Source organism: Vipera ursinii, assembly GCF_947247035.1.
Source record: "Vipera ursinii genome assembly, chromosome: 1".
NCBI lineage: Eukaryota > Metazoa > Chordata > Lepidosauria > Squamata > Viperidae > Vipera > Vipera ursinii.
Window position 1 is genome coordinate 33,653,682 of NC_139512.1, and position 144,179 is coordinate 33,797,860.

At 41.1% G+C, this 144,179-nt stretch overlaps 1 protein-coding gene across 2 annotated transcripts; it reads right to left on the reverse strand.

Moving 5' to 3' along the window:
• Positions 1-55,804: 55,804 nt before the first annotated feature.
• LBHD2 (LBH domain containing 2) lies at positions 55,805-113,986 on the reverse strand. 2 transcript variants are annotated; one of them, XM_083360396.1, is made up of 5 exons: positions 113,779-113,986; positions 70,804-70,906; positions 66,582-66,669; positions 58,825-59,020; positions 55,805-58,224 (listed from the first exon to the last, which is right to left on the reverse strand). In XM_083360396.1, exons 3-5 carry the CDS (start codon positions 66,666-66,668, stop codon positions 58,157-58,159), a joined length of 351 nt encoding a protein of 116 aa, XP_083216522.1. In that variant the 5' UTR covers position 66,669; positions 70,804-70,906; positions 113,779-113,986; the 3' UTR covers positions 55,805-58,156. The 2 variants fall into 2 exon arrangements, with proteins under 2 accessions (XP_083216522.1, XP_083216523.1); XM_083360397.1 differs by having other exon boundaries at positions 66,582-66,692.
• Positions 113,987-144,179: the final 30,193 nt, after the last annotated feature.

A 144,179-nucleotide genomic window follows, 5' to 3' on the forward strand; every position in this document is an offset into this window, starting at 1 on the left:
GGGGACTGGAGGCCAAAACATATAGGGAACGGTTGCTGGGATTGGGTATGTGTAGTTTAATGAAGAGAAGGGTGAGGGGTGACATGATAGCAGTGTTCCAATATCTCAGGGGCTACCACAAAGAAGAGGGAGTCAAGCTATTCTCCAAAGCAACTGAAGGCAGGACAAGAAGCAATGGATGGAAACTAATCAAAGAGAGAAGCAACCTAGAACTAAGGAGAAATTTCCTGACAGTCAGAATAATTAACCAGTGGAACAACCTGCCTCCAGAAGTGGTGAATGCTCCAACACTGGAAGTTTTTACAAAGAGACTGGACAGCCATTTGTCTGAAATGGTCCCTTCCAACTATTCTATTCTATTCTATTCTATTCTATTCTATTCTATTCTATTCTATTCTATTCTATTCTATTCTATTCTATTCTATTCTATTCTATTCTATTCTATTCTATTCCATTCCATTCCATTCCATTCCATTCCATTCCATTCCATTCCATTCCATTCCATTCTATTCTATTCTATTCTATTCTATTCTATTCTATTCTATTCTATTCTATAAATATGTTATATTACAGGATTGTAAATTGTACTAATTTCTAAATAGTTTCCCAAAGGAACTGTCAATGGTGAAGTGCTTGTTCAGATATAGAAAAAAATGATTTCTTAGATTTCTTGTATAATTGAAAGAATGCCCTTATATCATTTTTTTAAATCTGGGTGATCATGATTTATTATTTTTTTTACTTGAAACTGGTACTTCTGGTTTGTGGCAAAATTGCCCATTGTGAACAGTGGATTTACTTAATGACTGTGGAATTCACTTAACAACCATGATGTTTGCTTAATGGCCACTCCATTTACTTAATAACCATCACCAAAAAAAGCCATAAAATTGGGTGTGGTTACATAATGACCTGCTTGGTGATTGGCACAATTTATGACCATCAGTCTGGGCTCTGGCCTAAACAATGTACATTGAAAGGAAGGGTTTGCACAACATAAAATGGGGTAAGAAGTTTCTGATTTAGAATATTTAGTAAAACATTTTCTTAACTATTTCCGTGGATGACTCAAGGACAATCCAGCCATTGTTGTATGTGAACCACTTCATGTTAAGATTTAATAGGATTTATTTATTTGAGCAAAGGATATCACATAACAATATTCTTTTGCTAATCTGACTTTTTTAGCATGTTGTGTTAATTAAGACTTCCCACCCCAAAAACAATCAGGAAATGACTGTGAGAATGAAGTACAAGAACAGGGGAAATTAATGGACTGAAGACATTTAGTTGGAGATAAGCACTAGCACTTTCCACAGTGAATGATACAGGAGATACTGTCCAGTGATTTTCCCAATGATTTAAATAATACACTGAATGTATCAAATTATTTACTTGCAATGATAGTGTTTGAAGGGTACTTTTCTAGCCTGCTGCTATTCACTCCACATGAGGGCAGCATAACAATTCTTCAAAGGGAGCTCTGGATGAAATACATTATAAAAAGTGATATTTCTCTCTCCCCTGCCCCAAAAAACACTTCAGGAAAAATAATTTTGGAAAAACAAAATCAGTTTTGAGGATGGAAGGATTCTGCAGTTTTTTCCTTGAAAACAAAAACATTGCAGTCTTAGAATATGGCTGCCATTCCCAACATGGTGCCCTCCAGTTGTACATCATGTCTAGAGAAATTTGGGATGGCTATTATACTATCTTCTATTTTCACAGAAGTGCATATTTATATAACCAAGTGTAAAAAAGAAGTTTTACTGACATATACATTTCCTTTAATAATGTCTTTAGGTTACAGGATGACAGAAAATTAGAAAAATCTTCCCACTGGAAAAGAGCAGTTGGGGAATGGAATGAGCTATCCAGGAAAGTGATGAGTTTTGTCCTCTTCATTGGATATATTCAAGAATATATTCATTTGTGGGGAGTGATGTTGAATGGGATTCCTGGATTTATCAGATTTGGGCTCAATGGGCTACATGACTGGCCCTTTCTTAGACTATAATTTGGTTACTAGTTATATATAATCAATGGGGAAGGATTTGAATAATCTTTCTTTCTCTGGGCAATCCTCACTTTCAAACTTTCAAATAAACAAAAATAGATTATGAGAACAATGTAGACCAATATACCTTGACTTCAGCAAAGCATTTGGTAAAGGATCCCATAGCACTTTTGACAGAGTTAACTGGATTGAAATGGCGGGTTACAGAAATTGAATAAATAGATAAATAAAATAAATTATGGTTAGCATACCCAATAAGCCATAAGTATGGGTTGGATAGCATGGACATTTATGTGGAGACAGTAAGAGCCAGAGGCAGTGTGGTTTAAAACAGGGCTTTTCAACCGGTGATATGCGTACCACTAGTGGTAGTTTGGCATGTGGCAGGTGGTATATGTGACTGTCCTAGAGAAGTGTAGCGGGGAAGGGGAATGAGTCAAAGCAACCCAAGTCTGAGGGAGAGTCAGCTGGAGCTGCAGGATTGTCAGGGCTTTGCAGAAGCCCCAGGAGCACAGGCAGGATTCCAGCTGATTGCCTCCAGGTTCTGGAAGCAGTGCAGAGCTGGAGGTGAACTGAAGAAAAGGGGAGGAGGAGAAAAGAGGATATAAAAGGAGATGGCGGGAAAGGGGGAAAGAAGACAACAAGGAAAGATAAGGGGAGGATAAGGAGAGCTCATCAGGCAGGGAGGAAAAAGAGACAGGGAAGAAGAAGCAGCGGTTGCTGGAAAAAAAGGTCCCCTGGTTTATTTTCTCCAGCCAGGAGAAAGCAATCAGCACTGATGAAGTGAAAAGCTGGGAGACGAGCACCTCAGAAAGGAGGTGGGTTTATGTCAGAAGCCAGTGGGTTCCTGGTCAGCTGGCAGCTTGAATGGATTACCATAAGGATTTTTTATACAGTTTTTACAGCATTTTGTAATTCAGAGGCTCGGTTTGTGTGCTTTGGTTATTGGAATATTTTAGTTTGTTTCACAAAGGCTAGCAATGCATCCAAAGTGTTGGCTTCCATAGGTTTAATCCCTTTAAACAAATGTAATTAGTTTTATCCCCTTACCTTGAGTCTGTCTATGGCTTTTAGCAGTTTTCTTTGTAGGTAAACAGGCTTAATTTAAGGTTATCGCTTTTTGCAATTGCCTGAGCCTGTTTGCTACATTGTTTAAACTGAGACAGCCTGAGGTAGCTTAAAGGAAAAAAAAAGTCAGTGTTTCTCTATTCTGAGAAGCTTTTGTGAGCTTTTCTTGCTTTGTACTTGATTCCTGTGTCTATAAGGGTACAGGGAAGGGACTGGGGTGTGTGTGCATTTTTACTACACTGTGGGAGGAGAGCTCAGAAGGCAGGGAGGAAGAAGAGGAGAGGGAGAGAGGAAGAAGGGCTAACCAGCTAGCTCAGGGGTCTACAAACTTAGCAACTTTAAGATCGGTGGACTTCAACTCCCAGAATTTCTCAACCAGCCATGATGGCTGAGGAATTCTGGGAGTTGAAGTCCACAAGTCTTAAAAGTGCCAAGTTTGAAGACCCCTGAGCTAGCTGGTAGTGGTGCATATTAATAAACATGGATAAATTTATCATACATTTGTCAGTGCAAAGGAGAAGTGATTCAGCAAAGGAAAAGCCACCGAAGAAATTAAAACTGGTACTTTTTTTTACTTTTTTCTACAGTTTGTAACATTTTATTAATTATAGAATAAAATGCAAAAATACAAAAGCAAATAGTAGGATACAGTGGGGAGAAAAAAGGGGGAAAAAGTGAGAGGGAGAAGGGAAAAAGAACAGACTTCCTCTGTTGCAGTAGAAGGAAGCATTAACATTGAACTTCAACTTTTTATTTTTCCATAATATTATAAACTAGCCATTTCTATAATAACAAATGAATCTAATCAGTAAAACCCAAAATCCTCCCCCTTTTCTTAGTCATCAACTTTTTGACACCTTGCTAAGCACTGGTGGTTCTCAAATATTATCATGTCCTAAAAGTGGTACAATCTGTGAAAAGGTTGAAAAGCCCTGGTCTAGAAGAGGTTAAGGCTAGAAATGAGAAAAATCTGAATTCCAGTCCCATCTTAGACAAGCCAGAAGGAGGGAGAGCAAGGTAAGAAGTTGGCAAAAAGGCTTTTCTCTCTCCAGAGAATAAACTTCCTACCTCGGTCTCCCTCTTTCTGGCTTGTCTCTCCGGAAAAAAGAAAATAAAATCTTCCCCCAGTCAATCTCCTCTTCCCTATTAAAAATTCCTCCCCAAGAGCCCTGCCCCACCGCCAGCCACCGCGGAGGCAGCAGAAGCTCCCCACCTCTGCTGAATCCCCAGAGCTCTGGCAAAGCCTCCCAGCCAGCGCCGATCCCCCCCAATTCCCCTCTCCGCTACACTTTCTTCCTTCCTTCTCTCCTTCTTATCTCTTTCCTTCCTCAATGCTCAGGAAGGGGTGATGGGAGCGGGAGAGATTGCCAGCACTGCCTTGTTGCTGCCAGTTTTGCTATCCTGTGTGGGGAGGGGGGTCTGTGCCAATGAAAGCGATGCCTTGTGGCTGTCAGGCTGGAGGTGCTGGTGTGGGGGATTTGGCGCTGATCTAAGGAGAACTAGAACTAAGGAGAAACTTCCTGACAGCCATTTGCCTGAAATGGTATAGGGTTTCCTGCCTGAGCAGGGGGTTGGACTAGATGACCTCCAAGGTCCCTTCCAACTTCTTCTTCTTCTTCTTCTTCTTCTTCTTCTTCTTCTTCTTCTTCTTCTTCTTCTTCTTCTTCTTCTTCTTCTTCTTCTTCTTATTATTATTATTATTATTATTATTATTATTATTATTATTATTATTATTATTATCTACAACCTGGTTGCATCCATCAAAGCCAGAATACACTCAGCCTTAAATCCACAGGGCAGCCGCACCACGGTCCCTGGGTGTGTGCACAAGTAGAGTCCAGCATCCCTGCTGGCTGTCTTGCCCTGCAAGCTGACTTCAGCCAGGATGCCAGCACTGGTTGTCTCCTGTGCGCACACCTGGGGGGCAGGACAGAGGCGGCGGGGCAGCTCCTTGCTGGTTCCAGTGGATCTTAGGCTGAGCGTGTTCTGGCTTTGATGGATGCAACCAGCTTGTAGATCAGTGCCGCCACCCCACCAGCACCTCCAGCCTCACAGCCGCAAGGCATCCCTTTCAACGGGACCACCCATGCCCACCCATATGGTATAGGAATGGCTGGCAGAAGCATATTAGTGCAGGCATTCTCTTCCCTTCCCATCACCCCTTCCTGAGTGCGGGGGAAGGAGAGATGAGAAGGCGAAGGAAGGAATAGAGGGAGGGAGGGAGGGTAAAGAGGGAGGGAGGAAGGAACAGAGGAAGGAACAGGGAAAAAGGAACGGAAGGTGAGAGGAAGGAAGGAAGGAACGGAGGAAGGAAGGGAGAGTGGGAGGAGAGAGAGAAAAAGGGAGGGAAGAAAGAAGGAACAGGGAGGAAGGAATGGAGAGTGGGAGGGAGGAAGGAAAGAACAGAGGAAGAAAGGGAGGGAGGGTGGGAGGGACCATGTCCCAGGGCACACCCTGGTCCCATCCTCCTCTGCCGGACACCCTCAGATCTGCCCCAGTCCTGCCCAGGCACCCCTGAAGTGAGTGATGTTGAGCTGGCCACACCCACCCAGTAGGCCACACCCACCCAGTAGGCCACACCCATCCCAGCCACACCCACCTGGCCCCCTGAGGGCAACCACAATATTGATGTGGCCCTCAATGAAATTGAGTTTGACACCCCTGCTCTAGCAGGATGAAATGATGTTCAAAGCAGTAGTGATAGCTTAGAGTAATAGGCTGAAAGTAACCAAATGAAATGTAACAGAGAGAAGTGCACTTAGCAAGCAAACATCAAATTCACAGATTGGACTTGAGGGTAGTCCTTGGAAACTGTTGTCATGGTTCCGACAGATAAAACTCTTCAAAAGAACTTTAAGGCATTGTTTACCTTAAAGAATCTTTTATTCGAGAAACAGAGTATTGGCACTACATAGTAGAAACCAAAAATGAAATTCTCCTCCTCTGGATATCAAGTATCAAAGCACAATTCCCTCCTCCAATAAACAGTCATAAATCACATTCCCCAATTAGCTTGAAGCACGGGCTTTCTCCCTAGCTCTCCAGCCCACCAAAACTCTTATCAACTCTGGGCCCAGTGACCTTAGGTTCCCATGGCTGAGTTATTATTGCTATGACTAGTTGGACTCTTATCCACATTCCACCTCCCAGCATCAACTAACTGTAAAAGCAAAAGAGAAAAATGTCTGCATTTCCATCTGTTGTCAAAGCAAGAACATCTGTTGACCACTGTTTTCTGAAAGCAGTGTGATGTGATTGCAAAGAATATGGATTCAGTTTTAGGCTGCATCAAAAGAAGTATGGTTTCCAAATCTCAGAAAAAAGAATGATATAATTCTATTTTATTTTAGTTGTGAGCCCATCTTGAATGCCATTGTCCATTTCCGAGCACCAAACTGAGAGATTACCAGGAGACTAGAAACTGAGCCTTATGAAGAGGAGCTTAACTGGTGTTTCAGCCTTGAAAAAGATGACTGAGCGTGGGATGTAATAGTGCTCTTCTAATAATTGAAATGATTTCATACAGAAGAAGGTTGAGACCTGTTCTCTTGCATTCCAGAATGCAGGAAATGGAATAATGGAGCTAAGCTATAGGAAGAATGATTCTGATTGAATGTTAGGGAGGGAAAAAAATACCCTACGTCTAAGAGTAGGAGCAGCTCAACAGTGGCATGAAGATGTCCTTCACTTACTTTTATCTCCACCCATTGCAGAGGCAGGGTACATGTTAATTTAGTTGCACAATTTAGAACAGGGATGTCCATCCTTGGCAACTTTAAGACCTGTGGACTTCAACTCCCAGAATTTCCCATCCAGGATGGCTAAAGAGCCAATTTCCTGCTTCCTGTCCCTCATTCTCTTGTCACCAGGAAAAAGCTGCCCATCTACTGCATGGATTATGTACTGCAGGTCCTGTTTTCTGGAGGATGGGTGGGCAATTTTACTAGGTGGCAACAAGAAATATCAGCTAAGAAGTTGGTGCCAACTTGGATGGCAAGTAAAGCAGAAGGAAATGATTTTTTTCTCCTTACCTTGATGTACAGTAAGTTTTTGGGCTTCCACTTCTCTGAACCCACCACGAAGTTATATGTGAAACCACCTATGCTGGTGCTGGTCATTATACATGGCTAAACAATTGTCCACTGTTTATCTCAAAGAAGGAATTAAAACATTGAAAAGGCATTGCTAAAAGACAAAATTACTGTTAAACTACCCACAAAGTATTTCTAGCTTGGGGGTTTGGGAATTGCATGATCAGAAGAAATAGCACAAAGAGCGTGAAGGCAGTCATGCATTCTTCATTGTTCAATAATGAAAGAAAGTGAAAGAGAATAAATTATTCATTCTCAAGAAAAACACAGTTATCATGGAAGAGTCAGCAACACCAATCTGTGAATATCATGCCAATTGTTAGAACTCTCAAATCGTATCTAGAAGATTGCCCAAATTTTGGAACTCATCATTAAATGGCAGAAATATTGTGAAACCACCAAATTAAAATATCGAAAACTCCTGAAATTTTGAAAAAGAATGCCAAAATCTTGCAAGAGTTGGGTTCAATAATAATAGTACTCTTTATTAAGGTAAAGGTAAAGGTTCCCCTGCACATGTGTGCTAGTTGTTTCCGACTCTAGGGTCCGGTGCTCATCTCCATTTCAAAGCCGAAGAGCCAGCGCTTGTCCGAGGATGTCTCCATGGTCATGTGGCCGGCATGACTAGACGCCAAAGGCGCACGGAACGCTGTTACCTTCCCACCATAGTGGTCCCTATTTTTCTACTTGCATTTTTACGTGCTTTCGAACTGCTAGGTTGGCAGAAGCTGGGACGAGTAACAGGCACTCACTCTGTTACGTGGCACTTGGGATTTGACCTGCCAAACTGCCGACCTTCTGATCGACAAGCTCAGCATCCTAACCCACTGAGCCAACCCGTCCCTCTTTATTACTATTATGCAAAACCATACAATGGCACCCAGTGCTTAAAAATCTTGATACACCACAAACATACTTAATGAAATGAAGATTTTTTCTGTATTGATGCACTTTGATGTAGCTCGGTGAAATTTTAATATATTAGAAAACAATTTGTATAACATTGCCATTAATGTGAACAGGATTGCCAAAGCATACCTAATACCTTTCCTGCAAACGTGTTCGAAATGAGCAGAAATAAAATGAATACTCTAATAGGAATGTTCTTGAATATCCATAAAATTATAAAGTCCCTTTCAAAACCTAATCTGACCCTGAGAAATCCACCATCCTTTATGGGAGTCTGCTTCTAAAAGGAAGATAACAATTTGCCTGCTTTCTATTTGTAATGAATGGTTCTTTAATCTGGACTGCCTCTTTCTTACGTCCCATGTGACGGATGGCAGCAAAATACTGTACCTCCTTATTCTAGGGGCAAAACAATAATTCCATTTTTCATCATTCAGGACTGACTTTCTGAATAATGAAACTGATGGGGAGATATTTTGTCTAAATCTTTTCCATCCTTACTATGGATTCCTAGGTGCCCTCAAAATTTAAAGTGATTGGACCCGTCACTGTATCACATTAATCTCACAAGTGCTAGATCATAAAGAAGTAAAGCTTTCCCCCCCTCCCCTGAGAAGTACTATAGTGTAGAGGTCAGTTCTGAAATTCCTAAGCGTATCTTCTGGCCTGATATGTTAAATCATCCTTGCCCAGCCAGAGACTCTCTATTTGCATTTCCATTATTCTGAGCCAGCAAAGCCTTATAAACTTGGAAGGAAAATCACAATAAATATCCCACCCCTTTAAAAAAAATATATAAAAATATATTTTATTTTTCTTATAAAAAAATTAAAACCTGCAACAGTGTAAAATGAACAGGCAATTCAGTTTGTTCTATCCATAGTGCAAGTCAAAGTCTAGAACAAATGAATAATTTTTAATCAGCTGTCAATTCTATTGGGAGGGTCTGCAGGTTCAATAGCCGCAAGAATTAAATTTGTAATCAATTCATTTATTATTACAGCCAAAGGCCAACACATAAATTAAACATTCGAATAAAACAAAACTAAACAGAAATTTGTAATCAGGGGTGCATCAGAAGGTTCAGAAGTCCAATAAGCAACCTCTGGTGGCTGGGTTCACACATTGCTTGGAACTGAAATGTGGTTAGTTTCATTTGGTTTAGCACATTGTGCCTCATAGTCCAGGCTGACTATCTCTTTCTAAACTGTAGGTTGTCCTTGCTGTACAAATGGTATGTGTTATATACTGGGTTCTGTGCTTGATTGAAGAGACGAGACGAGTGAGTTCAGCAAGAATCATTCTTTATTGCTTGCAGGAACCGAACTGAGAAACAGGGCTGCAAATGCAGCTATTTATACCCTAGCCTCTAGGTGGTGGCCAATAGGTTTAAAGCAACCAATTGCTGATCTAGAAGCAGCCAATGGCGGCACTAGAGACGGATTGTCTGAGGAGTTGGGAGCCTAGCCAGCTTCCCTGCTTAAGCAACCTTCCAGCAATTAATCCCATGTGATACTCTTAAGTAAGACAAAGCCCAATACATTACAGTATGAATGAGACCAAGACAAAACTCACATTTGCTTTCATCTCCTTTTGTTTAACAGTTCCACTACAGTAATTAAATGTAGCTGATGTGACTGCTCTCTGCTCGTGAATTTAATAACTTTCTTCATCTGTCACTTGAAAATGAAAATTTTAGAGAGTTGGAAGACTTGATTTAAGGGTTCAGGAAGGCCAATTCTTGTTTGTGGCATAATAAGATATATAAGTCCAACAAATTATAGCCAGCTCAATAATCATGGTCAAACAAGCCATGATTTAACACAATATGTGACCCTGGTTGTTGAGTCTGGTTGAATCCCAGACTCAGACCGAATCACACATGCTTCTCTGTAGTCAAAATTCACCTACTAGGAGGAAATCCTTTCTAAGACATTTCTGATTCACATGTGGGTAATCTAGTAATTTTAGAGTTGGCAGGCGGTGCTATTCAAAGCAGAGCCAAAATAAAGACTTTAGTATTATATTTATCATCTGGTTTCTTTGTCTTTAAATTGCTTGTATGTGTTGATGCTTTTCTCACTGTGTGAGTTTTCACCATTAAAAATATCTTCAAACAAATGTAGCTCTGCGTGCCTAATTTATATATACAAACACACACGTTTTATGTACACAGAGCAGTGTGCAGCCCCATCCTCTGGTTTGTATAATCCTGATAATTTCACAGGGAAATTTTGCCTACATTCTCTTAAGCCTTTCCCATCCATAAGGACTAGAAGCTTGCTTTTTGAAAGCCAAAGGACATTCTGAGATTCTTTTGTTGCCCCCCCTTTCCCCCCCTGAAATATCAAATCTCAAGCCTTTTGTTTCTGCTTTTCTTTCCAAACCGTGGAACAGGCGGCCAGTGGTTGTGCTGAGAAGGCCCAACTGCTAGTGCAAGGTAAATTGTTCCGTTCAACTCCCAACTCCCTCCTGTGAATTAATAAAAAGTCTCTTTTTCACTTCTGAATGGCAGAACAGAACTTGCTGTTCCATTTAAGTATTCATTTATAAATAAACAGCAATATTGACAGCATTTTCTGTCTAACTTGCAAGCAGATGCCAGCTTTGCAACATTCAGACTCCAGGGACTGCCAAGAACTTCAGGGTCGTGCCCACACCAGAGCCTATGCCAGGATTTCTCTGAAGAGGCCTCTTCTGCAGAATGTTACCAGGAATTTACATGGGGAAGGGGAGTTCAACCCATGGACCAAGATTTCCCCCCATCATCCCCAGACCATAACTTATTTATTGTGGCTAGTTGTCATGAAAAAAAAACTTATTAAAAATGCTGTAGAATGGCCTGAGCTCTTAGAATAAATGAACATTTTTTTTCTATCAGTGACTCTTATTTTTTGAGGGAATTTATCTAAGCCATGCCACCAGAGAGCTCGAAGAGGTGGACTCGCCCTGTGCCCAGTTGAATGCATTCACAATACATGACAACAAACTGCTATTGTATTCCCATTGATCCTCCCTTCTTAAGGATTAACTTATTTTACTATGCCTTTACAAAGCTTCCTTTTATGATGTTTCCTGTTGCAATTTTTTGCCTGTGTTTCAGTCTGTCTGAATACTTCTTGAAGTAAAGTACCCAGAACTGGATATAATAATTGAGTTTGTGCCTAATCAATGCAGAATAAAGTGGGACCATTACTTACGGTGATTGGAAAACTCTACATCCATTGATGCGATATAAGATTGTATTGACACTGTTACTTTCATTGTTTTTGTTCTGTACCAGCCTACTACCGGCCCTGCAGAAAAGGCAGGGACAACCCCTTTTACAAGAAGGCAAGAGGCTGGAACTAAGCCTGCCAAATTTATTAACATAAAAACATAAACAGAGCAAACAGAGCAAAGAGAGCAAACACAAACCATGAAACAGGAGCTATTCAAACGGTTGCCTTCAGCAAACCAGCCCTCCCACACATTCCCCTTTTAAACAGTTCAGGGCGTGGCTTCTCTCTGCCTCCTTCCGAGGTGCCCCATTGCCTTCCTCTGTTTACTCCTGATTGACTGCCTCCTGCGTCGGGCGTCCTTGAACAGGGCCAGCTGTGGGTCATCTTCATCCATGCTGTCAGGCTCACACAGCTGGGTCTGCGTCGTGACCACATGGGAGGGGCCTGGCTGAGGGCTCTGCGGAGCCCCAAGGCCATCATCAGCAAGGTCTCCAACACCCCCCTCCTCCTCCTCTGAATCGTCCGACCCAACTGCCGAACCCACAGGCTGACCCTGAATCACAACAGCTTTTATGTTGAAAGCCACTCAGAATAATTGGATATGAGATGGGCAGCAAATAAATTTCACAAATAAATAAATAAATTGTCATTTTCTACAGCTACATGACACTGCTGCCCCATATTCAGTTTTAATCAATTACTGGTCCAATATTTCTTTTACAAGTTCTATTGCCAATCTACTTATTCCTTACACCGTACATATGGATGATTTCTTGTTTCTTCAGTGAAGAATGTTGATGTTTTCTCAGCCTCCTTTTATTCTCAATTTCTCAATATCAAATGTTCTCCTTGATACGTCAGTGATCAACAGTGATCAACTCTGAATGAACATTCTTTGACTATTTCTTTTGAGTGCATTCATTGAATTGCCATGCCATATTGGACTTGATTACAAATAAGAATTTTATGGGATATTTTACCAAATGCTTTCCTGAAATCAAGATGTCTATTTTACTGCTATCTACTGAGGAAGTTACCTTACAAAGAAGTGAAATATGATTAGTCTGGCAAGACGTCTTGACAAATACATGCTGATTTGCAGACCTAATTAATTATGACAGTCTCTAAGACCTTTCTGGATATAAGTATCAGATTGACAGATGGTCTGTATTTTCTCGTAACTTCCCTTTTCTCTTTTTGAGAAGGACTTTCGTTGTCCTTTAGTCATCATAATGTATCAGTAAGTTTGCTTAGTATTCTAAGGTGCAATTCATACAGCCCTGGAGTGTTCTATCCCAGCCTATGACTGTCCTTGTTGCGTTAAAAGAACAACCCCTTTTTATCAATAGGCTGGAAAAACCAACCCTTTTTATTTATATACAGTCCTGATACTTATCTCCTCAAAACAAAAAACGACGGAATACTTTTCCAACGAATAATTGGTTCAAACAGCAAAACAAAGCAGGAGTTAAACCAGAAGTTCACCAGTAAAACAAGCAGACCATGATTCCCTTGAAATTCTTTACAAACAGTTGCCTTCAGCAACCAGCACCGCCCACACCTTCCCTTTTTATTAAGCAGCCCCAAGGTGTGGCTTCTCAATGCCTTCTCCTTTCGTTGAGTTGCTGTATAATCTTCCTCTGACCTGCTGTAGTTAACTGGCTTCTATTACGAGCGTCTATAATGATGTCCATCTGTGAGTCCTCAGAGTCTGATTCATCCTCCCCACACAGCTGAGCCTCACCCAGAACACGATTGGAGGGGCCAGGCTCTTCCTCTGATTGTGAGTCTTGTAATGCATCAGAGCCTCCCTCTGACTCTGATGGCTCTCCAAACCCCTCCTCCTCCTCCTCAGATCCCTCATACTCAGCTGTCGGGAGCACAGGCTGGCACGGAATCACAACACTGAGTGTGAAACTCATTCAAAGTAAAAAGTATGTCTTGATCACATCAATCACTCTCACTTTCACTCTCACTTTTATTCTCACTCATTCTCACTTTTCATCTGAGCTCTTTACCCTATGGTTTACAATGGCCTTGTGGCATATATTTCCATGGGTTGGTGAGGACTGAACCAAAATAACAGCTGAGTATTTCTGTCTTTCCTGGTATTTGTGAGCAGCAGTTAATCAGATTTTTTTTCTTTTTTTATTTGAAATATATCTTATATTTTAATCAGTGGTTTTTAGCACTGATATCTAATCTCAATCATTTTGAGCCTTTCTTATTCCTGATATTATCTGTACTATTCTGAGCTACTTGTTTTATACTCTTTCTCAGTGAACTTGATCTTTTTTAGCAGGAACGTGGGAGTGGATGGGCAAATGATCTGTATGTCAAGAGGTCACACATACAATACAATGTGTACAGTTGTATCCGACATCATCACATCGATTGCACGATGATGTCATGATGCATTTGCCATCATCGTGGCTTGTTACCGACACCTTTGAAACTATGCATCTTCACTAAGCTCTTTGGGCAACCTCTCTGGCTTCTTCAGCTCTACACTTTTCTCCCTCACTGAGATGGTTTGCAATTGTGCTTTTGAATCTAGGCTAAGCACTACATTCAGCCTGAGAACCATCAATTGTTTTGTTACCTTACAGGATCTAGGGACGAAAAGAGGTTAAAAAAGGATAAGGATACTGAAGATAAGATGGGGTTGCACAGAATGAGCTATGAGCCTCCCAGTGTGGATTGGGTTGTGTGATTATTAAATAAATAAATAATTATCCAACAAGATAATGTGCACTCATGCTTCCCGTGCTTTTGGGAATGCAATTTGCTAGATAATTTGGCAGAGGAAGAGGGCATTCACTAGCAACCCTGCTGAAGTTCCCCAAGAGAAACATGGGGCATATGGCACATTCTCCAGTGGGGGAATAGAAAACTCTTTGCTAGACAGGAAATATACTAATCCAGAAAAAGGTAATTTCGTATGCAATATTATTCTCTAAAAACTGAAGAATGCTAGGTGTTATAAGCAAGGTGAAGGCAAGGGATCATGGCCTTGCGTCCTCCCTCAGCAAGGCCCTTTAAGAATGAAGGTAACTAACATGGCTGCTGCTGCTTCCTCTCCCCTTTTTCCTTGAGAGAAAGCTGCTTCTCCCACCTCCTATGCCTCTATATTCACACAGAGACACACTTAATTACTCCACAAAGGTAGTGAGTTGGCATGGTAACTTCATCTTGCTAAGTTATTAGTGTGTATAATGTGGGTTTTGATTAGTACTGTTCTAAATGGTTGACTTCTGTTTAATTCACCCCATTTATAAAGGTTGCGAAAGGCAATCATACATTAAAAAGAGCAAGCAGAAAGTGGTGTATGTGGGGTGTGTGTGTGTCTGTGTGCAAATTCCTTCCATAATTCATGCTTTACATTTTTTAACTTTATTTCTTCCCATTTTAAATTTAAAATAATCTCTGCAAACATTTATTCACCTGCAGTAATGTGAGAATTCTTTATTTTCCTGACCCTGCAATATTCAGGAGACCTCATAACATGGTCAACAAACAGTCCTTTATAATTTATACTTTATTTCAAAGCATTAATTCTACTTGATCACTATTTGCAAGATAATATTACAGACAATAGAAACCCCACTTTATTTTCCTCAGTAGTACTACTAATCATCATCATGATCATCATCATGATTATCTTGATTATGACCAATCATGATTATAACCAATATCTCAGGGGTTGCCACAAAGAGCCTTGGTGGAGCAGTGGGCTAATGCCTCCACCAGCTGCCTGCAATTAGTGCAGGTTCGTATCCCACCAGGCTCAAGGTTGACTCAGCCTTCCATCCTTCCGAGGTAGGTAAAATGAGGACCCAGATTGTTGGGGGCAATTAAGCTGACTTTGTAATAATGCCGCTTGGGGGGTGTATGAAAGCCCTAATAAGCAGGCATATACATAGAATGAAGGCTACTGCTAAGCTTGTAAGCCGCCCTGAGTCTTCGGAGAAGGGCGGGATATAAATGGAATTAAAATAAAATAAAATAAAGAAAGAAGGAGTCAAGCTATTCTCCAAAGCGCCTGAAAGCAAGACAAGAAGCAAAGGATGGAAACTAACCAAAGAGAGAAGCAACCTAGAACTAAGGAGAAATTTCCTGACAGAACAATTAATCAGTGGAACAGCCTGCCTCCAGAAGCATTGAATGCTCCAACACTGGAAGTTTTTAAGAAGACTGGACAGCCATTTGTCTGAAATGGTACAGGCTTTCCTGCCTGAGCAGGGGGTTGGACTAGATGATCTCCAAGGTCCCTTCCAACTTTACAGTGATGATGATGATGATGATGATGATCATTATGATCATGATCATGATCATCAACATTTCTTTAGTTAGGAAAGTTCTATGAAGATTCACAATGTTGTAGATCTCTATGGCCTTCATTATTTTTTGCAAAAAATAAATCACATGATCAAGCAATAGGCAGGTGACCATGCATGGTCAGATGATAACAGAATAGTGGAAGGAACCTTGGAGGTCTTCTAGTCCAACCTTCTGCTCAAGCATGAGACTCTATACCATTTCAAACAAATTGTTGTCCAATTTCTTCTTAAGATCCTCCAGTACTGGAGCACCGAAAACTTCTGCAGCCATTCCACTGATCATTCTTTGAAAGACAGTATAAAATAAAGGCATGCCCACTAAGGTTTACAAGTGAGTGAGAAGACAAGGGAGCCTTTTTAAAGCAAATAAATACTACTCCTCATAATAATTCAGCCACTTCTGTATGATAAGCCATCTTCTCTTTCCCTTCCTCCTTTCTGTTTTGATTACACTCTTTTATTCCTTGAAAACAAAAAGCAAAATGTATGTCTTACAAGGCAGTAAAGAATCTTGTTGCAATTATGGACCCAGATTTGGCTCTCCATGATTTGTCTTGATTAGCAATCACACTGTCAAAGTCCCAAAATATATTTTAAGACAGTTAATTTTAACTTCAAATAGTAATCTCAAACACATACAATCTTACTATAAATGTTTCTGTATTAGTGTAAGTAAACTGTCTGGTCTGTTGGATGAATGGTTTAAAGAGACCCAGGATATAGTAGATGTAATGGAATCCTGATGAAACAGAGGACTTTCAGGACTCAGCTCTCTTTGGATCCAAGCCTTGTCAAAAAACAAGGAAAGAGTAGATAGGTATCACTGCATTTCTGTACATGAAACAGTCACAGTTCATATCACCAGGCTATTCTCTTCTACTCTTTCACCTGTTAGTCTTCTTTTTTACTTGAAAAACACATCCAGGCTGGGCAAATACTCCAAGGAGGACAAGTGGGAGAAGTCATCTGATGCAGTCCTCACTTAGTGGCCATTCTGGAAACCGTTTCCTGAGCTGATCAATGTGTCGTCTGACAACTCGCCCTCCCTCCAACCCCACTTCATAAGACAGGGGTCCGGATGCTTTGGTAATTTGACCAGGAACCCACAGATTCCCATGACCATAGTTCCTGGCCCAAACCCAATCGCCCATGTGCAGCCCACTCAGGGGTTTTGGTCGAGAGGCTTCTGCTGCCACTCTATTTGGATGCAACCTGTCCAGTTTAGTGATCAAACGCCTCCCCCAATGTAGTTCTGCAGGACTTTTTCCTGTAGCAGTGCAGGGCATGGAATGCTGACAGAGTAGAAAATCTGCCAATCTGTGATGCCAGTAACCTGTGACAATGCGCTTGATTGATTCCTTCATTGTCCTCACCATGCGTTCAGCTTGACCATTAGAAGACGGATGAAAAGGTGCAGACATTGCATGTCTGATGAGATTAGCTCTAAGGAAGGCCTGAAATTCAACAGCAGTGAATTGGGCCCCATTGTCTGAAACTAAGACATCTGGCAACCCATGTGTGGCAAAGAGTTATCTCAGCACCTGGATGGTCCTAGCAGTAGTCATATTAGGAACTAAAATTACTTCCAGCCATTTGGAGTGGCTATCCACTACTATAAGGAAGAGCTATCCCTGAAAAGGCCCAGCGTAGTCTATGTGAATCCTAGAACATGGAGTGTGCGTTTCCTCCCACCTGTGAATTAGAGCCTGTGGCATTTCAGGCCTAGACTGCTGGCATGTATAACAACCATGGACTTGTGCCTCAATATCCTTATCAAGGCCAGGCCACCAAAGGTAGCTTCTAGTTAAAGCTTTCATTCTGACAATGCCTGGATGGCCTTCATGTAATGCCTGTAAGACCCTGTTCCTTAGGGAAAGTTGGAATTATGACTCTATTTCCCCATAAAATGCACCCCTTGTGAGCAGATAACTCATGCCTTCTGACAAAATAGTTTTGAAATTCAGAACCTGGGCTTTTATCCAACCAGCCCATGTATACCCATGACAATACTCTACTAAGTATTTTATCTGTGGCAGTTTCAGCAGCAATGTTCCCTGCATGGAGGGGAAATTCTGGTATGTCCTGTATGGACAGTATTCTAGCAGCTGGAGCCGGATCTGGTTCCATTAGTGGCAGTGGTAGTCTGCTGAGGCCATCAGCATGGCCCATTTCTTTGCCCGGTTTGTGAATCAATTTAAAAGTGTATGCAGATAGAAAAATAGACCATCTCAGCATTCTTGGAGATAGTATGTGGGGGGTTTGTTGGTCTGTTGTGAAAAATCCCAACAGTGGTTTGTGGTCTGTAAACACCGTGAAGTCTCTGCCATATAAGTAATCATGGATTTTTTTAATTCCAGCAACAATGGCTAGGGCCTCTTTGTCAATCTGAGCATAGTTGCGCTCAGCAGAAGACAATGTCCTAGAGTAAAATGCTATAGGAACCTGTGTTCCATTTTTTTCTATATGACTTAAAACTGCCCCCACCCCATAGGGAGATGCATCACATGCAAGACATACAGGTTTAGACTCTTTGTAGTGAGTTACAGTGGACTTTTCTGACAATAGTCCTGGAAACCTTTTTCATGTAAGTTAGTCCATTTCCATGAAGCTTTCTTATCTAGAAGCCTGTGGAGGGGCTCTGCTATTGCGGCCTTATGAGGTGGAAATGTGTGGTAGAAGTTTAGGAGGCCCAAAAATGCTTGTAGCTCTCCTTTGGATTTGGGCCTAAGTGCCATTTTAATAGCCTTCACTTTAAAATCAGCAGGGTCAATGCCGTTAGCAGCAATATGGAAACCCAGAAATTCTGTTGAAGGAACCCCAGTACTAAACTTGCTTTTTTTTAATTTGAGGCCTGCTTCATGAAGGCTTTGCAAAACAGCCCTGAGCCTACTGGCTAACACATCTGGGGATTCCCCTGCAATGAGAACATCATCAAAATAAGGGCAGACGCCCTGAATACCCTTAAGTGTACACTCCATGATTCTCTGGAAAATGCCTGGTGCAACACTGACTCCGAACTGTAAGCGTTTAACTTTGAAAGCCCTCCTGTGAGTCATGATCATCTGAGCTGCTGCTGTGGCCTCATCAACCAGCAATTGCTGATAGGCTTGTGCTAAATCAAGTTTAGCAAAAATAGTACTTCCTTGTAAGGAGGCTAAAATGTGGTTGACCACTGGGACCGGGTAAGCGTGTTGCTTGAGGGCTTTATTTAGAGTGCATTTATAGTCAGTGCAAATGAGAATTTACCCATTGGCTTTAAGTGGAGTGACGATAGGAGTTTCCCACTCCCCACCATCAACAGGCTGTAATACGCCCTGTTCTACATGCTTAACAATTTCTGAATCAATTTTATGTTTTAAGGCAAAGGGGACCCTACGAGGCTTAACCCTGATTGGAACTACATTGGGATCTAGCTTAAATGAGATAGGCGGGCCTGTGTATGTTCCTAGGGTTGAATCAAAAACATCTGCATAGTCCTGGCATACTGACGCGAGGTCTACAGTTTGTGTCCGGTTTATACCAGTAATCTGAATACCTAAGGCATCAAACCATTTGAGTCCAATGAGACTCATTCTCAGGCCCCCTACTACTATTACATCCAGGTGCCCTCAAACCCCTTAAATCTTACCGTCAAAGTGGCTTATCCCTTAACTTTAATGTGAGCATTTTGAAAATCAGTTAGGATTATATCTGAGGGTCTTAGTTTGGCCCAATTGTTACTGCACCTACACACGAAGTTAAAAGTGTCTTGAGAAATAATTGAGACTGCAGAGCCAGAGTCCAATTCCACCTTACATGGAACTCCTTGTAGCTCTACCATGAGCTTAAGTTTGGGTTTGAGGGGGCGTTGAGCCCCAGTGCGGCACACACTTCTATGGCTTCTGAAAAAACCCACACTAACTGGACCCTGGGTCCCAGTACCTCTCCTAGTCGGTTCTTCCGACTGGTGTTTGGATGGCCGGTCTCTCTGTCGGGCTCTGCAAACCGCTGCAATGTGGCCTGTCCTTCTGCAAGCTCTGCACGTGGCTGATTGGAATCTGCAATTGGCGCGAAAATTTTTGCTGCCGCACCCCTTACATCTCGGTAAGAGAACTGCCTTGTAATTGTCCTCTCGCTGCTGGCTGTTGTGGTGTTGCACGTTGGGTTGCTTTTGGAGTCTGTTGATTTCAGGTTCTTCTTCCTCGGAAGATTCTTCAGTGTGTTTGGTGTCCTCAAGGTGGACTGTTTCTTCAAACTTTGTCATTTTGGCGGGCTGTACTGTTTGAACTGCGCCCCCAGCAGCTTCGTCGGCCATCACTTCATCTTGTGCCTCAGAAAATGTTATGTTGGGTCTAGCAAAGAGTCTCTGCTGAAGCGTTCTGTCCCATAGGCCGCAGATGAGCCAGTCTCATAGTCGCTCTTCTAAATTTGAAAATTTGCAAAGGCGTGCGGCCTGCCTCAGGCCCGCTATAAACTCTGAAGTAGCTTGCTAGCCGAGCTTGGGGGGGGGAGAAAATGCCTTTTTCCTCTGACGTGCACTGCCTTCCTCTTGTAGACTTCAACTCTTTTTTAGTGAAACAGAATCCCACCTTCGTTGCCAGTGTTAAATAGCGGGTTCTTTGGGGCAGGAATGAAGACGAGGTAGCTGAGTACAGGGAAACTTATATTTTATTTTGTGCAGAATCTGTACTGAGAAAATGGCTGCAGCTAGCTGCAATATATAGTCTAGCCCCTAGGCGGAAGCCAATAGGTTTGAAACAACCATTGCTGCCTAGGGATAGCCAATTGTAGCGCTGGAGACTTGTAGTCTGGGTTGCTGGAGAGCTGTTAGCTGCTCCAGCAACCCATGTGGTATTACTATGAGCCCAGTACATAACATCATCATTACAAAATTCTCTCTAATAACAGTGAACTCTTTCTTCAGCTAGGAATTTATGTTGCCAGAATGGCAGACACCATGAACAAGAGACAGCATTAGCAACCTTGAAGAAGTTCAAAGAATTGTAAATTAACAAAACGAGGGGGGGGAGCTCTAAACCCAGGCAGAGGCAGACTTTTGCAATGGAAAGTTGGGGAAGGAAGAAGGGCATATGATACGTGAAAGAATAGGATGCTTACTGCAACCTTCAGTTTGATTTACATTTACAAAAGCTAGCAGTACTCATGCTCTTTTGCTTTTAATCTAGATGATTTATGGATAGAGATACCAATAATGAAAAAACCCTCATGCGACATTTCCTTCTTTTGTAATCCTCCTCCACTTTTACTACTTGAAGTAATATTAAAGGCTAATCCATATACAAACATGCACATACATACAATTTTATCTATCTGTGTGCTTTTATTGACAATGCAGTCAGCATTCTTGGCCAACCACTGCAATCAGAAACACCTAAGACCCCCCTCCCTGGCATCCTTGAAACTTAGTTGCTTTCACCTGATGGCCCAGTGGGAAGGTGGCCTTGCCCGTGTTCCTCTTGGTCTAGTCCCTTGCACTTTGAAATGGAATAATCATTAAGCAGAGAAATAGGCAAGTGTGCCTTTGTTTGCCTCCTACATGATCTCTTTGAATCACCATCTGGTTGGCGCATCATGCCTTTTAGTCCTCTAATGACACACCAAGTCCTGAGAGCTAAATAGAATTAAATACGCACCATTCAGAAGTGGCAGGAGGAGGCACCATTAATCAGATGAATCATAGAAAAAATAAGCTTTTTCCCTGCACTGTAAGACCTGGCATGTACAAAAGCAAAGAAAGAAAGAAAGAAAGAAAGAAAGAAAGAAAGAAAGAAAGAAAGAAAGAAAGAAAGAAAGAAAGAAAGAAAGAAAGAAAGAAAGAAAGAAAGAAAGACCTTTTTATGTTAATAATTCCTTCCCCCTCCCCCTGAAGTATACTAATTTCCCTAGGAAAGAAAACCCACACAAACTGCAGGTTCTTTTTCCTTCTCTCTTTCCTATCTATGAGCAAGGCAGAAAAACAGTGTATTGTATTTGAAAGGGGGTGTCGGATCACACTGCTTTGGCCCTGCTTCGATTTGATGGCAGCCTGCCATAAATGTTGGGAGGGGTAAAAGGAGAGTAGGGGGAAGGGAGATAATAGGAATCAGAAGTGCCAACCAGAGACTACGGTTGAACGATCCAAGGACATCAGCATGGGAATGGAAGGTGAATGCCCACTAAAGAGGCACCAAACCTAGGACTTTTACCAAAACAACTGGAAAACTGTCGGGTTTAAATTGGGAATATTCAAATCTGGCTTTGCTTATGCTGTAACCAATTGGCTTTAGTAAAAGTATACCTTTCACTACAAATGGAGCAGAGAGTCTTTCTTTCCTAAATACCCAAACTAGGACAGGGCTAACAGGGGGCTTGGGACCACTTCTTCACCACATTGGTTTACATTCACAATGATGCCGTTGATCTACAATTGAGGGTCATTTTCTCTATGGATTCTTTTGTATGCTAGAAAGTCAAAGCAATGGCTTCCCCCACAGCCTGAAGCAGATCTGGGTTGGTTGAGCCTGATGATGCAACAGGTTGAAATATCTCTTTTTAAAAATAAATCATAATTCTATATCATTCTAAGCCAATTGAGTTAACAAGAAAAGTTGGATTATGCAAGCTGCATAAATTCTGCAAATGAAATGTATTTGAATTTAGGCACTTATTAACCATGCTACTTTCCTATATCATCATTAACCCTGGAAGCTTCTGTAAGCCTTTTTAATTAAGCATTGACAATATGAAAGCAGTCCAATTCTGCCATTTGGTTATCCCAGTGCATTCATGCAGGGCTGCTCCTTGTGGGAAGGTAGAAAGACAATATGGTGGCTGCAGAGGCATGATTGAAGCTGTGCTTCTTTTTATTTGCTTTTGCTTTGCAGATATAGCAAAGTCCCTAGGTGGATATCCCCACATCTCAGCTGTGAGATAAAACAACAAATTGAGCAATTAATCAAAAGAGTTCCATAATAAAGAGTTAAATAATATCTCATGTCCAGGTAAGAGGAGAAGGAGGAAAAGGAACAGGATATGGGGTGACTGACCATGCACTAAAAATATTAAATTGAGTTTTTTCCATATCTCTATCTGCCATCCAGCTTGAATACAATTTTCCACATACCACTTTTTTTTTAAAAAAAACACCTCAGTTGTCAAGGGAATATTATAGTATGCTAAGTCATATTGCTACCTCAGAAATTCAATGCAGAGAAATATATCTTTTTTCCCCACATAAAATTTCTGGTTCCTACTTTTTCAGTTCTGTGTGACTTGGATACTATGAAGTTAGCAAAAGGGCAGAATATTGAAAACATGGTATTTGCACTCTGCTGCCCTAGTGCCTATCTGTCATATTTTAATAGCTTTCTATTTAAGAATGGGTATAGGAGAATTAAACAGCTTATCTGGATAAGCTCTGTAAATGGATTGTGCCTGTGCAAAAATATAGTGATAGTACAACTACATTCTGGTATAGAATCCTTGGACTTTCAGCAAAATTGTAAGTTTCTAGCCAGTGGATGTGTTTTATATGAAATACAAATATGTTTCTTGTCATTTTATAGCGCAATGGCACATACATCCTGCCACACTCTTTCTAGAGAAAAGTATATTGGAATAGTATTTACTGTATTAATATGTAATGCCTTTCACAATATAGATTGAGTACTCGTTGACTGCTAGCTAGGACTATCAATGAGAATGTATATTCCTAACCAAGTGAGATGTAGCACTAGAAAACTCTAAATGCTGTCACACCCAGTCTGTCAAGCTAAATACTTTGTTGTATTTGCTTATAATACAGGAATCTCCTCAGTCTGCTTGCCTTCTGACACCTGCTGCCGGCGTCAACTTCCCTCCGCCCTGTGCGTTCCCACAGAGAGGGACTCCTCAGGGTGCCACCGGTCAGAGAATGTAGATTGGTGGCCCCCAGGGGGAGATCTTTCTCTGTGGGCGCCCCGGAGCTATGGAACCAGTTACCGGTTGAGCTCCGGACGGCGCCCAATCTTCGCTCCTTTCGCCGCGATCTGAAAACATACCTGTTCGAACAAGCCGGCCTGGCCTGAGGGGGGATTGGTGGGGTTTTTATTATTATTTTATTGGGGTTTTTATTAATGTACTAACTGCTTTTATGGACATGTATTTAATTACCTTTTAATTTTTGTAACTCTGTGTTTTATTCTTGCCCTGTACACCGCCCTGAGTCCTTCGGGAGAAGGGCGGTATAGAAATATTAATAAATTAAATTAAATTAAATTCTCTTGGGAACAAACAGATAAGGTCCCATGGCTTTAGTGGAGGTCAGCCCTAGGTTTTTTGTGAGTGCATATTGACTCAAGGCTAATTCCCCGCTTGATCCCTTCTCCTTGCCTGATTGGCAGTTTTCCAATACAACCTGGGACAAATAAAATCCTGAATATGGAATATAGTGCAGGCATCATAGGAAAAATAGCAAACCAGGAACATGTGCAGTTTATGTGTGTGCATGCATGAAGCAGTCCTTATACTGAATTCAAATCCAGATTGAAAAAAAAATAGACTGGAATCTGTTGATTTTAAGCGTTATTGTGATCATGACTCAATTAGGAAACTGTTGCTAGACTGCTGGGAAGACTATAAGATTGGATAATTAAAGAACTTACTATCACTATGGAATTAGTTTACTAAAAATAATACTTGGGGAAAACCAGATGCAGATTTGATATAAAATTGCTTAGTCTATGCCCAGAGGCATCACCAGGTTCCTTCATTCTTGGCATATATCCATCTGCCTGAGTCACAATTTTGCACCCTGCACCAACTGTAGACTTTAGTGAGCTGGCCAGAAAAATCAAATCTAATAGCTTGAAAGTGTCTGTAATTTAAAAATAACCTTTTCTATTCAAAAAACCGCACACAGTTGGCTCAGTAACTTTTAAGGGTGAAGGTTCATTTTCCAAGCTTGTGGGTTGGTTTCCAAGTGCTTTGTTACCAGGCTAGGTAACATCTTCAGCAGAGTTTAGGGGATGTCAGTGTTCTTCTGCTTATAAGGGCTTTATGTGGTCAGTAGGTCTTCTAATGGATCAGGTGTGAGTGTGTCAAGTGACGGTCTTGTAATGGGCCTTGTGATGAGTCAGGTGTGGGTGTGTCAAGTGAGGGTCTTGTGATAGATCAGGCGTAAGTCATCAGTGGGAGTCTTGTGATGGGTCTTGTAATGGGGAGATTACATCAGGTGAGAGTCATTAGGAGGTGAACTGCTGGTTAGGGGGGGGGGGCTGAGTGGGTTGGTTGAGGGTTGGAGCCAGGGCTTTTTTTCTCATAGAACGCTCAGAACGGAGTTCCGGCACCTTTTTTGGATGGAACCTTGTAGGGTAGGCAAGGCAGGTTGTATGACATGTGTGAGTTCCGGCACCTTTTTGTTTTACAAAAAAAGCACTGGTTGGAGCTGTCTCTGGTTGGCTGTGTGGTTGATTTGGATTCTGAGGGACTCGTAGGCTGGTTGTAGGTCAATGTGTCTGTTGATGGAATTGCTTGTGGAGTGCCAGGCTTTGATGAACTCACAAGTGTGGTAGGTGGTAGTGTAGCTGATGATTTTTGTGTTGCTCCAATCGAACTGCTGTTGTTTGGTGCTGGTGTGGATAGAGATTAAGGATTTGGGATCGTGGTGTTCTACTGCCAGTCCGTGTTCATGCATCCTGTTTTTTAATTGATGTGATGTACCTGTATAATTGGTTGTATTGGTTACAGTTGTTTTTATAGATTACATTGTTTCTTTCATCCTTCTGTATCTTGTCTTTGGTTCTGGATAGTTCCTGGCAGAGTGTGGCTGTGGTTTGTGGGCTATTGCTATTCCTAGGGGTTGGGTTTCCGACTGTTATGTATGCAGGCACCTGCATAGCAACAGCCACCAGGGGGCGTTGGCCTGAACGGTTTTGGCGGGAAACCCAGTTTCAGCGGGAAACCTAGGGCCAACCCAATTGGCTGTCCACTTACCTGGCTAGGTATTTAAGGAGGCCAGGTAACCCTCATCCCTCAGTTCGCTACCCCCATCCAATAAAGAGCTGAACTCACACACCGGCTGGCATCTCTTCCTTGCGTCGGACCCACTACACAACACCAACACCCATTTTATGTATGGTAGGGTTCGTTTTTGCATGGTGGTTGGCTGTGTGGTGTGGTGTACTGTGGTGTGAGTGCTCTGTGTCAGAATATTTGAATAGCCATTATGGAGAAAGATGTCAAGCAGCCATTTCTCTTCTGCTTTTCCTAGTGTCTTTTCTCATTAACTTTTGCTCAACACTCTCATTGGATGTAGAATGTCTGTTAAAAATGCTTAAATTAAGTCTGGATGTGGTGCCTATAACCTTTATTACTATAAAAAGAATTAACTTCAACATTCCATTCTTTGAATGCTCAGAATATATACAATTCTAACAGTGTGGCCTCAAAAACATCTAACTAAAGATATCGAGTAAGAATACAGTCTGGACCTTCCCTAAGGATATTTGTATTATCAAATTGCAAATCCCACTTTAGAAAGATGAAAAGTATAAAATCCTTGAAAGGGCTATAGAATTGAAAAAGTGTGTGTAATGTCATTTCTTTTGAAACTGACATTTTAACTATAAAGGTTGGATAAGTGTGTAGTGCTTTAGAACGGAGGTAACCAAAGACAAGGGCACATTACATAACTAACACAGTGGTGTTCAGCTGAGAATAGAGGGATTTGGAAAGAGTGTTGGCAACTTAAAATAGCACTCCAGAACCCATTTTTGTTCTACTAATATAATGTTGCCAAAATAAACTTTGGAAAAGGAGATGTGCAAGCTCCAGATGTGAAAGCCTACATTTGTTTTAAAACATTATTCTAGCTCTGAGTGTAGAAAAGAAGTTTTTCATTTTTCTCTCTGTCCTTTTCTTCCTAACTTGTTTCACTTAACTTGTAAATGATCAAGGTCCTAGCATCCATGTTGAATATAGGTAGAATCCACTGTAGATTCTATCTAAAGTCAACTAAAACCTTAAGTAACTAATAGACTGGACTGGGAGAAGGAGTAAGTGGATGACATAGAAAGGCCTAACCCTTTCTACATTTGTCCACATGGAAATATATATATTTTTTAAAAAAAAGCAGGTCAGGAATTTTTTTTTGGCATGTTTGCAATTGCTAATTTGATATTTTTCACATAAACACACACAGCACTCAGCACACACACACAAACACACACACACACACACACACACACACACACACACACACAGTGGACACTCCTGAAGGACAGAGAGGCAGTTGCAGATTTAAAACTGCATTAAGATACTATGAGTTGTTTGTCTCAAATGCCACAAAACCCATAGACAACCATGTAGGGGACTGCAGTGAGGTCCATTTTACTCAGTGTCCTGGCACAATGTACTCATGCCAGTGGGCTTTCATTAAATTCAAAATTTCTGATAAGTCATTCTATTCTAGTCACATGAATACTGTGGCCAAAGTATATTATTTTCATTTTCTTTCCAACTGCTTATACATACCCAGTACAAACCAATTATGACAACATGCTCAGCTTTGCAGAAATTATTTCACTTGCATATCAGTTATGTCACAGTGCAAATAATGCACAGTAATTTTTTGTTGGGTTTAAAAATACTCTCTCCAAAATACCAGAGACTTCTCCCTGAGATGCAGCTCTAGAAAAATCCAATCTTTGCTCTTTTATCAGAAGTGACCATACGGTCTAGTGAAAAAGGTTACGATGGTGGCTATGATGCACATGAAAACAGGTGGCATTTCAATCACACCATTGCAACCATCAATTTGACTTTTTTGATTTCATCCTGAGGACATCTCTGTTTTAATTTAATGACCTCTAGGATCATTACAAGTAGAAAAAGACATAGCACAGGTACGGGGAAAATATGTAAGATGAATAAAGTACTATGTTTTGTTTCATCTTATGAGAAGACCATGGGCAATATGACAGATGTTTGAAGTAGTTAAAGGACTTTCTTCAAAGGAAGCAGTGAGCTCCCCCCTTTTTATGTTCAAATAGCCATCAGTCTGAGTTGCTATAATTTGAATTTCTGCACCGAGCAAGAGGTTGAACTGGAGCTTTTAGATGATTTGATGATTCTATTATCCTTAAAGAAACCCAACCCTTGCTACCATGATAGAGAAAGCTGTCAATATGAACCATTATCCTAACCCTCTTTGCTATCCTTTGTGATTGCCTGCATTTTTCAGTGCAGGAAAGGCTACACAAACCATAGCTTGGGATGAAGCACAATCACCATCCTGGAAAAATCAGATCAAATTGCCAAGAAGGAAAAAGAAATACTTCTGCAGAGAAAGTTAAAAATGTCTTCAAGTACTATATAAAATTGTCCCATCATTTGTTTTCTCCATGTTATTGAAATTGGGATCTAGTCCATCTCTGGGGGCATACAAACTTTGGCCCTTAAGAATCAGCAGATCATGTCGCTGAAGGCCGGTCTTTGTGATGCCTGAAGAAGACCACCAAATGGGCCTATCCACCAAAAGCTGGTGCCAAAATTTTTAAAGCGAAGCCAGCAACACGGTGCATGCAGGAATCAATCCAACTATTGTTTTCCCAAAACATGCCCAAGATTTCCCCTCTCAATGAAATGAAAATTCATCCTTTTAAAATAGAAAATGGTCATGTCATGCCATGGTTAAATCTCACAAATTGAATTATCAGCATTGATTAGAACATACAGAATAACAAAGTTGGAAGGGACCTTGGAGGTCATCTAGTCCAACCCCCTGCTCAGGCAGGAAACCCTATACCGTTTCAGGCAAATGGCTGTCCAGTCTCCTCTTAAAAACTTCCAGTGTTGGAGCATTCACAACTTCTGGAGGTAGGTTGTTCCACTGATTAATTGTTCCAACTGTCGGGAAATTTCTCCTTAGTTCTAGGTTGCTTCTCTCTTTGATCAGTTTCCATCTGTTGTTTCTTTTCCTGACCTCAGGTGCTTTGGAGAATAGCTTGAGTCTCTCCTCTTTGTGGCAGCCCCAGAGATATTGGAACACTGCTATCATGTCACCCCCTAGTCCTTCTTTTCATTAAATGCACATTATCATTTATATAGAAGGATGTGTAAATTGCAACTTCCCATCAGACACAACCACACTTTCTAGTGAGTGTTAAGGGTACCAGCTGTAATCACTGTAATGTTAAAAATAGTTGTAAGCTAAGCTATCTACCACAGAGCAAATGTTTGCTGAATGGCAGCTGTGAAAAGTGTTGTTTCTCTGAGCAGACGGAAGGAAAATGAAAATAATATACTTTGGTCACAGTATTCTTGTGAATAGAATAGAATGACTTATCAGCAAGACCTATTGAATTTAATGAAAGGCCACTGGCATGGGTACGTTGTGCCAGGATCAGGACCAGGGTAATTGGATGCATTAAAAAATAATGGCATGCTCTGCTGAGCTAGTTTAATAGGGCACTGATGAGGGTGACATTTAGGGAAGTGGTGAAAATGGATATTTAGCTTAAGATCATACAGAATATATCACCACAGGAGCCTACAGATAAAGTTGTTACCATTTTGGTGCCTAAAGGCAGTTATATGTGAAAGCTTTTGTGCCTTTTGTGTTGCTAAATCCATAAGATATCTTAAATTGCATAGGAAGCAGTATTTAACTTGCTTGATGAGAGACACTGTGGCTTAGTTCAGTTGAACTCTATGATACTGAGGGATTTCCCATAATCCAAGCTGAACTAGTCACTGGAAATATACTCTGCACAGATGGAAAGAAGGTGCCTCTTAGCCTTTGGTGCTAAAGATTAAGATCTGGGTTTAGGTGTTAGAATCATAGACTCATAGGGCTGGAAGGGATCTTGGAAGTCATTTATACAACCTTCTGCCCAAGGCAGGAGGCTGTATTGCCTGCTGGTCAAATGGCTGTCCAATCTTTCATTGAAGAGCACCCACAACTCTAGGAGGTAAGCTGTTCCACTGATTGATTGTTCTTATTGTCGGAAAATTTCTTCTTAATTCCAGATTGAATCTCATTTCCATTCATTGCTTCTTGTCCTACTCTCAGGTGCTTTGGAGAATATGTCAACTCCCTCTTCCTTGTAATAGCCCTTCAAATATTGGAAAGTGGCTATCATGTTATCCCTAGTCTTTCTCTTCTTTAGGTTAGACATATCTAGTTCCCTTACCATTTCCTCATACAGTTTAGCCACCAAACCCTTTATTATCTTTGTTGCTCTTCTTGCACATTTTCTAAAGCCTCAGCATCTTTCTTGTATTGTACTGACCAGAACCTGATGTAGCATTCCAAATCAACAATAAAAATCAACCTACATGAACTCAGCAGCCATTCAATTTCAAGACGGGCAGAACTAACAGTTGTTTTTTTTAAAAAAAATGTTTGGAAGAACATGAGGGTGAGAATCATGCAGAACTCTGGGGATGGATATTACGTGGTGGGGGGGGAGAGGAGATGATGGCTGGGGAATTTTGAGTTTAAGGTCCATACCTCTTAAACTTGCTGAGCTTGAGAAACACAGTCCTACAGTAGCAACCATTGTAAATGACAACAGTGGCTCTATTTTAATGATGTTGCTGTGATTTGTCAGCATGATATTGGTATAAATTGCAGCACATTCAGACTCAGCAATTAAAAGGTGGGAATCCCAAAATGGATCAGCTTTTATCTAGTATGCTCAGAAGGGAAAATTTTAAAACAGCTTGCTTCGGTAGCAATTCATAACAGACTTTGATGACAAGAATAAAGGACAAGGGGACCTGCTGAAAGACAGGGCTATTATTAGGTCTTGGGGGGTGGGTGGGGAAAGAAAGCTCTTCTACCCTTCCTTCCAAGCTTGTCCTTTCCCTGTTTTTAATTAAGAGGAAACTGGCATGTTTCCAAGGGATGCCTTTAGCATTTGGTGGCTGTTACTACACATAGACACACTCTCTGGGAATCCTTGCAGTCCAGTACCATGTGTCTCTCCCCCCAACCCCCTCACCACACTCTTGCCTCTCACATGGCTCGTTACAATATTAACCATGGAGGTTTTTTTTTAACCTTCATATTTGCCCTTTACAAATAATTAATAATAATCCAGTATGATCTTTTTCTGCTGCTAGACTGCTGGCTCTACCCAGGAATACTTTTTAAATTCAGCAATTGTGTGCTTCTGAATAGTAATGAAAATGAAATGAAAAGTGTACAGTCTAGACTCTAGGGGAAGTTTATCTTTCCCAAGGCAGAGTTTCAGAAAACCTCTCTGTTCTTGTGATGTGGCCGGATCGTTCTACCCAGTTGCTAAGATTTGCTTTTCTGGTTTGTGTTGAACTATTTATACCCTCATTTTCAAGCTCTTTACTCTGCAGCTTAAAAGAAGAGGTTGGACAGGGAGCTTAGTACATGAAAAGCTGTTTTCAGTTTACTTCAGATGGTGTCAAAGTTTTTTGTGAACTTGAATGAATCAGCTTTGTTCTGTTATTTTCCTGAACGCCTTGGGAATTGCGAATTGGGAACATGGAGCTCCAAAGCACTTGGAACAAATTGCAGTGATGAAAAATGACAAAATGTGTATCGTGATGGTCACATTATAATCCCAAATGTTGTTCTTTGTCCCACAGAAGTCATGTAGTTTGTACTACATTATATGTTTTCTCATTCCCTTCCCCAATATATACAGTATGTCCATACAGCCTGATTTTATTTTTTGTTAGTTTATTTTAATTAATGGAAAACAAAACTTCAGCTCCCAGCATGGATTTTATTTCATAGAATGCCTCTAAAATAACTCTGGATAGCTGCAGTTGAGAGATTCATTTGAAAATTTAGAAACTGTCCAGGAAAATAAAGGGCAAAGATAAATGGGAATCGGAGAGAGTGCAAGGTTTGAGGAGAAGGAATGGGAGAAAACTATTAGTATTTTTGCTACATTGGTATTTTGTCATCAATCAGATCAGTTAAAGGCCCAGAGGCTGCATTTATTTCATAGGCAAAGCTTAGTTGTAACCATCATTCATTTTTTAAGGATTAGTATATTTGTTCAACATAGGTCTCAATTATTGAATGAATCCAGAAAATGGGTTAATTTAGTAGCCAGATTATTGTGTGAACAGAACTAGGGGTGACATGATAACAGTGTTCCATTATCTCAGGGGTTGTCACAAAGAAGAGGGGGTCATCCTATTTTCCAAAGCACCAGAAGGCAAGTCAAGAACCAATGGATGGAAACTAATAAAGGAGAGAAGCAACCTAGAACTAAGGAGAATTTTCCTGACAATTAGAACAATTAATCAGTGGAATGATGTGTTGGGTGTGCCAACAGTGGAAGTTTTTAAGAAAAGATTGGACAACCATTTGTTTGAAATGGTGTAGGGTTTCCTGCCTGAGAAGGGGGTTGGACTAGAAGACCTCTAAGGTCCCTTCCAACCGTTATTCAGTCTTCAAGTGTTTACCTATAGCTGATATGATAATGCCAAATAATACTTTTTTGTTTGTTTCTGGACAGTTTTCTTGAATTATGTTTTGAATTCAGTTCCGAAAAGGTCCTTTGGAATATGCAGAGTGCAAATATTTTAACCTTCATCTTTGCTCATGATTATACACGAGTTGCAGAGAGGTGCTATGTTTACATTTGGGCAAGCTCCAAAGCACGTTTTTGGGATCAAAATATGATAGAATATATTTACCAGCCATAATAAGTATATTCTATTGAAAACTAGAGATTATTTATTACTTTTGATTAGTTCAGGATATGGTCAGATTGTTCAGCATATATAATAGTCTGTTTTGAGATTTAAAGGAAAACTTTGCAAAAAGTCTCTTTCCTCCTTTATAGGTGCATCTCAAAGATCTCGATTTATGCCTGTTCTAGCTGAGTCTGACAGGCCCACAGGTGCAGTTTCTCATTTATCTCCTAGTCATATTACAAAAATATCCAGCACTGGGGATATTATTTAGATGCTCTGCCTTAAGTTCAATACATCTTTCTTTTGTTAACGCTACAGAAAATCAATCCACATGGGCAGGAAACTTTAGATGTTCCATTGCTGACATAGAAGAACAGAAACAAATGGGGAGATTCAGAGAAGGGAATTTGCAGTACAAATTGCAAAAAATACCGCTGTGAGAGGTTTTAAAATTTTACATACATACATGCATACATACATACATTCATACATACATACATCAAATGGCTTTGCAAGAGAGACTAGGCACTTCATCAATGAAAACAGAAGTGAGGGAGGACAGGGGCACATTTTTTTTGACGGTGTTACCAAACCACTGGCTTGGATCTTAAATTTTATTTAGTTTCTAAAGTTAGAACATTTAGATTAAAGTGCTTGTAAATTTGTTGGACTAGAAACTATATAGTAAAGATCTCTTGTCTGTTTGTAACCTTCAATTAGCCCAAACAGTGTACCACAGCACAACATATTTTGAATCAAGGTACGTGGTGGCTCAGTGGGTTGGGACGCTGAGCTTGTCGATCAGAAGGTCGGCAGTTTGGCGGGTCAAATCCCAAGTCAAATCCCAAATCCCATAACAGAGTGAGCACCTGTTACCCGTCCCAGCTTCTGCCAACCTAGCAGTTTGAAAGCACGTAAAAATGCAAGTAGAAAAATAGGGACCACTACGGTAGGAAGGTAACAGCGTTCCGTGTGCCTTTGGCGTCTAGTCATGCCAGCCACATGACCACGGAGACGTCCTCGGACAAGCGCTGGCTCTTTGGCTTTGAAACAGAGATGAGCACCGGCCCCTAGAGTTGGAAACGACTAGCACGCATGTGCGTGGGAACCTTTACCTTTACCTTTACTCAAATCTGTTAACTTAAATAATGTATACAAAACCTGGGACCCATGAACCCTGTTTAACTGAAATTTCAAGAATTTGCACACCAGTTGTATTTGCAAAATTGTGGCTGCTACAACATTGCTGTACTCAAAGTGATTGTGATTTCCAACACTGCCTGCCAGCTTCCACAAGGAAGGTTAATGGGGAAGCCAACAGGAAATAGGAAATTGCTTCCATTCCCTCTGCCTTTTTGCCCAGTTATGGTCATTGTGTTTTTGTTTGTTTGTTTGTTTAGGTAAGAAAATATCTGTGAAAGGATGACTCATTGGGTCATGGATTGCCTAGTATCTGAGGTAGCATGTGCAAGTATAGCAAAAGTTAACTGTAACTTCTTTCAAAGATTACTAGATGATGGATTATATCAGATCCTTGGTTTGCTGCCTACTAACATTATTATTCATTAAATGAAGCTGAAGAAAAGTTTAAATTTTAAGGGTTTTATAAAGAGGGAAAATAAAAATATTATTTTCATATTTAAAGTGCCATTGTAAATGCCAGAGCATGAAAGACAGCAGCTGTGTCAACAGTCAAAGACAAACAATTGTTTACAGTCATTCAGTTAGTTAGCAAATCAAAATCACACAGAGTTTATAAAGTAGCTTAGTAAGTCCGCACCTGGAATACTGCATCCAGTTTTGGTCACCACATTTATGAAAAAGATGTTGAGACTTTGGAAAAAGTGCAAAGAAGAGCAACTAATATGATTAAAGGCCTGGAGACTAAAACATATGAAGACTGGTTGCAGAATTCGAGTTTGGCTGATCTAGAGAAAAGAAGGACTAGGAGGACATGATAGCAGTATTCCAGAATTTGAGAGGCTGTCACAAAGAGGAGGGGGTCAATTTATTTTCCAAAACACCCAGAAGGCAAGACAAGAAACAATGGATGGAAAATAATCAAGGAGAGAAACAACCTGTAATTAAGGAGAAACTTCCTAACTGTGAGGACAATTAACCAGTAGAACGGCTTGCTTTCAGACATTGTGGGTGCTTCATCACTGGAGGTTTTTAAGAAGAGTGTTGACAGCCACTGGTCTGAAATGTTATAGTATAGGACAGGGGTGTCAAACTCAATTTCATTGAGGGCCGCATCAGTATTGCGGTCACCCTCAAGGGGCCGGGTGGGTATGGCCAGGGTGGGTGTGGCCTACTGGGTGGGTATGGTTAGAGTGCATATGACCTACGCATCAAGGGTGCCTATGGGGGCCTGGGCAGGAGTGGGACAGATCTGAGGGTCTCTGGCAGAAGGAGGGTCTCTGGGCTAGGGCCAAGGCTGTGGGGGCCGTTCCCTCACTGTTTCCAGGATGGCTTCGCGGGCCACATGAAACCACTTCGCGGGCTGGATCCGGCCCCTGGGCCTTGTGTTTAACATGTCTGGTATAGGATCTCCTGCTTGAGCAGGGTCTGGACTAGAAGACCTCCAAGGTCCCTTCCAGCTCTATTCTGATTCTGAAATGTGTAAAGGGGTTTGTTTGAACTCTGATCTATATATTCTTCATATCTATTTTGCAAAAATGTTTTTTGCACTTAGAAAACAAATCTATCTAGGAATCCTAATACATACATACTAGTTTTATTGACCCCTCCCCTCATCCATTAAAAGCTGTTGCTGAAGTACCCATGGAGAAAAAAAATACTATCAGGCAATCCCATCAGTGTAATAGTTTCCAAACTGAATATGATGAATAAATAAATAAAAAATAAATCTTGAGTATGACTCAATATCCCATATGTACCTTCTATTTTGAGGATACATGGGATAAAACATGGATTTGATTGTACTTGTGGCATATTGATGAAAATGTGCCAAAATTGTCCAGCACTTTCTTTACCATTGGCAGGGAATGCTGCATTTGACATGTGTAAGTCTAAGGCAGTGGGGCTGGGGCTGGGGCTGGGGGTAACCTAGGTTTTTACTATTTTATTAAAATCATTGAGGTATATTCCTTTTTCTTATCTTGTGCTCTTAATTTATATGGCTTACTATTTCTAATTTCTTTACTGCATTCTGCATAATGTTGATTACCCCAAAAGAGAATAGTGTGATGGGTATATATGTGTACATATAATACAATTCCTTTTCTGTGTTCAAATTTCATTGTTTCTCCTCAGCCACATTAGCTTCTTTGGTTGTCTTCCTAGTTTTCCCCATGAAATTCTACTCATCATTGGTTAAAAATACATGTTCAACCACACTCATAGATTCTATAATTACATCAAAGATTTTCTCGTGAGCTATTTGAGAAATTATTAATGTAAATACTAATGTTATTTACAGTATAAGCTGGGCTTCCTTCTAAAGAAGTCATCTTGTCCAATTGAATGACAACACAAGCCATGTCTAGCCAATCCATCTGTGATTCCTGCTTCTTTCCCTTGGAATTTGCTAGATCTGCTCTTTGGTTCTCATTTGCTTGCTGTTCCATGTCAAAATTACACTCTCTGAAAGCCTTTGGACTTTGGAGTCCAATATGACTACCATTGAGAGATCAAAATCTTCAGTTTATGTTGACAAATAAGAAGTATGAGTCATTCATATTTGTTTCCCATCCTCACTCCATGCAACAAAGAAAGCTACTTGCAGCTGTTATGTCCTTGTCTATTTGAAAATGAATTATGGGAGGAGATCTTTTTTCCTTTAGTGATCAAATATGCTTATCCTGGTAGTTTTCTTAGAAATCTTTGTGGGTTCACAGACATTCAAACCCTTCCTCAGTTCTGAGAAGTACAGATATAATTGGGGGAAGTAAGATAGTGAAGAGATGTGTCTTGATTAGGTACACGTTTTCATATTGCACCCTCAACGTTTCATTGGGTTAATCATAAGAAGTGGTTGCCACAGTGACACAACCTTGTCAATTTTACTTTGCACTTTCAGCTTAACTATCAGCATATTTCAGTGGCAGTTTGCCTGTGTTCCCAAAAGGCTTAGTATTTGAACTTCCACGGTTTCTATCCAAAATTATCTAGCCTCACAGAAAAGATAAGACTGGCAAAAAAGAAAGACTAAAATGAGGATGGGATGCAGTCAATGGAGAAGCTGAATTGACCACCATCTTTTCCTAAACTTGATTTTCTAATAATTGCCATTGATGCTATAGTCCTCCATTATCCTTTGAAATTAGTCCAGAGAATATATGGCTCAAACATAATGAAATTGCTAATTATATGATGTCATTAAAAAAATGTATGCTTATGACAAATAACACTGTTCTCATTTGCTTTTTTCTCCCTCACTCACATATTCACTCACATTGTCAGATACACAGGAACTGATGTTGTCCAAACAATAAGTATGTAATTCACTGCACAGCACATGGAATTCTAAGCTAGCCACATTGCCTGAATTTTCTCTAAGGGCATTGATCCATATTTTAGCCTAGCATATTGTAAAAGCCTATGTTGTATCATGTTAGGTAAAGGTAAAGGTAAAGGTTCCCCCGCACATGCGTGCTAGTCGTTTCCAACTCTAGGGGCTGGTGCTCATCTCCGTTTCAAAGCCGAAGAGCTTGTCCGAGGACGTCTCCGTGGTCATGTGGTTGGCATGACTAGACGCCAAAGGCGCACGGAACACTGTTACCTTCCCACCTTAGTGGTCCCTATTTTTCTACTTGCATTTTTACCTGCTTTCAAACTGCTAGGTGGGCAGAAGCTGGGACGAGTAACAGGCGCTCACTCTGTTACGCGGCACTCGGGATTCGACCCACCAAACTGCCGACCTTCTGATCGACAAGCTCAGTGTCCTAACCCACTGAGCCACCACGTCCCTCTGTATCATGTTACTGTATATGAATTCAATTATTGCAAACTATGATTTGTGCCTGTGGCTATATGAAAAGCAAACTATTTGTAAAACAAGCCATGATTTATTGTATTGTATGAATGTATCCTAGTAATGACTGGCTTCATACATCATATAAACTCATTTTCCCCCCAGTTTTGACTTACACAATAAATGAATTTAATCAATTATCAAAAGCTTCCATGCTTAATTAAAGTGACAAACGATACCTGTAAAAACATCTGGTACGTATATTCTGCCTTAATAAAAATCCTTTTCAGAGCACCAACCAGCCAGCAATTCCATCTTTCAAAATACAATGAATTCTATTGATTGGGAGTTATGGGAATTGAAGTCCAACTATGTTGGAAGGTATCAGATTGGAGAAGACTATTATATGTTAATAAATTTTCAGTCCAGCCAACTTACTCTCTACTACTCTCCTTACTTTTGATCACTTTTGTTTAGCCTAGCAGAGTCCTTGAATCCTACTGTTCCTGGAATCCACTGGGTATGAAAGAAATAAAAAGTCTGTTTCTATAATAATGGAAAGGTTTCTCTCAGTTCTAACTGGCCAAACAAGAAGTATGAGGTCTTGCAATAACCCAGGAAACTTTGTCAAGATTTGGAAGAGATACTGTACTTTTTCTGAGTGCAAAAGATGAGAGCCAAAATATTATGGGTAGACATGCTACAGTATGTAGACATTACTGTACCAGAAATTGTAGCATGTGTCACTTATACAGAAGTGTATTTATGTTAATGATTGCCACTAAATCTGACTGAAAGGTCAGCACCACTTGAAGTCCAGCCAGCCTACAGCTATTACTGGCATTTATTTTCTCTTTTCTTCTCCCCCCCCACGCCTTCTCTATGTAAATTTCCCATTAGAAACAAGCAGCTATTTCTGTACCGTCAACACATCTCAGATGACTTTGCTCAATGCAGGGTATAATTATCCAAACTGTGAAAAAGGAGGAAAAACTGATACCCAAACTCCCGTGAAAATGCCCACAACAAAATGTGAAATGATATTTATAAGCACCACATGAAAAAGCAGGGTCTTTTTTTTAATGGTTTAGATATAGCCAGAAGAGGTATAGGAAGAAGTCAGATTCATGAGGCAGCTGTTTCCGGCAACTAGAACAATAATGTCCATCAGTTTCCTCAGTCCCATGTAATACTCAATAGTGTCCTTCATGAAACATGTTTGAGAATAACCTTCCCCAACTCGACACCTCCAAGCGTGCAGACTACAATCCTCATTGCTGTTGAAGCCTACAGTCTACACCAGAGGTTTCCAAACTTTCCAGGCTTGAGGACCAGAGGGAAGGAGAGCAGCTTCAAAATTGGTGCGCATGCACACGTGTGCGCGAGTGGGACCACACACACTGGCGTGGCACTAACAGCCCTGTTCACGCATGTGGCATGCTCTGGCACTGTGTGCATGCACAAATGGCCACACACTCCCATGCTGGCTAGCGGCCTGTTCACACTTGCGCTAATGGACCACGCAAACTGCCTGGGCTAGTGGTGATGCGCAAACGGGCTGTGAACTCCCACTCCACACTAGCTTTCCCATTCACACCCATGCACATGTGCAAACAGGGCTGTGGGCGCTAGTGCGAGTGGGGAAATTGCGTCCATGTGTGCGCACACTGGCCAGCCATTTTCGCGGACTGCTGGCTGAGCCCATGGCCTAGTCCTGGGCCATGGACCATAGGTTGAGGACCCATGGTCTACACGAAGGGGCAACCTCAAGAGCAGGAGATAACCTGCATCTTCCCTTAGAGCAGGGGTCTTCAAACTTGGCCCTTTTCCACAAGTCATAAAAGGGCCAAGTTTGAAGACCCCTGCCTTAGAGTTTCAGGTGCCTTTGGTTCCTTTTTGGTAGATTTTAGAGCCCTCAAGGTCACAAGCCAAAATTTGACAGCAAACCATTAAACAGTGGTGATGCAACTTCCCACTGATTTTTCATGAGAAGAAACTGATATGCTACATCTTAATAGGTTTTGAAAACTATAGGGAGAAGGGTATTATAAAAAAAGAGGAGAAAACAGGTCAGGGAGCTATAAAAAATGATACTGGTGGATCCAAAAAATAGTGTGATAAGCTCACTTTTGACAGATCTCAGAATTAATTCAACATCTCCACTATATTTGAGAGCTAAATAGGTCCCAGAGTTACAATTATAGAATAAACCTTAATTCCTGGTGTCCATATGTACATATTCACATGTATTTTTGGCAATAGCATAGGAATCATTTGCCATAACTTCTTCCTGGGTTGTTTCTGACTTTCTAATTTTGCTGCCTTTTGAGTACTAACCAGATCTGATGTTGATTACCTTTTCAAGATTAACTGGGCTCAGCTAGGTTTTCCTGACAGCAGCTTGATGTAAAAGGGAATTTATATCTTATCAGTTTTTATTTTATTGTGCCAACTACTAAATCAGTATTTTTCATACTTGGCAACTTTAAGATGAGTGAAAATCAACTCCCAGAATTCCATAGCCAGCATTTTAAAATTGCTAAGTTTAAAAAACACTATATTAAACTATTGTCTTTGCCCTTCATTCACCAGTTTCACATCCAGCACACCTTTTCTCTTCCCGATAACTGCCTTTCTGTAACGCTCATAGCTTTCCTTCTGTTGCTTGGGCTCACAGCTGGGCCTGAGATAGGGCATTCTGCCATTTCATAAAGCTGCAGTTGCCTTCAGATGATGACATGGTGATTAGAGCCTCAATTTCTCATAAACAGTAATTTACAATGGTGACTGTACGCTGATTGAAGTGTTATTTATGCATTTATTTGATTGCTATCCTAACAATTAATAATCAGGGGAAGGCAATATTTTTTTTTTCATAGAGGGAGGAGGCACACTTCTTGTTTGGCCTGTAAGGCCATTCATCACTTCCTAAGTGCTGATATAATATATAATAGCATCTTTTTTCCATTCCCAGCCCATTGCAAATGCATTTTACATTTATGTTTGTCAGCTTTGATTCAAAACTGCTTCTATGTGACCTGAGTATCTTAAGCTTTTCAGAGCAGATGGTCTCCATCACTGTGTTCTGCATTAGCAGCCTCAGCTCCAGTTGACAGAAGTCCCTACACATCTGTTCCTTTCAACAGCTGGTCACTGCCATGTGAAGCCATTTCATACTTGGCTGTCAGACTGTTCTGTTCTCTGCTGGGTGGCAGTTCTATAAAATGACAGTCTGCTAAGCCAGGCAGCCATCCTCAACCTAGAGGTTCATGCCCCATTCAACCTTTCTGTCTGCCAATGGCACCCTTTCTGTTTCATACCAGTTTGGATGAAGTCTGCTCCTATTCTTTCTTTCAACAATAATGTGTGATATAGACTTGTCCAGAGGGGATTTTACAGTCTGGAAGCAATGTGGGGAAAAGCCTATGTAACCACTTGGGGGTAAAGAACAAGGGAGATGTGAGATTTGTCCATTCCTTCTGAGCAAATGGACTAGACTGAGCTCAGTTGAAGAAAGGAATGAAAGGGATAAAGTTTGATGCTGGATGGAGACTTGAGTGAGGTCATCTTAACAAGAGCCCTGAAAAGTTGTAGCCAGCACTACTGTGGAAGGTCTTGCATGTAGTGGATTCCTCCCCAGATAACTGATTCAGCACATACGTTATGTCTTTTAAAGGGAATTTGTTTGTTTTAAATTCAGTTCCATCATTATGGTGGGAATTGTTTTATATTTAGCTGTTGGTGTTTCCTCCTGTTTTCATATGAAGTTATCGTTATTTGTGTTTATTATATTCTGTTTTAAAAATAGGCCTCAGTTAATGACAGTGTTTTGGACTGGAATTTTCATTGCTAAGCAGCACAGTTTACAAAGTGCAATTGCACATGACTGCTCCACTTAGTGACAGTAGTCCCACTAATCTCCAGTCATTGTGGCAAGAGTTGTTAAGCAAGGGCTTCATGTGAACTTTCAACTTCCTGCTGGCTTTCCCATTTACTTTGTTTGTGGGAAGCCAGCAGGGAAGGTTGCAAATTGTGTTCACATGACTGTGGGACACTGAGATGTTCAGGTGTCTGGGCCATGTGCTGATCACCAATGGAACAGGTTTGCCAGCCTGTACTTCACGAGTACAGACCCGTTGCAAGTTTGAATGGTCACTGAACAAGTGTTGATTAAATGAGGACCACCTGTATTTTACGCAGAAAATGCAAAAAACCCCAAACTTGTTTATATTGAACAGTAGTATATACAATGACATTTTTTTAAAAAAAAGCTTTGGTGTATATTAGCGATGAGCTGTTATCTTGTGAAACAGTAAAAAAGGATGTTAAATAATAGTATCATTTAAAAAAAATACAGTAGAGATGTATTTATCAAGAAATCACCCAGTCATCATCCTCTAATGAGGTTTTGCCACCTTGTGACATTTTCATTCTCCAAGGAGTGATAATTCCAGAGGTGTGAACATTGTATTTGGTTTCATTGGTATTAGGTCATTGGAAGCTGAGATTTAATTTAATTTTAATTTAATTTAATAACATTTATATACCGCCCTTCTCCCTGAGGACTCAGGGCGGTTCACAGGGCAGAATAAAATAGCAAATACAAACATTAAAAAAGATTAAACAATTGCCCTAGTTAAAAAACAATAGAAATACAGTGCTAAAAACCCCAAGAAAAATTAAAAGACCAAAGATAAAACAACCCCAGCAATCCCCATCAGGCTAGGCCAGCTTGTACAAACAGAAATGTCTTAAGATCGCGACGAAAGGAGCGAAGATCGGGCGCCATCCGGAGCTCTACCGGTAGCTGATTCCACAGCTCCGGAGCGCCCACAGAGAAGGATCTCCCCCTGGGGGCCACCAATCAACATTCTCTGATCGGTGGCACCCTGAGGAGGCCCTCTCTGTGGGAACGCACAGGGCGCAGGGAGCTTAATGCCGGCAGCAGGTGTTCCCTGAGGTACTCCGGCCCCATGCCATGGAGTGCTTTGAACACCGTTACCAGTACCTTGAATCTCACCCGGAAGACAACTGGCAACCAATGCAGCTCACGGAGCAGAGGTGTAACGTGGGAGTATCGGGAGACTCCCAACACCACTCTCGCGGCTGCATTCTGTACCAGTTGGAGCTTCCGGGTGGTCCTCAAGGGCAGCCCCATGTAGAGAGCGTTGCAGTAGTCCAGACGAGAGGACACGAGCGCATGAGTGACCGTGCATAGATCATCCCGGCTAAGATAGGGCCGCAACTGACGCACCAGGCGAACCTGTGCGAAGGCCCCCCTAGTCACAGCTCCTATATGGTCTTCCAAGGTGAGCCGTGAATCTAGGAGGACCCCCAAGTTGCGAGCCCTATCTACGGGGGGTAATAGTTCACCCCCCATAGCCAGAGGTGGAATGTCCGAATAAACCCGGGATGAAGGTATGCAAAGCCACTCAGTCTTGTCGGGGTTGAGTTGGAGTCTGTTCCTCCCCATCCAGACCCGAACCTCCTCCAGGCAACAGGACATCACGTTGAGGGCATCACTGGGGTGGTTTGGGGTCGAAAAGAAAAGTTGGGTATCATCAGCATACTGATGATACCCAACTCCAAAGCCACGAATGATCACACCCAGCGGCTTCATGTAGATGTTGAACAGGAGAGGCGAGAGGACCGACCCCTGAGGAACTCCACAAATGAGAGACCTCGCGGTCGACCTCTGCCCCCCTGCCAACACCGACTGCGAACGTCCCAAGAGATAGGAGGAGAACCACTGTAAAACTGTGCCTCCCACTCCCAATCCCCTGAGACGCCGCAGCAAGATACCATGGTCGATGGTATCGAAAGCCGCCGAGAGGTCTAATAGGACTAGGACAGAGGAATGCCCCCTGTCCCGAGCCCTCCAGAGATCATTCACCAGCGTGACCAATGCCGTCTCCGTGCTGTGCCCGGGCCTGAAACCCGATTGGTACGGGTCTAGATAATCCGCTTCATCCAGGACCAGAGGGAGCTGATGCGCCACCACACTCTCAACAACCTTCGCAAGAAAGCGAAGGTTGGAGACAGGACGAAAGTTGTTCAATACAGCCGGGTCCAGGGCAGGCTTCTTGAGGAGAGGCCTCACCACTGCCTCCTTCAAGACGGCGGGGAAGATACCCTCACTCAAAGAAGCCGATATAACTGCCTGGAACCAGCTGCGTGTCCTCTCCCGGGCTGCATAAACCAGCCAGGAAGGGCACGGGTCCAGTAAACATGTGGTGGTGCTCAGCCTCCCCATGATCCTGTCCACTTCCTCCGGAGTCACAGAATCAAACTCCTCCCAGGTGATATCGACAAGACCACCCGTGTCCTGATCGTCAGACTCTGCCCAGTCAGAGTCCAGACCGGTCCGAATCCGAGCGATTTTGTCCGACAGATGTTGGTTAAACTCCTCGGCACGTCCCTGCAAGGGATCCTCCCTCACCTCCTGATTTAGGAGGGAGCGAGTCACCCTAAACAGGGCAGCCGGGCGATTATCTGCGGACGCAATAAGGGTGGTGAAGTGGTTGGACCTCGCCTCCCTAATTGCAGCGAGATAAGACCTAATATAGGCTCTTAGTCGCAATCGGTCGGGTTCGGATCGGCTGGACCTCCAACCGCTCTCTAGGCCCCGTCTCCGACGCTTCATCTCCCGGAGCTCCGCAGAGAACCATGGAGCTCGACGGGATCTGCACCGGGTCAGGGGCCGCAGGGGTACAACTCGGTCAAGGGCCTCAGTGGCCATCCTTTCCCAGGCTTCCACTAAGGCCTCGGCCGAGCTGTGAGCAAGGGGGGCAGGTGGGGACCCCAGCGCCGCCTGGAACCTCTTGGGATCCATTAAGCGTCTGGGGCGGTACCATTTGAGTGGTTCCAAACACCCACGGCGGGGGGTGGCAAAACGGAAGACCAGCCGCAGGAGATGATGATCGGTCCATGACAGGGGCATGATAATCGGAGAGCCCCCACCAAGATCATCTAACCACCGTCCAGACAAGAAAACAAGGTCAAGGGTGTGGCCTCCCTCATGAGTCGGTCCCGAAATTACTTGCGTCAGGTCCATGGCCGTCATGGAAGCCATGAACTCCCGAGCCAACTCAGATGATCCTCCCAGAGATGGTAGGTTGAAGTTTGTTATTGTTATTAGAGCTGTGCAGAAATTCAGATTTGGTGGGGCAAAATGCAATCTAGAATAGAATAGAATAGAATAGAATAGAATAGAATAGAATAGAATAGAATAGAATAGAATAGAATAGAATAGAATAGAATAGAATAGAATAGAATAGAATAGAATAGGTTTATTGGCCAAGTGAGAATGGAATTTGTGTGACATATACAAGTGTGATTGGAATTAGTGTGACATACAAGGAATTTGTGTGTTGTGAACGTATGCCGACTACAGAGGATGGTTGTATGAACCCAGGAAAAATGCAGCTGTTTTAAGTGCTACATTGATGCCACGCATACTCTGAATTTGCTCTGTAAATCTGGATATCTGCTCAACACTAGTTTGAATAGCATGCACAAAATGGAATCTCATTGCATAAGGCCCCTCCCCAAATGATATTTTGAAAGCGAGGCACAGAACCATTGGAACTCACAATATTGTTCCCAACTGTAATGGGCATGCTGGCTGGCAAATTCTGGGAACTGAAGTCCACACATCCTAACGTTGCCAAGGTTAAAAAACATTGGTTTAGCACATCATGAGAATCCAAACCATTGTGATTTATTGGCTATGGCATAGAGTTTAGGGACTTCTGTGAACTTACCCAACTCTAATTTGTTTCAGAGAATGTTGAACGGGGCCAACAAAAGTATGAATCTACTGTTTTTATTATTCAGACTGGAATCACAGGTAATAAGACTGCCATTATGAACTTATTCTTACATAGCCTTTAATGACTCTTTCTAATTTGCAAATGACAAGGTTCCCTGTTACATTATCTACTCATTACAAGGATTACTCTGCAGTATATTAATTTCACACCTTTCAAATGCCAAGCACAGAAACTTCTGCTCTGTCATTTTTAGCTGAGACAGAAGTAGGGTGGGGAGAAGAATGTCACTTGAGCAAATCAAGAAATTTTCTTGGTCTTCAAAGCAAGATACCAACTGCTAGAATCTTTATAGGAAAGAGAAGATGAGCCACAGATTTGCTGTAACTGGTCAATGCCTGGTTGCCAATGCAGCTTGTGAAGCAAAGCTGTAATGTATGCTCTTCTTAGAGAAAAACATACCCGCATTTTGCACCAACTGAAGCACAGAAAATATCATCCCTTTTTGTTCCATTAGTAGTTTATCCAGCCTTTTGCAACCCACACCAGGTAGCCCTGCTATGCAATGGTGCCTTCTAAAGCAGGGGCCCCCAACCCCTGGTCTGGGGACTGGTACCAGGCTGCAACATGCCAGCAACCAGTCCACACAAACAAGCAAAACCCTGTCTGTGGGATGCAGGCAGCACACAAAACCACACACTCTCCGGTCCACAGAAAAACCTTTCTCCACGGAACCGGTCCCTGGTGCCCCAAAGGCTGGGGACCTCTGTTCTAAAGGGCCCTTTATAGACTATGAAGCAGTTAGTCATTTGTGATTAGGTTCTGAAAAACCCTTGGGGGTGGGGTTTACAATTTTATAGCCAGGCTGATTCCCTGTGAACTTTGCAAACTTATGAAAGTGATCATCATTATTTCAAAAGAGTTTCTTTATCCAGTGGAGTGAGAAATAGGGTCTCATGTTTGAAGTATTTAAAAATAAAACTGTTTTGCTCCAATAAAGGAGAATATTTGTAGCTCACAAATATTGTAGCTTGTTTTCTTGTAGATGTTTCATTACCCAAACTAACATCATCAGTGCTAGTAAAGAGTGCAGTTTGCTGTTAGTTTATATTTTGGTAGCTTGCCCTGTCACTGTTGGGATGGTCTTAGAGGTTCTTTGGTTAGGCTTTTTATTGTTGACTGTTTGGAATTTTTTTGATTGTGGTATTATTTACTTGATTTTTGGAGTTAATCTATGCTAATCTGGATGCTGATTGCTGGTGAAGAGGTGCTTGGGTCTTTTTGTTCCTTTTTAGACTGGATGATAATCTCTTTTAATTCAGTTCCCAATGCAGTCCCAACCAGAGCTGATGAGACTCAACCAGGGCTGATTCTGATGGATGCAACAATTTCATGTAGCAGTAAGTGGAGAAAACTAAAAAGAAAATAGGATTGGGAAAAATTTACCTCATTCACCTTGTTCTGTAATCAATTATTTCTTCCATGTTCGTAATCTATTTGATAAAAGTACTGGATAGTAAACTGAATGCTCTTGCAATAGGCTGCTTTCCCAATAGGCTGCCTGCTTTGAACAGGAATAAAGCATAACAGGACTGGGCATTCACTCAAACATTTATTTAGGCATCACATTGGTACTGGAAGGTAGAAAAACCATTCTGGGAACATTTACTTCCATGACGTCCCAGAGATTGGCTGGTCAGCAACCTATAGGGTGTGCAACTGCTGAAAACTGGAGATAATAAAAATGTTTTTTGCTAGGGTTGGGTTAAACAGGTATATCTGTCAGCAGCACACTGAGTATATTTTTCCAGAGAGCTAAATGTTTAAATCATATACAGAGAGCTAAAAACCATTATTCGATTGTTAATATGGGTCCGGAATACCTTGGGGACCACCTGCTGCCGGCGTCGACTCCCCTCCGCCCTGTGCCTTCCCACAGAGAGGGCCTCCTCAGGGTGCCTCCGGTCAGAGAATGCTGGCTGGTGGCCCCCAGGGGGAGGGCCTTCTCTGTGGGCGGCCCGGCTTTGTGGAATCAACTGCCGGTTGAGCTCCGGATGGCACCGGATCTCCGCTCCTTCCGGCACGGGTTAAAGACCCATTTATTTGAACAAGCTGGCCTGGCCTGATGGGGAGTTAACTTAGGGTTTTAATATTTGTATATTTTTACTGTTTTACTTGGGCAATAATTTAATTTTTTTTCTTAACTTTTGTATTTTTGTATTTTTATTATATGGCCTGTTCACCGCCCTGAGTCCTTTGGGAGAAGGGCGGTATAAAAATTTAATAAACTATAAACTAAACTATAATATAAAATCAGCATGCAGATTTAGATAATTCCCTTGAGAAATGGTTCATCCAATTCAAATAATAAGTATAACACCAAGTCAACTATAATCTATGATGAAAAAAGTTAAGAAGTGTCTGCCCTGGTTAGTCCTGGGATGGTAGAAAATCCTAGAGCTATAGGCTTTATCAGAAAGTTAGAAAAAAGGCAGAGGGAACTATTGCTAATAAAACTACATGACTTATCCATATAATCCTCTGGATCTGAGTTCAATTTGAGGGACTCTGATTTTTCTTTGCTCTAAAAAGAGTCTCTGGTTGAAAAGAGGTCAGTGGCAGAATAGATGATTTGCACACAGAAGATCCCAGTTCCAACCTTTGGCACCTATAGGAAGGGCTGAGAAAGCTTTCTGCCTGAAATTCCAGAGAGGTAATTAGTCACTATACTGAACCCATTAGTATGCAGTAATCTTGTTTTTATTTTATTTTTTACCTTCCTTTAATTCCACTTGTAAAATTTAAATGAGAACATCAAGTACAATCAACTGGAACTCCACTATTTTTCCAACTTGGCTGGAAAATAACGTTTGGATTTACAAAAAGTACAGTATTTCCTTTACTTGAGTTCAGTCTTTTTCCTTCCATGTCAGTAGTTGATATTAAAAGTTTAACATATTCATGAATAACATCCCAATGCACTGTATATGTCAAACAATACAGAAATAGCTGGTTGATATTTTACATGATTCATAAATTAAATTACCAGTTCATTCATTCAAGGAAAGAAAAATCGAGGCTGTGGCAATTCATTATTTTAAAAAGAGAAGGTTAAAATGTGGCTTCCTTTCATAGGCTGTCAAAATTAATAGATTTCATGATACATTGGCACAAACTCAGAAATTACTGTGCTAATTCTGAAAGCTTTAAAAATAGATACATGTCCTTTATATTAGAAAGGGACAGAATTTCTCAATATATCTGAGATAATTCAAAAGATTATGCTTTTGCCTTTTGTATAATTTTTAAAAATATCCATTTGTCCATTTTAGCCTTCCAATATATAGAGAGCAAAAATTCTTAAAAGTCTCAGGGAGGAGCACTAAGCAGATTGAGAAGATCGCTGAAAAATTTTGTGGCCAGGCTTTTCCTTTCAGGTTGTTTATACTTCATGGCCATCTGCAAGGGGAGGCTAGCAAAAGGGTTAAAATAGTGCCTGTGACTATCTAATGTCCCATCCTTTTTTCATGTGTGTCGTACAGACTAGTTGTCATGGCTTTTGAAAAAAGGCTAGGCTTTGTGAAATCACAATGGCCATCCTGATTTTTTGACACCCCTATGATGCCTCTGCTGCAATTTAAAATCAGTGTGGGCCTTTTACCCTAACCCTAAAAGATAAAGGAGTTCCTGAGAGTTTTACTCCACTATTTGTAGCTGATTGACCCAGCACTGTTCAAAGATGTTTCAGCAGTCATGTGGTCAGCATGACATCACGCCATGGCAGAAAACACTGAATGCTGTGATCTTCCCACCAAAGTGGTACCTATTTATCTACTTGCATTTTACATGCTTTCAAACTCTTAGACTGGCAGGAGCTGAGGCAAATGACAGGAGCTCACTCTATCACAAACCACTAGAGCACAGATCTTCTCCGACATCTTTTAAGCCACTGAGTGAAGTGTAGTGGGTTAACACACACAAGACGATGCCAGGCAGTGAATTCAGCTCTTTATTTGTAAAGAAGAACCAGCAACAGAATGGGCTGCCTGTGCCCTTTATATACTCTGGCTGCTATGCTGACAGCCAATCAATTTAACCAGGCTTTCCCGCCGAAAGCTGAGCCACGCCTTGTGGCAGTTATGTACAGCCTCTTCTAGCTGTCATCTGTTAAGCTATTACTTAATACAATACACACTCCAATACACAGCACCCCTTCCCTCTTAAGAATGAACAATACAACAATATAATACAACTATATATATATTTTTTCCCAATATGTTGGTTCTTATGGTTGCACATAGTCTTTGAGGTAAGCCGGTGGCCTGTGATTCCTAGCAGATCTTCTCAGAGGCTTGCCCCTGTCCTGAGCCGATGAGTCAGTGGGTGCCTCAGCTCTGTCCTCACCCAGTGTGCCACCCCCAGTTCCCAGCTCATTGTGAGCTCCCTGTGCCTGTTGTTGCCCGGGTTGAACAGTTCTTTCTGGCCACAGATCCAGTTCCCCCCTTGCGTTCGGCTGGTGATCATAAGGAATCGTGGGTGGTACTGACAAGTGTCCCTCATGTTGGTTGCTGGCTGGCAGTCTTTCAGAAACTCGTGACCTGATCTGATCAATGTGTCTTCTTATTTGTTGATCCCCCTCCACCCCTATAATGTAAGACAATGGCCCCATTCTGTCAACCACCACCCCCGGGATCCATACATGTCCAGGCCCATAGTTCCTTGCCCATACCAAGTCGCCTATGTGTAGTTCCCTAGGGGGGTTGGATCAATCCAACTCTGCAGCCACTCTGTCGGGGTGCAGTCTGTCTAGCTTGGTGATAAGCCTTCTGCCCCAACGAAGTTCTGTTGGGCTCTTTCCGGTAGCCGCACATGGTGTGGTGTGTTGGTTAAGTAGGAATTGGGCTAACCTTTGGTGCCAGTCACCGCTGATAATTCATTTTAATACATCTTTGGTTGTGCGCACCATGTGTTCTGCTAATCCGTTGGTGGCCGGGTGGAAGGGTGCTGATGTGACGTGTCTAATCGCGTAGCTCCTCGTGAAAGCCTGGAATTCAGAGGAGGTGAATAGAGAGCCATTATCAGATACTAACACATCCGGGAGGCCATGTGTGGCAAAAAGTCCCCTGAGTGCTTGGATTGTCCTTGCTGTGGTCATGCTAGTTAGTGGAACTACCTCCAACCACTTGGAATGGCTATATACGACCACTAAAAACAACTGTCCCTGGAATGGCCCTGCGTAGTCAATGTGGATGCGGGACCATGGGATGTGTGTGGCCTCCCACTTGTGAATGGGTGCATGTGGCATCTCAGGTCTGGACCTTTGACACACATAGCACCCTTTTACTTGCTCCTCTATGGCCTTATCTAGGGCTGGCCACCACAGGTAGCTTCTGGCTAGTGCCTTCATCCTTACTATTCCTGGATGCCCCTCATGTAGAGATTGGATGACTCTGTTCCTTAGCTTTTCTGGAATTACCACTCGGCTGCCCCACAATAGTCAACCCTTGTGCATGGACATCTCATGCCTGTGAATAAAATACGCCTGGAATTCTGGCCCCGGGATTTTCTCCTGCCACCCAGTTGTTACCCATGTTAAAACTCTGCTCAGGATCTTGTCTGCCATTGTCTCAGCAGCGATATCCTTTGCCTTGAGTGAGCATTCTGGCAGGTCCTGAATGGTCAGTAGTTGAGGTGCCGGTGCCGGATCCGGATCTGCTTGCGTTAGTGGCAACCTACTTAGTCCATCAGCGTGACCCATCTCCTTCCCTGGCCTGTACACCAGTTTACAGTTATAGGCCGATAGGAAAATGGACCACCTGAGCATTCTTGGGGATAAGATCTGGGGAGTTTGCCTATCTGATGTGAATAACCCCAGTAGTGGCTTGTTATCTGTGAATATTGTGAATTCTTGGCCGTAGAGGTAATCATGAAACTTTTTAACCCCAGCCACTATTGCCAAGGCCTCTTTATCAATTTGAGCATAATTCCTTTCAGCCCCCGACAGTGTCCTAGAGTAGTAGGCAATGGGTCTTTGGACCCCATCCCCTTCCAAATGATTCAGAACTGTACCCACTCCAGATGGGGAAGCATCACATGCTATGCAAATGGGATTAGATTCTATAAAGTGAGTCACAGTTGAATTGCTGGACAACAGTTTCTTTAAACTCCTGAAACTATTTTCATGTATAGGGGTCCAGTTCCACACTGCCTGCTTATCCAGCAACCTGTGAAGGGGCTCAGCAATAGCTGCTTTATTTGGGAGGAATGAATGATAGAAATTTAGTAGCCCCAGGAATGCTTGCAGTTCTGTCTTATTCTTGGGGGTGGGGGCCATCTTGATGGCCCTTACCTTGGACTCTGCAGGATGGATTCCCCTGGCATCAATTCTGAAACCCAGGAATTCAGTGGCCTTTATGCCAATGCTGCACTTGTCTTTCTTTAACTTAAACCCTGCAGCACGAAATCTCCCTAACACTGTCTCCAATCAGTCAGCCAATACTTCTTCCATGTTCCCCGCGATGAGTACATCGTCAAAGTATGGACATATTCCTTGAATCCCTTTCAGAGTCCTCTCCATCACCTCCTGAAAAATTCCTGGAGCCACAGTCACTCCGAATTGTAAATGGTTAACTTTATATGCTCCACGGTGAGTTACAATAGTTTGTGTGTCGGCCATCTCCCTGGTAACCAGGAGCTGCTGATATGCCTGCACAAGATCTAATTTAGTGAAAATGGTGCCGCCTTGTAGGGAAGCGAGGACATGGCTGACTGTTGGGACCGGGTAAGCATGCTGATTGAGTGCTCGATTGATCGTGCACTTGTAATCCGTGCAAATACTAACATCCCCATTTGATTTGAGGGGGGTGACTATTGGGGTTTCCCACTCACCCCTTCTACAGCCTCTAACACCCCTTGTTCCACTAGTTTCTCCAGTTCACTCTCAATTTTATGCTTGAGAGTGAAGGGAACTCTTTGGGGCTTAATTCTAATGGGCGGTACCTTAGGGTTTAACTTAAATGAAATGGGGGGTTTCCCCCACCTTTTTTTGAAGATGGGAACCACATCAGCCCTTTTCCAATCCTCAGGTACTTCCCCGGTGCTCCAGGATTTTTGAAAGATATGGTGCAATGGTTCTGTGATAACATCTGCAACTCCTTCAGAACTCTGGGATGTAATCTGTCAGGTCCCAGTCATTTATGTTTGTCAAGGTCAGATAGGTGGGGTTTTTTACCATTTTTCTTATTTTAATTTTGGTTTTTAGTTTGCCTTTTGCAGTAGTTTCTTTGGTATGTTGGGCTATAATTTCTTGTATGAAGACTGATACAAAGAATGAGTTAAGCAGCTCTGCTTTCTCTCTACCATCTGTTACTTTCTTGCCAGCTCCTCTCTTTAGTGGACCTACAGTTTCATTGATTTTTTTCTGTTATTAATATGCTGAAAGAAACTTATTATTCTTGATTTCTGTTGCAAGTTTTTGTTCATTCTTATCCTTTGCTTTCCTGACTTCATCTTTACATGTTCTGGCTGGATGATAATCTGGATGATAATCAGCCTTAGTTATATGTCCCTCTTTCAATTTTTTGTACATGTCTTGTTTGTCTTTCAGTTTGTCAGAGAGATCTTTGTGCAGCCATACTGCTTTCTTCTTGAATTTCTTGTTTTTCTTTTTAATTGGTATTGTGCTCAACTGGGCTTTTATGATCATATTTTTCAGAGTTTCCTACATTTCTTGAGCAGTTTCCCCTTTAGGATTTTCATCCATGGAATCTTTCCTAGGTTCTCTCTGAGTTAGTTAAAAATAATCTCTTTTGAAATTTAAGACACTGGTTGGGTTATTTTCTATTGCTTGTGTTTGCATTATATTGAATTCCACTATGACATGGTCACTTTCACCCAAGGTTTTGGCAACTTCAACTCCCTCTGTCACATCTTCTCTATTAGTAAGAATTAGGTCCAATATAGCTTTACTCCTAGTTCCCTCCTCCACCTTTTGGATGACATACAGTATTTGTCAGCTAGGTTGGTTAGGAATCTGTTTGATCTCCCACTCACTGCAGAGTTTGATATCTCCCAGTTGATATCTGGATAGTTGAAGTCTCCCATTACTACTGTGATATGCTTTCTACATACATTTGTTAACTGGTTGGCAAAGAGTTCATCTATTTCTTCTGATTGATTGGATGGCCTGTAATGTACACCTATGGCAATGTCACTTTTTTTCCTTTGATCTAATCTGCAAGGACATTGTTTTTCACTATTACATTAGGAGCAATAGATCAAAGCCTGTATTATTTTATAAAAATAATCTATATGTTGGGCTGTAAATATTTTCATCATCAGTCAAAAGTGTTTTAGGAGAGGATCTGCTAGACAGAACTGAATGAAAATAGAATATATCTGGATATTTAAACTACACACTTTCCATCACTGACCCTTATTACAGGAATATTATAGGTTTCTTATATCTTCACCAATGTAGCTTTTGACAGTAGAGGAAACTTCGCTTGTCAAATTGGGAACTCATTTTAAAATAAATATTTGATATACTAGTTTACCAAATTAGGTCCATGTAGGCTTTTAATTGATTTAATTACATCTGCAAGACATAGCATTATTGGAGTTTATACACAGATGGCAATTTTAAAAAAGAAAGTTACAAAGGTGCAGAATCCAACAATATATTATAGTCCATCAAATCTTTATCAACATCTTGTTTTTAATAGTCTACAAAAATATGACCAACTATTCTGAGTGTTTCCCCCTTCCTACAAAGCATATCATCCAAAACAAAGGAAATACAGAAACAAACAGTTAAGTTTAGTAGGCAGGACAATACTCTGGTATACAGATAAAGTAATGTCATATATGTGGTTATGCACCATTGAATACAACATGTGTATTCCTGAAACAGTTTTATCACTTTCCTTTCTCATTAATTTATAAAATTTACCTCTCTTTAAATTAAATGCTACTTAACAAAATGTAATTAAAGCATTTACATTTAGCATATGATCAGAAAACTAAGCTGGAACAAACCAACAGTCTATCTTGATCAGCAGCATGTTCCTACAGTAACCATGGAGGTGCTTATGATTACTCCACAACCAAGACATGAACACAATATCATCCTCTCATTTGGGCTTCTAAGCAACTTTTACTGAAAAATGCTCTGCCTCTGATTCTGATGATTATGCCATCATGATTAGTCAACATTCATTACCCTATTCTCCATGAATTTGTCTAATTCATTTTTTAAATCTGTCCAAGTTATTTCCAGATCTTTGACTCATGCACTCTACAAACAAATACTTCCTTCTGCTATGCCAAATGTCTTACCATTCAATTTCATTGTATCAGCCTATATCCTAGCATTCTGTATAAATTGTGTCACCTTGAAGACATTTAGAGCTGCACAATGAAATCTGAGCCTATACACAATAGCATGAACGTGGGTTCCCAAAAGAAATGATGCGGGTAGCTTTGGAGGTAAAGGAGGCAGATGAAAAATGCTGGAGGATTGTCATCCAGCCCTTCATTTTAAGTAACAAAGTATTCTGAAATTTATATTCAGCTCTTTATCAAGACTACATTAAGTCCTGTTGAGAACAGCTGGAATTAAGATATATTCCTACATATATTCACTTTTGAATAAAACCTTGCTAGATTTTCTTGCAAAAACAATGGTCACAAACTAATTTGAGCTACGGATCATATAGGAGCCCCAGTGTGCACTGCGCAGGTGGCGCAGTGTTTACAATGCAGTATTGCAGGCTAATTCTGCCTACTGCCAGCAGTTTGTTCCTGTCCAGCTCAAGGTTGAGTCAACCTTCCATCCTTCTGAGGTTGGTAAAATGAGGACCCAGATTATTGGGGGCAATATGCTGACTCTTTAAACTACTTAGAGAGTGCTATAAAGCAGTATGTTAGTTATCATATTCTGCATAATTTGTATTCAAAGCATTTGGCAGACTATATAAGAGAGAATTGCTAAATGGGGTTTATGACTTCTAAGTTTGGTTTTGTTTTTCACCAGACCTGAGGTGGGCTAAATTTAAGTCAGTCAACTAAAAGATCACTTGGTGACAAGAGTATGACTTCAATTTTTTTTAAAAAATAAAATCCATCATAATAGGACATATTTTGTCCAGTTTAATTATTTTATTTTTGTGCCTTTCAGTCAGTGTTGGTTCTTGGTGACTGCCTGGATAAGTTCCTGCAGGTTTCTTGGCAAGGAGACTGGCCTACGATCACCCAGCTGGCTTTGTGCCTAAGGTGGGACTCTTGATTTCTACTCTGATGCATTAAACATTAAACCAAGTTGAGTCCCTTATCCTATATTGGAAATATAACCTCTCCCAACATAGCAACCCTACATGATGGAACCAGCACCAGCCACCTAGCACCCAAAATAAGGAATTATCTTTCATACATAAGCTGCATTATGCTCACTTTGTCTAAGAAAAAGTTGTATACCTTACTGCTACTGTTACACAACAGTTTTTAAATAAATATATTAAAATTTGGTAACTAAGAATATATATAGAATGATCCTATTAAAATATTTTTGATTATACTGGCAGTGATCCATATATATATATATATTAGGATCCTTTTCACTGCATGAGGATCACTGCCAGTATAATCAAAAATATTTTAATAGGATCATTCTATATATATTCTTAGTTACCAAATTTTAATATATTTATTTAAAAACTGTTGTGTAACAGTACATATATATATATATATATATATATATATATATATATATATATATATATATATATATATATATACAAAATTTGGAATTGTTACTCATTTTAGAAGTGAGACTGATATATGAATTGAAGAGCAGTCATAACAGTGGAAGTTTACAATCAAATTTAATTTCTCTTTTTCTTAAAAACAGTAGATGTACACTTAGGACATTTTTGTGGAATGAGGGAGAATAAGTGCTTTCATTTTCATTTTTCAAGAATTGTAAGTGGGGACAGATAGAAGAAGTGTGTTGAGTGAATAAGTCTAGAAGAGTAACTCAAGTTACTCCATAAACACAGAACTCCCCTTATAAAATTTCACAAGGTTTAACTTAGCAGAAGGCTACTTTATCCCTCTAAAGAACAGACTACTATAAAATCTTTCCTGTTACACTGGAGAGAGCCACAGAGATGAACTTGGAAAAGGAACATTTCAATTAGTTAACATGAATGAAGCCCAAGAAAGGAAGAAGCTTTCAAGATTCGGCTATTATAGTTCATACCAGTCAAGTAGCATTCTAGAATTTCCTGTGGTATCTGTTTCCTGACCTGACCTATCAATCCTGAAAGCCCAATGTTGTTTTTTCCTTCCTTTCTTATAAGAGAATTAAGGCAGAGTTAGTTTAAGTTTTTTACTAACATTTTATTCCTTTCTGGGACTAAATTCATGTTTTGCTAAATGCCTCATTGCTTCTCTAAGGTCATCTCTGTAATTTCCTGCGCACACATATTTCTAGACCAATCCTTATTAGAACTTTTTAATGCCCACACAGAGTTCAATCTGTTAATCTAAGATTGGTAGGCGCTTTTAAAATAAAGCATGAACCCCATATTAAGAAAATAAAATTTAAAAAATTGAATACTTCTAAAAATTACCTTAGCTGGTTTTCAAGCACATTAAGGCTGATGCTCATAATAATAATGATTATTTATATAAATCACGAGTGAACATTTATCATTCCCACCCATCCCAATATTGTTTTCATAAGCTGAACTATGATTACTACCATATACACATAAAATGTACTTTAGCATCTCTTCCCCCTGGAGAGCTTTATTTCAATTTAATTCCTTACAGAAAGAAAACTTTCTTTGTGATAAAATAGTGAAAACTCATCCTAAGACATCAAAATACAAGAATCAAGTCAAGTAGACTTTATCTTGAAATCAACACCATACAAATATCGCTTCGCTTCATTATATCACTTTGTCATGACTTTTACCCAATTCTGGTGATTGTATTTTGGTGACCACGTTGAAGCATTTGAAAGCACTCTTGGGAATAACTGCTGTATCAATTTGATCCTATTCACAGCTACCATGAGGTCCCACATGAGACCCTCCCTGTCCAAAAGCCTACAGTAGATTAAATAATGCAAATAAAGCAGATGGTCTGAGGGACATTATTAAGTACATAAAAATGCATCTTATGCCTATCCTGGCCATTTCTGCCTAGTCTTTGATCCAAAAGTATAGATAAAAATTTCAGCAGAGTCTATATACAAATGCCTTGGAAATGTCCTAAAACAGCAATGACATAAGCAATGTTCTCTTTTTCCCTTTTGAAACAGGCTCAATTAAACCAGGTTAGCATTTGGGTCACAAATTATTTGCACAAACAATAGAAAAGGCTGCTGAAGTTACACAGATCTAACTCAGTTCACAAACAATAATGAACAGCTATTTCCATTCAAAATGTACATTGGTAAAGAATTCCTTAAATGTTAACTCATATTCTTTCAAATGCAATGCTAATAAAAAGCTGGTTCACTTGAATTTGCACAGAAAAAGAGATAAGGGATAAGTACAGATCCCTGCTGTGCAACACAAAAAGGCAGTCCTAAATTCTCCATTTAATCCAGATTTAAATGTGAAACTTGCATTTCTATACAAAAAAGGTATAAAGTTAGAAGGTGACATTATATTACATCTATTATCCATAATATCACAGTGCTAGTTTTAAATGGCTAAAACAAAAGAGGTTTAATTGATTTGATATATTCTATAGCAAACAAACCCTGTGTCTTGGTATCAATACCAGATAGCTCTTTTATCTTTAACAGGCAATTTCACTTACAAGTGCTAATTGCAATTGATATATTTTTTGTGTTTGATATGAATAGTTTTGCTTCTATTTTTCCTTTGTGGCATTAACAAAAGGAACCAGGAAGAACCACCTAATGTGCTCCATTTTTCCTCAAAGGAAATTGAAATGATAAGAATCCCAGCCTGAAAAAGAAGCAGTTCTAAAGCCTCTAAATTTCTTGCCATGTACTAATCTAATAATAGAACTAAAATTAAAACCTTCTATGGTTTTAAAATAGAGCATGTTGACAAGCCTTCGGAATGTGCCAGCTTTCCAATTAGGGTCCCACCACAGCTTCAGTTTGTTGAACGAAGTTCCTTAGTCATCCTCAGTTCTGCTTTCACTGCATTTTGTACTATCTCCAATGTCCTGGTGTGGCGAAGCACCTGCAGAGAAACAATTGTTCCTGTGTTGATTTTCTGTTGTTCACACATATGCTTTACTTAAAACTAACAAACTACTCTTCCCTTTTTCCACCTCAGACTGCATTCACTTCCAGTAGTTAGTTAGCCAAACATGAGAAATTATGATTAACCTAGCTACAGTTTGTTAAACAGAACTGATGAAAAAGCATAATATATGAAGTTACTTTATCTCAAAAATTATACTAAGCGATATAATGTGTTTGAATAATTGTAAATAGAAGCTGAACTTTCCAAAGGGTTAAGCTGGAGGAGGAAAGGGTGCATGATCTTAGAAGAATCCAGGATTGTCACGGTGCTCTGTCACAAGAACAGGTAGCATGGTGGCCAAATGTTTGTCTTACACTTATGTAATCCTTTGCCATTTAACATTTAAGTTGCTGATCTAATAGAATTCAAAGGCCAGGTCTGCCTATGTTGGATATATTAGAATATCCCACCAGAGGAATAAGAACACACCAGTTTAACATTTTTTTTGTATTAATATTATGGTGAACTAGTACAGGCAATGTCACACTCTTTTCCACATGTTTTTCCCAGTAAAAGTTATTAAAATGCTCATACTTTCAAGATCCATCTGGTGTTGCTGAGCACAGGATCTCTGAGCAGCGAGAGCCTTCTTGTCTTCCAGTGATTTCAGATCCTCTGGCGGCCAACGAAGCTCTCCACTTTCAACATCCCCCACCTCAGAGGGCTCTACCACAATGGATGGTAATCTCTTTGACAGTTTTGGATACTTTTCATGGGCATCCGGAAAAGCCTATGAAGTACAATGAAGAATTGAATTAGTTTTAACATGATGATCAGGATGTAATGACACATATAAAAAATAACTATAGAGACAAATGGATATTCACTGTTTCAATTTTTTAAAATACCATTAAAGATTATAAAAAGGGAAAAATATCAAATCCCATAGAAATAATTAGTACAATCTTGCAACACAAACTTTCACAAACCAGGAAAGCTAACCTAAAGTTCTAGAGGAAATGGATATGTCCACATTACAAATGAGTGATTTTATTTTTAGTGGCATCCTGTTGACTATCAATTCTCCATTGGTGGTGGTGATGGCAGCTGTGCCCTTCATAATCTGTTTTGGGCTTCTTGCAAACTTGCATTTTCCATTTTATACTCAAAAGACAGAAAGGAATGGCCTCTGAAAGAATTCTTACCATGCAATTTATCCCAGTTTGTCTGAAAACCTCACCTTAAACTGGTTATCTTAACCAGTCTGAACATTAAAACCAATTAAAGGTAAGGAATATTTTGATGGTGAATTCAAGTTAAAGGTTGTTTTCTGTCATACCAAGGAACATTTCTTTCCTTTAGCCCAGGGAAGAACATGTTGGAATATCTGGAACTGACAAAATGAGAAGGTCGACAGACAGATGGATTTCTTGGTACTATCCTAAAAAAAACAAGAAGTTTGGCCTTCAAAGCCCATTGCCTTGTGCTGTGGCCTCTTAGCTCAAATATTTACCAGCCTGATACAATTCCATTGGGCAACAGAAATAAGAAATAGTGTAGGTTTTGTCCTGGCAAACCAAGAATCTTTGCCTCCCACCTTTTGTACTTTATTGACACTGCTATAAACAATGGACAATGGTAATTTATTGTGACATATTGCTATTTACATTCTATCAGTTTGATGATTAATATTTGTGTAATACAAATATCCAATATTTAATCATCTGGCATGAATGCAGTTGACAGCCTCAACTCATAGCAACAATGACAATTGTTATGAAACCATTAGAGCAATTATACTGCAAATAGTAAAGAGCATGGTTACTTAGAACAGAATGATTTTTCAATACAAGCTTCATCAGATCACACCTCATATAAATGACTCTAGATTTGGTTTCAGTCTCCTTATATGGAAGATTTCAAAAGCTAGATGCCAGGTAGAGAAAGAAACAGAACCAACTGCCAGTCAGAACAGACTCCATAAATACTTGCAATAGAGAAGCATAGTTTCTAGGTATGCATGGGTTTTCAATTAATTTCAAAAACCCCAGGAAGGGATTAGCTAACATCCCTAATAAGTTGTCCATTCCTTAGCGTGGATGGAGGTTTTAAAATATATTTTTAAAAAATATTTAAAATTATTTTAATTAAAAATAAACAAATGTTAACCATATAGTCTATGCTGAGGCATTGTCAGATCTGCCACTTCGCTCCTGCTTTCAACTTGTTCAGTGCCAGCCTGCCATAAACAATGGGGGGGGGAGGTGGAGGGGAGGGGAGGAAGCGGGGGACTTTCCAAACTGCTTTGTATCAGCCAGAGACAACAACTCAAGGACACCTGGCCAGGAAGAAGAATACAGCTGAATTCCAAGGATGACCATTCCAAAAATATCTGGTTTGAATATGATAGGGCACAAGGGGATCAAAGGGAGGCAAACATGGGAAACAACAGGTTTTCATGAGCGAATTGGCCAGGGAACCTCAGACCTGGCTTTGCTTTACTGTATTTCACTTAACTTTAGTAAAACTATACCTTACTCTCAAAAATGGAGTCATGTATCATTCTTGCTAAGGTTCAAATCGAGGCAGGACTGACAGGTATTTTGTTTTAACCCTGGGATGGTGAGCTTGTGGCCTTCCAGTTATTGTTCATGTCTATCAGCAGTTCAAACATCAAAGCTCAACCCCAGCCAGCTACTAGCAATAGCACTTAAACTTATATATCACTTCATAGTGCTTTACAGCCGTCTCTAAGGAGTTTATAGAGTCATCATATTGCCCCCAACAATCTGGGTCCTCATTTTACTAGCCTCAGAAGGATGGAAGGCTGAATCAACCTTGAGCTGGTGAGAATCGAACTGCTGGCAGTCAGCAGAATTAGCCTTCAATACTGGATTCTAATCACTGTGCCACCATGGCTTCTAATGCTGGGAAGTGGCAGAATTTATAATACATAGATAGGAAAGAGGTATAGATGAGCCCTTGAAGTAACTACAAATGGAAGGACAAGTGATCAAACAGGTGTTATAACATTAAAATGCAAACTTTGCCCCTTGAATAGCAACATTGGCTACAAGTACCTAAGAAGAGGCATTTGGACGTACAGTAAGAACATATGTTTCCTCATTTGGGTATCATCATGACCAGCTGTGGATATCTCTGCCTGGAGACATGCTATTGGTCAATATATCCCTGAGTAATTCAGTTCAGACTAATTCTAATGTAGTAGATGCTAAGAGGTGCAGATTCTAGGGGTGGGTTAATGTGCACAGAGGGTGCCTCATTCATTGCATTTTAACAATTATCAAGCACTTTTTAAATTCATCCCAGTGTAAATATGTGGAGTCTAAACACCAGATTCAGAGCAGTGACTGAAATTCTTAATCACTTAGGTATAAAATGAGTATGTCTCCAGACTTCAGAAAACAGAATATACCACATCATAAAAATAATTATTCTTCAATAGGAATGCTTGTAAAATATGTAAACTGAGGAAGAATGAACAGAAACAAAGTATTTTAAGAATGAAATACAGTATGGAAGGAAACCCTTAGACAAAAATATGTATATTAGGAAAAACATACAAGGAAATAGGTATGGATTTTCATGTGTTTGTTTTATTTTTTGCCAAAACTACCAACTAATGGAGAAAATAATTTAGAATGGGGAAAATTAGAAATTGAGAGAACTATTCAGATTAGCCTGGTGTTGTTTTTAAGGATTGTATGATACCTCTATGTCATCTTATACTTAATGAGAAAAGTTGTAAAGATAATACACCTACCAATATATATATATATATCTCATCCGTCATCCTCAGGCTGGTGACTTCAGCTTCGTTCTTCTGGGAGAAGTGTGTGGTAGTGGCTGTTTCTTCTTCTTTTTTTAAACTGCCAGAGGGGGTGTGTTCTGTGGGTGGAGTTGTGCTCTGATTGGGTGGGGGGTTAGCTGTGTTCTGATTGGGTGGGAGTGTGTTTTGAATGGGGGCTGTGTTCTGATTGGGTGGGGATGTGTTTTGAGTGGATGGGCTGGTCTCAGCTGCCAGCCTTAGACCTGAACTGGTGAGTTGTGCTGCTTTTGTTCAGCTCCGTGTTTGTGGTGGTGCCATGTTTTTATAGTGGGTGTCAGTTTGCTTATTGTGTGGTTTGGAGGGGTTTAAAGTGGCTAATGTTGCAGCTGTAGTTAGGTTTCTGTTTTGTGGTTGTGTGTTGTTATCATTGTGGGTTCGGATTTGCTTTTTGAATGGTTGTGTGGTGGTGATGTCATGTGATGCTATCATGAGTTTGGGTCTGGTATCATTCTTGGTGGTTGGGACTCGTCTGTCAATCAAGGCGGGTTTCCAAATGGCTGGTAGCAAAGAGGTATCATCTCGTTTGTTCATGCTGTGAGGGCGTTTTTCTGTCTCGATGGCTTCTCTGATTATTCTGTTGTTAATATGTTCAATTTTGGCGATAGTTCTGGTTTTTCTTAAAATCAATTTCATGTCCCGTGGCTTTAAAGTGTTGGAACAGGGATGAAGTTTGTTCTCCCTTTCTGAGTGAGTTCCTGTGCTCTTCAATGCATGCACTTATTCTTCTGTTGGTCTGTCCAATGTATGTGGTGGGGCAGGTGGTGCATTGGATTTCGTATACTCCTTGGTTTTCTAACCCAATTATGTCTTTGGGGTTTCTTAGGATGGTGGATATTTTTCTGTCTGTGTAGAATGCTGTTTTGATGTTGTGTTTTTGGAGGATCTTGCTGATTCTGTCTGTGGTGCCTTTTAAGTATGGGAGGAGGGCTTTGCCATTTTCTTGTTCTCTGTCTTGGGTTTTTGTGGGTGTCTCTCTTCGGATTAAGTTGGTAATCATGTTTCTTTGGAATCCGTTGGCTGTTAGTACATTAGTGAGAGTGTGTAGTTCAGTTTTTAGGTGTTGTTCGTCAGCTAGGTGTTTTGTTCTGGAGATGAGTGTCTTGGCTACGGAGTTGATCTGTGCTGGGTGGTGGTGTGATAGTGGTTTGTGTGTGGTTTTTTATGGTAGATAGTGTGTCCTAGGGAGCCGTTGGATTTCTTGTAGACTAAGACGTCAAGGAAGGGAAGTTGATTATTAGCTTCTGTTTCCATGGTGATTTGTATTTTGGGGTGTAAGCTATTGAGGTGTGTGAGGAAGTCATCCAGTTTTTCTTTGCCGTGTGGCCAGATTACGAAGATGTCATCTACGTATCTGAGCCAGAGTTTGGGTTTGTGGTTGGATTTTTCTAGAGCGAGGGTTTCAAAGTGTTCCATGTAGAGGTTTGCGATGACAGGTGAAAGGGGTGATCCCATGGGTGCTCCTTCCATTTGTTTGTATCTTTGTCCATTGTAGATGAAGTATGTGTTTGATAGGCAGTGGTTGGTCAGATCTAGGATGTGTTTTGGGGGCTTGTATTTATTTAGGATAGCTGTCAAGGCTTCTTTGATTGGCACTTGGGTGAAGAGGGATACGACATCGAAGCTCACAAGTAGGTCACAGGGCTGTAAGTTTAGTTTACTTATGATCTCTATGAATTGGAATGAGTTTTGTACGTGTGAGGTGATGGAATTTGCATAAGGCTGTAGTTGTTTGGCAAGAAATTTGGCTAGATTTTGTAGAGGTGAGCCTATGGAGCTGACTATGGGTCTGAGTGGGGTTCCTTCTTTGTGTATCTTGGGAAGACCATAGAGCTTAGGACATCTGGATGATTTTTCTCTGGGAATGATTGTTTGCTGGATCTCTTCACTGATGGGGGTGGCTTTTATTTTGGATTTTGTGTTTTTTTCCAGGTAGGTGGTGGCATCTGTCTTGAGGAGTTTGTATGTGGAGTCTCAGAGTAGGTTGGATAATTTGGTATGGTAGTCAGATGAATTCATTACCACTGTGGCGTTGCCTTTGTCTGCTGGCAGAATGATTATGCTGGTGTCTCTTTTTTAGGTTAAGTAGTGCTGTCTGTTCCTCTTTGGGTAAGTTGCTTTTGGGTGGTTTGCTGGTGCAGAGGATGTTGGTAACTTCGAGTCTGATTTTGTTGGCGTTGTCAGGGTTAATTTTGGTCAGGCTGGATTCGACTCCGCATATAAACATATGTGTGTGTGTGTGTGTGTTTGTATCCATTGTTGGTAGTATTATATATTTAGATTTACTAGTAATTGCTGAGTTTTTTAAAAAAAACAACTTAAGAAATGTCAAGAAATGTAAATCTCAAAGCCTTCTGATTGTTTTTATCAAATGCATCTTCATTACTATCGCTTACTACTATAGATATTTAGCATGCAATGAAAGGATAAATGTTTCCTCTAAGCTTCCTAGTAGATCTCCATGGAATTAGCAGTAAATGTCAACAATAGTCTGATTTCTGACATTTACTTTAACAAATACGCATGTAGAAAAAAAATAAAAAAGGATTCATGTAACATGTATGGAGATGTGGGATTGTTATCAATGCTATGATATACATTAATCAATATAACATATTTCTTATCAGTAGTAGTTGCCCAAGGCAGATCTCTATTTTCCAATAAAAATGGCCAAGCTGATCCCCTGCCATAACTTTCTTTCAACTTATTATTTGCCTTTTATCAAATCCTCAGATAATTTCATCTTTATCATGTTATACTTCGCGTGTATAATGATTAGATGATTAGATAATGCATCAGACATACAATAGAATAGAACTTGCAAAGAAAATCCATAAAACCTAGGGAGATTCTCAAATTATGGGTACTTCTAGATTGTACTTTTCTTATACATTTGTGTAATTATGCAAGGAGGAATCCAGATGTCCTCATTTATTTGTCAATTTTCAATATCTCCCCATATTTTTTCCATTAAATCATAAAAATTCCACAAAGAGGAAAAGATAAATTTCTTATATAAGCTATCCAATTTCAAATGTCCTGAATCGGTATTTTAGAACTATAGCAGGAAATAGGCTAGACTTACATAACAACTGATTCTGCTCAAGGCAATCCCTAAAGATACATATTTATAACAAAAGGCCATCTCTCGAAAAACAAACTGTGCAAAATATTACTCTGAAATACAGTAATTGTGGCAAAGTGCTAAGTTATTATAAATCATTGTAAATATGAAATCTCAAATTGATAGACAGTTGAGACAATGCATACTAGTGTGCATTTTAATTACATTTACTTCTAGGTACAGTATTTTAACTATTGTTCACAATTTTATTTTTTTATTTCAGTGTATTGTAAGCTACTCTGCGAAAATTTGGTTTTGAAAGGTCACATATAAACAAATTAGGAAAATACAGTGCAAAAGTGGATTGCCTTATTTTCATTAGACTGAACAAAAACAGGATGTCACCCCAGCAACCTCTGAGCTTAGTTGGAAAAATAACACTGTATGTTATGTTCATTATAGACTATCATTTCCCTCATTATTACCTTAATTAAGGCTACACAGTGTGAATACTTGTTTTAAATGTGGTATATGATGCAGTAGGTCTAACATCTTCACTCAAAATTATATTCTTCTGGAAAATCTGTCTTAGAACCTTAGAATGGATCTTGAATCTATGGGAACTTTTTATTAAGGTTCCAAATTGCATATAGGAGCATGGCATTTAGTCAAAAGAAGATCAGTATTTCCATATTGAGCGCTACATTTAATGTAAATAAGGAAGCTCTTTAATTGTCAAAAGTTGTATTTAAATTTTCTGCCACTTTAAGGATGGAAACACAGTATCCTCCCCTAAATAGGGAAAATCAGAACAGCCTGATCCTGCTCACATATACAACATAGTCTCACCCACCTTGTATCAGCACCCTATCATCTATAAGTCATCCAAAAAAAATGAAGTACAGTTTACTGTAAGGTTACCCATCTCTTATATATATATATATATAGAGAGAGAGAGAGATAGGTGATCAAAAAGGCAATCTTATATGATTGGTATATACTGGCATCACCATTTTCCAGTGGTTCTTCAAAATCACTGTAATTGTTCATGGATTTCTACATTCCAGATGTTGTCTATCTAACACCTTGATCTTAAATCTACTTTTTAAAATCTGTCACTTGATTCACTGATGTAAAACCTAATAGGTTTCCATGAGCAACTTCGATAGTACTGTGTTTTATGAAATACTGTCACCATCTATTATATTCAAAAGGAATTTGGCTCCAAGCTTCACCAAAATGACAGTCATAACAATACCTAGCTCATAATCCTTCTTGCACTTCAGATTAAAACACACAGTGGATTTCAATTTGTATATACTATGATCTTGTGGTGTCTCACTCTAGCTTATTCTAAGAAGCTAAATTGTTCTGACAGACTTTGAAGATGTGATCTTGTCTGACTGTAGCTTTGTATTCAATTTGCATACATACACTTACCTGAGTGGAAGTGCCTCCTTCTTCCTCAGGTTGGCTCAAGATAAATTCCTCCATCACAGGTTCACGTGTATTCATTACCTCTGTCATGCTGGAAAAAATCAGAACAGGCTACTGAAAATGTAAAAGACAGGTCAAAATCTCATAACATATTTTAATTTTCTTATCCATATGCCAGACAAAGCACACTATGACTTATGTATTAATAAACCAGGCTAGTATGCCTGGGCATCTATTTGTAGCATAATTCATATTAGTTGGATTATTTTAACTGTGTTCATGAATTTGCAGGAAAAAATAGAATTATCTGCACCACAACTTTCAAGTTAAATCTTTCCATGTCAATAGCGATTCTTCTCTCTGCCTTATTTCAGAACAAGTCAGAAAAAATAGTGAGACATTAAACCAAAAACAGCTCAGAAAAAATGGATGGTGATTCCCTATGACTCAATACATATTTTGTTCTTTTTCTGAGGTTGCAGAAATGAAGTTGACTTGGAAAGGACACAACTGATACAGAAGTGAAATATGATGAATGGTTGAAGGAGCTAGGTATGTCTAGCTTATGGAACAGAAGGATTAGGGTGGACATGATAACTCAGGGAAAGGGCGGTATATAAATGCAATAAAATAAAAATAAATAAATAAATAACTATCTTCCAGTATTTGAGGGGCTGTCACAGAGAAGAGGGGATTGACTTATTCTCCAAGAGGGCAGGACAAGAAGTAAAGGGTGAAAGCTTGTTAAAGAGAAATCCAACCTAGAAGGCAGGAGAAATTTTTTGACACTGAGAATAGTTGCTCAATGAAACAGCTCCCCCTCCCCACAGAGTTGTGGGTTGTCCATCACTGGAGGTTTTCAAAAATAGACTGGACAACCATTTGACTGGAATGGTATAAGATCTCCTGCCTTGATCAGGGGGCTGGACTGGAAGACTTCTGAGGTTCCTTCCACTCCTATAATTCTATGTTCTGTATTCTGTCTTCTACTGCTTTAAATGAGGACAAACTTCCAAGGACAAACTTCAGAGCAGAACGAATCAAAATTATTGTCTACAATGAGATGCTGTCTGCTTCAATCATTTGCAGTGAGACCAGTCCCTAAAGAAAATAACTATTATAATTAGAAAGTTAACATACTCTGCCTGGGAAAATGTAGAAAATGACATAACATACGTTGAAATGCCTCACCCTTGTGGCTGATGAAATTAGATCATTAACCCTCTCTCCATAAATTGCACATAAGGGGAATGGATTTTGTGGCATCAGGTGACAGGGGAAATTGGACATTTGCATGAACTAAAAAGTAGAAAGTATGTGGCAAGAATCGATGGAAATGGATGAAATATCCACTCTGATTCCACACTGCAATGCTTTCTCAAGGAAAGAGCAGAAAGCAAGAGCAGATGACATTTGCAGAAGCAGTGAAGCTTAACTATCTAAGCCTCTTTTGAAAAAAAGATAGCGCAGAAATAAAATAACTATAAAAATGCAGAGATGTTCTTCCATGCAGGTGAACAATATTAAATGCTTTAAGAGCATGTTGCCAGTTGTTTGTAGTTAACAGCCAGTCACTAGGACAGAATGGGAACTGAAACTATTCTGATGTCCTTATTCAATATCAATATCATTTCCATTAGAATTTGAGTTCTCTGTGTCGTGTAGCAACAAGAGAAAATAGGAAATCCAGTATGTAATGGATAGGATAGGATAGGATGGGATGGGATAGGGTAGGGTAGGGTAGGGTAGGGTAGGGTAGGGTAGAGTATTTTTATTTATTTATTTATTTTAATTCCATTTATATCCCGCCCTTCTCCAAAGACTCAGGGCGGCTTACAAGCTTAGCAATAGCCTTCATCCTATGTATATGCCTGCTTATTAGGGCTTTCATACACCCCCCAAGCGGCATTATTACAAAGTCAGCTTATTGCCCCCAACAATCTGGGTCCTCATTTTACCTACCTCGGAAGGATGGAAGGCTGAGTCAACCTTGAGCCTGGTGGGATGCGAACCTGCAATAATTGCAGGCAGCTGGTGTTACTTAAGGAGGCATTAGCCCACTGCTCCACCAAGGCTCAGTAGAGTAGAGTGGAGTAGAGTAGAGTAGAGTAGAGTAGAGTAGAGTACAGTAGAGTACAGTAGAATAGAATAGAATCTTTATTGTCACTTTAAATGTACACTAATCATACATTAAAATGAAAATTCATTGCATTCAGCTCTCCAAAATATACCATTATGCATATGTGCATACACACACAAACATATATGACACAAAGAAACATCACAGTCTAATTCAAATGTATACATGGTGAAAAAAAAAGAATCCTGAAAATTTACAAGACAGATGGCATACACAGATCGTTATATGTTGGCATACATCAAATTGTTTCTTCTTCAAGAAGGGCTTTGGTTTGAAGAGACTTTGGGTCATTGGCCCCTCTCCCAAAGTTTGAGCCATAGGCTTAGCATGTGATGGAACCATAGTTTTGACAGTCCATAGAAATGTCTGTCATGACTTTGCCATTCTGGCCCATTTACTGCTATCTTTGCTCAGGAGTTATATTCCTGCTTGGAAAATATCTCACAACCATAACAATGAAGCTGTGATGATGAAGGAACCCATATTTTCAGAGTGAACTTTTCTTTATTCACTTCAGACTATGACCACATCTCTTCCTTTTTTTAGAACCAGTGATTTGAAAAATTAGAGCTGTTGCCGGCTTGTTGATGCAAGGCATAAATAACTATTCTATAGCCTCTTAATTAGGAGATATATTAAGAGATTTAAGACAATATATGCAGTCTTAAGGATAATAGAGACTAGATTGCTGTCAGCTTGGAGCCTTGCCTTTTACTTTCACAAAAACCACTGACTATCTTATTCACTGAAGATTCAGCACAATTTGCCATTAAAAACAGACATGCCAAATCATTGTTGCACAAATGACCAGCAGACATGGGCATCAACTTCTCCCTCCGAAAGCATGCAAACAATGTATGATATAAACTGGCTTGAATGTACATTAAATTTTCCATTCAAAAGCATCAGTCACCGTATGTCCATCCACAGTGAACTGCAAGGACTTGCCCAAAGAACCTAACCCAGGGCTTTTCAACCAGTGGTATGGGTACCACCTGTGGTACATTGGCACCTGGCAGGTGGTACGCGACCATCCTAGAAAAGTAGTAGCAGGGGAGGGGAATGAGCTGAACTGGTGGCAGCACTGCACAAACCTGAGTGAGAGATGGCTGGAGCTGCAGGGCTGTCAGGGCTCAGTGGAAGCACCAGGATCAGCGCCAGGCTCCAGATGGAGCTTGGCATTGATCCCGGTGCTTCTGCTGAGCCCAGAAGAAGCGCCAATCATCTGGAATGTTGCAGCATCTCCAGGGTCTTGTGATTTCCATTCAGATGCTTGGCAACTGATTCATATTTATGATGGTCACAGTGTCCCAGGGTCATGTGAAGTGACCAAACCTGCTGCAACCACCCAGCAGAGGGGGGGAATAAAAACCAAACACCCCCCCACCCCACCCCCACTGCCAATCCTCAACAGAAATGTTCACAACACTGAAAACCTCAGACAGGAGGAAGAGCGCTGCCGGGTGGGCAGGCAGGTGTCTTGCTCAGCTGTGGCTTGGGGGGCACTTTTTTCAGTGCCATTGTAACTTCAAACAGTCACTAAGCAAACTGTTGTAAGTCGAGGACTACCTGTACATCACTTTTTTCCTCTTTTTTTCTTGTCATCAAGTTTTTGACACCTTGCTAGGTGATTGGTGGTACTCGGATGTTGCCATATCCTAAAAGTGGTACAATGGGTGAAAAGGTTGAAAAGCCCTGACCTAACCTACTGAAGTATCTTTTATTCAGTAATATGGACTGGCTTGTTCAACCCAGATGCCAACAATATATAAAACTCATTTTAGGAATGGATTAAGATACTTTCTTTTTTTTCCTGAACCAAACCAAGTATTTGCATACTGACAAAGACTAGCACAAGTGGTAGGTTAATAGGGTCCTTTCTTTCCTACAAACTACATTTGTAATGCAATCAGCATGTAGTGCAGCCTACCGAGGGCAACAACCTAGATCTAAATCTAAGGAGCAAGCTTCTTTCATCCTCTTGACAAAAAGCAGGAATTGGCAGATGAGTACATCATTAACAACTAAGCATCTGAGCTGGGGTAAATAAGGGGAAGAGAATGGCATAATGACGATTACATTTACCTTCTAAGGACATGAATGGATTTGTCTCCTGAAAAATCTATGCTTGTTGCCAATGTTCGCTCTGGGGAGGAAGTGTGCCAATTGCGTCAATCACGTAGTGCATCTGAAAAAGACAATATTGGAATGAATCAGAGAATGTGGCAGAAGTGACAAAGCTGGAAGAATGGGCATAATGAACCTAAGATAAAAAGAGAACGAGAGGAAGCAGGCGGCTCCACACTGAAAATTCTACAAAATTCTAAAAGAAAATGCAAGACAAATTTGTATATATGGTAGATAGACCTATGCAGTTGCTGATGCTCGGCTTTCCTTCTACAACCATGAAATCTGCCACTGTTTCTCCTCTGAGGAATCTTACTCAAAATGCAATATTCAACTCATTTGGTGAAAAAATCTGACTAAGGCGTGAACCTATGTAGCTTTCACTGTTATTTCAACTCAGGATCAGTAACTATGGATAATATGAGACCTAGAAGGTTTACTATATTTACCAGAAAGAAAGATGTCTTGCTTTGTCAAATATTTTTTTTTATTTAATACTCAGGGGTCATCTTAGATTTGCTGCAAATATGGCAAATGTTCCATTTTGGGGGAGGGAGGGTGGGGGGAAGTGTTCAGATTCATCTTTTTTTAGTAAATACATTAAAAGTAAATCTGAGTTATGTCATCCTCATAATAAACAAAGGCAGCATTGTGATCCATTTCTGTTGAAAGTGGGATTTCTTGAATTTACTGAGAATTTTATTTCATTTTTAATATTTACGACTAGAATAGCTCTCCTACCAGTTAACACTTTAAAGTCACACAAAACACTTTCTTCTGAAAATGCATAAAGTAACATCAAGGCAGAAAGAAAAACTTAGGAAAAAGACTTAAACAAACATTATCAAACAGAGGTAATGAATAAGTATAAACAGACACTAAAGTTCCCACTTCAGAAGTAGAGTTCCAGCCTCTAGCATGATCCTTCTTTATTAGAATGCCCAGAGACACAGTTAGAAACAGAAAAGGGACTGCGGCTGTGAATGTTTTCATCTGACTGGAAAAAAGGCAAAAGTGGGAGAGACCAAATAAGATACTGGGGGTGAGGAAGGTGGTAGAGATTTTAATATCACCAGATTGCCTTCTGGGAGAGGGATATTGGTAAATGGCTCAGCCCACAATGCTACCCATTTTCTCAAAGAACCTATGACTTGCTCCTCAAATTATAACTATCCAAACTAAGTTTACTGAAAAAAGTAGATAACCTAAGAAAGGTTATCTGAAACCTAAAAGATGGCATAGATATTTGCATGTTCACTAATAGGAGTGCCTGCAGATTTTACTCCGCTAGTCATTGCCAACTACAGTGGCCATTGAACCAGTGCTGTCCGAAGACATTTCTACAGTAATGTGGCCAGCATGGCATTGCGGAGCACTGTTTCCTTCCAACCGAAGTGGTACCTATTTATCTACTAGCATTTGCATGCTTTTGACCTGCTAGATGAACAGGCGCTAGGTGAAGATGGGCGATCACCTTGTCGCATGATACTTCGGTCTCGAACCCGGGCTGTTGGCTTTCCAGCTGGCCAGCCCAGCATTTTAACCACTGAGCCACTGCACTGCCCATATTCATGAATGAGATTGGAAAAAAACCCTCCCTTCTTCAGATGGTATTCTAATAGAATAGAAGCTCTTTCTTCCCCAAATATTGCTGGCTCTTCTGTTTATGAAACTAAATTCTTTCATACCTTCTTCAGTTTCTCCCAATAGAACCTGCCTAATCTAACCTGAGTTTGTCCTGCACAAATTCACAAATCCCCTTGCTTTTCTGACCAATTTCCAGTCCAAAACAAAAAGCAAAGAGATTGTCTCTTTTCTTACTCTAGTTTTCTTTAAGATGGATGAAGAGCTTCATAGTGCGATGCAAACTTGGAGATGGAAATGAATGCTGTATTTTATTTGGGCAATAAAGGACCACCTCTCAATAGAGCCTTGGTGGAGCAGTGGGCTAATGCCTCCTTAAGTAACACCAGCTGCCTGCAATTATTGCAGGTTCGCATCCCACCAGGCTCAAGGTTGACTCAGCCTTCCATCCTTCCGAGGTAGGTAAAATGAGGACCCAGATTGTTGGGGGCAATAAGCTGACTTTGTAATAATGCCGCTTGGGGGGGGGAAAGCCCTAATAAGCAGGCATATACATAGAATGAAGGCTATTGCTAAGCACATTGATTTGTGCTTAGATTGTAAGCTGCCCTGAGTCTTCAGAGAAGGGCGGGATATAAATGGGATTAAAATAAAAAAAATAGTTTCTCTCAAGGCTAGAGCTCAACAAGAGTTTGCGTTGAGGTGCACAGATTTTATGATTCTCCTGACAGACAAGAGAAAGGGAGAAGTTGAGAATCACATGAGAGATTATTGAAAGATCAACCTTACAGATAAAACCATAACTTTTTATAACTTGGGACTTATGGACAGCCAACTAGAAGAGAATTATGAAAGATTTATTTTGAATATGGTAACTGCAGCAAGATTATTATAGGCACAAAAATGGAAAAATTCTGGAATTGAAATGGTTTGTAAAGATTATGGAACTGGTGTCAGGCAGATAGAGTTTGATTAAACACTCTGCCCATTAGACCACAGCTTCCCTCCAGCTATCATGTTGCTTATTAATAGCCATCAAACAAGCCACTGTACACACACACACACACACACACACACACACACACACACACATAAATGTTTGTACTAGTAAAAGGACTTAAAAAATTATGAAAGATAGTAAACATCAGGGTCCAACACAGGGTCCAGACTATCCTTTCCCACTCAAGGAATCTTTAATAAAAATATTTTATGCCAGCCATAGCCATTTCTCTAGCGTTGAAAAAGGTGTCTTTATTGAAATGAATAGCAGTAGTGTGCAAGTCGCATGCCTTACAGTAACTTGGATCATAGCCACAGAAGTTTAACAAACCTTCTTATTTAGGTTTTAACAAACCTTTCAGTCATAATGTAGAATAGTAGATTAATCAGGCAATGATTTCATTCAAAAATAACAATTAGGAAAGAAATGTCCCTTATCTTTCAGTACTGATTTTCTGAAAAGATCCTGGATCATTACAATTAAATAGATTCTAATGCTCCACAATTACCTCTGTATTTACCAGCCAACTCTGTTTTCATAGAATATAGAACATAGAATCATATTATTTGTTATTATAAATCTGTATAAAACTTGGCTTTTATTCTGTTCCAGAATTCAACTGAAATCTCTAGGCATTTTTATCCTTCTTGTCTTCCTGCTTTGTCCAATTTGCTTATATTTATGGTAATAATAAATTGAGATATAATGTCTAAATGAGGAATGATAAAATATATTGCTTAAAAAGAATAGAAAGTCTTTTTGTCCTCTAAACCACTGTTCATGATACTAACATCCATTTAAATGCTTGAACCAGGCCATTCTTACATTGTTTTAGAAGCAAAATTGTATCCATTGCAAAAATAATTATAGTAATAAAGCGCAATCTGTCAGACAAGACTGTATTGCCCAGAGGATTTAATGTATGATTTCCTTCCTTCCTTCCTTCCTTCCTTCCTTCCTTCCTTCCTTCCTTCCTTCCTTCCTTCCTTCCTTCCTTCCTTCCTTCCTTCCTTCCTTCCTTCTTATATAAGTCTAAAAATCAAGTTTTAATCAGATCCATACAACAATTAATATGATACTGAGATAAAACAGTTTTAAATATAGGAAGCTATCTTAATCAAAGTTAGATCTATTAATCAATACTGATTGCTTGGGATTTATCTCCCACAGATGCCTACTTATCTGGAGCAAATGTGTAATATAGCATTTTATCCAGATATTGTAATATCTAGTTCATATATGTGATATAGTTCACTTGCCAACATATTATTATGTTTTTGTTTTTTTAATTTGTATGTTTAGTTTTTCAAGCTATATTTAGATTGCTGTTTCTCTATTGTGTTATGTGTATTTCAAGCTAAGATCTACTAATTTACCAATGAGAATACTAATTGGAATTACAGAACTTGTTTGCAACATTTTCCCCCTGACTGAACCATTGGTCCAGATGAGTGAACAGGCTGGCTGAAAAACAGCCTTTGAATTCCTGGATTCCCAAGACAACAGCCTGGATTCCAAATTAACCAGAACATTTTGAAGACTTCCTGTAATCACCCAAACCTATTTTCCAGACACAATATTTCTCCAATATAATATTTGCACAATGGAACCAATGCAAAACTCTGAGCAAAATATGGAGCTGTCCTGAAGTCTAGATTCTTATAGCCATAGCCAACTGTTCATCTAACTTCTGCATTTTATAGTTCCCATATAAACATATAACTTGTATACAATTTTTTATTTTGCTATATGAACAGAAGAAAATTATACTGGATACAAGTACTGTATAATCCATTTAGGTCAACTAGATCCTACCACAAGCATAACCAAAAAGGCAGTGTCATTCTGTTGTTTTCCCCAGTGGTTAATTTTTAGTGCCATTGTGGTACTGTAGTTTTATAACCCCGTGAATTGATTCCTAAAATGATAGCTATCATCACATCATGTGGCATTGCATTTCATTTGTTTATGCCATGCTTTGCAACTATGAAGTTATTCCTGCTATCTGGATAGGAAGATCTATTCCAGAATATTTTTAACAGTAGATTCAGCTAGCTGTATACAGTGGCTTTTTAATGGAGAATAAAATATATGATTACCTCCAGCATTACCCTGCCTACCACAACTTAGTCATTCATAATATCACTTGAAGTGCTGTTCTCAATTCCAGGAACATTTGATCTTTCAGTATGGTGACAAATCACCACTCCTCTGACTCACAGCTTAGATGCCTCGAGCTAATAATTCCTCTCTATATAATGTGCATATAGTTTCATATAATATCCTACCAATTGCTTTACAGAAAGGGATGGAGACATGTAGCATATCTCGTTGAGAGGTTATAAGTTTGGAGCAATAACTGAAACTTGCACACTGTCACAAGTAAATATTAAATATTGTTCAGATTATCCAAGATAAGGAAAAACAACAACAAAACAACAACTACACTATTTCATACATTCATTTGCTTATTCTCCAACTTGTCATATGCCCTGGAACAGTTCGTGTTTTGTAGAGTGTTTTTTTTTAAAAAAAGGAATGTATTTCAAAGCCAGTCAAAAGGTTAATCCTTGACATACAGTATCCAGGTAAGATTAGAAAAGATTCCTATCTAAATGCCTGAAGAATCTTCACATGTACTGTAACTTTTACTATCTCAGGTGATCTTCAGGAGTGGGGGTGGGGTCGGGAAATGCTAAAAAATTTCAAACCCATACAATTATGTGTCCACATAAACTAGGTTTTTTCAATTTTCTGCTTTCTAATAATAATTGATATGCCACTTGACTCCCAGTGACTTTGTGTGACCTAATTTACCCTAAATAAATGGAAAGCTATTCCCGTGTCTTGTTCAGTGGATTATGATAGGCAGGAGCGGACAATTGATCCTTATTACAAGTCCCATTGTCTTATATATAAAGCAAAGAAAGATGATAGATAGATAGACAGACAGATATAATTTAAACATTAAGCAATTTTAATGGTAATTTTAAACAACTTTTAAAATATTAAAAATAAACTTAAGATTTGCACCAATAGAAGGACTTCAATTAACCAACATTTTACATTTTGTCCAAACTTAATAAAAAGGCCAGATCTTGAAGTTGGCTAATGTTTGATTATCAAAGATTTTCCGATTTGGCTATTATGATTTACAAAGGGAGGAAGAAAGGGAACTCTATGAGCAAAAGCCACATATCTGGACTTTTTTAGTGACTTTCTGAATGTGGACAACAAGTCACATATAACAGCAGTATTCAAGGAGCTCAAGACAATAGATACCAATGTTATCACAATTTCTTCCTATACCACATTTTTAGGTTAGGTAAAATAATTCAAGATATACCTGCCATTCTCATGGTGGAATATGATTTCATAGAATAATAGGGTTGGAAGAAGGCATTTAAACCATCAATTGTAATCTCATGGGGTGTATAGAAATCCAAAGTTAAAAAAAGAATCCCAGATTGTTGGCTCTCTACCTTCCATTTCATTACATCCAGGAAAGGAAATTTCTAGGTAATTAGTTCCACTGTTGAACTCAATCAGAATAGACCGTGAAGGGAAGTTAGAGGTCTTTGAGTCCAGCCCCCTGCTCAAGCAGGAGAACCTATACCATTTCAGACAAGTGACTGTCCAGCCTCTTCTTAAAAACCTCCAGGGATGGAGTGCCCACAATTTCTGGAGGCAAGCTGTTCCACTGGTTAACTGTCCTCACTGTTAGGAGATTTCTCCTTAGTTCCAGGTTGCTTCTCTCCTTGATTAGCTTCCATCCATCGTTTCCTGTATTCCCTTCTGGTGTTTTGCAAAATAAATTGACTTCCTCTTCTTTGTGGCAGTCCCTCAAATACTGGAATACTACTATCATGTCATCCCGAGTCCTTGTTTTCTCTAGACTATCATACTCATTCCTGCAACCATTCTTCATATATTTTAGCAACTTCTCTTGTTATTAGGAATTCTTTTTCCAAATAATCAAAATCTGTCTTCCTGTAGCTTCATGAGTCCATGTTCTGATAGAAACAGGAGCATTTAGGCTACTTAATCCTAACCTTGATCTTCTTCATCCCATTTGAATACTCTTTCCTCTCTAATGCAATGGCTCTTAAGGCACAACAAGATTAATCTGACGTTGGGTCTAATAGTATGGCAGTTTTTATGTACTGTTGATTCAAAACATCCTGTGCAGTTGCACTCTCAGTTCTTTACATTTTTGGCAGAAATATTCTCTTTCTTTCCTAGTAGCCAAGCCAGGAAATGTTAATGGCAGAGAAAGAGAGAGAGAGAGAGAGAGAGAGAGAGAGAGAGAGAGAGAGAGAGAGAGAGAGAGAGAGAGAGAGAGAGAGAGAGAGAATCGTCAAAGAGAGAAGGAAAAAGAGGAGAGAGGAGAGAAAGAAAAGGGCAGTGGACAAAACTCATTTCTGCTTAACGATGGTGCTTTTGAATTCCACACTGATATCAAGGAAAAACATTGGTGTCTTTGCCATGTTACGTGATCCACCAAAGAGAAATGCACTCATGTATGCAGATCTTTCTGAAAACCACCTACTGCTTTTCGGATTTAAGTATTTTCTTTTTTCTTCTCTCCGGTTCTCCACCCCCCCCTTCTCCTAAGCAACTGAAGAAAGCAAGATATGTCAGAGACTACAAATCAGACAATTCCATCCTGTTCTTTCTTTCCAGGAGCCAAGGTTGCCTCTTCCCACCCACGCTCTACTACTTGAGCTATTAGGCTGCTCCACAGGGTTAGAGCTGCTTTCCTCTTCACATATGTAAAGATTAGTTATAGGGAGGTTATTTTCTTCTCAAAGGCAACAAAATAGACAGAGTCCAGAAGATTCAGACATGTGTGAAAGGTGGTTCAAGAGAAAAAAAGGTATGGAAAGGTGTTTTTTTTTAATAAAACCATTTCTGCACTTATGTTCCACTCTTCTGGAGTCTGAAAATACCTCCAGGTAATACAGTATCATATTTTCAGCTGCAGAGAAAAACAGGAGAGGCTTTCTTTTTTAATACTTCATAAATACAAATCTAGCAACTACACACCTCATAGCAGTACCTGATTTCTTTCTCTATTTCGCTCTCAAAAAACATAAGTCTTACATATGTCCAATAATCTTTAATAGGGCAATTTTTTACTGCATTCTTTTCAAAAGTTACACTTTCCATTTGAAAAGTAAACCAACTTATATTACAAAAACCCATTGTTTTGGAAGTTCCAAGTATGTAGTCGAACAACATATACTGTGATCTAGATCTGACTAAGTCAGCAGAATTAACAATTCATTCTTCAGTCTTTCACTCTGCAAAACTGGGACCATGGCACAGGTCTTCAGAATGAGGATCTACTCTAGAATTTGTTTAAATAAAATATGTTCTTAGGTCTAATATTTTAATTTTAATATTGTTTAAAATTCTTTAACATAACTATGTTTGTGACTAAATGGAGGACTAAAGTACAATAATAATATTTAATAGGTAGAATTATGAGTGCTGTAACATAATCACTGGATTGCTTGGTTTTGATTTGGTTGAAAAGATCAATATTGTTGTGAAACAGTCAAAGAAGGAAGATCACAGAACATATTTACTGAATGATGAAATTTATTTATGATTTGTTGTTGTTAGTTGCGAAGTTGTGTCTGACCCATTGTGACCCCATGGACAATGTTCCTACAGGCCTTCTTGTCCTCTACCATCTTCTGGAGTCCATTTAAGCTCACGCCTACTGCTTCAGTGACTCCATCCAGCCACTTCATTCTCTGTTGTCCCCTTCTTCTATTGCCCTCAATCTTTCCCAGCATTAGGCTCTTCTCCAGTGAGTCCTTCCTTCTCATTAGGTGGCCAAAGTATTTGAGTTTCAACTTCAGGATCTGGTCTTCTATATTACAGTAAATTCAACATGGCGGACGTGCGGGCGGTCGTGTGAGGCTTAGCTCTGCAGGTCCGAGAAGATAGGCGTCTTAGGAGCCCCTCAGGGTTTTTTCCTCTATGCCCTGGGTTGGGGGAAGTGTAGCGGCGATGATGCTGGCAGTTGGTCAAATCTTCTGCTAACTTCGCCGGCATTCCGCTGGGCTGCCGGTTTGTTACTTGCCGAGCTGGTTGTTGCGGAGTTACCTGCTATGTCGGGCGGTCCTTTCGGCTTCTTCGGCGGCGTTTGGAGTTCCCGGCGGCCGGCGGCGGCGGTGTTTCGGCGGCGACGGAGCTGTTTGCAAGCTGCTTTGGCCCGTTCTTTCTGGTCGGTCTGCCTCTGCTTCTGCCTGTATCGACGACGCTTTTGGTCCACCTTAATGGCGACAACGACGGTGGCGGCGGCGGCGTTGTTCCCGGGCCATTTTCTGGCCACTTTATCATCGACCGCGGTGGTCTGGCCTGCTTCTGCCGGACCGTTTGTCCCGCTACTGCCTGGGCCTTTTTGGCCCGCTTTCCATCGGCGGTGGCGGTGGCTTTCCCCGGATTGTTTGCGGCTTCGGCGGTGTTCCGGTGGTAACGGTGATCTCAAACCTCGTCCGGAGAGCAGGAGATTCAAGCAACCGAGACGAAAGCTGAGTTTCCAAAACGGTTTAATAAGCAAAAACAAACGATCTTCAAACGGAACAAAGCCAGCGTTGGCTGCTACCCGCATCCAACGCTGTTAAATACACATTGCATGTATACACCCACGCCCCACCCAACCGCACCCACTTCCGCCCATCCCCTACTTAACTCCCGTTTCTCCCAAACACCTTCTTTTGCGACACGCCCTGCCACCCGGCACCCTCTACCTCCCAGGTGAGTCTCCTCGCGAACGCTCGCCCCATCGCCGCTAGTCACCACCCCCACCCCCGTCCCTGAACCCGGCACCTTCCCTCCTGTCGAGAACACACCTCTGCCCTGCTGCCCGGCCCCCCCTCGCAAGCCTGGCAAGCCCCCAGTCCTTTCTTGTCGTAAACGGGCTCCGCTGCCGAAGGCCCCGCCCGCCAGCGCCGCAAGGGCCGAGTCACTATTCGGTTTGGGCCCATGGTCCTGCGAGGCCACCATAGCCGGCAGGACGAGGCTGAGCCCAGGACCCTGTGAGGCCACTGTAGCCGGCAGGGCGGGGCCGGGTCGCACGACGCGCGTGCGCACTGTCGGGGCTTCAGCCGGCTCGGCGGTCATGTGTGGAGGCCGTTGTCGCAGCTGTTGGGCGTTCTCCTGTTCCAGGCCGCCAGACACTCTCCCGGCCCGAGCAGGAGAAGGAGGAACAGAGGTAACCGGCGCCGGTGAGTGTCGCGCCCGTGGCGCCGCTGGGCGTCGAGCCCGCGGGGCGTGACAGGTGATGGCGGTGGCGGCGGCCATAGCGGTGCAGCGGTAGCGGCTCCGAGGATTCAGCGGTGGTGCTATGGCCGGTTCGCCTGTTCCCCGGTTTGTTCTGCCTGTTGCAGATGGGTTGGCACCCCCATTGTTCCTGGTGGTCCCGAAGGTTCCTGGGTTAGCCGGTTGACTCCGGTGGAGCCCAGTGGAGCCTTGTGGACCCAGGTCATTCCGAAGGACCCTGGAAGACCGGCGCTCCCCAGCACACTCGTTGTGATCTGGTTGGTGTTTCTGGATTTTGAGGGGGCTCCGGGGAACTTAATGGACTTGGGGGAGTCAATCTTTGTCGACCACAGTCTGGAAGGCCCTAATAATTATAGAACTGAGGGCCCATGGAGTGGTGGTCAGTTACAACCTCCAGGAATGGCGGAGCAGCGGGGGACTTGGCCGTTTGCAGACTTGACTATGATGGTTTGTTATCTGGTTTTATTTCTGCCTTTACAATCGACTGTGCATCGCCCTTTACACAATATCCCCAAAGGATTCAGAGAACTCTGGGTATTAGCCCTCGTGAGAGGGTGGCTTGAACTTACATCTGTTGCCCCTAGAGGTGAGAGCTCTATGGGGCATGCTATACCCAGAGCGGTTGCTCCAGACCACCATCCCCCTGAGAACTGGCTCTGCGGCCGTCGTGAGAGGACGGTGGTGGGCCTGCCCGGGGGGTTTACCCAGATGAGTGGCAGCGGCTGGACGGAGGCCTGGGACACCTATCTACCCTCTGAACAGATCCTCCTTACGGACTATTATCTATGGACTGCCTTCTATCCGGACTGCTTCTTATGCCTTCCTTTAAATATTCTTCCACGGACTTGTTCGCCCTCAGGGGTGCTCCCCCTTCCTGGGTGCGACCCGCCTTTCTAGCCAATTATAACCTCGAAGAAGGGCCCATTTATTGGGACCCTGAGAGTTGGCTGGGCACGGGTAGGGGCCTTCGACGTAGACCTAACAAGAGGCCCCTGATTATTTTCTTGTCCAAATTTTTTAGGGGGTTAGGGAGGCGGGAGGGTTCTTTTGGTTGTTTGGACAAGGGGGGCGGTCCAACAACCTCTGTTCAGGCCAGTGCCGATGTAGATCACAGGGGGGAGGAGCGGGGGTCGGTTGCCTCCGGGGCCTCAGGGCTGGTCGTGGGGTTACCCATTCCCACGACATCAGGGAATGGCAGCAGATGTAGGAGCAGAGGGCCGTATCGATCTCAGGGAAGGCCTCTCCGCTGCTTACAAGCGGTGGGGCACTCCGACCCTCTGGCTCGGCTCCAAGGTCCCGGGAGTGAGGGTGTGCAGCCTCCTGAGCTCCGGCTGGTGTACTTGAATGCCAGGTCTGTCGCTAATAAGGCTCCTCTCGTCCGCGACTTGGTCAAGGGTGAGCAGGCGGACCTGGCTTGCATCACGGAGACTTGGTTGGGCCCAGAGGGTGGGATTCCTCTGGTTGACATTTGCCCACCAGGTTTCTGGGTGCTACACCGGCCTCGGGCTCAGGGTAGGGGTGGGGGTGTGGCTGTTGTTATGAGGGAGACCTTGTGTCCGCGGGAGGCCACCCTTCCCCAGATAGTCGGGTGTGAGTCTCTCTTTTTGAGATGCGGTCCTGGTGCGCAGTTGGGCTTGCTGCTGGTGTACCTTTCGCCTAGTCACGCAGCAGCAGCCCTGCCTGAGCTTCTCGATGTCCTCTCTGGGTTGGTGGTTGAGTTCCCGAAACTTATAGTTTTGGGGGACTTCAACCTACCATCTCTGGGAGGATCATCTGAGTTGGCTCGGGAGTTCATGGCTTCCATGACGGCCATGGACCTGACGCAAGTAATTTTGGGACCGACTCATGAGGGAGGCCACACCCTTGACTTAGTTTTCTTATCTGGACGGTGGTTAGATGATCTTGGTGGGGGCTCCCCAATTGTTATGCCCCTGTCATGGACCGATCATCATCTCCTGCGGCTGGTCTTCCGTTTTGCCACCCCCCGCCGTGGGTGTGTGGAACCTATTAAATGGTACCGCCCCAGACTCTTAATGGATCCCCAGAGGTTCCAGGCGGCGCTGGGGTCCCCACCTGCCTCCCTTGCTCACAGCTCGGCAGATGCCTTAGTGGAAGCCTGGGAAAGGGCAGCCACTGAGGCTCTTGACCGAGTTGTTCCCCTGCGGCCCCTGATCCCGTCGAGCCCCATGGTTTTCCGTGGAGCTCCGGGAGATGAAGCGTCGGAGACGGGGCCTAGAGAGCGATTGGAGATCCAGCCGATCCGAATCCGATCGATTGCGACTAAGAACCTATACTAGGTCTTATCTCGCTGCGATAAGGGAGGCGAGGTCTAACCACTTCGCCACCCTTATCGCGTCCGCAGATAATCGCCCGGCCGCCCTGTTTAGGGTGACTCACTCCCTCCTAAATCAGGAGGTGAGGGAGGATCCCTTGCAGGGACGTGCCGAGGAGTTTAAACAGCATCTGTCGGACAAAATCGCTCGGATTCGGACCGGTCTGGACTCTGACTGGGCAGAGTCTGGCGATCAGGACACGGGCAGTCTTTTCGATACCACCTGGGATGAGTTTGATTCTGTGACTCCGGAGGAAGTGGACAGGATCATGGGGAGGCTGAGCACCACCACATGTTTATTGGACCCGTGCCCTTCCTGGCTGGTTTATGCAGCTAGGGAGAGGACACGCAGCTGGTTCCAGGCAGTTATATCGGCTTCTTTGAACGAGGGTAGCTTCCCCGCCGTCTTGAAAGAGGCGGTGGTGAGGCCCCTCCTCAAGAAGCCTGCCTTGGACCCAGCTGTATTGAATAACTTTCGTCCTGTCTCCAACCTTCGCTTTCTTGCGAAGGTTGTTGAGAGTGTGGTGGCACATCAGCTCCCTCTGGTCCTGGATGAAGCGGATTATCTAGACCCATACCAATCGGGTTTCAGGCCCGGGCACAGCACGGAGACGGCATTGGTCGCGCTGGTGAATGATCTCTGGAGGGCTCGGGACAGGGGGCATTCCTCTGTTCTGGTCCTATTAGACCTCTCAGCGGCTTTCAATACCATCGACCATGGTATCTTGCTGCGGCGTCTCAGGGGATTAGGAGTGGGAGGCACGGTCTAACAGTGGTTCTCCTCCTATCTCCAGGGACGTTCGCAGTCGGTATTGGCAGGAGGGCAGAGGTCGACCGCGAGGTCTCTCGTTTGTGGAGTTCCTCAGGGGTCAGTCCTCTCGCCTCTCCTGTTCAACATCTACATGAAACCGCTGGGTGAGATCATTCGTGGCTTTGGAGTTGGGTATCATCAGTATGCTGATGATACCCAACTTTTCCTTTTGACCCCAAACCACCCCAGTGATGCCCTCAACGTGATGTCCCGTTGCCTGGAGGTGGTTTGGGTCTGGATGGGGAGGAACAGACTTCAACTCAACCCCGACAAGACTGAGTGGCTTTGCATACCTTCATCCCGGGTTTATTCGGACATTCCACCTCTTGCTATGGGGGGTGAACTATTACCCCCCGTAGATAGGGCTCGCAACTTGGGAGTCCTCCTAGATTCACGGCTCACCCTGGAAGACCATATAGGAGCTGTGACTAGGGGGGCTTTTGCCCAGGTTCGCCTGGTGCACCAGTTGCGGCCCTATCTGAGCCGGGATGATTTATGCACGGTCACTCACGCGCTCGTGGCCTCTCGTCTGGACAAATTACAGGATACTAATTAAATACTGTAAAATTTAATTGTATTTTAAAATAGTATAGTATATTTTTAAATATGATATAAAATTGTTAAGTATTGAATTTATTCTAAAATTAACCTTATTTATTATAACATTGATTCAAAATTAAAATGCATGATGAATGCTGCTGCAAAATTCAACTTAGATATATGTAAAAGAATTTGTGCAACTGATTCTTATTGCAGATGAACAGTCTATTGTAACATGCTCCAGTCTAAGAGAATAACAGAATTGGAAGGGACCTTGGAGGTCATCTAGTCCAACCCCCTGCTCAAGCAGGATACCCTATACCATTTCAGACAAATGACTGTCCAATCTCTTCTTTAAAACCTCCAATATTGGAGCACCCACAACCTCTGCAGGCAAGATTCTGAATGTGTAGAGGGTGCAAACTGTTGTACAGTACTCTTAATTTCACAAGGTTAGCAAAACAATGTTTAGGATCATCTAACACAGATTAGAACCCTACATAGAAAAAGAGATGCCACATATTCAAGCCAGCTTTAGAAAAGGCCAAAGAACAGAACATTGTTTCTGATGCATGCTAGACAATTAAGAAAAAGTAGCAAAAAGAAGTAACTGTGTGCTTCATCATAGGAAAGCCTTTTGTGGAATGTGCTCAGAAAAATGGGAAACCTGGAACATCTCATTGTCTTAATTAAAACCTATATACAGGTCAGGAAGCACAATTTGGAGAGAATATCTTGATAGTGATTGGCTTCAGACTGGCAAAGGAGTGCAACGAGGTGTATATTCTCCTGTTACTTATTCAATTTATATGCCAAATGCATATTAAGGGAAGATGGTTTGGAAGAAGATGAGTATGGTTTTAAAATGGGACGAAGAAATATAAACAACCTGTGTGATGCTGATGATACTGCTCTGATAGCCAAACCCACAAAGGATCTGTACAATAAGCTCGTAATAAAAGTTAAGGAGCACAGTGAAAAAAATATATAAAGAAGACCAAACTAATGATAAGCAGGTAGAACAAATACCATAGTTACTTTTTTAGTAGCCACATCTCACTGCAGACTCGACTTGTATTCAGTTTGTAATCAACTATAACTTCAACTATAACTATATCTCTTTTGTACTACTTCCAGTCATACATCTTCCATCTTAAATTTGTGCACTTAAATTCTGATTCCTAAAATTTTTCTGATTCCTAAAAATTTTATTTTGTCTTTATTAATTTTATTTTTGATTTTTTCATACCACTTCTCTCAAAATCATTTTCAACATTTTCTTCTTTTAGTATATTTGACATCACATCTAGTTTTAGGTCATCTGAAGTTTTGACTAGCATTTCCCTCCATCTATTTATCTGACTAAGCAAAAATGTTGAAGAGGACTTTGTCCAGAATTAAAACCTATAAAAGTCCACTTGACACCTCTCTCTAATTTGATGAAGAAAATTTGATGAATACAGGTTTTTTTTTAACCATCTGTGGTTCAAACAGATGCATAGAATCAGGATCACATGAAGTATTAATATCACTTTATAAAACCCTGGTAAGACCACACCTGGAATACTGCAACCAATTTTGGTTACCATACTACAAAAATCATTGACTATGCTAAAACCTTTGATTGTGTGGATCACAACAAACTGTGGCAAGTTCTTAAAGAGATGGGAGTACCAGACCATCTTATTTGTCTCTTGAGAAACCTATATGTGGGCCAAGAAGCAACAGTGAGAACTGGACATGGAACCACTGATTGGTTCAAAATTGGGAAAGTAGTCCGGCAAAGCTGTATACTGTTGCCCTGCCTATTTAACTTATATGCAGAGCACATCATGAGAAAGGCAGGGCTAGATGAATCAAAAGTTGGAATTAAGATTGCCGGAAGAAATATCAACAACCTAAGATATGCAGATGATACCACTCTAATGGCAGAAAGTGAAGAAGAACTAAAGAGCCTCTTGTTGCGGGTGAAGAAGGAGAGTGCAAAAGTTGGCTTGAAACTGAACCTTAAGAAAACTAAGATCATGGCATCTGGCCCTCTCAATTCCTGGCAAATAGATGGGGAAGAAATGGAGGTAGTGACAGATTTTATTTTCCTGGGCTCCAAGATCACTGCAGATGGGGACTGTAGCCAAGAAATTAAAAGACGCTTGCTCCTGGGGAGGAAAGCCATGGCAAATCTAGACAGCACACTAAAAAGCAGAGACATCACCCTGTCAATGAAAGTGCGTATAGTCAAGGCTATGGTCTTCCCAGTTGCAATGTATGGCAGTGAAAGTTGGACCATAAGAAAGGCTGAGCGCCAAAGAATTGAGGGCTTTGAGCTATGGTGCTGGAGAAGACTCCTGCGAGTCCCTTGGACTGCAAGGTGATCAAACCAGTCAGTCCTAGAGGAGATCAACCCTGACTGCTCTTTAGAAGGCCAGATCCTGAAGTTGAAACTCAAATACTTTGGCCACCTAATGAGAAGGAAGGACTCACTGGAGAAGAGCCTAATGCTGGGAAAGATTGAGGGCAAGAGAAGAAGGGGACGACAGAGAATGAGGTGGCTGGATGGAGTCACTGAAGCAGTAGGCATGAGTTTATTTTATTGACTCCAGAAGATGGTAGAGGACAGGAAGGCCTGGAGGAACATTGTCCATAGGGTCACGATGGGTCGGACACGACTTCGCAGCTAACAACAACTACAAAAAAGATGTTGAGACCTTGGAAAAAGTTCAGAGAAGAGCAACTAAGATGATCAAAGGCATGGAGACTAAAACCTATGAAGAACAGCTGCAGGACTTGGGTTTGGCTAGTCTAAAGAAAAGAAGAAATAGGGGTGACATGATAGCAGTATTACAGTATCTGAAGGGCTGCCACAAAGAAGAGGGGGTCAAATTATTCTCCAAAGCACCAGAAGTCACTCATACCTAAGATGGGACTAGAACTCAGTCTCCTGATTTCTAGCCTGATACCCTAACCACTAGACAACTGGCTCTCTAAAACAAGGGCTAGTCCATCAGCATTATATATATGGTCCAAATAAAGAAACATTGAAGAAAGAATTGCATTCTACTACTGACCTCATGAAAATATAATAGATATGACAGCTATTGAAATAAAAGCAGAACAAAATAAAGAGAATATTGTAACTTAAATGCAGGATCATTGATTCACCTGAGCTAGCATCTGCTGTCTAATCTTATAATTTGAAAAAGGATTAATTACTAAATTCCAAATGTAAAACTAGAGACCATTGGCTAAGTTGATTAATGTTAATGGGATCTTAAAGTTGACTAATGTGAATGAGATTTGAAGTCCAAAATCAGTTAAGGGCCCAAAGCTGAGAAATATTCAGTTATGCAAATTCCTCCAAAACAAATATTATATTTGAACTGGGTGCAAGTTGTCTAATATTAGTTGAGGATAAAAAAGTGAAAGGAACTGAGAAGAAATGCATTGGCTTTTTTTTTTAGCTAACTGTCCTTGATAGGAAATTGGGGATGACTGAGCCTCTTATTAACAACTGGACATGACTTTTCTAAGCTCTTCCTCCACTCCCTGAACCAGCATAAACCTACATAATTTGTGTTGCCTCAAGAGAAGAATTCTGTTCTGAAATTCTGATTTATCTAAGGCAGCTTCTCATATGAAAAGGAAAGGGGAACATAATTTGTATGAACTTGCATTACATTTTCTGTATTTTAAGAGCGATGTATTCGTTGGTTGTGTCCACACATTAACTTTTATCAAGAAAGTGGCTAAATTGGGACATGTTATGTTTGGCTTAGGGTGCATAGGATTTTTATGAAAACCAAGCATGTTTTGCTATGTTCCTGGGTTGTGCTAACAATGTCAGTACCAGTATTAATTGTGTTTGTTGCATGAACACAGCCACTGAGTGCTACGTGTGTGTAGCTTAAATAGTACAATATTGTATATCCAAGGAAGCAGGGAAAAAGATGAAATGAAAAGATGGAAAGTTTCTCCATGTAAACCAAGAATAAACGATGGGCTCAGAATATTTATTATCTGTTGGCATAAGGGAAATGGAATTGAGTGTCTTGAAATAGAGTATGATAGGGCATGACAGAATCAGCTGCAAAACTGCAAGGCTCTTGTATCTCTACAGCTATGGAAAAGATTATTTGAGGCTGGTTACCTTGGCATGATAGAGCTAAATCACTAAACCCAACTGCCTGGCTAGATGCTTGTTTTCCATGAACATTATAAACCTTTCTTCCACATATTATTTATTTTCAGAGGAACTAGTCTTGCATTATTCTACAATACCCTCTTCAGTGTCATTATCAATTCTATGCTAGCCTATCCATTCGTAAATCTTTCTCTGTGCTTGGATTATGCTGCATTTATCAAGTGCTATGGGAGCTGATGCCATGGTAAATTCCTCCTCCTCTTCCTCTTCCTCCTCCTCCTCCTCCTCCTCCTCCTCCTCCTCCTCCTCCTCCTCCTCCTCCTCTTCTTCTTCTTCTTCTTCTTCTTCTTCTTCTTCTTCTTCTTCTTCTTCTTCTTCTTCTTCTTCTTCTTCTTCTTCTTCTTCTTCTTCTTCTTCTTCTTCTTCTTCTTCTTCTTCTTCTTCCAGAGCTTCAGATTTGAATGTTCCCAATCCACCAAGCAGGAAAGCATGCTAGCTGTTCTTTACTGAGCAACTACGACCCAATGTCTGTACATGGTTTCCCCTAACAGAAGGATGTGTGGGCAAACCTTTCAGAACACGAACAAGACCAGACAATTATCAAGAATGGAGAACAGAATATGTGAGACATTCCAACATGTCTGTTTTCCTCCCTCTCCCAAAGAATATTAATTTCACTGGTACCATGATAGAAATAATTTACAGCACAAGTAATTTATCTGATTTATACTGTGCCTTTCAGCTCTCAAGACACTTAACAAAACTTGAAAAACAAAATCTGAATATAAAAAGGTTAAAAATAGAGATTAAAATTAATACTAAAATAGGCACAAAAACATGTAATAATAAAAAGGGTGGTAAAAGAGATGCAGCTCTGGACATTTTCTGTAAGAGCATTTTAAGTGCATTACTAACCCCTTAGTATTTGTGTGTGTGTTGTGTTTGTGTGTTTATCCTGAAGTATCTGTGTGTTTGCATGTATGTTGGTGCTGGAAATGTGTCACATTAATGTATTACTCCTAAGAAAGTATACACAAGAGCCATGGTAGTACACTGGTCAGAATGCAGTATTGCAGGATAATTCTGCCAACTGCCAGCAGTTTAATCCTGACCAGCTCAAGGTTGACTCCATCCTTCCAAGGTTGGTAAAATGGGGACCCAGATTGTTGGGGGCAATATACTGACTTTGTAAACCGCTTAGAGAGGGCTGTAAAGCATTGTGAAGCGGTATGTAAGTCTAAGTGCTATTGCTATTGTAGATTTCTAAGGCAATCTTACGTATCTGTTCTGAAGTAAGCTTTGTTGTTTCTACTGCAGCTTTATTTTAGATAATGGAATATGGGACTACAAACTGAAATCTTATACTAGGGTATCTTCAAATAAATGCTAGCAAACTTCTGATGCATCTGATTTGCAATGATGTTTTTTAAATTAAGTAAAAATGATGAGTTTTTTTTAATAATCCATACTTAACTTGTCAATGATAATTTCTTAAAATGGGTTTAGCAAATTAAAGGCAAGTTGACTTTATCTTTGTTCCAGATAAACTGGTAATATATGTTCCTAAATGTTCACTATTTTTTTCTGATGAATAATTAAGTTGCCTTTTGCAAATTAATCCATGCCTCAGTAATCCATGTATTGGTAACAAAGCACATGCACCTTCCTTTAGAAATAATTTTACAGCGACGTTCAAAGTCCATTAACATTGACACTCTTTGAAAATGCTTAGGAATACAGAACATTTGTAGGATAATGGAAAAGGTATTTTTTGTTTTGGTAAGTAAAACTAGGAAAGAGAGAGTATGAATAAATAGTACAGCTGTATAATGCTTCGGATCAGTGGCGTAGCGTGGGTTGTCAGCACCCGGGGCAAGGCAAGTAATTTGCGCCCCCTAACCTGCTGGGCGGCCGCTGCACTGTCCCTCCCCCAGATAGTCCCTCGCTCTCTCTCCGCACCGCACCGCACGCCTGGCACCCCCCCTCCACAGTGGACGGTGACCCGGCGGCTCGGATTGGATTCGCACAGCCAGCACTGCTGTGAGAGAGAGTGAGCCAGGCAAGGGCAGAGAGCTGCGAGTGCGAGTGTGCTCCCCCAGATGTTGCGGCCGGTGCGGCCGACCCCCCTTGCACCTCCCACGCTACGCCACTGCAGGGGTCGGCAACCTTGGCTCTTTTATGACTCGCGGACTTCAAGTCCCAGAATTCCCGAGCCAGCGTAGCTGGCTCGGGAATTCTGGGAGTTGAAGTCCGCGAGTCATAAAAGAGCCAAGGTTGCCGACCCCTGTTACCCAGGGGAATCTCCTTTTGTGAGGAGGACTCATCCCTTCCCAGGCCCAGATAATTATAGCTCTCTCCGCGCTGCAGTTCCCAACCCGCGGCGAGCGGCAACGGGGCGCGCTTCCCTTCTCTAGCGCGCTCCGGAAGCCAGGAGGAAACTGACCGGCTCCTTTTACGGCGAGGGACAAGCCGAGACAAGCCCGGTCCTGCTCTGAGGTTGTCCTGAAGCGCGTCCCCGCCCCCCTCACCTTCCTGGCCTCTCCGCAGGGCTAGCGCTCGGAGAGGAGCTCTCTGGACAACCGGCGGCTTCCGCCGGGCAGAAAAAGCCGGTTCCGATTGGGCGGGAGAGGACCGTGGGGGGGGGAGGAGGAGGAGGAGGAGGAGGAGAGGAAGAGAGTTGGGCTTGCAGCCATGAAATGTAAACCCAGGCGGGGGGGGAAAAAAGCCGCTCCGGTAAGTTGATCGCCCCTGCCTTGGCGAAGGCTGTCTTCGGCGGGACTCGGCTCGCCCCGGGGACCGGATGACTTCAGGCTCCAGCCGGGCCTGGCTCCCCGGAGCCTTCTAGGCCGGGCAAAGAAGAGCGCCTCCGACTTGTGGCCTATGGAGTTTCCGGTCGGAGCGGCCCGAAGGAGGAGTCACGCTGTGTGTTTGTGTGTGTGTCTGTGTGTGTGTGTGTGTGTGTGTGGCGCGCCGTGGGGCGTCAGGCCCTTCCCGGCTGGGGCTCCGGTGCCTCCGCCCTGCCGGATCCCGGCGCCGTCGAGTGCGCCCCCCCAGATGTTGCGCCCGGTGCGGCCGCCCCCCCCTGCACCCCCCACGCTACGCCACTGCTTCGGATTCAATTTGAAATATGTGATTTGAAACACACAAAGTATTGTTCTCCCCCCACCCCACTAAAGTGTGAGTTAGTATTGATTCATGATGACTATGTGGACAAGTTTTCTTGGCACAGTTGGAAGATTTACCCTGACAAAGCTCCCATATTCTCATTCCCATTAGAAAAACATGTAGACACACTTTTTTCTGTAAAAGCCTTTTGCTGAACTTCTGTGACACCTCATAAAATGTTGCAACACCCCCCCTTGTTTGCCTGAGGCAAGCCAGCAATTGGGAAACTCAGGTAGCAAAGCCACCAAGAACTCCTTGCCCTGCCCCTGATGTGATTAACTTCCAAAATAGAAACTGGACAAAAGAAATATCACTTAAGACAAGAAAAGGGAACATTGGACAACCATTAAAAACACAAAAGAAGGAACCAGCAAACCCACAGCCCTAGGGCAGAAAAAGCATGTAAAAAAGACAACTCAGGATTGGGAGACCACCTTGCAAGGCAGGAATGCTGAAGTCACTTCTTTGTCACTTTTTTGCCTTCCTGAAATAAAGACCTGCTTTGCGGTAGCTGCTGTCCTCAAATTTCTTCATTGTCGGCTTTCCCCAGCTGGAAACGAACCGGGAAATTCTTCTGACAGCACGATCTCAAAAGTGGTTTGTCATTGCCTTTTCAAAGGTCACCCTACTGACTTTGTACGTAAGGTGAAACTAGAACCCATGGTCTCCTGGCTTGTAGTCTTGAGCCTTAACCATTATATCCACCTGATTCTCTACTACCTATCTTTAAATATCGAATACCCTTTAAATCAATTGCGTGCTCTTTACCTTGTAAATGTTAGACGCAAATTGAAGAGTGGAGGGGATGTGGAAATTTATTTTTACTGTTGTTAGATTTATATACCGTTTGCTCTCCCAAAGGAGATTAGCTACCAGTGAGCACAATGATAGCCTAATGTTCTTACATACTGAATTATTAAGTCTGTTATGACAAAAAAGAATAGCAAAGTTTCTAAGTTTGATCACTCAACTGGGAAAGTAGGCATTATAGAGACCTATGTGATTCAAGAGAAGCAAGTATCAATATATTTATTTATCTACCGTAAATAATTTATATAGCCATTTGTAACTCTGGGTGGCCCACACAATTAAAATAACAACAAAGCCAATAAGCAAATACAAATAAGCAACCAAAACGAAACTATTAAAATCCAATTAAAAACTATTAAAAACTATACAGATAGTTCTCACTTAATGCCCCTAATTATGGCTGGAATGAACTGGTCATTAGATAAAACAGCATGCAACCACATCATTTAGTGACAGTAGTTCCAGTAATCCTGGTTGTGGTCACTAATTAATGGGACCCACCATAAGCCTCTTCTGCCTGGCATGATGGGATGGGTAGGTATAACCAGGAAGAGTCAGTCCCTCAAATAACCCAATCTCATGCCATGTAGAACTCCATATGTCATCATCCAGCACTTTGAATTGAACTTGGAAACAAAAGTGCACTTATCCAGAAGTGCATATAACTGCCTGTGCCCTTGTATTTTTCACCACTTGCAGCTTCCACATGTTCTTCAAAGGTAGCCCCATGTACAGCACATTAAAGCAATCCATGTAAAGAGATCATCAAAACATGAGTCTCTGTGAGGAACGGGTGCAACTGGCACACAAACTGTAGTTGTGCAAAGGGCCACCCAGATTTGCTAGGGTTGAACTGAAGCCTATTGGGGAGGGGGAGTAGGTAGGAAAGGCCGTATATTCTGATATAAAGTACTAGGGTCTAATCTAATTGTCATCTGGTTGTTAAGGGCTGAATTATGGCTGGGAAAACCTAGTTCCAGTGCTCCTTCAAGTCATCAGGATGACTTTGGGCCAGTCACTCTCTCAATTCTAGGAAGACGGAAACGGCAAACCACTTTTGAAAATCCTGCCAAGAAACTTGCAAGAATTTTCCTTATAGCTGCCAAGCCAGACCTGAAGGCAAAAATGAACCAAAACAAACCAAAAACACAGAGCTAGTCATAGTGGTCCTTTATCAGTATATAATTGTTTTTACAGTACTTTATTAGGTTTTAGCAACTATGAATTTTATTTTATTTTATTTTATTTTATTAAACTTATATACTGCCCTTCTCCCATAGGACTCAGGGCGGTTCACAAGGTTTGAAGAATTGTGAAGATTTGGTGATAATACAAATTGGATGAATGAATGAATGAATGAAGTAGATGGCTAAAAAAATGGCAATCTATTCTGCAGCTACTGAAAAAAGGCAAAAGCTTACTATTAGCAAATGAATAAAAATAAACTGAATAGCATTATATCCTTAGATAAATCCAGGAAGCAATCAGACTTGGAAGACTGAGTACTGTTCTATTGACTGCACATTAAAGAGATACTTTAGATAGAGTTGGAAAGGCATAGCAATTGATAGCTGCAATTATCAAAGGATTAGAACAATTCCCTTGTCAGAAAATTTTATTTTATTTTATTTTAATTCCATTTATATCCCGCCCTTCTCCGAAGACCTAGTGTGGCTTACAAGCTTAGCAGTTACAGAAAATGTTACTTTGGGGGCTTTTATGTTTAAACAAATAATGGAATATGTGTCAGAATATATAAAATATGCTGCACATGGAAAAAGTAGGTAAGGAACAGTTTATCGAGTTCTCTCACAATATTAAAAACCTAGAACTGGAATGAGAAAAGTCTAGATGGGGGAAAAAAGTAGTATTGAATTGGCTGCCACCAGTTGTAGTTGGACCACTGAATTCCTTTAAAAGGGGACTGGGGACATCCATAATGGATGTGATATATTTTATAAATAGTTTGAGTGTTTCTGTGCAAAACTCTGTGTTCTACCACTTGAGACGTGAGGATGTTTTGTTTCTTTCCCAATATTAGACTTGCAGAACAGAAACAGAAACAGGCAAACTTCCCTTGGAATGTCTGAACTGACACGTTCCAGGGAATATGAGAATTTGCACTTCCTTTTCAGTTCCTATAATGGCACTGGCTACAGATTGCCTCCAATATCACAAGTAGCTGCCCTCTCTTTATCAATTGTTGAGAAATGCAGGAAAGAAGTCACTACAACATTCATGTCATCATTTGAAGCATGAGTAACACAATATTGTGTGTGATGGGCCTGATCCAGTAGGGCTCTGCTTATATTCTCCAGCTCATAACCTGGCTACACTACAGTAGATGGGTCAATTTTGGGGACTTAAAAAAAAAACCCATCTGCAAAGACAGTTCATTGACTAGGCTGCCCTCCTTATTAAAAGTCATTCCGCTTTTGGGGGCAAGTCAGTGTATATCATGTCACACTGATACAAGGAGTTGTCTTTTTTTTTTACTTCACATTATGGCGACAGTATTAATACGTGTGTAGCTTGAAATGCAATTCAATATGGAAAAACATTTTGAGTAACTTGATAAATAATGCCCAAAGTAGAATGATGCTTTTAGCACTGACAAAAAGAAAAGTGAATAGGAGGAGTGCCATTAATTCAGGATTAGAATATAGTGCAGGAGACAGATGGATTACAGTGAAATCCACTGAAATGAATGACACATTTCTCAGTCAGTGTAATTTGTTGTGAATTGCACTCATAAAGTTAAAGCAATGTTCTCTTTAATTTCCCTTAAAAACTGTGTTCCAGGAGATTTTTGCCAGCACAATAGGAAGGGACACTATTTTTATTTATTTTGCTTTCCTCATGCAGTAGCCCATCTTATCTTTCTGTGAATAGATTACAGATGTGTACCTGTGAAGGGGAGTGGGAAATCAGCAAAACACACTTCCCTTCTAGTTCGACAGGTGGAAACTTCTTTCTGAATCAAAGCACCTTTCATCAGCAGAGAGACCTACTGGATACAGCCCATAGTTACAATTTTAATATTTATTTATTTATTTATTTATTTATTTATTTATTTATTTATTTATTTATTTATTTATTTACATTTATATACCGCCCTTTCCCGAAGGACTCAGGGCGGTTTACAGGGTGATTAAAAACAAAAATACAAAAGTTAAAAACAAATTTTTAAAAATTATATCCGTCCTTGAATAAATAAAATCCCAGTTAAAATTAAAATTAAAATTCTCAGCCTGGGCCAGAGAGCTCGAAGAGCCAGGTCTTCAGGTCCCGGCGGAATGAACGGAGGTCGGGGGCAGTCCTAAGCTCCACTGGCAGCTGGTTCCAAAGGGCAGGCGCACCCACTGAGAAGGCCCTATCCCTGGGTGTTATCTGCCGACAGTCTTTTATCGGCAGCACCCTGAAAAGACCCTCCCTGTGGGAGCGCACTGGACGAAGGGAGCTTGATGCCAGCAGCAGGTGTTCCCTCAGATATCCTGGACCCAAGCCATTTAGGGCTTTATAGGTCATCACCAGCACCTTGAATCTCACCCGGAGGGCAATATGCACTCTCTGATCTGTGTAGCTTCAAAGTATGTGTATTTCAGATTGTAGAATTACCCCGGTGAACACTATAGGGAGATGACCTGTTGCAGCTACTGTCTTAAAGGAAGGAATATAAAATCCTACCAAGGAGAAATGAAATCTGAATTTCTAGAGCAATTAAGACTTGCCACACGCCGAAACCATAGGAAGTACAATGAAGTACATTTAGAGCCGGGAAAGGGAAGGAAATTGTTACAGAAAGAAAATATGCAAACACATTTTTATTTTAAGAAACTAAGAAAGAGACCACAAACTGTCATTAAGAGTTTACAACTTGATGCACAGTATTAATGGTAAGAATGAAACTTATCCTGCTTTTCATTTGGCATGGAAAATACTGGAAAAATCTTGGAACAAGGCAAGAAGCACTGATAATTATAAGAATTATTTTATTTTTACTATAGAAGAAATACTGAACAGCTGATGTCCATTAGGGCCACAGAACACAGGATGCTTAATTGTTTTCTCCTTAGGGCCATCTCCCACACCTTTTAAAAATCAGCATATCATATGCCAATCAGTGGAAATAATGAACCTTCATTTATGTGTCATCTCATTATAGATAATGATCAGAATAATTCTTATTTCTGGTGATTGTCCATTGCTTTTTTTTTGCAATTACACTATTTGTAATTGCCCAGGCTAGAGGAAAAGCTATACTGGACCAAATTCTTACTAATAGAGAAGAAGTGATAGAGGGAGTTGAAATTGCCAGAGCCTTAGGTGAGAGTGACCACATCATATTGAAATTCAATATAATGCAAACACAAGTAATAAAATATAATCCAACCAGTGTCCTAAACTTTAAAAGAGCTGATTTTAACAAACTCAGAAAGAGCCTAAGAAAAATTCCATGGATAAAAATCCTAAAAGGGAAAACAATTCAAGAAGCATGGGAAACTCTGAAAAATATGATCGTAAAAGCCCTATCCAACACAAGACCACTGAAAAAGAAATACAAGAAATACAAGAAGAAACTTGCATGGCTTCACAAAGATCTCTCTGAAGGATAAAAAGGACAAGTACAAAAAATGAAAGAGGGAGAATATCAGCAAATAGCCCGAATCTGCATAAATGAAGTCAGGAAAGCAAACGCTCAGAATGAACAAAGACTTGCAACAAAAGCCAAAGATAATAATAAAAAAGTTTATTTCAACATATATCAGGAGATAGCCCGAATCTGCAAAGATGAAGTCAGGAAAGCAAAGATTCAGAATGAACAAAGACTTGCAACAAAAGCCAAAGATACTAATAAAAAAAGGTTTATTTCAACATACAAATAACAAAAAAAGTTGGACTTCCGGTGGCTCCGCGGCGACGGAGGGAGCCTTCCCGGGCTGCCCGCGGCTCAGCTGGTGTTTTTTCGCCCGAAACAGCGCCGATCAGCTGTTCGGGCGAATCTGAAGCCCCCTCCTCGGGAGAAGAGGAGGGGGTGAGCCCCCAGGTGGGGGTTGAGTTCTCCGGGGCCGCCTGAGCTTGGAGCTTGGGCGGCTGAAGGATTGAACTCCCCCGTAGCCTGGGCTGCTCCCAGCTGGCTAGCGTCTCTGCTCCGGACTTCATGGAGCAGAGCCAGGCGTCTGCGACCATCCCTGCTTGAAGGAGAGACTATGAAAGGGAAAGAGCAGGCAGAGCAGTACAAGAGGGAAAGATGAAGAGATGAAGAAGATTTTATTTTACTCTCAAGCTTGATGGACTTTGCTTAAAACTTAAAGTGAAAGTGCGTCACAATTGTAAGTAAAAGATGGCGGCTAAACCTCCCCCTAGAACTTTTCGGAGTGCTGGAAATTCTCCGGTGCAACAACAATCATTGCTGCAGGCGTTGCATTCTCCTGATGTATTGACATCGAAGGATCTTGAAAAACATACCCAGTTAATTTTGGAGTCAATGGGTGTTAAATTTCTACAGATGGAGGAGAAATTGGAGAAATTGGAGCAGAGAATGGAAGAAAGGATGGAACAGAAACTTAGAGAAATGAAGGTAGACATTTTGTCCTCAGTGCAAAAAGTTGCTAAATGTGTGGAGGTGCTGGATGATCAAGTGCAAGATTTGATTCAAAAGAATGCTTTATTAGAAGCAAAAGTATTGGAAATTGAAGATTTAAAAGACAAAATCGACAGTGAACAGAGCTTGGCCCAATTTTACCAGATGCAGTTTGCTGTGAGAATTAGAGGCCTAAAAGAGAATATTAAGGAAGATTTAAAGCAGCTGGTTTCTGAGGCTTTTGAGGGAGTATTGAACCATCCAGCATCTGAATTAAAACAAGGTATGGACAAAGTGTTCCGTGTGAATTCGTGGATTGCTAAACAGAGAAAGTTGCCTAGAGATGTGGTGGTTTATTTTGTAAAAAGGGAAATTAGAGATGAAGTTATACAAGCTGCCTACGATACCAAAGTTGTGATTGCTGGTCAACAAGTTTTGGTTCTAAAAGAAATTCCTCCAAAGATTTTAAAGAGAAGGAAGGATTTTATATTTCTTGTGCAAGAGCTCAAGCAAAGAGATATAAGGTTCAGATGGGAGATCCCAGCTGGGTTGAGCTTCATGTATGATGGCAAAAGGTACTGTTTGAGTAATGTGAAGCAAGCGCATGATTTTTATAATAATGTCTTGAAAGTAACCCCATCAACACTTCTGGAAGCTGCAGAGGGATCTGGAGAAGGAGAACATCAAGAGGATGAAGATGCACAGATAGACGAGAAGGGTACAGGAGGAGTTCAAGCTGCAACTCTTTTGGATGATCTTAGAGAACAGAGGGTGACGCGTGCTGCCTTAAAACGCTCAAAAAAGGAAAAAAAATAAGACCAGTAGAAATCTATGGAACTTCCACAAAATATTTATAGTTAAGTGGTAGTTGTGTTTTTTAAAAAAAAAAAAAAGTTTTGGGATGCTATGTATGGTAATAGATTTTTTTTTTTTATTTTGGAATTAATGGATAACTTACTACAGAGGAAGAGGAAGAAAGTTTTGTGGGTTAATGTGGGTTAATTTGTGTAAGAACTATTTATTAATGTGCAAATGAGAATATGTTAAGGTAATAGTGAATTGTGGAAGAACATAGATGGGAATGATGCTAGTTTTCTTTTATTTTAGTTTTTTATATATATTTAGTATTATTAAGGATTGGTTTACTATATACAAGCTAGAGAGTGATGGATTTTAGAGTTTATAATTGTTAGTATATGATTGTTTATGATTGCCTTTTAGATATATACCTTGTATTTTGCTCTGGGAAGTCGGGGGGGGGGAGGGGGGAGGAGGGGAAGTGGAGGGGGGGAGGTAGGGGAGGGAGGAGGGGGAGGGGGAGGGGGGGAGATAGGGGGGAGGTAGGGAGGGGAGGAGGGAGGGGGAAGGGGGGTTTTTTTAAAGGAAAATTGTATTTTATAAAACTTTTCAATAAAAAAAAAAAAAAACAAAAAAAGTCAAGGAAACAGTTGGTCCACTAAAGAGAGAAGATGGCAAGGAAGTAATAGGCAATAGAGAGTAGCAGAGCTGCTTAACTCATTCTTTGCGTCAGTCTTCACATAAAAAAACCTATAGCCCAACCTACCAAAACCAGACTAGAAATAGTATCTATTAAAAAAATAAGCAAGAAAATGGTAAGAGAACACCTGTCTGACATTGATAAATTTAAATTACTGGGACCTGAAGGAGCTGGCAGAAGTTATCTCAGAATCATTGTACCATATCTTTTAAAAATCCTGGAGCACTGGGGAACCAGAGGATGTGGTTCCCATCTTCAAAAAGGGGGGAAAAACAGACACAGGAAACTACAGAACAATCACCATAACAAAAATACCTGGGAAGATACTGGAAAAAATAATCAAAAAACAGATCTGTGTATGTCTAGAAACAAATAAAGTTATAACTAGTAGCCACCATGGGTTTCTAAAAACAGATCATGCCAAATCAATTTTATTTCATTCTTTGACAAAGTTACTAAATTAGTGGACCAGGAAAATGTTGTGGACATAGTATACTTAAACTTCAGCATGGCATTCAACAAAGTAGACTACAACCTACTTCTTGTAAACTAGAAAAATGTGGGCTAGACAGTATCAACATCAGATTTATTTATAACTGGCTGACAAACTATACTCAAAGAGTAGTCATGTACTACATCTACAGGAAGGGAAGTAAGCAGTAGGTTACCACAAGGTTCCATTTTAGGGCCAGTACTCTTCAATATCTTCATAAATGATTTAGATGAGGGAATAGAAGAGGAACTCATCAAATTTGTGGATGACACTAAGCTGGCAGGAATAGCCAACACCTAGTGGTGGGATTCAAATACCTAAACAACCGGTTCTCTTATTGGATGCTCCAGGCCTCCGAGGCCTAGAACGGACTTCCGGAAGTAGCATCCACACATTTCCAGTGGGCCGTTCTAGGCCTGGGAGGCCTCCTCCAGGCCTCTGAGGCCTAGACTGGACTCACCCGGTGCATTCAGCCGGTTCTCTGAACTCAGCAAAATTTAGCTACCAGTTCTGCTGAATCGGTACAAAATGACTGAATCCCACCACTGCCAACACCCGAGAAGACAAGCTCAGGGTCCAAAAAGATCTTGACAGACTTGAACAATGGGCCCTATCCAAAATGAAATTTAATATGGAGAAAAGCAAGAGGTTTACACCTAGGCAGGATAAACCAAAGGTATAAGTACAGATTAGGGAAACCTGGCTCAAAAACAGTAACTGTTGAGAGGGACCTTGCAACCTTGTGGACTGTCACTTAACCATGAGCCAGCAATATATGGCAGTAGCCAAAAAAGCTAATACAATCCTTGTATAAACAGAATCAAAATCACATGAAGTATTCATAAATCCTTAGTAAGACCACACCTAGAATGCAACATCCAGTTTTTGTTACCACATTACAAAAAAGATGTTGAGACTTTGGAAAAAGTTCAGGGAAGAGCAAATAAGATGATTAAGGACCTGGAGACAAAAACATAAGAAGAATGGTTGTAGGAATTGGGTCTAGAGAAAAGAAGGATTAGGGGTGACATGATAGCAGTATTTTAGTATTTGAGGGGTTGCCATAAAGAAGAGGGATCAACTTATTTTCCACAGCACCAGAAGGCAAGAAACAATGGATGGAAACTAATGTAAGTTGCACTCACTTCCATTTGGTCTTGTAAATTTGCAAGATTCTTTTTTTTTGCCATTTATATGTATACAGTCGAACTAGACAGTGATGTTTCTCTGTGTCATATATGTGTGTATGTGGGTATATGCATGTTTTTTTTGAGAGCTTAATGCAACAGATTTTTTAATGTATGCTGATTAGTGTACATTTAAAGTGACAATAAAGATTCTATTCTATTCTGTTCTGTTCTGTTCTGCTCTATACAACGAATAAAACTAATTAAGGAGAGAAACAACCTGGAATTAAAGAGAAACTTCCTAACACTGAGGACAATTAACCAGTGGAAGTTGTAGGTGCTTCATCACTGGAGGATTTTAAGAAAAGGCTGGACAGCCATCTATCTGAAATGGTCTAGGGTCTCCTATGTCAGAATCATGACATGCTCATTGTAGAGTTGACATCCTACTTGAGCAGGAGGTTGGACTAGAAGACCTCCAAGGTCTCTTCCAGCTCTATTTTGATTGAAGAATCCTACTGCTATGTTTACAAAAACTTACTATATAAAGAGATGTAATCTTCCCACGAAGAAACATGATGTACCTAAATATGTAACTAAACTCAGTGATTCATTCACACTGGGTGCAAGAGTCATTTGGTTGTGAGATGGGCAGCATGTAAATTTAATAAATAATAAGAAACAGAAATACTTAAGAACATGAACTGATTGTTCTTTTCTCATCAATCAAATCTGTCAATGGGTGATTTATAAGAAATGTGATGTACCAATAAAGCTAACATTTTAACAATATGGTAGAATTAAAATATTAAAATGTAATCCAGATTAAAATGTTTGTTGTTGCCCCATGTTAAATACAGCAAACCACATTCAACTCTATTTGCTTAAGAGCCCTGCATAGATATAACCCCAATAATATGAGGTCTATGCAAGGAAGCCTCACTAGTTGCTAAGGCAACAGGACAAAGTTTTTATCTATCATTTAGGGTAATGGCACTGAGGCTCATATCTTCCACTGAAATTACAGTAACCGGATTTTTCCACTGATTTCTCTTGATTTATTAAAATAATGTCTTTATTATGTATTTTTTTTTAAAAAAAACCAAAACTCCTATTTTCATATTGTCAGCAACAGGGCTCGTGATAATTTACAGTAAAAGTATAAAACAATAAAGGAAAAACACGATAACAACACAATAAAAGATAAAATCAAATGTGACCCTTATTTCATATCCTAAGGTAGGGTTCAGTCAAATTGCCTAGGTAACAAACACAACAATCTGTCTAAATTACTAAAAAGTTAAAGTTTTGCAACAAGGTCAAATTTATATAGGAAAAGTCAATATACCAGTGTTTAAAAACTGAAAATATCTTTAGCTTCTTTGCTCAAAGGCTATTTTACCCTTGATGGAGGCACAGATAGCTGGAGAAGGCAGTATGAGTGAGCACTAGATTTTAAAACCCAAGCAATTGGTTTTGCAGTTAAGCCTCCTGGAGATAAGTGGCTCCTAATAGCAATAGTACTTAAACTTATATACCGCTTTATAGTGCTTTACAGCCCTCTCTAAGCATTTTGCAGAGTTAGCATATTGCCCTCAACAATCTGGAACCTTCAGCCGGTCAGGATCGAACTGCCAAACTGCTGGCAGTTGGCAGTAAGCAGAATTAGCCTGCAATACTGCATTCTGACCACTGTGCCACCATGGACCCTAAGGTGTGCAGAGCTTCAAAAGTCAGAAGGAGGCAACACAAATTGAGTTTGTTAAATTTGCAATCCTATATATAGCCTTTTATTTAAATCTAAGTCCCAGTTATCCCCTTAGGTTTCTATGGCAAGTGTCTTTTGGGAAAAAAGAGTGATAACTTACTTATCTGTTAGGGTGTCAATATTTTAATGCTTAAACTGCCCAGAGTCATTTCTATATAAGATGTGTGGCAAATAATTTTTATAAATAAATAAATCCATAGCCTTTAAAACAGCAAAGCTGGTTGGGGAATTCTGGGATTTGAAATCCACTCATCTTCACGTTGCCAAGGTTGACAAACCCTGTGGATAAACCACCTGCATGACCTCAGGCAAATCTGTAATTGTCTGGCATAGGATTTGACCCAGCATTCTCAATCTAAAGCTAACTTTAGAACAATAAACTATGGGCTGGCTTTCAACAGGAAGAAGGAAAAGGTGAGAAAGTCTGATAAGATATACTTATACAAAATTGTTATATTGGTTAACTCCCATTTCCCTCACTTTAGACATCATTTTGCCAATTTCCAAAGGGTCTTAACCTAAAAGCGAATCTGCAGGAGGAGCACAAGCTAAGCAGTGGACAGATCACAGGAAGAGATTTCATATATAGGTCACCGAATAAATAACTGCTGAAGTAGAGACAGTTCTGGCACAGTCTTAATGTGGATTTTCATTTGGAGAGATTCTTATTCTTCAATGTCAGAATATCAGCAGCTAAGAATATCAGCAGCTAAGAATATCAGCAGCTAAGAAAGTACTGTTGTATTAGACTGAATTCATGACCTTACCATTAACTTCTCATAGACAGCAACTTGCCTACTGTAGAAAAAAAAGCAGAATTACACTTTTTCACATACCCCAAATCCACTGGATTACAATGAATGAAAATGATGAAGGACGGGTTTTTATTTTTACACTTAAAAATCACGAGTTCAGAAACAGACGGATTTCAGTCAGCGAAGCAATGGTTAAGAAAAAAGTTCACGCCCCTGCGGCTCCTGAGGGAGGGCACTCAAGTCTTAATGAGTCAGGCAGATCTGTCTTTGAGTAGGTGGTACATTAGGTATTCTGATCTCAGGTTTTAAATCATAATCTCTCCTTTCAACTGTACAGAAATCAAATTAATATCTTGCTGGAGTAAGAACGGTAACACTAGTCGGGGCCATAGTAATTGCATTTTGGATCAGTTGCAGCTTCTCAGACATAGCACTATCTATATCGAATATTCCAGTAATGTGACTCAGATCTTACACAAAAATAATAAAGATTTGTTTCATGAGCCTACATCGTATTCTTCCTATGTTGATAAAATGCTTGAACTGAAAATTGATTTAAGGTTATCCGACAAGCCTGATCACTAAAGGATTCCAAGAAGCTCTATATTTAGGCTGGTTCAAAGACAACAGGAAACTACCATTTCCTACACACTGAACTTCCCTTTTTTCTTAGTACAAGGAAAGGAGAATGATGTTTGTTTGTGAACTCAGTGGTTTACTTCATCTGTGGTAGTTTAATAAAAACTACTACAAAGCGGTATGACAAAAACAGGTTTTTTTTAAACTATAATTATACTATTAACTATAACTACTGTATTCCTCTGATGACCACCTAGCCACGGGATTAACAATAATTGAATCTTCCATGTACTTTTTAAAAAGTTTGAAATGTAACATTCAAATGTCAATAGTTAAAGGCTATGCAGATTTATTTATCAGATTTATACACCACCAATCTCACAGTCTAAGTGACTCTAACCAGTTTACAAATATAAAGTTATAATTTTGTGATAGCAAATCAAAAAACAGGGAAGTCTGGAAGTTGATTTATGGCAACTGGACTGCTTTTTCTTCTTGCTTTGAAATGTTTTGCTGCTTAGGCAAGTAGTTTCTTAACTTTCAGAGAACTCTATCTGGATGAATGAGAATCTTCACTGACAAAAACAGGGAATCTTTTTAGTGGAGGCAAAATCCAGTTTCCATTGCACACATCTCTAAAATATTATTTTTAATCCTGTGTGGTTGAAAAGTGTTTGGACAATGCCTGCGTAAGCCAAACAGTCTATTTTTTTAAAAAAAATGTTTCCAATAATCAGAGATGAGTTTTCAGTGCTCTGAACAGCTTCTTGCTGTGAAATATACAAAATAGTAAAAAGGTAAAATAAATTATGCAAAGTATCAGAAGCCAAGGTAATTACTGTTCTTCAAGGAATGGAGGGAGATTAATTCTGAGTGCTAGGACTGTGCAGGCTTCAAAAATGATTTAAATTATTCACCTCTCTCCATATGTAATTCCTAAGGCACCTGCACCTTTTTCACGTGGAAGTTGGGGAAAAAGAATCTGCTTTAATTAGAGGTTCTGTACTCATGTGATTTAGTCCTACTAACTGCAAACAATTTTGAAAATGTTTTCTTGGCTCAGTCTTCTTACATTGAAAATATGGATCAACCTGATTAGCAATAGTATATGGTATAGTGGTTAGGATGGTAGATTTAGGATCAGGGAGTCTCAGATTCAAGTCCTTCCCCAAACATTGAAACTCCTATTGTGGTCATAGCACGATTACTTTCTCTCAATCCAATTCTGTCTTAGAAGGTTATTCTGTGGGGAGAAAATGGACAAGAAGTAATAATAATAATAAAGCTGGAAGGGACCTTGGAGGTCATCTAGTGTCCAACCCCCTGTTCAGGCAGGAAACCCTATACCATTTCAGACAAATGGCTGTCCAGTCTCTTCTAAAAAACTTCCACTGTTGGAGCATTCACCGCTTCTGGAGGCAGGTTGTTCCACTGGTTAATTGTTCTGACTGTCAGGAAGTTTCTCCTTAGTTTCTCCTTAGTTCTAGGTTGCTTCTCTCCTTGATTAGTTTCCATCCGTTGCTTCTTGCCCTGCCTTCAGGTGCTTTGGAGAATAGCTTGACCCTTCTTCTTTGTGGCAGCCCCTAAGGTATTGGAACACTGCTATCATGTCACCCCTCACCCTTCTCTTCATTAAACTACACATACCCAATTCCAGCAACCGTTCCCTATATGTTTTAGCCTCCAGCCCCCTAATCATCTTTGTTGCTCTTCTCTGTACTCTTTCTAGAGTCTCGACATCTTTTTTACATCGTGGTGACCAAAACTGGATGCAGTATTCCAGGTGTGGCCTTACCAAAGCATTGTAAAGTGGTATTAGTACTTCACTTGATCTTGATTCTATCCCTCTGTTAATGCAGCCTAGCACTGTGTTGGCTTTTTTGGCAGCTGCAGCACACTGCTGGCTCATATTGAAGTGATTGTCCACTAGGACTCTGAGATCCCTCTCACAGTTACTACTATTGAGCAAGGTACCCCCTATACTATACCTGTGCATTTGGTTTTTCTTGCCTAAGTATAAAACCTTACTTTTTTCATCATTGAATTTCATTTTGTTAGATAGTGCCCAGTGTTCAAGTCTGTCCAGATCCTCCTGTATCTTAAGCCTGTTTTCTGGAGTTCAGCTATTCCTGTCAGCTTGGTGATGTCTGCAAATTTGATGAGTTCCCCATCTATCCCCTCATCCAAATCGTTGATGAAGATGTTGAAGAGCACTGGGCCTAGAATGGAGACCCGGGGCACCCCGATTACACACTTTCCTCCATGTAGATGCAGTTCCATTGATGAACACACGCTGAGTACGGCCAGTCAGCTAGCTATGAATCCATCTGGTGGTGATGCTGCCTAACCCACATTTTTCTATCTTATCAAGTAGTAGGTTGTGGTCTACTTTATCAAATGCCTTACTGAAGTCCAAGTAAATTATATCTACAGCGTTCCTCTGGTCCACTAATTTTGTCACTTGGTCAAAGAATGTAATAAGATTTGTCTGGCATGATCTGTTTTTGACAAACCCATGTTGGCTTTTTGTAATGACTTTGTTTGCCTCTAGGTGCTCGCTGATTCGTTGTTTGATTATCTTTCCCAGAATCTTCCCAGGTATTGAGGTCAGGCTGATAGCTCTATAGTTTCCTGGATCCATTTTTTTTCCTTTTTTGAAGGAAAACTACATCAGCTCTCTTCCAGTCCTCTGGTAGTTCCCCAGTGCTCTGGGATCTTTGAAAAATATAGTTCAGTGGTTCTGACATCACATCTGCCAGTTCCTTGAGAACCTTGCAATCCATCTGGTCCTGGTGATTTGAATTCATCTAGGCTGGATAGGTTCTCACTTACCATTTTCTTGCTGATCTTAACTTGTGTTTCTATTCTTTTTTATGGCACTGTTTTTGATAGGTTGGACTGTTTTTTTCCCTTTGTATAAAGACAGATGCAAAAAACGAGTTAAATAGTTCTGCTTTCTCCCTGTTGCTTGTCACCTTCTTGCCACTTTCTCCCACTAGTGGACCAATCATTTCCTTAATATTTTTGGTCTTTTTTTACATGTTGAAAGAAACTTTTTTTTTTAATTTTTGACTTTGGTCACAAGCCTTAGTTCATTTTGAGCCTTAGCTTTCTTTACTTCATCTTTGCAGGCTTGGGCTATTTGTTTATATTCTGCCTTAGTTATATGCCCCTCTTTCCACTTTCTATACTTGTCCTTTTTATCTTTCAATTTATCAGAGAGTTCTTTATGCAGCCACGCTGGTTTCTTTTGAGAGCTGTTATTTTTCTTCTTTGTTGGTATTGTGCTAGACTGGGCTTTTATTATCTCATTTTCAAAATTCCCCATTCTTCTTGAGTTGTTTTCCCCTTGAGGATTCTCATCCATGGAATCCTTCCCAAGCCCTCTTTAAGTATATTGAAATTAGCTCTCTTAAAGTCCAAGACTCTAGTTTGATTCTGTTCTATTACTTGTGCTTCCATAATGTTGAATTCCAATACTGCATGATCACTTCCCTCCAAGGTTCCTGTGGCTTCAACACCTTCTATCATTTCATCTCTGTTAGTGAGAATTAGATCCAATATGGATAATCCCCTAGTTCCCTTCTCCACTTTTGGGAGACATCTCTTTTATACATTTTTTCATTGCACCAGCTACAGACATTGTGACTAATATAACCAATGCCTTTCCCCTTACTCCATTCCTTTAGCCACATATTGAATTCTGCTATACGCTGGCCTTTTCCATTTTGCTCCTTATACACTGGTAAAACCTGAAAAAGTGAGCCTGCAGCCTATTCTGCTGAGTTCCTGCCCCAAGCTCTGGAAATCATTCTGCACAGAGAGTACATCTTTTTTGAACAGATTGTTTGTGCCAAGATATACAATAGCCTCCACATCACAGTCCTTGCTGGCATTCTTGACTATTTTAAAAATACCCTTCTTGTCCAACCAGAAGGTGGCTTCTCTTTTTGGATGCCTTTCTCTTCTTGCATGACTGATGTGTAATACATGACTCGCACTTCTCCCTATCAAAAACAAGTTCTTCATCTCGGACCAAAATCCCCTGCTTATTTGAGTTATCATCACAACTACCTTGACCTGTCTCTTTAATGTCCCTATTAAGGTCAGCAAGGGCACTGTATCTGTTATGCAGGGACACAGCGAAAGCTTTGTGTTTATGGTTCACAGCTCTCACCCTGCCAGGTTGTCCACACTGCCCTTTTCCTGCAGGATCTTTGTGGTAGAGGGGACTGAGCACAGAGACTCAATAGAGTAGAAGGGCTGAACTTGACACCTAATTTCTGCCTGAAGAGCACAGATTACAGACCCTAGATAAATAATTTGTCCTTGTAGACTAGTGATTTGTTTACAGATAGGACAGTTTCCAAGTTTGAAAAGAGTACTGCAAGAGACAGCTGCAAAACAAGTGTTGCACTGAATTAAGCCAGACATTCTGAGATAAAAAGAATCTCAGGTGCACTTGCCCTGAATGTACTGCTGCTGTTTTTGATTTTTAGTTATATGATTCGTGTCGTGTCGCTACTTTCCTCCTCCACCCTCCTCCTTCTTAACTCACAGATTGTAGCTCTTCCCAGCAACCTCTGGGCAGTTAAAAGTGTTATATATGTTCCCTTCAGCGCTTGGAAGAAGGCAGGATATAAATTTCATAACTCATATCATCAAACATATAGCACTTTCAATTAAATAAGGACATATTTTAATTCATTTCATAAATATAAGTACTATCATATTTATAGCATAATTCCTAGTGTATCTCAAGGAAAAGTCTTTGGTGTGATACTGTGTGTCAAAATATTTACTGCTGGATTAAACAAGATGGAAGTCTGTGATCATATAATACATGGCTAACACATACAGATAAAGCTTCCTAAGTTTATGTAAAAAAAATAAAATGTTTAATGTACCTTTAAATTGCTCATTGTATATATAAGGAAGAAGTTGGGAGAACCAAATCCTAGGGTCCCAGTTGGGCAGTTTAACCTATTTAAGGCCATTTCTGGGATGCTATGAGGATTCTTGCCCTCAGCAGGGGATTGGACTGGGAGACTTTTAAAATTCCTTCCCTTCCTATAATCCAATGATGTTTTCCAAATTATAATATTAATTTTAAAAATACCCATGCCTCCTTCTTTTTTCAAGGATGGGGAAAGTTAAAGTTGCCTCTAATGCTGACAAATTAAAAAAGAATGCATCTGTACCATGAGGAATGAAGATAAGGAAGGTGACAGCAAAAAGAGTGCATGTGTTATACACACATCTGTTTCAGTGATAGGAGTTTGAATTTGGAAGGTTTCAATGAAGTTCAGGGAAACTACTAAGGTAGCTAGAATAGTCTAGAGCAGGGGTAGGCAACCTTGGCTCTTTTATGACTCGTGGACTTCAACTCCCAGAATTCCTGAGTCATAAAAGAGCCAAGGTTGCCTACCCTGCTCTAGAGAGTCCAAGTATGATATTTTTCCTGTAAATCATGGCATCACACCTTTATCGTTTCAAGCTCAGCTATCTTTCAAAAAAACAAAACAAACCCACTATAAAGACATTTCGTGTGCTGTTTCAAATATCTAAAACAATGGGGGGAAAAAAGACATATCTTAGCCAGCATGGCTCACTGATACCACCTACAGCTGTATGAAAAATGAATCACCTGCTTCCAGTCTAAGAAACAAGAAAAAGAGATCCTGGATGCCAGCAGAAGGGGTGAGGGGAAACATACTTTTAAAACCCACAACCCTAAGTTTGTGACCAAAAAAGGGAAATGCTGACTTTTTTCCCCCTAACCGGAAGATACAAAAATATACTCATTGTGAACATTCTTGATGATGCTTTTACTGACTATCAATCTCCAAGGTTTCATAGGAAAGGACTTACACCTTAAATTCAATATGTACATTGTCAGTTTTCTAGGGCACAGCAGATTAATTATTTCTATAAATGTAAATGGAGGTGTGACGTTGTCAACCTGATTGGAAAATGTCAAAAAAAAAGCTAGCCTTTTCACACCAACAAGTTAACTGCAAAGAAAATATTGCTGTACTGAAGTGGCATCTCTGAAGAAAAAATACCCCCCCCCATATGTATGCTATGGGAAATAGATTAGCCCAAACCATTCGTTATGCCATGTTGTCTCCAATGTAACTCTCATTAGAGAGCTGAAAAAGATGTGCCATCTGATATACATGCATAGTATGTTGAAGCAAAGGAAGACTACAGAGAGTAAAATATATGTGCATAATTGCTATGTGTACAGTTGTTTTTCCATTTTGCCTACTTTCAAGAGGATGAAACAACACTGCATAAACTAGTCAACATAAATCCATTGCCAATCAATAATGGACAGCAGTCCACTCAACTTTCCGGGAGGGGCAAGGACTCTGTTCAGAAAGGCAAGGATATTAAAGACATGGATTGTCTGAGGAAGCCACCTGAGATCAAAGAAAGACAAAGAAGAATATGCAAGAAAATTAAAGAAATGGGTTTCACAAATCTCTAGCTTTTAAAAGTATTCAGAAATCCTCTTTTGAATCCTGCTGTGGCACCTGAGGTCATTTGAATTCTGAATTATTTATTTCTTACCAAGGATTGTTAATGCCAGTCTCTTTGTGGCACACCCTCTACTTATTATTGGTAATATAGCCTAAAGAATATGGCAAGTATAATTTGCATCTTTGTTCTTTCATATATTACAAATATAAAACCTAAAAGAAAAGCACACTTTACAAGCACTCATTACACAGCGATATGCACACCCACTCTTTTTGTCTTCACAAGGCTAAAGGACAGGCGGATACACAATATTTACAATATCAGCGCTAAGCAATGCCTCCAAGCAGATGAGGCTAGAGTGTACATAACTCCTACAGTTCCCTGACTTTCATTCTAACTGTTCCAGTAAGTAGTATGCAGCTCTAAACCCTGAAGATATGAAATGAAGATCAGCCAAATCAAATTTTGTATTTAAGTATGCATACATATCACATTTGCATAGAATGTCACAGCAAAGTTCTAGCTGACAAGCAAATTTGCTGATAAAAATGGAAGCCGAAAATTCTAGCTTGTCTCTCTTCTCTAGAAATAATAATTTATTGTTTGTTATGGGATCTGACTTGTAAAAGATACAACAATTCAGGTTTTGAGACTAAATATAATACTTAACTTATTGGTTTTTATGTCAGCAACTCCTCAGGGGCTCATATCCTGTTTTACTTGCTTTGGAAATCCATAAACATAGTTACGCACAGTGCTTGTAAAAGAAAAAGGTGCCAGAACTCACACATGTCATACAACCCACCTTGCCTACCCTATAAGGTTCCATCCAAAAAAGGTGCCGGAACTCAGTTCTGAGCGTTCAATGACAAAAAAAGCCCTGGTTACGCAGTACAAATGTAAAGTAAAGCTATATTAGCTGTGGCTTCTGAGGTTTTCTGTGCTTGTACAAAGTGAAAGAAAAGGAGGAGTTGGGACATTTTTTGAATTCCTAAATTAGGCTTTGTTCATCTGAATGTGGCCAATAAAACATACTGTATGTAAACACCCCCCCACCCCCACCCCCCAAAAAAAACCTGTTCAATTTTTGTCAGAACTGCCAGGCAATTATTTTTGGGTGCACAATTACTAGATTTAGGTTTGCAAATGCACAATGTGTGAAAGGATTCTGTAGGCAAATTATTTTCTTCGACTTTTGATCCTCTTCTATAAAATGGGGACAGTCATTTTCTGACTGGGCTCCAGGGCATATGAAATAAAAGCTAATGACAGTAATTCATCTATACAGTAGATGAAATATGAACAATGGCAAAGTACAGACATGCAATTGTTTTACAGATATTCACATGAACAGCTCCTTTATAAAAAAAAGCTAGATCAATATATTACTATATGCTTTGTGTAAGAGAACCCCTTATCCTGCTTTCTTCCTCTTTTTTCCCCCACAATGGCTTCTATCCCATTTGTCTCGGCTTCCTTGTCTCCCAGTGCAATCTAATGCCCATCTCCTTAGAAGTCTGACCCACTATGTTCAATTCAGTTTATTGCCCTGTGCATGATGCAGAGAGGCACTTCTGATTTCTGACTGAAAATGGAATATGGTAGTAGATTTATATGATCATCATCATCATCACCATCCACTTTAACTTCCACAGCATTGCATACGATGATCAATTATTACCAGCTAGAAAATACTTTGCTTAACCAGAGGGAGAAACCTGCTGTTACAGGAATTTCAGGAAGAAAAAAAACACAAGCTATCGGGTAATGTGAAATAACCGGATCCTACAAGTTCTGATTCTACTCCAGAAAGGAAGTCTCTGCCCTCTTAAATGGGAAGAGCTGACTACGAAGGAAGCTCAGCTCACAAACGGACTGACCAAGGCTCGAATTAAATTAACCCGTCTCCTCTCCACACACTTCCCCGGCTTCTCTCCTGCCCGATCCTCCTTTCCGCCACCAATCTGAGCACGTCCACGTAGCTCCTTGGGCTAAAATGTTTCAGCACGGAAATTCCTTGCCTCCCGCATCTGTCTTTTTCTTCCCTTCCCCACATTATGGATCAAGCGGGGGTCCCGTGCCCGGCGTTTTCCCATCTTCGCCCATGGAGGAAAGAGAGAGCGAGAGAGAACGAGCGAGCGAGCGAAAGACCCGTTCAGTAAAAACGCCAAGCCCGAGAGGATTTGGTCTCCCGCTAGCCATCGAGCCGGAAGAGCTGCATAAAAAGAGACCTTCCTCATCCTCTCTCTCTCTCTCTCTCTCTCTCTCTCTCTCTCTCTCTCTCTCTCTCTCTCTCTCTCTCTCTCTCTCTCTCTCTCTCTCTCTCTCTCTCTCTCTCTCTCTCTCTCTCTCTCTCTCTCTCTCTCTCTCTCCCCTGCTTTTGCCACCACGCCCTGTGGCCTCTGAGGGCCCCAGAGGCACTCTTGGGCCTTCCTCCTCTTGGGTCCCCAAGCGAAACCATCAGCCCGACCTTTTTTCCCCACCTTTTTTGGCCCCTGCAGAGTTTCTCTCCAGTCCGGTTGCCTCCTGGAAAAAAAGCACCTCTGGGACAACCCTGACCCGGATGACTGAGAATCCCCATAGACTTTCTTCAGTCTTCCCTCTCTGCCCTTTGGAGTCTTTCTCCCTGCCGCCCCCCTAGAAAGCGCCCCGCTGCCGGCTCCTGCCCCGGGTCCTTCCACGCTCCCTTCTTTCTGCCTCTGAGCCGGGTGCCATCCTTTGGCTCCCCTTTCCCGCCCGACGCTTGCTCGGCCACTATCCGGACTTCTTTCCCGGCTTCACTTCCCAGCACCTAAACATGAGGAACTTTCCTCCTCCTCCTCCTCCTCCTCCTCCTCCTCTGGCTGGCTGTGAGGGCATTCCTGGCTCTCCTTCCTTCGGACCTCTCCTCGATGGGACCGCGGACCGGTGCCCTGCAAGTCACCTGGAAAACGCGGGCGGGCAGACGGGCGGCGGCCCCGCACTTACCTGCTGGCGCCAAGGGCCGCGGCGGCGCTTCTTCTCTGCCCGCCGAGTCGGGGCGCGGGCTGCCTAGGGGCTCGGAGCGGGCTGCGGGCAGGCAGCGAGCGCTCGGGTGGCCATGCACGGACGGAACCGAGCCCGCTCGCGAAGGGAGCCTGAGCCGCAGCAGCGGCACCGCGCGTCAGGCAGGGGTTGCTCCTGGCATCTCCGTTCGTTCCTCCTTCTGCCGGCGCGGTCCTTGGTTGACAGGCAAAGCAGCTCGGCGACTTTCAGGAAAGGGGAGAGGAGGAGAAAAGGCGGCGGCCGTGGGGAGGGGAAGAGGCGACGAAGTGGCAAATCCCACCCCGTGTTCAATAGGGAGCGCCGCCCTGCCTCGGATACTTGAGGATGCGCCTCCTTTAAGGAGTTCAGGGGCCAGGCTCCCCTGGATTCTGTAAAGTTATCACTGGGTTTCCCCCCCCCCCGCCTCCCCGTGGGGTTGCTTTAAATGTTGACCCGCGCTTTGGGAGGTGGGTGGGGCTTGCCAAGTTTCGAAACTCTACAGAACTTTCTTCTGCTTACTGTAAATGCCTCCCAGAATGTGGAATGATCCTTTCTGGCTTGGGAGTAAAAGCATTCCCGGGTAGATTTTTCTAAACAACTATATATATGGAAGTTGTTTGCCACTGCTTTTTCCGGGTTATCTTTCGACTTCTTAATATAGTGTAGAACAGCGTTTCCCAACCTTAGGAACTTGAAGATGCGTGGACTTCAACTCCCAGAATTCCCCAGCCAGCTATGCTGGCTGGGGAATTCTGGGAGTTGAAGTCCACGCATCTTCAAGTTCCTAAGGTTGGGAAACGCTGGTGTAGAAGTCTAGACTATACTGGTGGCTCTTGCACAAGATCCACTAAGATCAGCCCTAGTCACCTGAGTGCTACCATTTGCTGCGGATGTGACCTGAAGGCAATTCTATTTAACTCTGAAACCCATAAAGCAGTGTTTTGGAGGCTTGACAACTGACTCATTTATGACAATTGTAGTGTCCTGGGTTAATGTGATCACCTTTTTCAAGCTTCTGACAGCGTGAATGGGGAAGCCAGATTCACTTAACAACCGTGTTATAACGTAACATCTGCAGTAATTCACTTAACAACTGGGGCAAGAAAGGTCATAAATAGGGCCAAACTCACTTAACAACTGTTTCACTTAGAAATCAAGAGAGATTTTGGGCTTGAGGTCATAAGTTGAAGACTACCCATATCTGAAAATGAAATTGCCTAGAAATTGCAGGCTTATATGTTAGACTGGAAATCTAAATATTCTACAAGAAGGCTATGGCAAATCACTTCTACAGTATATAGGGGAGTTATAGTGCTTCAGATCCAAAGCTGAAAAGATGCTTTGAAGTAGACATAGACTCTCATGTTAACATTATACTTCTCTACACTTTTTTTTTTAAAAAAAGCTATATATTTTGTTGGACTTATATGATAGAAACCAGGAGACTGTGAGTTCTTGTCCTGCCTTACACATGAAAACTGACTGGGTAATTTTGTGCCAGTCAGTCAATTCCTGTTGCAACTAATGGATCCATATGGATTGATTTCCCCCCCCCCCCAACACACACATACAAAGCAGACCCTGCACTTGTGAGAAAACATTAGGAAGGGGGGAAAATAATGTTTTTCAGAGTAGTCAGCTCAATAAATGATTTAGTATATTGGACACACAGTTCTATTTTGTCTATTTCATTTTACAGCATTTCTTCAATAAGTAAGAAACCTGGTTCAAGTCCCATCAGCCCACTTTTAGTTTTTTAAAAAATATTTACCTTCCATTTCTAGAAAGTAAATAAAGTTTGCTTACAGCAACAACTAAAGATTAACTATTTATTTTCTTCTTCCTCCCAAAATCTGCAAAATATTTAACATTTCTGGGAGCTGTTCAGTTGTCCATGATTTGAATGAAAGTCCAAAGAGGAGAGCAACAATGAATCTCAGCAGTGAAATCATTCCACAACCTCGGAATCATTACAGTGAAACCTTCTACCTCCAATGTAGAAGCATATTTTAAAGTCAATATCAAGGGCTCACTTACATAGAATAGTTGTATTAAGAAATATATTAATCAAAAGGTATTTTGTAAAAAGAATAAATAGAAGTATTAGTAATAGTTACAGCAAAATTACTTAGGTTAGAGTCAGACTTAAAGCAACAGAATTCATTTTGAATTCTGGATGTTTCCTAGCATGTTTAGTCCAAAATAACGTCTGTGAAATTCAGCTATCCCTCCTGATAATTGAATAGAACGGAACATACTCAAAAACACTCCTTTCCATACCAATGAGGACTGTGCTGTACAAAAGATCCCTTGAGGTGAATCTGAGCAAGTAGCGTAGCCTTCTCTAGGTCAAGGATGCTGGACAACCCTATGGTCTCTCTTATGTCAAAGTAACTTGGACAGAAATCTCTTTCACACACACAAAGTCCAGTCTAATATACATCTCTTCAACTCTACTCAAGAAATAACGAACAGTAAACACGCAGGTTTCCTTCTGAGGAAACATGCTGATGATTGTGTTATAAAGTTGTGTTCTAACCTAAGTGTTCTGATACTGAAAATAAACAATATAATGTCTCTGAAGAAGTTCTGATTTCTTTCCCTAATAGGTTACCATAACCCCTCCTATCCCCCATATTAAGATCCACAGTTTCCAGAGAATGACTCCCAGGATTTTTTTCTTAAAGAATCAGACTAAACAAAAAACACAGCATTTTACATTAAGTAAAAAAGGTTTTCTACTATAATGATCATTTTTTAAAAAATAAATAAATTAAATTGCCTATAAATTCTCTTGTGTGTATTGCAGTGTATGCTTTGTATACAGGGTATGTAGTGTATACATTGCAGTGTATACTTTGACTTTCCTCACTATTTACATTTGGGAAAAGCAAACTCGGGAGAAATTAAGACATATAAACCATTTTACCACCCATCAACATGACAGCTGGCTAAGGAGGCCAATATAGGAAGGAATATACTGTTGTATGGATATCTTCTGTTTGTACAAGTATGTAATTGTGCAAACAGACACAGTATCAAGTGATCTTTTGCCACAATCTTGATCCTTCTCAGTTTATCACATACACTTCTTACGTAATCCACTCCCACAGTATCCCATTTTTATGTTCCTCCTGAAATACCCAATTCACACTTTTATAAAATGTTCATACTTAATAATACATATAGATAAGTATGGATGCAGAGTTAAAACAGCTTTCATCAAAGTAAAAGACTTGAAAAGAAGTGGCCAATGTGATTGTATAATCTGTGGCTCATGTCAATACAGAACTTTAGAATTAAATTCCCAGTGTTATATATGTAATGTATCTTTGAAAAAGAAATGTCCAAGAGAGGTTAGGTATTTAACTCATTTGGAGGGTTTTTAAGAAACTCAGTAGGAACTAATTGATTTTCTTAGACAACCATGACATTTTATCCAAATGTTATTGACTGACACTTCACCACCACCTCAATTAACATGTATAGAATATTTGCATGCAAAAGAGTTTTCCTGTCCACCCACTTCCTTGTAGAGAATTATAGCATCTGTATATTTCAAAGGCAGCAAAACAATCCTATTATTGTGAAGCAACATTCCACACTTTCTATTTGCAGTAGCTGCAAGCATGGAACAGGTCAGTTTCACAATGCTCAGTCACAAAGTGCAAGGCTACATTAAAATTTGCAAGAATTACCAACTGAAAGGTTTAGTGAGTTCAGTAAATTATTATTAACAAAATAGATTTGGGGAAAAAAGAGGTGGGATGGCTCAGTGGTTAAAGACGCTGAGCTTGTCAGCTAGAAAACTGACTGCCTGGGTTTGAGACCCGAGAACTGCATGACCAGGTGAGCTCCTGTTACTTACTCCAGGTCCTGCCCACCTAGCATTTTGAAAGCATGCAAATGTGAGTAGATAAATAGATACCACTTTGGTGGGAAAGTAACAGCATTCCATGAGCTTCAGCCACATGACCATGGAAATGTCTTTGGACAACACAGGCTTCTCAGCTAAGAAACAGAGATGAGCACCACACCCTAGAGTCAGACATGACTGGACAGTGGAAACTTTTACCTTTATTAGGTTGGAAAGGTTTAGCAGAAAATCTTCTTCGGAGCCATTTCTTTATACAAAAAAAAAGCAACTTCAGAGATGGCTGTCCAATTACATCCTGAAAAAATGAAAGCTCTTAAGAATTGGGACCACACATTTTGGTTAGCCATGGTATGTTTAAGTATGGTTTGTTGAATGAATCACATGCCCAGATTCATATACCACAAAAACCCTATGCACATACTGTAGCTGCTGGCTTTATTCCCCACTTGCTTGCAACTAGAAGCAATATTTTCATGCTGCTGTGCTGCACCTGGCAGCTATTATTACTTTTCCCTCCTTGAGCCAACCAGGATTCCTTCCAGATTTTTTTCCCCCATGGTGAATAAAAAACAGTTTTAAAGCAGCAATCAGTTCGTATCCTAGTGAAGTAGCAAAATTTGGTGGGATAGTAGCAAAAGTGCAGGAAGGAATCCCAAGGTTAAACAAGATGGGTGTTCCAGCTAATCAGAAATTACCTCCTGCTCCAGAAACACACTGTTAAACCATCTTTGTAGTATTTCCTCTGGAATGAAAGTTAATTGGGTTGGTTTCTCAATTCTATGGAAGCCACAAATTATCATGAAAGAGGAAGGAAGGAGAAACACCTGTCTTGGATTGGCATAGTCCCATAGGTGGAATGGCTTACATAAAACCCAACTAAGGAGTAACATAATGAATAAAGCCATTCAAAACCTAATTCCATTTTTTTTACAGACTATCATTTCAGATTTCTGGCAAGAATTATTTCCTAGTACCCCACTGCAGGAAAGCAGAAAGAGAGAAAATAAAATTATGAAACAAAGAAGGAAAAAGAGGAGTGATGTAACAAGAGATGGCCCCTGCCAATACTGTCATGAAGTTTGTGTTAGATTCCTCCCTCTGTTTCTCCCTTTCACACACACAACGTTCACACTCTTATTTCACACTCCTCTTCTGTTTCTGTTATACAGCCAGAGTTAAGAGTCTGGGCTATGTCTGCCTGACATGGTAGCTATTGTGTATCGGGTTCTGAAGCGTAGTGAAGACGCCAGGCAGATGAGTACAAACGAACAGTTGCTTTATTGACAATCATATCTGTACTGAGGGGTTAGGGTGTACATGCATTCTTATATACCTTCATACAACCAATAAGATTGAACCCAACAATCCTGCCACTTTGGCTCCCGCCAGAACAGTTAGAGTTCAATACAAAATGCAGGGGAACTGTTAGCTCCCACTATACATGTGAATAGATGTTTCCCAAACCTCAGTACATAACAGTAACCATGTTAGCGTAAGCATGCTATTTGACCATATTAAAATAAATTTAACAAATTAAGAAATAACAAATATTATGGTTAGCATAATCTTGGTTTACTCAGCATTGGTTTATTTATTTATTTATTTATTTATTTATTAAATTTTTATACCGCCCTTCTCCCGAAGGACTCAGGGCGGTGTACAGGGCAATAAATATCAAAATGTAAATACAAAAGTTAAAAAAGAGTTAAAAAGAATTAAATAATCATGCCCAGTATAATACAATGATTAAAACTATGTTAAAATTAGATCCAACCCCAAACCCATCAAACCAGGCCAGATTGTTCAAATAAATAAGTTTTTAAATCGCACCTGAAGGAGCGAAGGTCGGGGGCCATCCGGAGCTCAACCGGCAAGCGGTTCCATAGGTCTGGCGCACCCACAGAGAACGCCCTCCCCCTGGGGGCCACCAATCGACATTCTCTGATCGGAGGCACCCTGAGGAGGCCCACTCTGTGGGAGCGCACTGGACGGAGGGAAGTTGATGCCGGCAGCAGGTGCTGCCGTAGATAATCCGGACCCATGCCATGTAGGGCTTTGTAGGTCATAACCAGCACCTTGAATCTCACCCGGAGGGCAACTGGCAGCCAATGCAGCTCGCGGAGCAGAGGTGTAACATGGGAGTATCGGGAAACCCCCAACACAACTCACGCGATTGTGTTGAATAATAAATTAACCATACAGAGTGGATTTGCACAATATACTAGCCTAAAATGTGACTATAGTATATTGGGTGAACACAAACTATGTGGTATAGAAGATACTGGCTGGATCCACTGAGCACACACTAACCCATAACAAGATTTATTAGATTTATGGCTTAGCATGTTGTGTGTTTCTAGCCACTGAGGTTCATTTTTCAATTTCTGATCATCACTGGGTTGTAGAGAACATTCAGTTGGGTTATGTGATTGTAAATATACATTTTATACTTCCAGAGTCCTTTCTATTTCTAAATAGCAAAGTAGAGTCTGGGAGTACCGCATATTTTGTGACATTATTTCATCTTACAGATTGTCAGATCTCTAGCAAGATCAGTGTGGCTATCATATATCTTAGGGTATGCCTTCTGTGGATCTATCTGAATCCCATGTCCTTTATGAACTAACTGTGGTGCAAGCCTTTAACCACATCAAGAGGCGCTTCCAGGGGAGACATTAAATTGCTTTAGGCATATTAGGCAGGTCCAAGAGAACAATCAGGATAATTTGCTCCCCAGTAAACTTGCAAATAGATCTACTGTATTTAAGCTGCCACAATATTCAGTCAATATAGAGTAAAAAAACTGTGGAGAGGGGAAAAAATAGAATTCTTTCTTTCTCATAGTTATACATATTTATCTTGATGATGAATGAGGGCCTAATGCTCTGGTATTTTTAACTGACTGACTGGAGTGACTTTAATGGAGCAACTTCCTGCTGTTGCTTGGCTTCCTGTGGCAGGAAAACACTCTAACAAAACCGCCCTACCATTAAAATGACTCCATTTCTATGAAGCTCAAATCATACAGTTGAAGGAAACCAAAGATTCTAAGTTACTTATTAATGAACATTCTGAAATAAGTGAGGGTATTAACCTGTCAAAAGGCAGCTGATGGCCTTCTTTAGACAAGTGTTTGCTGGAGCCATTTTTTGTCTCAGAGCCACACCTGAATTCCAAGAGAAAGAAATACCATGTCAGAATACAAAAGTCATGAATATATACATTATGTAGACATAAAGGGTGAAGGATACATCATTTAAGTCAATAACGTTTTTTTTATATATATATCAGCAAGAAGTGCTGTCTATGTGTTTTTACCAAGACTGAGAATAAAGGGTTAGGAGAGGTATGATTCACTGAATCTCTAGCTTGCTGGGGGGTTTTTTACCTTTATTTTCTTTAACGGAACTCAAAGCAAATTGACTGGGTTCCCATACTTTGCTTATTCGTGGTTAGCTCAGAAGGAGCCAATCTGAGCAGGCCTGCCTGGAACATTTATATAGAAAGAATAAAAATGCCTCAAGTATTTTACACTAATCCACTAATCCACTAATCCATCTCATTCCAACAGCTAGAGGCTTAATTTCATCTGTCATGAATCTGGCCTTGCCTATGATGGAGGTTGTTGAAAGCACACTCCACAATACGCCCATTAGCACCTAAGTGTCACAAGACGCCCTACCTTCTTTTATTTGCATGCAGCACTCTAGGTTTGATCATAAGTCACCAATAAAGGAGAATATTTCTAGCTCAGGGTTGAAATGAGGGGTCCTTGGTGCTCTCTGAGCTTGGTTGTTTTCTTGCAAACATTTTATTACCCAAACAAGGTAACCTCATCAATGCTAATCCTAATCATAAATCAAGCTGCTTTACAATGCATCTCTTTGTTAGTCCTGTGGAAATATAGTTAACAGATTTGGGTAAGATCAACAAATCAACTTCATTAAGATTTTTGATCCACCTAAAGGGCAGCTGGAAGTACCTGTTTATTGGACCCATGCCCCTCCTGGCTGGTTTATGCAGCCCGGGAGAAGACACGAGGCTGGTTCCAGGCAGCAATAACTGCTTCTTTGAGCGAGGGTGTTTTCCCTTCCACCTTGAAAGAGGCGGTGGTGAGGCCCCTCCTCAAGAAGCCCACCCTGGACTCGGCGATTTTGAATAACTATCGTCCTGTCTCGCAACTTGGGTGTCCTCCTGGATTCACAGCTCAGTTTTGAAGATCATATAGGAGCCGTGACCAGGGGAGCTTTTGCCCAGATTTGCCTGGTGCACCAGTTGCGTCCCTATCTGGACCGAGATGCTCTACGTACAGTCACTCATGCGCTCGTGACCTCCCAGTTAGACTACTGCAATGCCCTCTACATGGGGCTGCCCTTGAGGACCACCCGAAGGCTTCAACTGGTGCAGAATTCAGCTGTGCAAGTTTTGATGGGAGCTTCCCGATACTCCCATGTAACATCTCTTCTCCGTGAGCTACATTGGCTTCCGGTTGCCCTCCGGGTGAGATTCAAGGCGCTGGTAATGACCTATAAAGCCTTAAATGGCTTGGGTCCGGACTATCTAAGGGAACACCTGCTGCCAGCATCATCTTCCCATCGTCCTGTGCACCCCCACAGGGAGGGCCTTCTCAGGGTACCACCGGTTAATGAATGCCGGCGGGTTATTCCCAGGAGAAGGGCGTTCTCTGTGGGTGCACCTGCCCTATGGAACCAACTACCCACAGAACGTAGGACTGCCCCCGACCTTCGCTCATTTCGCCAGGACCTGAAAACTTGGCTCTTTGATCTGTTTGGTCCAGACTGTGGGGTTGTTAATTTAACTGGGTTTTAGGTTTACTCTTGGGTCTTGAATTTTAATTTAATTGTTTTAACTGATTTTAATTTTTGTATTTCATGGTTTTAACTGCCCTGTAAACCGCCCTGAGTCCTACGGGAATAGGGCGGTATACAAATTCAATAAATAAATAAATAAATACTGGTTGAGCTCAGTCACATTGTAGTGTACCTTGTGACAAACCGCATTACAAGATTGTGTTCTTAGTGTTAACATAAATATAATTTTTTTCTTAAAAAAACTAAGTTACATTCAGTTCCTACAGTTAGTTTCTTTCAGTTGTACAAAAGTACTCTGACAAAAAATTGAAGATCAACATAGGAAAATTCAAAACAGAGAAAAGGAAGGCTTTCATAGGTGTTAGTGTGTTACTTCGTGGGGGACTGGACTACCAATAGTTGCTAGCTTTGATGGCTGGGTGATACTTTCTGAATCCTTAAATACCAGCTGCTACAAAGCACCAGTGGAAGAGAGCAGCCACCTTCCCATCAGTCCTTGCGACCTTTCCAGATGCACCTGAGTGACCAGCATGAGGCATAATGATGATCTCCCCTTGGCCTAATCCAGCAAGGCTTCTTACTTTTATATACTGTTCAGTAGGAATGTGTTTAATCTGCTTTCCATCAAAGTCTATTTTATATTCTGGGTTGAAGATTCTGCTTTAGATATGCAATACAGGTAGTCCTCAACTTACAACAAATGTTTTAGTGTGCTTATGCACTGTTGTACTGTAACTTTGAAGTGACCACTGAAAATTACATCAACATATAAGTGACTTGTGACTGTTTTTCACACTTACATCTGTTCCAGCATCGCCATGGTCACATGATCAAACTTCGGATGCCCAGCAACTGGTTAATATTGGTCACAGTGTCCTGGGGTCATGTGATCCCCTGTTGTGACCTTCTGACAAGCAAAATCAAAGGGGAAGCCAGATTCACTTAACAACTGTGTTACTTACTTGACAGCTGCAGTGATTCACTTAACAATGGTGGCAAGAAAAGTCATAAAATGGGGCAAAATTCACTTAACAACTGTCTCACTTAGCAACATAAATTTTGGGCTCAAGGAAAATAGGCAAATGAATGTTGTAATTTGGGCTTCTTCAGTTGCAAAACCTGCAAAATGGATGTTTCCAAAATATATCCATATCAAAGTTTTATTTAATCATTGCAGTAAGTTGGTTCTCATCTTGGAGCTTTCTCAATATTAGAAATGGAATGTTCATCTGGAATTGGAAAATTGAAAAAGAAGAAGTGATTAAGACACCTTTCTCCTTAAATCTCTTTTCTACCACAGGCTGTAGACTTCACGGTTTGCATCATAATAATAGAAATAGAAATAGAAATTTCATCCAGTAACAATCTTGGATTACAATCTGGGAACTGTTCAGAGTTCAATATAAGATGGGCAGCTATATAATTTTTTAAAATAAATGAACAAATGTGGAAGTTTCTTGACTTAAAGTTTCCCCTTTTAGAACAAACCTATTCTCTTAGCATATGCTCTGAGAACTCTTTAAGATTTGGCATCGCTTTTTGGTTCTTACTTCTGAGTCAGGAGAGAAGAGAAAGAGGGGAGAGACCTTATATCTCACTGCAAACCAGGGTGACCTTTTTAGCTGTATAGAGTTCTTTAAGCAATCTGTACTGCTCTGAGTGCCAGCCTATTTATTTGAGTGGTGGAAGCTCAGAAAAATGTGCATGAAACTGTACTTATCCTAACAGCTTGTGATTCTATGCTGGCAAATATTTGGGGCCTACTGACCTTTTCTTCAGCATGTAAATACTGGGAGAAATATACACTCACCCACACATATACAGTGTCCAAGGCTTTAGAAAAGTCAAGAATTTAAATGTTTCTTGGACTCTAATAATGTATGTAGTGGAGTGGAATGAAATGGGTGGGTTAGGTAGAAGGGCTGAGAGTCTGACTGCACTTCCACAGGAAAACAATTCCATTGTTTCTATGTGCAGAAAATCAGCTTGACACGAACAGCATAATCTGAATCATTGTTCTTGAAATGTCCATTTTCAATGTATTGTCATCAAGAATGAAATACGCTCACATCTCTATACCAGTCACAGCCCCAAACGATAAACAAGGAGAAAATGTACACACTAAATTATTTTGAATGCATAAATTATTCATTCACAATCTGGAAACCTTCAGATACATTTTGACAATTTGTTATGTATTGGGCTTAAGGGAACACCTTGAGCACTGGCATAACAGATACCACCAGGTGGCACTGAACCAAAACTGTTGTGGCCGGGATCAGCTTTTGGCAGGAAACAGAGGTTCACCCTGATTGGTTGGATGTGTACCTGACCAGGTATATAAAGGGTGCAGGTAACCCCTATTCCCCAGTACAGTCCCTTCACCTAATAAAGAGCTGCTATGCTGTACTCATCGTCTCGGCATCCTTCCTGCTCTCCAGAACTCACAATGCAACAGTGGCGATGAAGGTGGGATCCTGCTTCACCTTAAGAGCTAAAAGTCACTAGGGGACGGCATCGCTTGCTGGAGGAAAGAGGCATCTTTCCCCCCCTCAATGACCGGCTAGTCACCATGCTAGCGGCCACATCGGTGGAGCAGGATTCACGGAAGCTGGATGTAGAGATGGCACGGATCGGACAGCCCCGAGAATTTGACATCCGTCACCCTGAACGGTGGGACTCTCACCTGGGACAGGTCGAAAATGTCCTCCAGGTGAACCAGATTGCTGAAGATGGCCTGAAAGCGGCGACCCTGCTTTGCATAAGCGGGCCCGCCATTTACGACTTGGCCGTAAGCCTGTGCTCGCCGATGCTGATCGAGACCATCTCATTCCAAGACCTCACCGAGAAGCTGAACGGGCATTTCAAGCCACAAATGTCCAAGCTGGCCTGGCGGTTCCAGTTCGACCAGAGGGTCTAACTGCCAGGCAAATCGGCGTCGGAGTTCATTGCAGCCTTGCGGCAGGCCGCCCACCTCTGCAAGTTCTCCAATCTGGATGAGAGGCTGCGTGACTGGCTCATGTGCGGCCTACGCGACAAGCACCTGCAACAGAAGCTGTTCACAAGGCACAACTTAACCCTCCAAGATGCACAGGACGAGATCTTGGCCAACGACGTGGCCGGTGGCACGAGGCAAGCGGTCCAGACCCCCTGACCCAGCAGCCCAGGAGGATCCATCCACCTCGAAGACGCTGCGTACGGTGGGAGCGAAGAAGCAGAGGAGACTGGCATCGACTAGGTTCGGAGGAGGCCGGAACAATGGGAGCATCAACGAGGAAGCTAGGAGAACCAGCGGAAGGCAGTTCCCTTCCCGAAATGCGCAGGCTGCGGTGGAGACCATGCACGGACAAACTACAAGTTCCGGTCGGCCACGTGTCGGGCCTGCAGAAAATCAGGCCACATCGCAGCAGTCTGCCGTAGCCATTTCTGAGAGGGCCTCCACGAGCTATAGCTGGAGGACGAGTCGCGGAAAGGTACTGGGGCCCAGAAACCGACCAGCATAGGGTTTTTCGAAAGCCGGAGGGCCATCTGCCGAACTGGGGTCCGCCGGCCACTTAAACCCAAATTTAAATTGGACGTCTATTTACAGGGCATTCCCTGTAAAATGGAGTTTGACTCCGGCTCTGCAGTCTCAGTCATCTTGTATCTATTTTTGGATCAGATAATCTATCAGGGAGATAATCCTGAAAAATTGAAAACTGATTTCTTTTTAGTCTTTTTCCTAACTTCCCCTTTTCGTATACCTATAACAAAATGCAGAATTTCTAAGAATCTGAGTAACATTTTATTTTATCTGCACAGAGTTCTGTTCAGCTTGTACTTATTCAGCTATTCTAAACTCTTCTATATTCAATGTTTGTAAAACATTGGATTAAGAATTCATTTCTATAAAAAATGACAACAACAACATATTTTTTTCTCCTAATCATTTTGCTTTGCTCAGACTGTTATGGCTACAGATGATATGAGAAGTGACATAGGAGATCTGGTCAAAGATGGCTGCCAATCACAGAAAATCAATTAAACAATAAAAGCAGAACATTTTATCACAGATAAAATGCAATCAGGCAGCAGAAGAAAAAATCACAACATTTTACATGTTTCACTGCTCATCTAAAAAACAAGTTAGGTGGGAATTAGACCCAGGATCTTCCTAAGAAAGAAATTATTAATATGGGCAGACTTAAAATGCAAAAGGCAATATTAAAACCACATTTAAAAACAAAATTGAAGAGATGTATCTTGATTACATTTCTAAGAGCAAAGGCCTACTAGCCTCCTGAAGAATTGGCTGTTTTCTCAGAGACTGGGCTCAGGAAATTGGGTGAGCCTGTGAGATATTGTTTATTATTGTTGAAGATTGTCCTGGGCTGTCATTTGTTTATTTTATTCCTGCTTATTCTTATTTTTCATTTTCATTTTGTATTATTACTGACACTTTTTAACTGTATCTGCTGCCCAGAGTGGCTTTTGTGAGATGGGTGGTCATATAAACATAAAAGCAGAGAGAACTAATTCCATTCTGTAGTTTGGTGGGTCCTGTTAACTCTCTGACTCCGATGTGGTCATAGATAAGATCTGTCTCCCCAACACTTTTAATGATGCTAAGCATTACATTTACTGAAAGTGATAATCTGCTCCACTTTATAAGATCACAGTCTTGTGTTTAGCTGAAGGATTTGTTGTCCTCTTTTTTTTAGTCAAAATGGACCCACAGAGTTGCTTACAAAAACCAGTATAAAACAGTACCTGTCCTCAAGCTTACAATCGGGTATCTGCAGGGAATGGTTAAAAAGCCAAATTAAATGGTGGGTTTTTTTAAGTGGAGGGCTTTTTTTAAATCTATGATACACAAAAAACAAGTGGAACTTCAGTTACACCATGTGTCTGCCATATTAACTATTTTGACCATAATCTACAAACTTCCTTGCTTATAGTTTTAAAAGGCTTGGTACAAAGGGAAAGGGGATTGGAGAGGAGAGGAGAGGAGAGGAGAGGAGAGGAGAGGAGAGGAGAGGAGAGGAGAAGTTGAAGCTGGTAACCAATAGGTAGCATTTGGAGAGCAAAACACGTAGGCAACATATAAATGTGCATATAAATTTCCTTACAATCATGTGCATTTCTGTTTAAACCATGGTCATTATTTCTAAATATGTACCTTTATATGTATATTAAGCTATGCAGGTTTAATGCAAATCTGTATTTTTAATACATTAATTGTGATTTTCTCTTTTTTTAGAGGGGGGCTGATGTGTAAGGGTAAATTTAAAAAAGGCAAGTTGAACAAGATTTCATGAGTATGGGCTAATTCCTGCAAGGAAGATCACCAGCTATCTTTATTAGTGAATGAAAAAGGATGTAAGAGGATCAATAGCTGACCACAGGCTCTAAAAATGCTCAGTTCACTCAGTAATTAAATGGAGAGCACAAAACAAAGCCATTCGGTAGAAATAAGGTTGTCAATGTGTGTTGGGACACTATCAACATGGAAGAAAATAGCATACCAATGGAGTACCAAATAAATAAGCAACATTATGAAATCATCCTGCTTTTTATTTTATGTCTTTAATTTATTTTCAAAAGCAAACAACATAAAGGCTCCCTAATTTGGGTTGCAAAAATCTGGGCCACCACCAGATGGCATGAAGAAGTATTAAAAAATCTTTTACTGTCATCTAGTGCTCTTCTGGGTTTCTGCAAGAAAGACCTGATTACTCTAACAAAACTAATTTGCTGCTTAGGTTTTAGCACAGGAAAATAATAGTTCAGCAGACAATACATCTCACCAGTCACCAAAAGGGGTTTGAGTGATTTGCTGCTTAGCTCAGAACAAATGCAAGTTTTGCCTCTTTGTCTGTTGTTTAATACCTCCATAATTGACTGCCTTGGATACAATTTCCAAACTGCCTTCACTTCTTAAATGGAGGTTTAAAATTCTCCACTCCCTTGTTATTCTGTGCACAAAAGAAGATTCGTAATGCTTCCAATGCCTTTAGAAAGAAATGGAAATAGCTTGCTAGACAGTAACTCAGCTTATTGTCCTAAACAGAGATGAAGCAGGGTCTGATTTCTTTCAGGACAAAGCCCATAATATCAGGTTGAAAATAATTCTGTTAACTGTAGGTGTTTTCATTAATAGGAAAGGGGCACTTTAATTTTCATATCAAAGAAATAAAAGACAGATGTATTTTTCCTCTCTTGCTTTATGCAGGGTGAACAAATTTTTTGAACTAAAAGGACACACTTTAAAATTATTTTTATTTTCAGCTTCCAAAAGCAAAGAGACAGAGGCATTGGCAGGGAAGTCAACAAAGTTGGCCAACAATGTGGCAGCTGTGATTGCATGATTGAAGCCTGGCCCTTTTTTGAGGGAGTGGTTGTAAATACCACACACTGAAGCAAAAATTAGGGTAGGGTTTTAATTGCACAATCATAGTGCCATCTTATCTCCCTCTTCTCCCCAAACAAATATGCCCATGAAAAGGTAGTATGACAGTTGTAATGTATTGGGCCTTTTACCTGAACTGTTTTCACATGTCTTTGAATGCTGCTTGAGATTGCTTAATTAGGGTGTCTGTGTAACAGTCGCTGGCTGCCCAGACATGCAGTCTCCAGGACGATCGTTGGTTGGCTCTGGGGCAGGAATAGGTTCCTTTAAACCTATTGGCTGCTGCCTAGTGGCCAACCGTATAAGTAGCTGCATAGAAGCCTCTGTTCTCAGTTCTGTTCCTGTTACTACAATAAAGCAATGTTCCTGTTTGAACCCATCTTCAAAAAAGGAAAAAAATGGATACAGGAAACTATAGAGCTATCAGCCTGACCTCAATACCTGGGAAGATTCTGGAAAAGATAATCAAACAACAAATCAGCAAGCATCTAGAGGCAAACAAAGTCATTACAAAAAGCCAACATGTGTTTGTCAAAAACAGATCATGCCAGAAAAATCTTATTGAATTCTTTGACCAAGTGACAAAATTAGTGGATCAGAGGAATTCTGTGGATATAATTTACTTGGACTTAAGTAAGGCATTTGATAAAGTAGACCACAACCTACTACTTGATAAGATAGAAAAATGTGGGTTAGATAGCATCACCACCAGATGGATTCGTAGCTGGCTGACTGGTCATATTCAGTGTGTGGTCCTCAATGGAACCACATCCACATGGAGGGAAGTGTGTAGTGGGGTGCCCCAGGGCTCTGTTCTGGGCCCAGTGCTCTTCAACATCTCATCAACAATTTGGATGAGGGGATAGGTGGGGAACTCATCAAATTTACAGATGACACCAAGCTGGCAGGAATAGCCAATACTCCAGAAGACAGGTTTAAGATACAGGAGGATCTGGACAGACTTGAACACTGGGCGCTATCTAACAAAATGAAATTGAATGGTGAAAAAAGTAAGGTTCTACATTTAGGCAAGAAAAACCAAATGCACGGTACAGTATAGGTGGTACCTTGCTCAAAAGTAGTAACTGTGAGAGAGATCTTGGAGTCCTAGTGGACAATCACTTAAATATGAGCCAGCAATGTGCTGCAGCTGCCAAAAAAGCCAACACAGTGCTAGGTTGCATTAACAGAGGGATAGAATCAAGATCATGTGAAGTGTTAATACCACTTTAGAATGCCTTGGGAAGGCCACACTTGGAATACTGCATCCAGTTTTGGTCACCATGATGTAAAAAAGTTGTTGAGACTCTAGAAAGAGTACAGAGAAGAGCAACAAAGATGATTAGGGGACTGGAGGCTAAAACATATAAGGAACGGTTGCTGGAATTGGGTATGTCTAGTTTAATGAAGAGAAGGGTGAGGGGTGATATGATAACAGCGTTCCAATATCTCAGGAGCTGCCACAAGGAAGAGGGAGTCAAGCTATTCTCCAAAGCGCCTGAAAGCAGGACAAGAAGCAACAGGTGGAACCTAATGAAGGAGAGAAGCAATCTAGAACTAAGGAGAAACTTCCTGACATGTTCTAACAACCTGCCTCCAGAAGCAGTGAATGCTCCAAACTGGAGGTTTTTAAGAAGGGACTGGACAGCCATTTGTCCAAAATGGTATAGGGTTTCCTGCCTGAGCAGGGGGTTGGACTAGTTGATCTCCAAGGTATCTTCCTTCTTCTTCTTCTTCTTCTTCTTCTTCTTCTTCTTCTTCTTCTTCTTCTTCTTCTTCTTCTTCTTCTTCTTCTTCTTCTTCTTCTTCTTCTTCTTCTTCTTCTTCTTATTATTATTATTATTATTATTATTATTATTATTATTATTATTATTATTATTATTATTTTTCCTGTTCCATGTTCTTTCTTGTTTTTCTGCAAGAGTCTGATACGCACTTGTTTAAAAACAAAAACATAATTTACTTTTGATTAGCAGGTTTAACTGTTTATTATTGGATTTTTTAATCATTTGATAAAGCAGCTTGCAATAATGAAGACAATGTAAAAGGTAACAAAACAACATTCGTACAATTAAATACTTACAAACAGTTCTCCTGTAAATGAGATTGTAAGAAGACTACCCCAATATGAAAGAAAAGTTTTGAAATGTTTAGCAGTTAGCTGATAGCAATAGCTATCTCAATAGTACTTGGACTTACATACTGCTCCATAGTGCTTTTACAGACCTCTCTAAGTGGTTTACAAATGTCAGCATAATTACCCCCAACAATCTGGGTCCTCATTTTACTGACCTCAGAAGAATGGAAAACTGAGTCAACCTTGAGCCGGTCAGGATCAAACTCCTAGCATGGGCAGAGTCAGCCTGCAATAAATGCATTCTGACCATTGTGTCACTATGGTTAGCAGATGTATATTTCTTGATAATTCTTTCTCTTCTCTGAATGGCACAGCAAGAATGTTGCCTGGATACACAGAACATACTTTTCATAAACAGTAGGAAGAAATGTTGCTTCTGCTTTCCTTTGGAGAGAAACAGCATGGCTTAGCTGAAAACATATCAAAAAAGGGAGCAATTCCTTTATGGCTATTCCAGTGTAAATTATGGGGGTGGGGGGAAATAATTCTTTTTTGCTTTTTGAATTAATCATAGAAATCTGTAGAAAGTATTACAAATTTATTCACAATAATTTAATTTGATGGATATATGGTGGCATTTAAATGTATTTCAACAAGAATATATATTTTTTCCAGTTCCATATCAGACTTGTCTTTAACTTGATTATTTTTATTATCTCAGAGTTAGTTGACTGGTTTTATTTATTTATTTTATTTCTATAGCAGCTCATCTCAGTAAATGACTCTGAGTGGCATACCTCATAAAACATAAAAAAATAAAAATTAAAACATTACATAATAAATATATATGGTGACTGAGTAGAATTATTGCCTTGGATGTTAATACAGCCAAGAAATGAAGCCCTTAACACACTTGGGACAGTCAGGTCACCTTATTCAGTGGCCTCATATACAGTAGATGTTAAATAAAGGAAAGAGATCTGAGCCTTACCCCACAAAGTAGGATCCATGGACTGGATCTCTCCACCTCTATCAAACCAACTGGAACCAACTGTCAAAGAAGGAGGAGAATCAATGCAACACAGTGCCACCCACCAGCAACTCCTGAAGGCAGTTCAGAAGATACCTGATCAATGGTATCAAAGGCCACTGAGAGGTCAAGAAGAATATGGATGGTTGCACTACATCCATCCTGCTCCTGCCAGAAGTCATCTACGAGGATTATCCATGTTGTCTCAGTCTTGTAACCTAGCCTGAACCCTGACCTGCAATGGCTCCACATAATCTGCTTCATTTAGGATCCTCTGACAATTAAAGACAATGTGCAATATGTTTTGTTTCTGATGCTCTACAAACATCCTCTCAAAAGTTGGCATTTCATGGAATGTCCATATTTGTCCATTCTGGCTCCTTGAATCTTGCTCTCTTAAAAGCTATAACAAACCAAGAAGTTGTCAAATTTTAGCAAAAGGTGGCAAAGCTAAAAGTTTGTTTTTTGTGATATTGGTGGCTGTACAAATTTGATAAACAAACAAACAAACAAAAATACATAAATAATCCAGTACCTTCCCCACATGTAATTGACTGTATAACATCTAGAGTAGGGTTACTGAGTGACATAAAAATACAATCAATAAACATACAGGAAAATATAATTTGCAATGGAAAACTCAATTATTTTTCCCATGGGTGAAGCTATGAAAATGTAGAAGTTTCTGTTGTACCTCATCACCCTATTTATCCTTCTCTGTTCCTCCAACTCATGTACCAAAATAAAGGGATTTATTGTCAGTGGAAAATGGGCATCAGATGAGTCACTGAGCCAGTTCTACATTTGATACACCTGTCAGATGGTACAGATAGCAGCAAAAGGATATTACTGTATATCCATTAGTTAGATTAACTGCATTAGAATGATGTGTTTCTTCTCCCAGCACACGGATGAATGAGGGGGACCTGAATTGGCTTTCATTCTGCATTTGCTCTGGCAAGAGCTAGGGAGAATCATATGGCTTTCTTTCCAGAAGCCAACCTCCTAGATCTTCTTTCCACAGGCATTTCTTTTTTTCAGTGGTGATAACCGCAAGCAATAATATATGTAAAAGCAGGATGGAGTCCTAGCAAATCCCTTTCCCTTTTGTTCTGAAATAAGATGAGTTTTTTTAAAAAAAACTTTCTTTTTTATCTGTGTTAAGCTATTAACCCACATGGTTGAAGACTTTGGTTTTCATTGTAAATCTCTTCTCAAAATAATGGGATATTATACCAGTTGGGGGCAAGTTGGCAGCAGGATAGATTGGTGATCTGAAGAAGGCATATAGTTTCTGGATCAGAAATTTTGTCTCTTTGCTGTGTAAGAAGGGCTTTTCAGTCCAAGTTGCAATCAAATACTATCCAGTGGGAAATGAAAGGCATTGAAATTCCAATAAATAGACAGCAGAACATGGACTAGAGACTAGACAGTTTATCTGTTCACAAGTCTTCCATATATTGAAGAGATACATTCCTATGAAAATAATGGGCACTGTCTCTAACTTGCACTTACCCGTGTAAATCAATACATAAAAATGCATTTTCTCCTGATAGACATTGTAATTTATGTAGCTAAAGGAGTGTGGTGGCTCATGAGGTTGGAACGCTGGGCTGATGCTCAGCAGCTTTGCATTTGAGACCCATTGCTGTCATGGGGCAGTGTGAGCTCCTGTCATACACTCCAGCTCCTGCCAACCCAGCAGTTCAACGACTGCAAGTAGTCAAAAGGGTAACACTTTGGTGGGTAAATTCACAGGGTTGTGAAAGGAGCCCCAACCTAGGCATCCCTGAGCAACAGTCATGTCACCAGTAAACCCTTTTCCCCTAGAAACGCTTCAGTGCTTCTGACTCAAAAGTATTAGTATACCTAGAAGAGATGGTTGCTATAGACTCAAATGAGAAAAAGTTTTCACAGTGTGTTAAACCATGTTTTTTTCACCTTGGCTTGTTGAATAAATCACAGTTAGCTGGCTTCAGTGTTTCTCAACCTCAGTAACTTTCAGATGTGTGGACTTCAATTACTAGAATTCTCCTGCCACACATCTTAAAGTTGCTGACATTGAGAAACACTGCTGTAAGCAATAGATTGCAAGCTACAGTAGGTGTGGGTTCACACATACAGAGCACAAACAAGGTAACCCCAGGATGATGTAGATGTAAACTATGCTTTTTAAACAGGGACATCAGCAGGGGTAGATTAATAAAAAGATGAAGATGGTGGCTCCAACCATGTGATCAAAGTCCTGTGGTTTTTTTTACATGTATATTGCTCTAATTATATTTGCAGGAAATTAAAACCATTATAAGTGCCCCTTATGATTGCCACATTGCATAGAATTTGAGCTTTTCTTTAAAGCAACCACAACTTTTTGTTTAGACTTAATGAGACTTGCTATGAAATTAGGAGATAGGTTGAAGGATTGGGGGCAAAACGAATGGATCAATTATTTCCTTTGTGAAAGAATTGGAATTGTCAAATGAACATCATGGTGGAAAGCAGAGATTAATCAATTCAACTTGCAAAAATAAAATCAGGTATAGGTGGAAAAGAATATTTTAGAAATAGGACGACAGCAGTACATTTTAGATGCTTTTATATTCTATACTTGAATTTTCTCTTTCATTACTGGCAACCTCCCTTCTATCTCTTGGTTTAGCATATTAAAAGGTAGGGTGATAAAAAGATTTACATAATTCCAAAACTTGCTTTTTAAAATATGTGGCATTTTAGTTGATTCTAATATAGATATTTACAGAGGAACTATCTTGCCTGGCATCTATATAAGCCAATAAATTAAGCAGAACTGAACAGTTGCTGCCATTTATATTTTCAAAGGAGTAACAGGCTGTGGAACCCAATGGTTCTATTTTATTATACAGCTACATTTAATTACCTCCACTTATTCATCAGATTAGGTGTAATAATGTTGTTGTTAGCTGCGAAGTCGTGTCCGACCCATCGCGACCCTATGGACAATGTTCCTCCAGGCCTTCCTGTCCTCTACCATCTTCTGGAGTCCATTTAAGCTCACACCTACTGCTTCAGTGACTCCATCCAGCCACCTCATTCTCTGTCATTCCGTTCTTCTATTGCCCTCAACCTTTCCCAGCATTAGGCTCTTCTCCAGTGAGTCCTTCCTTCTCATTAGGTGGCCAAAGTATTTGAGTTTTAGCTTCAGGATCTGGCCTTCTAAAGAGCAGTCAGGGTTGATCTCCTCTAGGACTGACCGGTTTGATCGCCTTGCAGTCCAAGGAACTCGCAGGAGTCTTCTTCAGCACCATAGTTCAAAGGCTTCAATTCTTTGGCGCTCAGTCTTTCTTATGGTCCAGCTTTCACTGCCATACATTGCAACTGGAAAGACCATAACCTTGACTATACGCACTTTTGTTGACAGGGTGATGTCTCTGCTTTTTAGTGTGCTGTCTAGATTTGCCATGGCTTTCCTCCCAAGGAGCAAGCATCTTTTAATTTCTTGGCTGCAGTCCCCATCTGTGGTGATCTTGGAGCCCAGGAAAATAAAATCTGTCACTACCTCCATTTCTTCCCCATCTATTTGCCAGGAATTGAGAGGGCCGGATGCCGTGATCTTGGTTTTCTTAATGTTAAGTTTCAAAGGTGTAATAATAACAACAGTCAAATTTTATTGCACAATTAGACTTTTCCATTGTAAATTGAAAATGGACTTATAGCAGAAGTTTTTGCAGTGCTGAATATATCTAGCAATACCTTTCTCTGTGGCTAAAATATTTCTATTATGCTTTCTCATAAGTACTATAAACTCATTCATTTAATGTTCTGTCCTTTCCAATATTAATTAAAAGTTACGTGTACTGTTTCTGTCCAAATTATTACTCCTGCTGACTTTGGCTAGGGAAATTCTATCTCAATGTGCCAACTGAATTCTTAAATCTTCAATGTCTGTTTGTGTTCAAGGAATGCATTTTATTGTTCTTTTCATTTCTAAAAGTAATAAAATACCACGGTGACATTTTTAAATGAATGAAAAAATAAGCGAGTAATTAGTACATTAATAAACACCTCTCTTTTCCAGCAGAAGAAAATCTGAGACTTCATCACTTATTCTCCCAAGCAAGAAAAACAGGAAGCAATAAAAAAAATATAATTCCACACAAAGAAACTTCTTGGCTAGGCAGAATAAAAACTAAACATGCTAAAGCTGCAGTCATGCTTTACAGCAAATGCAAACAAATAACTGCAACAACTGAAGCCTTAAAAATGCAAAATAACCTTACAATGCAGGTGGTTCTCGACTCATGACCACAACTGAGTCTAAAATTTCTGTTGCTAAAGAAAACATTTGTTAAGTGAGTTTTACCTCATTTTATCATTTTTTTTGCCACAGTTGTTAAGTGAATCACTGCAGTGCTTAAGTCAGTAACCTGGTTGTTAAGTGAATCTGGCTTCCCCTGTGACTTTGATTCTCAGAAGGTTGCAAAAGGGGATTTATTTATTTATTTTATTTATTTATTTATTTGTTTTTATAAACCGCCCTTCTCCCGAGGGACTCGGGGCGGTGTACAGAGGAAGGAAGGTATACAGATTGAACAATAAAAAACAATAGTAAAAACAAACTGGGACCCCAATTAAAGCTATCAGGCCAGGCCAGACTGCTGGAACAGGAAGGTTTTTAAGTCGCGCCGGAAGGTGCGGAGGTCGGGGGCCATCCGGATTTCGGTTGGTAAGCTGTTTCAGAGGGCTGGCGCACCCACTGAGAATGCCCTCCCCCTGGGGGCCACCAGCCGACATTCCTTGAGCGGTGGCACCCTGAGGAGGCCCTCTCTGTGGGAGCGCACAGGACGGTGGGGTGCTGACATTGGCAGAAGGTGCTCCCGTAGGTAGTCCGGACCCATGCCATGTAGGGCTTTGTATGTCATTGTTAGCACCTTGAACTTCACACGGAAGGCAACCGGAAGCCAGTGCAGTGTACGGAGGAGAGGTGTGATATGGGAGTATCGGGAGGCTCCCAAGAGTGTCCGTGCCGCTGCACTTTGCACCAGTTGAAGCTTCCGAGTGGATCTCAAGGGCAGCCCCATGTAGAGAGTGTTACAGTAGTCTAGGCGAGAGGTCACAAGGGCATGGGTGACTGTACGTAAGGCATCCAGGTCCAGATAAGGCCGTAGTTGGCGAACTAGTCGAACCCGGGAGAAGGCCCCCTTGGTCACAACTCCTATGTGATCTTCCAGGGAGAGCTGCGAGTCTAGGAGGACACCCAGGTTGAGGGCCCTATCAACAGGGGGTAGTAACTTGTCCCCGATGTTAAGGGATGGGACGTTCTGAATATCCTGGCTTGCCGGTACGTACAGCCATTCAGTCTTGTCCGGGTTCAGTTGAAGCCTGTTCCTCCCCATCCATTCCCGGACCGCTTTCAGGCAGCGGGACATCACGTCGAGGGCATCACTGATATTGTTTGGAGTTGAGATGAAAAGCTGGGTGTCATCAGCATACTGATGGTACCCTACTCCAAAGCTGCGAATGATCTCACCCAGCGGTTTCATGTAGATGTTGAACAGGAGAGGCGAGAGGACCGACCCCTGAGGGACTCCGCAAGCGAGAGGCCTCGGGGTCGACCTCTGTCCCCCTGCCAGCACCGACTGCGAGCGACCCTGGAGAAAGGAGGAGAACCAACGCAGAACCGTGCCTCCCACTCCCAGTCCCCTGAGGCGTCGCAGCAAGATACCATGGTCGATGGTATCGAAAGCCGCCGAGAGGTCTAATAAGACTAGGACAGAGGAATGGCCCCTGTCCCGGGCTCTCCAGAGATCATTCATCAGAGCGACCAATGCCGTCTCCGTGCTGTAGCCCGGCCTGAAACCCGATTGGTACGGGTCTAGATAAACCGCTTCATCCAGGATCTGAGGAAGTTGGTGCGCCACCACGCTCTCAACAACCTTCGCAAGGAAGCGAAGATTGGAGACAGGACGAAAGTTATTCAAAGAGGATGGGTCCAAGGTGGGCTTCTTGAGGAGAGGTCTCACCACCGCCTCCTTCAAGGCGGTGGGGAAGTGACCCTCACTCAGAGAAGCAGAGATGACCGCTAGGAACCAGCCTCGTGTCCCCTCTCGAGCTGCATAGGCCAGCCAGGAAGGGCACGGGTCCAGTAAGCATGTGGAGGCGCTCAACCTTCTCATAATCCTGTCCACTTCCTTAGGAGTTACAGGATCAAATTCCTCCCAGATGACGTCGACAAGACTGTCCATGTCTTGTTCTTCCAGCTCAGCCCAGTTGGAGTCCAGGCCAGTTCGAATCCGAGCAATTTTATCCAGCAGATATTGACCGAATTCCTCAGCTCGACCCTGCAAGGGTTCCTCCCTCACCTCTTGGTTCAATAGGGAGCGAGTCACCCTGAACAAGGCAGCCGGGCGATTATCTGCGGACGCGATGAGGGTGGAAAAGTAGTTGGATATTGCCACCCTTATCGCAGCGAGATAAGACCTGGTGAGGATTCTTAATCGCAATCGGTCGGATTCGGATCGACTGGATCTCCAACGGCTCTCTAGGCCCCGTCTCCGACGCTTCATCTCCTGGAGCTCCGCGGTGAACCATGGGGCTCACTGGGATCTGCGCCGGGTCAGAGGCCGCAAGGGTACAACTCAGTCCAGAGCCTCCGTGGCTGCCTTTTCCCAGGCTTCCACTAAGGCATCCGCCGAGCTGTGAGCAGGGAGTGCATGTGTGTCCCTAAGCGCTGCCTGGAACTTATCAGGGTCCATTAGGCGCCTAGGGCGGTACCATCTGACTGGCACCGTGCACCCACGGTGGGGGGTGGCAAAGGGGAAGTCTAGCCGCAGGAGGTGGTGATCGGTCCATGACAGGGGCGTAACAGTTGTGGCACCCCCACCGATATCATCACGCCACCGTCCAGACAAGAACACCAAGTCTGGGGTGTGGCCTCTCTCATGAGTCGGTCCAGAAATTATTTGCGACAGGTCCATGGCCGCCATGGAAGCCATGAACTCCCGAGCCAGTTCGGACGATCCTCCCAGGGACGGTAGGTTAAAGTCGCCCAAGACCATGAGTTTTGGGAATTCAACCACCAACCCTGAGAGGACATCGAGTAGCTTGGGCAGGGCCGCTGCTGCACGATTAGGTGGTAGGTACGCCAGCAGCAGGCCCAACTGCGCCCCTGGGCCGTATCTCAGTAGGAGAGACTCACACCCGACCATCTGAGGGACGGTGGTCTCTCGCGGGCTAAGGGATTCCCTGATGATAACTGCCACTCCCCCGCCCCTCCCATGGGCCCGAGGCTGGTGCAGCACCTGGAAACCTGGCGGGCAGAGGTCAACCAGAGGGACACCACCCTCTGGGCCCAGCCAGGTTTCCGTGATGCAAGCCAGGTCCGCATGCTCGCTCTCCACTAGGTCACGAATGAGGTGAGCTTTGTTAGCTACGGACCTTGCATTCAGGTAGACCAGCCTTAGCATGGAAGGCTGCACACCTTCGCTCCCGGGTCCTCCGGGGGAGTACAGAGGGTCGGAGCGTCTCACCGCTTGTACAGAGCGGAGATGACACTCCCGGTGACGATACGGCCCTCTGTCTGTGCACCTTCTGCCATTCCCCACCATCCTGGGAATGGGCTGTTTGTCAGTACGCCACTGGGTATTATCGGCGACTGGTCCTCGTTGTACACCGTCGCGAATCCCGTGACCCTGGAACATTGCAACCGTCATAAATATGAGTCAGTTGCCAATTGTCTGAATTTTGATCAAGTGACCATGGGGATGCTGCAATGGTCCTAAGTGTGAAAAATGGTCATAAGTTCCTTTTTTTTAGTGTTGCTGTAACTTTTAGCAGTCACTAAATGAACTGTTGTCAGCCGAGGACTACCTGTAACATGACAAAAATGTCACTGGGCAACTCTATTAACCACAGAAAGAAACTGGGGGTTTTGGTAGCCTTCAACTCGAATCCATTTAAATCAGTGTTAGCAGTAGTCAAAGATTATTGGACTTGATATTTAGCAACATCTGCAAGCCACTGGATGCCAATTCAAGAGAAAATATCCAATTCTGTCAGAGAATCCAAATGCTAGTTTTTGTGGTCCAACTCATTTTTTTGCTAATTCATTTTTTTATGTCATTGGCTGGGGAAGTCTAGAATTTGAAGTCCACACTTCCTAAAATTGTCAAGACTCATTAACACTGCTGGAAGGATAAGCTAGTCAGTGATAGAAACTGAATGTACTTATATACAATTTCTGTATTCTGTCCCAGTCAAAGCACCCTGGGTGATGTATCACAAAGAGGAGGAAGAGGAGGAGGAGCAGGGGGGGTAGGAGGAGGGGGAGGGGGAGGAGGAGAAGGAGAAGGAGAAGAAGAAGAAGAAGAAGAAGAAGAAGAAGAAGAAGAAGAAGAAGAAGAAGAAGAAGAAGAAGAAGAAGAAGAAGAAGAAGAAGAAGAAGAAATAACTCCCCTTTCCCTTTTATTATTCTGACTCAAATCTCTGCAGGTCACCTTTCCACACCCCAAACCATCCTGTTAGGAATATGCATGTTATGAGACTAGGTCCAGACCAAAGACATACGCTCTGGTTCCGTGCCTGGACAAATGCATGTTTTGAACAACTCAAATTTTTTGTGTGGAAAGAAATGTGCATAGAACTTTTACATATCCACATTAGAGGCCTTCAAAGTAGTAGGAATAACTTACTTCTTTTAAAAGTTGAGACATGGCAACTGTGTTTCTTTTCTTGTTGGTTCGAAACATCTCACTGCTTATTCAAATAGCTTTTTCAGTCTCTTGGATAAGCAGGGAAACATTTTGAATCAACAAGAAGTTCAGTTGCCATGACTCAACTTCCAGTCAACTCTACAGTATCTAGATAACTGAGAATCTTCGTCAACATTTAAAGTAAATTACTTCTTCTAGCATATGAAAAACAACAGAGTTGTTGCTAGTATAGGCACTCCTTGCTTCCAATTTTAAGTTATTTCCACTAAAAGATAGAAAATATCCCTAAATATTTAATTACTGTAACAACTTCTTCTGTCACAGTCCCACTGATCTGCTCTCTATAGCTCTGTAGTTTATTAGAAAGGTCAAGATCTTTGACTTTTGCAAATGTGTAAAATGTCCTTGATCTAAACCAGGGGTAGGCAACCTTGGCTCTTTTATGACTCGTGGACTTCAACTCCCAGAATTCCTGAGAGTCAAGGTCGCCTACCCCTGATCTAAACAATAAGAGGCAAGGTCTTAAAGATCTTTTTTTTTCATCTAGTCAATATCGTTGCAGGAACTATGGCATCATCTGCATACAGGACCCCTATTTTTGACTGGTCAAGAGGTTTGTGGGAGTGGACAAGATGGAACTTATTTTTGTTAAGGTTTGAAGCATTAAATTAATGGAAACTTCACACAGTACAGGGACTCGCCACAGTACAGGAACTCAAATACAATCATCTTTCAGTCAGTTTGGCAATATTGACTTTAGTACAAGAGAAGAAGATAATCATAATGGGGGAAGGAAGGAGCTTCCTGACCATTCCTTTCCCCCCTTATGATGATTTTCCTTTTTCACTCAAGCGTGTGATTGGATCTCCTTATCTTACCACTCAATATTGTAACATAGCTGCTTAGTAACCGGAAGAGAATTTGTCTCTCTCATGCTGGCGATGAATGTTAAGAATAGAACAAAAATTTAATTCAAAAAGTTGTTTCTATAAATCCTTTCTCTTCCTTCCTTAGTTCTGAAGTTGAAAATGATATATGAACATAGAATTTAGATGAAAAGATCTTTCCAGGATGGCCTTTTTCTGCTTGGGGCTCTCCTACTGAAAGAACTGATCTGAGATATTACCAAAAAAAAAAAAACCACCCATGATAGAACTCAATTTTTAATTCTGTTTTGGATGATCAGTTATATGGCTATTGCTGTTGGCTTGAGGCTTTTCAACATTTCTTTTATTTACTTCTCTTCATTAAGGAGATGGACACATACAGTCAATTAGGTTTTTAGTCTAATTGACTATATGGAGAGATTGTCACAAGTTCATCCAGCACAGATAGGAACTGGTATAACTATTATATCTCAGTGGCTCTTGACTGAATGTAAGAATTATTATTTTACTGACAGAATATTGCTCAGCTCCAAAACTCTTTGCATCTGAGCCAAGTTATACCTACTCCATTTCTGTCACAGTTTGTCAACTCCTTGGAAGTTTTGGAGAAAATGATAAATCATAACTGATAAAAGAACAATAAGTCAAATTTCCTTTGGCTACTGTTTCTTGCTCCCTTTTTCCTCTTTGCATAACACTGCTTATTCTAAAAGGCAATAGTGAGATGGGTATAAATGATCTGCCTTCCCCAACATGGTGCTCTCCAAATATGTTATGTGAATATCCATCATCTTCAAGCACAATAGCCTTTGCCAGTTAAGGATACTAAAAGTTTTTTTTTATGTACTCAGTGTCTAACCCATACAGCCACTATTCAAAACAATCCCATAAAGTTCCAGCACAATACTTCTGGAGAATACCAAATTAAGGATGATCTATAGTAAAAGTAAGGAACTCTGTTTTCTTGTCAATATGACATTACATTTCCTAAGAACTAGTTAGTATGCACTGGGTGAAGCTAAAACCAATAGTATAAAAAGGAAAATCATCTGGGATTTCACTTATTTCTTTCAAAACTTAACAGTTAGAAAAAACCATCGTGTTCATGAGAAGTTTTCCAGTGAGAGGAAAAACAAGCCTACATGACAAGAAATGCTTATTGCTTTTGTTTTTAAATTAACTGTCCAGCAGTTTAAAAAACTGTTGTTCATGCAACGGAAATGAGAGAAGCAGTAGATAGTAATTTCATAATAAATTGCTTGCAAGACTCAGAGCTGAGTAACTCCGAAGAGCAAGAAGCATCTCTTAATCAAGAATCTGCTTGTTAGGTCAGGAGAAAAATCAGGAAATGTTTTATTTGCATTGGCTTGGGTCATTTGCCCTTCCTTGTTCAAGGAAAGGGAGACAGGGAAAACCTATAAGTAAATTTAAAAGATCACCTGCCTGGGAAAGCTCTGTAAGAATCTGTCTGTTGTGTATTAGGCAAATAAGAAGCATCCCTTCCTATTAAAGATACTTATATGTCCCAGTTCTGAAGTCAAATTTAAGACGTATCTCGGAAAAATGATGTGATATGATACTTAAAGGCAAGTATAGCACCGTAACTGAGAATTCTTTATGAAAGGTACCCACCAAAAGGGGACTATTTGAATTAAACTGTACAGATGATAAGGCAAGAGCAGTTAGGAACTGTGATATCAAAAATGGTGCAAGAGGTTAGGGTTCAGAGATCCAGCTGCTATTTATAAAGGGATTGTGGCATGCAGTTAAAGTGCCCTATATCCCAGAATAGAATGGTGTGGCAAAAATGAAAAAATTATTCCCTGAATTGTGAAAATGAGCTACATGCTACAAGATTCAGGGTGGGTAGATAAATACTGGGGAGAAAGGAAAAGGGCTGAAGAACAGATAATTGAAGCACTCCACAAGAATGATATTTTAAAAAAAACACCTCTCAGGTTACTAGCAGGGAAGTAAACCACGAGATACAAGTGAGTTTTCAAGACCAAGTATGATGTGTGTATGTGTATAGGGGTTTCACTTGGAAAAAACTGTGACTGCTGTGCTTAAGATACGCTTGGTTGAGAATGGTAATGACTATGATGAGAAGTTTGCACTAATAGTCAGGCATATTTGTATAAGGATTGTATTCATCATAGCAGGAACAAGACACATATAAATAGATCACTTTGATGTAAAGGCTGCATTTCCTTTCTATTACAATTGTAAAAATGTTTCATCAATCATTTCTCATATTTTTACCCTCAGGAATACTCACATAAGCATACAGAATGCTTCAACCTCCAAAAGTCCTCATTTTTCTGGCGCAAATGCAGGAGCAAAAGAAGGGATTGGTTTACTATAATCTCTAAAATGATGAATATGATCATTGGTGCTGCCAGATTTAAAGATTGTACTATGCTTTTGAATCAGTGTACATAACATGATGCTACCTTCTTCAGTGCATGATATGAGTCATTCTAACAACATTAGAGTTATGGAATTTATGGTGCTACTAATGCAGAGTGACACAAGGAATACTTCCTCCTCTCAGTTCTGATCCCACAAAGACATAAAACTGAAATAT

What these genes read in the sequence shown, in the direction of transcription:
- LBHD2 (XM_083360396.1), bottom strand. Translation starts at nt 66,668, where the DNA reads ATGACAGAGGTAATGAATACACGTGAACCTGTGATGGAGGAATTTATC. An exon ending in AAGGAGGCACTTCCACTCAG is followed by an intron (nt 59,021 to 66,581) that starts GTAAGTGTATGT and finishes TGTACTTCATAG; the next exon opens with GCTTTTCCGGATGCCCATGA. An exon ending in ACACCAGATGGATCTTGAAA is followed by an intron (nt 58,225 to 58,824) that starts GTATGAGCATTT and finishes GTTTCTCTGCAG; the next exon opens with GTGCTTCGCCACACCAGGAC.